This window comes from Anguilla anguilla, chromosome 8, assembly GCF_013347855.1.
Source record: "Anguilla anguilla isolate fAngAng1 chromosome 8, fAngAng1.pri, whole genome shotgun sequence".
Classification (NCBI taxonomy): domain Eukaryota; kingdom Metazoa; phylum Chordata; class Actinopteri; order Anguilliformes; family Anguillidae; genus Anguilla; species Anguilla anguilla.
The window spans coordinates 18,041,243-18,150,355 of NC_049208.1; the positions used below are offsets into that span (position 1 = coordinate 18,041,243).

Sequence of the window (109,113 nt, forward strand, 5' to 3'; positions counted from 1 at the left end):
GCCAGGGGTTTACAATGGCAGCAGAAATACTTGCTCAGTGACAGAGAACCCACACAGGCATGAGAAAGCAAGAAACATACCCACCTCCAAAGATCCAGCCTGTGAAAAGGGGTCACAATACCCAAATGTAGAGAGGTGACAGTGAGTAAAGTTTGTCACTCAGAATACACTATGTCTGCACGCTTCTCCAGCTCTGTATCTAGACTACAACAGATTATAAACTTACTTGAAAAGGGGTATTTTTAACCTGGATTTAAATATTTACAGTACGTATTCAAGAAAAGTAGGTTGTATTGAGAAGCAAGGTTTAATAAATGAGCCAGCAGGTGGGGCTAAAGTGTGGTTTTGCCTCAAATTATCTTGCTCTACGGTTTCTTACTGCAATTCTTGTCACAATTATAATACAAAATTCCATATTTGTTCTTGCTACCATTTATGTTAAATGCATATCAACTAAAAACTTTTTTTTATACGGATCGAAGTATTTATGTACTCCTGGTAGTGCACCATGTGCTTAGCCAGTGAGTAGGCCACACATTGAAAATCAAAACCTCAAGGTGAAAACTGTTGTGTAATTATGATAACATGTTTGTGGATTAGTGACATGATATTGTTTATGTGTTGGTTCCATAACACGTGATGGATCTGAATTTGAATGCTGAGTTTAGTTGGCAAATGAAATATAATGTGGGGACGTGAAGGAAGTATAATTCCTAAAAGCACTAAAAATCTGTGTTCATGTGGTGATGTGTATTTGTAGCGCCAATGATAGCCTGAAAAAGCAACGGGAAACATCATGAAAAGACACCAATATGTAGAAATACTACCAGTTTATTACCACAAAGATTAATATAAAATGTTAACCTTGTCCGGAAATATTACAAAAAAGGGATTAATGTGACTAACGTGCAAGTTAAAACCTATCAATTGCTGTTTTTCTGACTGAAACACACGTGGCACCAGTCCACCAGAGTGTCTACAGCAGTCATTTTTTTATTGGTTTTCATGTCTAAAAAAAGACATTATCAGGACATGATGAGTAAGTACAACAAAACTATTATTATCTTAAAATATTAATCCAATTCCATTCCACTTTCAGATTAAAATACTTTTCTATACTTTATACATTTTATTATGAATACATTTTCAATATATTTGTCATATCTTAAGTCATGCAAACCCTCAATGGCATTTCAAACAATTCCAATATACACTGCTATCTGGGTTTCCACAAAGATGAAGGGAATAGAGAGAGTTGTCTGGTAATCTAAAAAGCAGTAAATGCATAAAAACCATGTACTCTAAATGTATCCCAAGGGCTTGTTCAACCGGTGTGTTTACAAATGAGCACTGAGCTTCAAAGGCAATGTATGCCTTATGTGTGGGGGAGTAATTTTGCCAACAGAATCAATACAAAATGGAGGCTTAAGCACCCCACCGGCAGCCAAATTGCAGAAGCTGACGTGTGTGTATCTGGTTCGACTTCAAGGCGGCAAGTCAAGTCCAGGCCTTTCTATTAAGAAGTCTCCACTCCTTGATTTAGTCTGTTCTTAACCAGAGCACAAATGAGTTAACAAATCCCACAAGTGGGCAGAGCAGTGTTTCACACTCCCTTTACTAGATGATTAAGACAACAGTGTGGTGATAGTATCTGATTTACCCTTTTATGAATCAGCTTAATCACAAACACACTGGTGACATTGGCAGTTTTTGATTTCTCTTTCACTTTACATGAATGAGATCATTGAAACTATACAGGCATGGCAGCACTGGCTTTGCTTATTGTCAGTTTGGAACTGCTTACATTTTCATTCAAAAAATACTGTAACAGCAAAAATAAATGGCTGTATGGAATATTGTAACATATGTATAAGCAAGAGATATATTGGATGAATAATGTATGAATGTAAAGCATAGATCCAAAATGAGTAGCAAAAACCATAAATTATCTCAAACCAGTGGCTATAAGGCACAATTAATCATATATAAGAAGGACTAAAACATTGAATGATTCACAAATGTGTGTGTATGAGGGCATAACGAATCCCAAATGTATCTGTAAGAACACTGTGGGGAATTATTATCAACAAGTTGCATCTAATGTCTTCTGAGAGTAAAGTGCCTTTGTTTTGTTTCCTATATTCACAACAAATACTGCCATGGGACCCAATCCTTCAACACTAGACATTCATAACACAGCTTCGGAACAATCTATCAGCATACTGGCAGTGGGTTTTTGTCCTGCATTATGGATGCCTGCCAGCAGGTGGCCATCTTTATTCTGACTGCCATTATTTTTCACAGATACACATGCCAAAAAAATACTACAAGAATGCACAACTAACATTACTGAAGTCCCACTTTTAAGGAGGGAACTTGGCTAAGCTAACAAGCATACTCAGTAAATTGTAAGAGAAAACAAAGGCCATCTGGCCTGCAAAAATTTTTCCCACTTAACCAGGGAAAGGCACATACATGCAAGGCACATGATACAGCATGAATTATACATGTACTGTATATACATGATGTAAGTTTGACATCACTTAAGTTCCACTAACAAAATTTAATTTACAGAAAAGTCCTGTTTGTGAATTACTGCAGCTCCTGAAAACACACAAACACACATACACACAAACATATAAACTATGATTTGTAATCTGTATTTCCATGATCTCACAATACCAGTGCCAACAGTTAACCCCTGACTCGTAGACTGTTTAACATGAATACAGGACAAACCAGTGAAAAGTGTCAGTTTGATTAGTTTCAACATGTGACTAAGGTGTATTACAGATACAACAGCACTTTCTTTCTCGTTGAGTTTAAAAAGGGGAAAATTAAAGACAAAGCACTTAAAAGGCTGGCCAATAACTACATGAATACATATCTCTGAGCATAGGGATAAATCAGATATTGTAACTGTTTTTCATCTGTTTTGAACCACAAATATTTTATACTATGCAAAGAACACTTTTGTAACAGTAAAATGGAATGGAAAATATTTTTGTAGTACACCTCCCCGCAACGTGGTTTATTGTGTTATTAATAGAATTTAAAAAGTGGACAATGTGTGGAAAAGAACAAGAAAACCTTTCCTGTGATGTGCCATAGGGATTATAACAGGAGTAGGGAAGATCTTGGTCATTTAAATTCTGCTCTTACAGCAAATGCTTCTGGTTACTCATAAAGATAATAACTGGCAGTTCTGACTACTGTGTACTATCAAGGTGATCCTGCAGTCAATCTGCAAACAAACTCAGGGCCCAGTTCAATTTGGTGAGATTCCTTACTGCAAGGGTCAATTCAGAATAAATCAGTCAAACTAAGCCTCAGACCAGAAGTATTTTGTTTTGTGCTATGACTGGGCAACTGCTATGGTCCTTCACTGGTACCTTCTGAAAGGACATAAAATGCTAAAAATCCACAGATCTCCAAACCAGAGATCTTCACAGGTCCACCAAGAGTTGAGGACAAAGAACAAAACTTATACCTGAAAGAAGATCCACATTTATACCTGAAAAAGGTCACACTTGGGTACCAATGCTTCATCTACCATACTTATGAAAATAATCAATTCTGATTTCACATTTACATAATATCACCAATAATTATTTATAGTATAACAGTATTTGTTATTGATGTTAAACTGTGATGCACATAAAGAGGGTAAAGTACAATACAAGGCTATGTATCATGGTGCAAAGACCTCCATGTGCACGGATATGCTTTTAGGTTTATTTATTCTAGCTAAGGAATGTTTGGATGGAGTACTGCTTGGTTCCAGTGTAGGCTGGATGTAATCATTTGCACATTAAACAGCAGCCAGGTGAGTTCTGAGGTCACGTTTCTTACATTTCAAGCTGAATTGACTCTTGTGATAGACTGCCGCTCTACTTTCAGCCCCTATGAAGTGCTGTGTCTTGCATTGGTGGGAAACTCTACCATCTTGATTCTTTGATCCTGGGTTTACCCAGTTGGGACTCACTCTTTGTCACCCCACAGGGGGATACGCCGGCAGGCTGTGTAAGCGCACGCTGGTCAAACCGGAACATGGTGAGGTCTGAGTCGTCCCGTGTGGCCTGCAAACCTTCCCCTGTGCACCCCTCACTAGCAGCACCTCCTACTGGAGGGAGGCGGCTGTCGGGTCAGTTTGAAGGTCTCTGGTGCGTCCACATCCTGGGGATCCAAAGGTGGAATCTGCCGACCTGAATCCAAATTAAAGCACAAACATTTTATCAGCGCACGCAAAATGGATACAAAGGTAAGGTCCTAAAAGCACCGTACTGACAGGCCACAGGAATGCAAACAAACGGCAGAGATTTTTTTGTTGTGCCATAACCAGCTATTTGTGTTCAAACTGAAAATAAGGCAACAGTAGTTTATATCCTGAAAGGATTACTACAGAAGTTCAACCAAGAAGGATACTTATGTCATATTTTTTTCTTGAAGAATCAGACAAGGGAGAAGTTAATTTATGAAAAATAAAGTGACCTTGTAAAAGAAAGCATATCTTATCTTATAGTTAACACACATGTTAAAAAACAACATACCTGGTACAAATATTATCAGTGAAGAAAATAAGAGAAAACACTCACTGATTTTCTGAAAGAGTTCCTCCACATTGACTGCATTCTTTGCACTGGTTTCGATGAAAATGGCTGCAATAGACTCCGCAAATTCCTTGGCTTCCTTCATTGGAACTTCCCTGCGAGGACAGAATGAGGCATGATATGAAGGCCTGATGCCCACCCAACACTCACAATGCTGCCACATTTTCATACTAATGTTTCATATGAGAGCAAATAGGCTTTTAAGACATGGAGACTTAAAAGAAGCACATAATCCAAACGTGTGAAGATTTCAGTGGATATTTGAGTAACTTAGATACAATATTATGGTATCTGCAAATCAGAGTGCTTTAATAAGTTAAGTGGCACGGTTAAAGGGAAATTGTCTCTTCTAGTTCCCCTGAATGTTTTGTTATTGCATCACAGGCCTTGGACTCTCTTACATGTCAGCTATACCCCAGGGTTCTCCCCCTCACAGACTCTGACCCAGGCAAAAATCAATATTAGAGCCCGTATAATGTGTATGAAACAAGCAGCCCACTAACTATATTCAAAGATGGGAAAAATATAATGAAAGCAGTGACTCGTATATAAATGCCTGTTATTCAGATCTCACCAATCAGGGATACTAAATTAGTTCATGTTTGGGTGTAAAAAATTCTATATGTCTTTTCAACTTAAAATGTATGGATTGGAAGCACTATACAGTACGTGTGTCTAACTGTTGCCACAGAGCCGGTCCTACAGATGCTGTGAGGGGGAGAATGGTTATCTTCACATAATCTGAGGTTAACAGCATACCTGATGTCCCCCAGGTCATTCTTGTTCCCTGCTATGGCCACCACAATGTCCTCAGGGCCATGGTCTTTTAGTTCCTTCACCCATTTCTTGAGGGTCTGGAAAGAGTCCTGTGAGATACAGAAGCAGGTCAAAGCACAGGCCTCAGTCCCAGAATAGCAGGTTTCAATGGATTCTGTGGATCATGGTTAACTCTGATTTAGGTGGAGTACTGTGCACTGTGAGTAACAATCTAAAGCAGATTGACAGATAACTATTGTTATCATTGTTTTTGTTGCCATTATACATAGTACACGGTAAGTACACAGTAAAGTCTAGTAAGGCTGCTATTGAAAACATAATAATAAAACAGCAGGTTTATGGCTCAAAAATACTACAACTTCATTCACTTTATTTAGGATCTACTGCACCTAATGTGACTGTAATCTTTCATAGTTCTCTTCCGCCCATTCGATTACTGTACCAGTTTGGTGATGTCATAAACAATGACAGCGGCAGCCGATCCCCGGTAGTACATCGGGGCCAATGAATGAAACTGAAAGGCAATGACAAATTCAATTGTGAGAAATCATAAACAATGATGTGTCAGTGTGTCAGCAGATGTCAGCAGGCATTGCCAGCCAGAGTCAAGAGAGGCTTAATAAGTAAAAATTTGACACACTGGACTTTCATTTTAAGTAGTCATCATCTAAACAGATCATATGATACCAAGTACTTTGCTTTGATAAAAGTTTTACTTCAGAGTATCATTATCCCACAGAATACTTTTACAAAAAACTACCCAACCCTGAGTCATAATAGCTGTTCCCAGGAAATTCAGTTCAGTAGCTTATGTTTATGAGCTGCGTAAGCCTGTACTGTAAGTAAAGTCATATTTGGGAGTAATGTTTGCAAGTAGAGTACATCTACGAGTAGAATATGTTTATGAGCAGAGTAGACTATGGTTCAGTCAGCTCGACTTCTGGCTCAATCAGTTGTATTCATTACAAGTTTAACACTACTGACAGGAAATGTTATTTTAACCTGAGAATAAGGAAGACTGTCATGCTGCAGTGATCTCTGACAAAACTCAAGACAGCCACAATTTTCAGAAACTAGAAACTTGGTGATGTATAGCTAAACTGTTTCTTGATGGTAAATGATACACAGATGAAGCAAAATTTATTTCACTGTTATATTTTTAAAAATACATTTTTATATATCTATGATTATAAAAATGTAGATTCACTGCTGTAAAAACAGTGTTTCTAAAACAGTTTCTAAGCAGTTTCTAAGCACACTTAAAAAAAAAACTCAAGTCAAGCATAATTTCTGTTATTTTTTCCTCTCCACAATTCCACCCGGTCTTATGATTCACCGCCAAATAATTTGACACACTTCACCTGGGCCCACGCCAGATAGAGGCAGCAATGTCTGAAAGGCCTCAGCCTTTTCTTTCTGAGTCCAGCCCATGGACCTCACATCACACCATTTTTCAGAGAAACAACTGGGCTACGTGAGAGTTCACTCAAGGCAACACAAAATTCCACCGCAGCGAGAAGCTGTTCAGGGAGGCCCATAGGCACTGGCCAACAATGGTTAGAAACCTGCAAACTGCCCCTCACGCCAAATGAAAATGCCTCTGGTCCATATGCAGGTCCTTAAAAAGTTCACCTCACACCTACCCGTTCTTGTCCCGCTGTGTCCCAAATCAAGAATTTGTGTAGTTCATTTCCACAGGGGACGGTCTTTGTCAAAAATGATGCACTGCAATTCAGGGACAAAAACCAAACAAGACTAATGACCAACATCCCCAAACATATTAACATCCTTTGGTTCCTGAGATGTTTATGTGACTTAACAACGAATGCCAAGCTTATCTTTGATATCTGTAATGGTCGTAGGTTTCCTTAAAAATCTTTTTTTTTAAAAACGGTATCTCATGACAGAAGCACAACCCTAATAAGCTTCTTGGCCCTCTCACGTAACAACTGCCACAACCTGTGTTAACAAATCGGAATACTCATATAAGTAATTGCGAGTTGGATATATATTTGTTTTCGTTACATTGTCATTTGACCCACAAGTTTTTAAGCTATTTGGTCTAGCTCACTACACTGTAAGAGATTATTATTATGCATTATTACAGCATTATCATGACTTATTTTCAACGTTTCTTACCCTATTGTTGGGCTTATGTTGTGGTCGAAATGGTCCTGTACAAAACGACACACAATACTGGACTTCCCCACTCCCGTATCCTTGAAAGAGGAATATTTAAAAAATATTGCAGTGTGGTCAGAAATAACAGAGCTGTCAACACCGTAGAATGTTTAATAAACTGACAGGACAACATCAGCAAAGGAAGCAAATAACACCTCGCATGTTAGAAGTCATTGTTAAATTAAAAATTTTAAATAGACGTCGCATTTTATCTCGTAATATCATTTTAAATCACCGGGAACAAGTGAAATCGAACGTCTGCATCGTTTCGTAACCGAGTAAACAGCAGCAGTTCACAAAACTGGGCAAAATAGGAGCGTTTGTCTGTGATCAAACAACGTAAAACGAATAGCACGAATGATAAAGATACATGCAAAATCAAGTCTAGCAGGCGTATTTTGATACTATGAAGACAGTTTCGCTATTATTATTTTTTTTTTTAATGTGTGAATTGTCTCCCAATGTTACCGGGTTGCAGAGTTATACGCCGTAAAGAATCTTATTTTTTCAACTTTTTCACTTACCCCAAGAAGACAGACTTTCAATTCCCTTATAGCCATGGTTTCTAAGACTACGACGATTTCTGCATTATTCTACCGTTCACTATTGTAACTTTCTGCCCATGCCTTTTCTTTTGTTAACAGCGCTTTTCTTTGATAAAAGAAATCCTACCCAAGGCCAGCTACATAATTTTTCCCAAATCTAACGGAAACCAGAAGCGCTGTCAGTCACGTGATTGTCGTGCCGCTCCTCGCCACTTGTTGATTTGAAACTATGGATTATCATGGGAATAGGGAACAAATTTCAGAACACGTATTGCTGTTTTCTTATCAGTAAACATCCAAAAGAAAGAATAAGCATGTTTTACACAGAGCGACGGAGGGAGGTAGTGGAATAAGCTTCCTGGGAAATCAATCCAATAACGTCATCTTTACGCATGTGGCCGCTGCAATACAGCACTATTTCTGGTCATAACACATTACAACTACACTCTATTTATCATCGACTACAATTCAGTGGCATGTGATTATTAGTTAGAGTTTTTTACACCATAAAAATGTGGTAGAGTTCGTACAACATGTCTTCTTGCCTTTGTTAACACAGTAATACTGGTGTATGTAATTAAGTCTGGAATGGCATATTTTGCTAAGGTTATGTTATGGGAGAGAGGAAGATACAAACACAGCTTCATCTTTTTTGTTATTCATATCTACCAGTAGGGGGAGCTACCTATTTGTTTTGTATAACCAAGAGGCAAAACAAAAGGATTACAAAATCACAAGGCAGTAGCAGACTATTGAATTATGTGGCTGACGGACAGCCTAGATCTAAATTCTGCCATCAACTCCAATTAAACAATGAACCATGCATTATGCATTACTGTGACGAAACACTGAAGGGTATGGCAAGGGTTGTGCATGCGGGTCCATATTATTAGTGAAACAGTGAGCAGGTCTGCTTTGATGTTATTTTGGTGTGTGTGTGTTTGGGGGGGGGGGGGGGGGACATCCCTTTTCAATAGCCACAAGGTGACAGAATCGTTTGTGCAAAATTATGACCAATATTCCGACCATTTGAAAGGAAGTTTAAGAACAACACTTTATTCTTTGCTGCATCATTCGGTCAGTTGACAATGATTAGCTACAAAATATATTGGTATGAAAATAATGAGGCAAGCTTAAGTTGGCCAAGTATAGATCATTTAAATACAAATGAACAAACAGAATATGCAATTTGACTCAACAAACTTTGTTTATATTTTGACTGGACAGTGATAGGAGTGAAAATGCAATGAGCACACAAGATTGCTAGTAACCTCTGTTTTTAAATCAGCACAGTTGTAGCATTCAAAGAAAACTGTCAAAATTGAAAGAGAACAAGAGGATCTTGAGGCAATAGGACTGCTGGATGTGCTACTGATGGTTACCCCTTTTACACGCGTGTTGTACATGCATTTCCACACAGGACTGCGGCACTTACCAATCACACAGATGTCAAAACAAGGGGAATCCTGGAAAAGGTCAAACACACACACTGTCATGTCTGTTTTTTGAACACAAGCCAATCCATTTTGTTCCATTACTGTAAGAGGAAAGGAACACACCCATGTTTATTTGAAGCACTTCTTGTTTGTCATGGTAGAGCTTAGGGTCGTGTCAAAGTCAATTTTATGAATACTTTTACAAAATACAGGGGACTGGATTCCCCCATACCTTTCAGACAGCCATGTTTGAGCCATGAATCATCAAAAATATTGGGTTTGTTTGAGACAAACTAACCTGTGGCACTGCACCCATAATACAAGTCAAAGACAATCTAACCTGTGGCATTCCACCCCTCTTAAAAGTCAAATACAATCCAACCTCTGGCATCCCACCCGTTATTAGTGAAAGACAATCTAGCCTGTGGCATTCCCCCCTCTTATTAGTCAAAGACAATCTAGCCTGTGGCAATCCACCCGTTATGAGTCAAAAGACAATCTAACCGGTCACATTCCAGTCCTGATACAAGTCAAAGACGGTCTAACCTGTGGCATTCCACCCCTGTTGCGAGTCAAAGACAGTCAGACCTGTGTTTAGTCTTCACAGCATGATTTAGTGGCTCTTAATCAGACAAATCTCCATCTGTGTGGGTGAATCACATTCATCCAGAAAATACCCAATAGTGATGACAGGCCTGTGGTTGAGGGCCAGGGAGCACCTCTGCTGGGGTACTCCTCGGATCCAGACATTCACATTTTCACACTGTAGACCGCTGCGGCTGCATCACACTGAGTTCACTGCAGCTTCGCAGGAGCTGCTCGTTTTATCGTTTAAATAAGTCATTAATCCAGAAGGAATGCATTCAGCAAGAGATTAACGCAGACACTGGGGCAAGGACCAGACGAACAAGGCTACTCCACTACACTGTAGATCAGAGTCACAGACAAAATGAGAAGCCCACCTAAAGCACTGGAAAACGAGCTGCCATTGCATTAGCGTTAGCAGCCACCAGAGATTCTGTCACAAGGATTTAGATACCATATATCCGCAAGACAAAAGCATCTAAAAGTACAACCGCATTAGTAAAATATTCATTAATGCAATTACAACGGATGATCAATGGGTGATTCTCCTTTAGTTTCACAAACGGCTTAAAGCAGTAGAAAGGACAGGACAATCACGCTGAACAAACCTACGCTGTGGGACTATCAATACAACAATCACACTTTAAACGTGGGATTATCTTGGGTCTTTGTGGGATTTTCCACTGGCCTGTATTAAGCCCTTCACTTGGGTGAAACTATGAAGTGTTCCTGGCTTCCCGCCTCTTCCTTTTCTAAAGCCAGCTCTGTCCTTTCCCCGTCTCCCCATCTCTCTCTCCCTCCCTCCCTCCATCCCTCCATCCTTCACAGCGACAGCAGCACAGCACCAGTTCTTCCAGACAGCGCGGTCAGGGTAGGAGCGGGCGTTGGTGAGGATGGCGACGGTGGCCGCGGAGGGGCTCACAGGTTGGTCTCGCGGCGGTCCTTGCTGGGGGACGGTTTGAGGGACTCTGCGGCGGGTTTTCCGTTGGCAGGGGCGTCCCTGGGGGGCGCGGTGGTGGTTGGCGTGGCGGCGGTGGCGATGGCAGCGGCAGCAGCGAGGGGTGGCTGGGTTGCAGCGGCGACGTGCTTGGCGGGCTCCTCCGGCAGGGCTTCGGGGCTGGGCTGCGGTGGCTGTGGGGGCTGCGCTGGCTGCGCAGACTGCTCCTGCTGCAGCCGCTGGCTCTGAAGCAGACGCAGCTGCACGCGCAGCTCGATGATGGCCTCCTGCTCCTCATGGATGGCCTGGTTCAGGTGTGTGTTCTTATTCTGCAGGAGCACAGCGACGCATCAGGGGGATGTTTCCACACACACGCACGCACACACGCGCACACGCATGCACGCACGCGAGCACGCACGCACACACACACGTGCACACAAACACACACACGTGCACACACACACACGTGGAGACACACACAAACGCTGAATTAACCACTAAAGCATACAAAGGGCATACCCACGTGCCATTACTATGGCTTGTGTTCTGTTCTGATCTTTTCTCTCTCACGCTCACCTCTAGCTCCTCGTTCTGCTTCTGAAGGTCCTCCAGGATGATCTGCAACTCCTCCTCATCTTCACTCTCACTCTCACTGTCTGAGGAGTACTCCTCTGTCTCACTCCTCCCCTGCTGGCGACTGCAGGAGCACACACACAAACACACACACACGTGAATTACCCAAAGTTTCGCAGTCATCTCACACTGGAACTCATTCAGCCTCCTACAGCACTGACCTGGTGTTGGAACGTATCAAACACCACAATGTTGATTTATTTTGTTACTGGTTTGTTGAGCCATGCAAAGACTCAGTAATATGACTACAGAAGAATGAGCCTAGCAGGAAAACAGCGGGAAAGAGAGGGGGAGGGGGAGAGATGAAGACCTCTGGATGTCTGCGATCTCCGCGCGCAGTCGCTCGATCTCCTCCCGCTCCGTGGCGATCTGTCTGCGCAGAACCTGCTCCAGGGAGATGAGCTCCTCCTGTTCTGTTAGGATTTCGTTCTCCTAGGGAGACAGGTCAAGGGTCAGGGGGTCAGGGGTCAACATAGCTCACTACTGAACCGTCCACTAAATAGAGAGGGTGCCTTTCCCTCACACCTACAACAGGTCTGATATGACTGGTGCACAGTGCAATCAGATAACAGCAATCACAAACAAAGAGGAAATGAGCAGGCTCTATGCATACTAGTATTTTACAGCTCTGCAGAACTTCTCTGCAGCATGAGTACTTAGAGTCAGTAAGTGACTCAGCCAGTCAGTCACTCCAAGCAGCTGTTTGCTTCTTTACAGAGCGAGAAAGGGACAAAGAGAAAGAGAGACAGAGAGAGGGAGGGGGAAAGAGAGACAGACAGAGAGACAGATGAAGAGAGAGTGAGGACAGAGGAGAGACATGGACAAGGACAGTAATATTCCCTGGCAGGCAGTGGCACGTCACCTGAGCCAGGAGGATGTTGATGACCTCCTCCTCATTCTCTGTCATCTCCTCTTTGGACACGTCCTCCTTGGAGAGGCTGGCGATCTCCTGAGCGATCTTAGTCTCACACTCCTGCGGCAGAAGGGAGACAGGGCTGTCAGCTGCAGCCCCGGGGGGTGGGGGGGGGTGTTAGTGAGCGGGGGGGTGAGTACGGGGGTGCTCACCTGTCTCTTCGCCTCGCGTAGCTTGCGTTTGAGAGCAGTCAGGATGCGCTGCACCTCCCAGAGACGCTCCTCTTTGGAGAGATCCTTCACCCCCCCCTGCAGATCTCGGTGCAGGCAGTTCAACAGGAACTCCTATACACGCACATATACCCACACACACACACACACACACACGCACACAAATACCCACACCCACATATATACACACACACACATATACCCACACCCACACATGCATGCACGCACACACACACACACGTGTGCACACAAACAAAACAGAACAGAGACCATAATTTGTGTGTGTGTGTGTGTATGTGTGTGTGTGCATGCATGCATCCGTGTGTGTGTGTATGTGTGTGTGTGTGTGTGTGCGTGCATGTGTGTGTGTGTAAGACACGCAGAGAGCAGCTGTACACACCTGTCGGCGGATCTCCTCCTTGATGCTCTCCTGTGTCTCAGGGAGCACTGGCATGGCGGCCATGTTGGACCAGCGCAGCGGCCGGATGGCCGGCTTCAGAACCACATCTCCAAACAGCTCCCGCACGTGGGTGAAGAACACATACAGGACCCTGTTCCCTATCTGCGAGGACAAGGACAATCAAACACGCAGAGAGGAAACACTGTAATAACAATGCCAGTACATGGAACATCGATACATGCATACATCACAGCCCAACAACCAGAACTCTGCACTGCAATATACAACATAAACAGATGAAATCAAATCATATACTTCAGGATTACACCAAGATCTATATGGACTAGTCTTTTGGAGATTTTCTGAGTAAATAATGGAAATGGGCCACTATCGATATCATCCAAATTCACGAGACACAAAAGAAAACACATCTACATTTATAGGTGAGCTTTATATTATTAATGCAATATTTACATGCACTTGCACTTATTGTATGTCGCTTCGGATAAAAGCTTCTGCCAACTAAATGTAATGTACATTAACCCCTTCTGTAGGGCCCCCTTTTTAACACAAACCTGTAAATGACATACCTAAAATTTTTTCAATTCTTGAACCCCGTTTCAAGCAAGCATTAAGAATAGCAAGAAAATTGTTGGCAAGAAAATAATTGGCCTTGTTTTGGACTAATCAATAAAAAGTGTAGATAATATTTTAGAAAAACATTGGCTGGTCGGTACAGTCCAACAGCCCGACTTGTTCTTTATGCGCAGTCTGAAGGGCCTCACTGAGGCTGCTGATGAAAGCAGAGCTACACACCAACTTCCACTCTCCTGTGGGACTGACAGCCTCATTTTAAAAACTGGAGCACGTTCGCAAGGACTTCCATTAACCCAGAGAAATCGACTTCGGCCAGCAATTCATCAAAATATGACAAATGGCCTTATTTTTGCCTGGCACAGTGGGATTTGCTGGAAAAGGGAGCTGAATTTGGACAGATCAAGGTTGCTTCGCAAATGAAAGTGAGCTGTTCTTCCATCCTGTACTTGCCAACTCTCTACAGTACACGCAGTTGTAAAGAAAACTGTATTACTGCAAGGGGGGCTCTACCCTAGCTTCATTTATTATTCATTATTATTATTAAGAGCCCTGGTCTAACAGTAGTGTTCATGTGACTAAATGGTTTATCAGCATAGATCTGTAGATTACAGTATAAATATATCATGAAAAAGCAGGAATGCTGGTTCTCTTTAATGTGGAGGAATAGTGGACACAGGTTCAGCCTCTGCTCATTCTAAAAACAAGAGTGAACAACTGTTCTTTTGTTACCTATTTAATTTCCTGCTATTAATATCCAGTAAACATTGTTATATATTTACCTAAATTTCAAAAAATGGCTCCTGTGTTGCACTCTGGTGTTTAAAATGCCATCAGTAACACAGAGGTTTCTGAAGCCACAAACACAGTGTGGTCTAAAGGACTGCGGCCATGCAGTGCTGAGGACAGAAGAGTGGGTCTCAAAGCACAGCTGCTGTCACCAGAGGTGGAAAGTCCTGGGGTCAGAAAGTTAAAGTCCTGCCATGTATTTCTTCCACCCATGAACCCAGACAACTGATGTCACACAGTTCAGTTCTACCTCCTGGCTGAAGAATTGCACTAATGAGTAAATCCAGGTGATTGGGGAGGACTCTTACTTTCTGAACCTGGATTTCCCACCTCTGGCGGTCACTAACCTGCACGGTGGGGTTGAGGACGATGGAGATGTTCTGGATGTTCATCTTGGTGTCGGGCTCCCGGCTGATGACGTGGTCCATGTGGGTGATGAGCCAGGAGAGCAGCAGGTGGTTGCAGGGGGGCACCTCGGCCAGGAGCCTCTGGAACTCCTGCACCTTGTCGGCCTCGGTGGGCCGGCTGCAGGCGTCCTCGAAGCGCAGCGCCAGCTCGCGGCCCAGCAGGTTGTCGGGCAGCTCGCGCAGGTACTGCTTCAGCAGGCTGGCCACCGTGTGCGGGTCGTACTCCTCCAGGCACGGGCACTCCTCCCGGTCGTACGCCGCCCGCAGCTCGTCCACCTTCGACTTCATCCCTGCAGGGAGGGCGGGAGGCCAGGGCCCCAAGGCCTTTCATTACACTCACGAAGACACAGACCTCAGTACAGACTCACAAAGATACAGACCTCAGTACAGACTCACAAAGATACAGACCTCAGTACAGACTCACAAAGACACAGACCTCAGTACAGACTCAGTTAAGCTAGTCTTCACTACAGACTCACAAAGACACAGATCTCAGTACAGAATCACAAAGACACAGACCTCAGTACAGACTCACTAAGATACAGACCTCAGTACAGACTCACAAAGACACAGACCTCAGTACACACTCACAAAGACACAGACCTCAGTACACACTCACAAAGACACAGACCTCAGTACAGACTCACACAGACCTCAGTACAGACTCACGAAGACACAGACCTCAGTACAGATTCACACAGACACACACCTCAGTACAGACTCACAAAGACACAGACCTCAGTACAGATTCACACAGACACAGACCTCAGTACAGACTCAGTTAAGCTAGTCTTCACTACAGACTCACAAAGACACAGACCTCAGTAGAGACTCACAAAGATACAGACCTCAGTACAGACTCACGAAGACACAGACCTCAGTACAGACTCACAAAGACACAGACCTCAGTACAGACTCACAAAGACACAGACCTCAGTACAGACTCAGTTAAGCTAGTCTTCACTACAGACTCACAAAGACACGGCTCACAGTACAGACTCACAAAGACACAGACCTCAGTACAGACTCACAAAGACACAGACCTCAGTACAGACTCACAAAGACACAGATCTCAGTACAGACTCACTAAGATACAGACCTCAGTACAGACTCACAAAGATACAGACCTCAGTACAGACTCATGAAGACATAGAATTCAGTGCAGACTCACAAAGCTACAGATGTCAGAACAGACCTCACTACAGACTCAAAGCTCATGTCCAGACCAGACCTACAGAACTACAGAAACAGGACAGGACACTTATTGGTCTCCCAGTGACCCATAGAATAGTTTACAAGCACAAGTTAAACAGGTGAGGATACGCGAGCAGAACCTATGTTTTGGAGTCAGAGGAGGTTAAATGGAGGAGGAGGCCCACCTGAGACGCGGTAGATGCCCTCGCACTTCATGCCGTAGCGCTCAATGTAGTCCACGCACTCCCGGAAGATGGCAGGCAGCCGGATGCCATCGTACAGCGAGGTCCTCTTCACCACGTCGACCAGCGGCGCCCCGAAGACGGGACGTGGCGACGGCATCTCCACGACAACCGGCTCCGGCTCAGCAATGGGCTTCTTCTTCTTCTTCTTCTCCTTCCACTGCTTGACCACGTCGGCCGCCGTCAGGTCCTTGGACTTCTTGTCCTTGGTCTTCTCCTCCTTGGGCTTCTCCTTCACCTTGAAGTCCTTCTCCTTCTTCTTGGAGAAGCTGGGCTTCTTGAAGACGTGGATGCCCTTGGAGCGCTTCATCTTGGACGGGCTCTCCGCCTCGTCGGCCGAGCTGTCCTCCTGGAACGCAGCGTAGCCCTCGGCTGGAGGCACACAAAAAAGTTTCAGACAGAGCGGGGCAGAGAGACAGTTTGACTGCTAACCCTCCTTCTCTCTCCTACTCTGTCACCGCGGCTTAGGAAACGACACGGGGAAGGAATTGAGAAAAGAGGTCAGCATTCAAATATGCACTGTCCCCCGTGCAAACCCGCAGACAGGCTCCTCTGCAACACTTCCCACTTCACACGAACGAACCAGAGACCCCACGATAGCGAGCCGCGGTCCCAGCGACATGAAGCCCGGAGGCAGACCCAGCACCTCAGTCACGCCCTGCCTGGAACAACCCTCCCAGCTTCCCACATTAACAGTGCTGCAGGGACACTCTCTGTGCATCTCTCTTTTACTCTCATCTGGACTGCACTGCCCTGGAAAAGCTAAATATAGCCATAGAAAAGCCGGAAATTCAACGTTATGGTGGGGGGAAAAAACACGCTACTCTCTCTTCTGGTGACAGCAACGCAGAAATCTAAACAAGGGACAATGCAGACGACTGCAACGGGGAAAAAAAGGAATTGAGATTTTCCACTTTGACGCACAATCTCTGAGGTGTGGGATGGAAGTGGGGTAGCAGGTCAAACAGCTGACATGGCTGAGTCTCCCCACCCCCCCCCCCCCCACTCTGCATACCGAGGGGGAGGGAACAGGCCACAAACAAAGATACTTTGGTTTTCTTCTCGACAGAGGGCAGGCATAGGGGCTTCTTTGTGTATTGTCTGCTGAAATTTTCAAAAGGTTTTATTTTGTTAAAAAGAATCTTCTTTTATTTTAATCACATGTAACACAGTTTTACTGATTTACAGCATTTTGAAAAAGCCATGGTCAGAGCATTTAGCAGGTGTGCCACCAGTGCAGCGCTCCCATATGAGCAGCCATGGGGGCTCCCTAAGTACCCAAACACAGACACCAACTTACACCTGGTTCATGAAAAGCACTGTTCAATGAATGCTTTTCCTTTGCATTGTTCTAAGGGTGACGCTCTATTTCTCACCATGCCTCGCACCCGCATATACAACATGCTGGCCATGGCACTAACAATGCCCTCCAACCTGCTGTTACTCTTACAAAAATTGCCACAACATAGTTGTCATATTTAATTTTTGAAAATTCTCAGATAGGAGCTTGTGTATACTGTATTTTACTTTAAAACTCCTTTTTATTTCTTAATTAAAATGACTGACGGATATTATTGCCATTTCTGTTAATAAAAGATTATCATATTTAACTGACATTTCATATTTTACATCACAGTACATTTTGATTGAGCAAGGTTTGCAGCTCCTTATCTGCTATTAAGCCAAGGGTACTTGTTAACATGAGAGCCGGTATGCAGAAAGCTCTATAGAACTGCCCTGCTCAAGGTTAACGTCTGCATGTCTATATGGGACTCCAATCATGAAGGCAAGCCACAGTGAATCCACAGAGGCCTATTTCCTATAGCATCCTTACTCCGCTTCTCCTTCTTCTTAAACTTGTTCTTCTTCTTGCTGTGCTCCCTGTCGTCGTCCGAGGCGGCGTCGGGGGGCTCGTGGTGGTGGCCATCGTGGGGGGGCGAGTGCTCGCCTGCGCGGTACAGGCCCGGGAACTTGGTGGGGCTGATCTCCTCAGAGCTGGGCGTGCGGGCCACACTCCCCGGGTGCTCCGCCCGCCGCTGCTCCCCAGGGCTGCTGCTGGGAGGCAGGAAGCACTCCGTCATGGCAACGGCACCCTGCTCTCTGCTCCGGAGGGGGGGGGGGGTCACATCACCGCTCCATGCCACCTGTAAAGGGTAGATACAATCATTGCCATTATCATGTAGTTCTGTAATATTTAACATAAGGTAAATTAAGGGCTGGGTGTTGTAAACTAAACATCATTATCATGTCTTATTCAGTGAGGTTCACTGACCAATAACCCCCTACTGACAGGAAATCTAATCTTCCACAACATGAGAGCACTACCGGATAAACCAATGAACACTCAGCAGCAGTCAGAAACATTAAGGATCCCAGGTATAGAATAATAATAAGGACCAGCAACTTGAACCAACAACAAGCTTTTCCCTTTCTTTTCTTACCACTGACACGTTGTGGCAATTTTCAGCAACTGCACCATGTTATACCAACAGAACAGACAAGACCGTTTTTCCTTAAAGTAAAATTTAATCAGAAAAGATTTCAAAAACTGTCTCCCCATCTGATTATTGTTAATATTTTAATCTTAACTGGCCTTAAAGATTCAAACTACATTGTTAGGTCAAATGTTATCTGAAATTAAGACATTTCAAAGAGCTAACAGGTGGTAGAGTTGATCTATATACAAATGCCTCGCTCCTCCTGTCTCCAGTTCTGATCCTCTCACTGCCCTGGCCTGGACACACTCAGTTTGTTGATGGGTTTCAGGATGGACTGTTGTCCAATTTACTATGGAGCTATGGAGCTAAGAACAGTCCAGCAGACCTGTACTGGTATTCTATAAAGTGACTTTCGTCGGGCCACTGTTCTTATGCCCCTTCCATGGTTTTTAGCAGAAACCATCATTGCAAGTACAGTCCTAAATGTGCCCAATCGCCCAACTCAGATATGGACCTTGGAGCAAAAGTCTGTGCTTGTCATTCTTCTTAGTGTATTAATAATCCATATTAGTTGAAATATTTTATTACAGTTTAATAATATATGTAAGCATGCTAAACAAGCTAGCTGTCTTCTCATTGTTTTGTGGCTAGGTGCCAAGAATACGTTTCGCTGCCTTCACCTTTTCTGAAGTCCGGTAGCTAACTACCATGATAATTTTGATAACACTTTTGTAACACGTCCGATTAACAATGGTGCTTGGTATCTAGCTGTCGCAAACTAGTTTGTTAACGTTAGATAGCTAGCATAGATTGTAGCTAATGTCAGCTAGTCCACGTAGTACCAACGCGAGCTGGTAAGCTTGCACAGTTAGCAAGCTAGCAACAAATCCAAGGCCAGCGTCATAGTTACAGTATGAGTTAACGTTAGCTAGCTACATCAACACACATATCTGCCAGCAACCAATGTCGTTACTGAAGTAGAAAAGTAGGAAGCTAAAGATTTCAGCTATCGAGTAGCAGCGTAGTTCCGCTAGGCAGCAGAATCTGATGGGCCCAGCTGTCACGGGGGTATGTTTACTTGCTCGCTGGCATCTACTTTTATAGTAACTTAGATATTGCAGTGGGTTCTCAGCTATCGGAATAAGTAAGAAATATATATTCCGATTTCAACGTTTTAGGAATAAGGGTATTTTCGTATATTATTCAAAACAAATATTCCCAAAATACAAATCTATAAAATAATTGTCCAAACTAACCTGTTTCAGTGAATTTCAGCTAAGCTTCCTGCTGTTTACGTGAAAACTCAACTGAGCATGCGTGATGATTTTCAGCCGCTTTCTGGTTCTTGTAGTTTCGTGAATCGAGAGAAAACGTGAGACCCGCTCAAGACATCTTCAGGGAAAACTACAGTGTCCATGTCGCTACAACACTGGTACGGTCGGATTAAATAAACAAATGAATAAAATATTCCAAAATATTTAAATATATTTGGTTAGTCACGGCATGTACATTTTGAATACTACACGCAAGGTGGTTTTAATCATTTCACGCGCTTGTTTCTTCGGCGGCAATTCCTCAATATTTTATGCATTAGTAGACATTAACGACAGTTCTTTGATATTTGTAAACATGTTCTGTTAATGAAACATAACTTAAACTACTTGCTTCTCATTTTGTTCACTTGTACCTAATAGTTTTGACACGTTCTCTGTTCTTTGTTTTTTTATCATATAAATTTCCCCAACATCCCTCCTCCTTTATATTGTTCTCCCAATCTGGAATTCCAAAATATTTCTATTTATATTTGGCCTGTTTCATTGCTGCAACAGCGAAATACCCGAAGAGAGAGCAGAATAGCACTGGAATTCTTGCAGTGACAAGAGGCAAGTCAGCTATCACTATTGTTGCATTGTAGGCTTCCAGCTTCAGCTCAGCTGAAAAGTTACATGTTTAGCTGGTACACCAGGTACACTCCAGGTGATCAACTGGATGATGTTGTTAATGCACACAGAGGTGGAAGAGTACCCTGCTACGACTAGTTTAATAATGCAGACAATTTTTTTTACATTAGTCTTTGTCACATACTGGTGACAAACAAGATCATTGCTCACTTCTTGCTTACATAATAGTTTTTGAGAAGTTTGCTTATGGATGAATTCCATGTAGCCCATTTATGAACACCAGGAGGCCAAGCTGAATTTAGCCCATCTTGCCTCATTATGGTATGTCTCAAATAACACTGTGTTTTTACCCTCAGACTGGCGGTTTCGACAGGGAAGGTTTTGGTTCAGCTGGTTACTGCAAATAAAAAAAGACTGTTGCATAACAACTGGCTGCCTGCCTGTCAGAGCTAGCATGGAGAAGCCATGTGACTCTCGCACATCCCGATATATCAGAGAAAGGCCCCTTTGTGGGGCTTTGTGACAGTCCAGCAAAAAGCGGCACAGTGATCGCTTTGTTTCCCTCCAGCTGGGCAGTATGGCCACAGTGACTGAGCAGAACCAGCTGGCCACTTGTGCCCAGCCACATTCAGCATCTCCACAGAAGGGTGTACGTTTACAGCCATGCAAATGGTTGGCGTCACTTCCTGTGCTCTCTAAAAAGTGGGCTATACTGGCTGGTCTGAACACCGGTGAGACAAACAAGACTTTGTTGTCTTGGAAGTGGTCTCTAAGGCCATTTACATCCTGTTTGTGAACGCATTTTTTAAAAATCTGCAAGTGTCCAATGAATAAATGCCTTTGAGCTGGATATGCTTGTACAAGGTTGAATTTGTTTGGTGTAGCCTTGAAGATTAACAAAGAACTACAAGGTAAGGTACTCTTACAGCCATGCTCAACTTCAAGTTGCAACACTTGTGTGAGAAAAGTTGTAGACTACCAAATCTTATGATTCAGTAATGGTCCTGATTGCTTTTTTCCTCTCTGTATATTTAGCAATTTAGCAGTATTGTTTCCAGCAATTTGACAGGCTATCAGGTTTTTTGTTATTGAAATCGGTATATGAATTAAAATAACATACAAAGTAATAAGCAAATGCATATATTCTTTATAGGTTGGTAAATATACATTTGAAAATAAGCCTCCAAAATTCAGTCATGTATGTTACAATAACCACTATAGCCATATGGTCTCACACATACAAACACTATTTCCAAGGCAACACTAAAATGAACACCATGACATCACAATGAAAATAAAAAGAAAAAACGTTATTGTTTGAGCCATTCAAAGATGTGATGTCACAATGAGGACAAAAAAGGAAAAATGCTAACGCAAGCCACTATTAATCAGTTACTGCATTTGAAGTAAGCTACTTGTGGTACTGTATTCCCATCAGCGATGAATGGAGAGATCTATAATGGACTGCCTTTTAATTTGTTTTGGTTTAAAGGTACATTCTACTGTCTGCAAAACTATAATAATAATAATAATAATAATAATAATATTACATTCATATATTTGGAAGAGAAGACAGTGTCCAAGAAACTGTGTATCCACATTACCACAGGTACACAAACAATGCTTTCTGTGACTCAGACTTCTTTATTTCACAGAGAAAGACAAAAGTGAACATGTACAGTGAGGAGGAGGCAAAGAAGTTTGAGGAAAAACACAGAGAGAGGAGGAGAAAGAGGTTGGAGAATTCAATGAAGAAAAGAAGGAAGATAATGACTAGGGAAAGGAGAGAATACGAGCAGGGCTGCAAAATGCAGAAGGACGTGTGGACAAAGCAGGAGGAGGTCTTGGAAATGTGGAGGAGAAGAGAGAGGGCAGAGGGGGAGAGGAAGAGAGTTGAGCAGGAGCAAGTCTGGAAGATGGAGAGACGACAGTGTGAGAACAACAGAGGGATGATGGTGAAGGAGAGAGCACATATGAAGGGGGAGAGAAGGAAAGAAAGAGAGAGACTGGAAAAGCAGAAAAAGCAGCTGGAGGAAGAATGGAGGATGGAGAGAGCAATGTGGCAGATGGAGAAACACAGTATGGAGGGGGATAAGAGGAGGAAGATAGAGGAGTGGCAAAGGGAGATGGAGAGCAAGCTGGAAGAGATGAGAGGCAGGGATGAGGAAACACGACACATGTGGAAAGCAAGAGAGGTGCTGGATAAAAAGAGGAGCGAGTCAGAGGAAGCGTGGGAAAAGCAGACAGAATTGTGGGAGATGGAGGACGAAATGACGGCGGAGACGAGGAGGAGGGAGAGGGAGAAGATGGAGACCCAGAGGAGACAGCGGGAGGCAGCATGGCGGATAGAGAAAGAGCTGTGGGAGAGGAAGACGGAGTGCATGAGGACGGAGAGGAGGACAGAGAGAGTGGCGTGGCAGAAAGAGAGGGAACAGCTAGAGAGGGAGAGGACAGACAGAAGAGAAAAAGTAAATTAAAAGACTGAGGTCAAAAGAAAAGTGTATATAAAGAGAAAAAGCAAAGAGGTGTATGAAGCAGAAGAGGTCACTGGTCATGGGTTCTACCTTTCAGAAGGGAGGGACATGTTGAACCATGTATTAATTTCAGACATTTTATGTTAATTTCTCTTAATTACGCAATAGGAATGTACAAACAGGGGCCAAAAATGCACTTTAATCAGATTATCAGAAACATCAAGAACTGGGCCTTTATTCGAATAAAATATTTTACTTCATCTGCAAATTCACTGCTTTTTCTTCTTCATCAATGCTTATATTGGCCATAGCCTACCTCATTTGTAGTTTTTTTCACATTCAACATACTGTTGTTTGACTGAGACTTAGGTCTGTCAAGAGATCCAAAGAACATAACTGGAAGTTAGTTCAAAGCAAATCTCCCACAGGCACTGGAAAGCACTTCTTTCCATACAGCCCATGCTATCAATGCATGCGGTAATTTATCGTGTAATGAAGAAAGACAGGCACCCTAGGATACTTCCAGGCTCTGACGCAACTCAAAAGTGCTAATCTGTACCTTTTCAGACCCTCCGTTCTCAGACAATCGAAAGAGGTGGATGAATCACTAACAATGTTTTCCTCTAGGGGGCGGTGGTAAAGCATTTTATGAGAGTTCAAGGATTTGTTGATGGTAGCTGTGGTTTAGTGCTTTTCCTTCATAGTGACTCGCGATCACAAAGTTTGTTTATGGCAATAACCACGAGCCCTCAAGTGGCTGTTTTAAATTTTCCATCAGTTTTACAGTTTTTGGTGCTTGCTGGGCTCACTCCTTGCATCAGGATTATAAAGTTTCATTCTCAGTTTAAAAAGAATTTGTGGGACATTTAAAGGTACAGAAGAGGATCTACTTACTTCCTAGGAAGCTAAAGTGGTTGATATTTTCAGTAACAGCATTGTATGCTGGCCTTCAAATGTTTTCCTGGTTGCTGGTGCAGGTATTCTGAATGTAGAAGTGTCCTAAGGACTCCAGTGTCATTATGGGACCTGTAGTCCACACCACCAGCTGCTTACTCTACTGTGGGTGGTCCACTGTTGCAACAAATCCATTAATATGATACTATTTACTTACTTAGTCAAAGCCCTTATCAGGGATAACTTTAACACAGCTTAAATCTGACAGATGACATACCGATCCACACTTGGTTGTGCACAGGAACAAGTCAAATTAAACATCTTGTGCAACAGAGCAGCCCCACCTGGGACCTGAACCTATGACCTTCCAGTTAAAGTTCCAATTCCATCACAACTCTCCTGCCTTTTTAACTGTCGGCAAGGGACCCATCCCTGTTTAAATGGAGAAGTTGAGCGTTAGGCCATTGGAGAGTAACTGCATGACAGAGAGGTTTTTGGGAAGACAAACAGGCCTGCTTTTAGCAGGAAGAGCACTCTGCATGAGGGAGCCGTGGCTGGGAGAGCCTTGGCTGGAGGGGGGTGGGAGGGCAGCGATATGGGTGTGTCAGCTGGCTGACCCGTGGTTCACTCCTCCCCTTTGAATCTGCGTTCCACCTCTCCGCAGGCCCTCAACGTGTAAACTAAACCATATGGCTCTGACGTTAATAAGCACAGCCGGCGAGAGAGGGACGGGATACAGCACAGTGGGCTCAGGGCTACAGCAGCCGACTCTGTGGGTGAGTTTTTCATTACAGCTCTTCAGCTGAGGAGAACCACAAAGGCTTCAGAGACCACGGCTGCTCTGACCACCCTTTTAACTGTGTAGTTTAAGGGCTTACTCATAGCGAGCGAGCACGCAATGAACTCTGTTGCAAACACACCCGAGTCTGGATTACAGCAATGGCTTTATTGTGTAGCATTTGGCAGAGCTCAGTGCTAAACAATTACCGTCCTTAATGACACATTTATGCCAACTCACTGGAAAGACTTCCAGGTGTGTTTGTGTGTGTGCGTGTGTTTTTGTACGAGTTTGTTTGTGCGTGCGTGCGTGCGTGTGTGTGTATATATATTCGTGTGTGTTTGCGAGTGTGTTCATGTAGAACACATCCTACAACAAATGCATCTTGATGATGGTACCTCAATTTATACTCACATGCAGTCTTTACGTTACTAAAAATAAATAGCACAAAAAAGTAGAAATGTTTTAGTACAAAGTAATAGTAATTCTGTGACAAAGATACACTCAAACAGTCACCAAAGTATTTTATTTGGCATAGCGTAAATGAGCACTTCAAAGCTATGCAAGAATAGAATTCCTGGGGGAAAATGCACTTTCCACATACATCTCTGATAGAACCTATTAAAAAAATCTAAAATATACAGTGAAACTTATCATAATAAAAAAATAAGGCCACATATTTTACAAGATGATACTGAAGCACATTATGAGTGTTCCCGGCAGCTTAGACTGTCCATGCGAGTTGAGTCCCCCCCAACCTGCACCCACACCCCCCCTCCCACACCCCCCAATTCCCCCAACCCCACGACCCCCCCCAACTCCCAACCTCAGGTCCTAGGCCTCAGAACAGGCAGTTCATGCACTTGACAGCCTTGCTTCCATAGTCCAGGCACTCTGGCCCAATACACTCACAGCAGGCGTTGTGGAACCAGCGGTACTTGGACCCGCCCATGGACTCGCAGTACAGCTTGCACTGTCGAATGGACACACAGTCGTCGAAGTACACCACCGTGCACATGTTATCTGGAAGGGGAAACAGCAGTCAAAGTCCGTCAATGGGTAAAGAAACCTGCAAATTAATTAATGCTGAAAAATATTCAACCCTTACTGGTGTGTGTGTGTGTGTGTGTGTGTGTAGGTGTGCGTGTGTTCCGACAGGCTTCAGTGCTCCCATGTGAATAGCCTTGTTCTACAGAACAACACCTCTGGATCAAGAGTTCAGAGCCAATCCCGGAAAGAGAGGAAAAAGAAATTTTAATCCACTTCAAAATCAGTTAGAATCAGGATCACCATTGACCTTGGAGAGCAACTGCAGCCCAAAACATCCCCCTCATAAAGAGTGAGATTTACCACAAAAGCAAAGCCAAACTGCACCAATTTAATTCACAAACTGACCAGCATGTTTTCAGATTATCCCATAAATTCAAACTTTGTGAAAACAGACTTTTTCAGAATGCATGACATTCAGAGGGCTCTGGGCTGAACTGTCTGTGCATGTGCGCATGTGTGAGTATATATATTTGATGTAGTTTATATTAAAGTGCTTAGTGACCAGTGAAAGTTGTGAAGATGCATCTCTGGATCACGCTGTCATGTGACCATGCGTATGGTACCTTGTGTACTGTCATAGTTGGCGTGAACACTGTTGCCGGGCAGCGAGACATTTTGGTGCTGCTCATCAAGCGTCTCCAGGAAGGACACAAGGTTCTCGTGGTGGGAGAGCTCCTCCGCCACGGGGAAGGAGACCACCATCATGTTAATGAGGGCTTCGCCCTCTGTGAGCGCCCGGAACAGCGACGGGATTGGCTGCTGCAACTCCTCCACTGTGCTCTTGGATGAGGCTGGTGTGTCGCTGTAGTTTTTGGGGTTACACATTCCTGCAGAAAGGTCAAAGGTCAGGAAGTCAGGCTGCCCAATCCAGTCATTGAATGATCAAAAATGTGTTATTCCAGTAAACATTACATTGTACAGGACTTAACTTGTACTTGAATATGTACATATGAACAAATTTAAAAAGGGTAGTTTTACGTTAAATAAATTTGTAGCTAAACAACACAGTCAAATGCACAAAGCCAGCACACATCAGTTATCAAAGTATAAAGCCTTCAAGCTCCCTCAGAATTTCCACAGGGATACTTCATGGTGTTTGTTATTGGGAGTGCGGGGTGGAGGGGGGTGGGTGCTGAACACTAAGCATTTTCCCGAAAAGCTCAGGGAGCTCCACCCTGAATGCCATTTAAATAACACCACCCACATGACTGCTAATGCAAAAGAAAAGAGCCATCTGGGAGAGTTCATCCCCTCACAGGTCTGCTGATGAAAGGGTAGCACAGGCAGATGGAAGACAAATAATACAGCCTCTACACCCGCACAAACAACTCTCACTTGCCAAAAGGTACCCCTCCCAGCGCTACCTCAGAGAGTGGAACAGGGAGGTGAGTGGAGAACTCCACTGTGTGCTCCCGACACAAAGGCAGGCCCTGTCTCTCACGCCGCGCAACACCGTGTACAATATGCGCCCTGTTTCAGCCTAATACAGCTGCCCAGAAAACGACGCACACCTGCTGAGGGCCACAGTGTATTTATATACAAATATGTTCGGCTGTGGAAGGAAAACACTGATTCTGCTCATGGAGAGAGACAAGGCTGTCCTGCTTAAAAATAAAAAGCCCCCCACCCCCCCACCCCCCCACACCCCTAGCCAATAGCCATCCTCCAGGGGTATAGCCTCATTGCTGTGCATGATTGGTCTTTCGCAGCAGAGAGGGAGTATGTGTCTGGAATGATTTGTTCTTTAATGTGGCAGAACAAGTTGTCATGGCACTCCCTCACTAACCGTGCATCTGCAGCTTACAGAATGTTGACAAGGAACTCCCATTAAATCCCCCATATCCCATGCAGGCCCCATCCATAAAACCCCTTGCCACCACAGAGGGAAGACACCTGTTTTTCCTCTAAGGGAAAAGGAAAATGTGCAGAGGAGGCGAAGGGTTCTATGAATCATCCCAGCTGCTGATGTCAGAGCAAATGCCCAGGACGTGCATTAACATGATGAAAGGCACAGAGTGAATATGTTCTCATTCAACAGTGCAGGGCTGTATGAAACATGCTGCATGAAATGCACCCCGCGTCGCCTGTCGCCTGAGAAATGAGTATCTCATAATAGCAGATTTCTGATGAGTAAATAAATCTAGCATCTTCCACAGACTTACTGCACTTTCACTGACATATAATTTCCTCAAACATTATTAGGTTTGGTTGGCCGGGTTACAACACTGAAATAGGAGACTTCGCTTTTCACTTTTAACTATGTGCAGGAATTCAGATAATCTTTTCATGAAGTGGTGGTTATTTGTGAAGTATTTTCATCTTTACCTATCAACAGAAGAGAAAGCTGATTCTGTACCTCATATCATGGGCATTCATTATGAACTCACACTGGAGAGAAACAGAACATCCTGTTAACATCCCGAAGGAACTGAGGACCATGTGACAGGAAGTGGACCTGAGGCATAAAGTTCCTATGCTAACAAAGACTGTTTATGTGGCCCAGTTAAACAAATTCAATCTGAAATCTGGTCGATATTTGTCTGTGGTAAAACACACAACAGCTGTACTAAAATCCTTTAAATGATAAATTCAGCCTTAAAAAACAAAATAGTCAGGAAGTGGTCTGACCGCAGAAAGGATGAAGCAAAGGGAGGGGGTAAGGAGTAGGGGCTCAGGCCTCAGAAATGTCTCACAAACTACAACAAAGCTGAAAAACGACAGACAAACTTTTACATTTTCTTCACAAACACCTACAGGCCCACCCCTACACCAAACAAACAGCCTATCTGTACACCTGGGCCTTCATCTCAAAGGAACTTTCTATTTGAAAAAGACCGGTCATCTAATTCTAAGAAAGTGAATGAGTTTTTCACTTTGAAAAAAGAGCGTTATACATGACATGACATAAGTCATTGGCATGCATATTCGGTACATTTTTACTCAAACGGTACTTATATGGACATTTAAAATGCAAGAAAAATTTGACTGAAGTCAGACAGTTTAGTGACTATGCAGTGGGCGGGGCCTTACCCACGCAGTCACAGCACTCCTCCCACAGTGTGCCCAGACACATCATGCACTCCTTACAGCAGGAGCAGTTTCCCTCCGACGGCCTGCACTGGCACAGCTCCTGCACAGCAACACACACACACACACATCTCAGAGAGACAGGTAATATATATGTAAACACACCTCAGAGATACAGGTAATATACATGTAAACACACACCTCAGAGATACAGGTAATATACATGTAAACACACACCTCAGAGAGACAGGTAATATACATGTAAACACACACCTCAGAGAGACAGGTAATATATATGTAAACATACACCTCAGAAGAGACCGGTAATATACACGTAAACACACACCTCAGCAGAGACAGGTAATATACATGTAAATACACACATTTGGGGGAGACAAACCAAATATTTACTGTTATACACACCTAGAAACCTCAACTGTCAAAATAATATTTACAGATGCACACATATCCTGCAGAAAAATAAGGCAACGCACACACATCAGGGGGATGTGTATGTATGGCAAACACACATAAATACATACACTATATGACCAAAAGTATCTGGACACCCCTTTAGTCTGGGGCTGTTTTTCATGGTTTGAGCTAGACCCCTTAGTTCCAGTGAAGGAAAATCTTAATGCTACAGCATACAACCACATTCTAGACGAATCTGTGCTTCCCCTACAGTTTGGGGAAGGCCCTTGTCTGTTTCAGCATGACAATGCCCCTGGGCACACAGTGAGGGCCATATAGAAATGGTTGTGTCAAGAATGGTGTGGAATAACTTGACTGGCTTGCACAGAGCCCGAACCTCAACCCTATCCAACACCTTTGGGATCAATTGGAAAGCCAGCTGCAAACCAGACTCAGTCGCCCAATCGCCCAACCTCACTAATGCTCTTCTGGCTGAATGGAAGCAAATCCCTGCAGCAATGTTCCAACACCTAGTATAAAGCCTTCCCAGAAGAGTGGAGCAGTGGAGTTGGTCCACCCTTTGCTGCTGTACCAACTCCATATTAATGCCTATAATTTTGGATGAGATCTTGGATGTCAGATGTCCACATACTTTTGGCCATGTAGTGTATGTGTGTGAGTTACACTATTATGATCTCTTTCATTTAACCTTCAAGTTTTTTTTACCTTTGGACTCTGATTTCTGAAATGCACTAACAATATTGTACCAGAAGCAGCCATTTCGACCAGTTACTGAAAGCCATCTTAGGCCGTAATTGACGTCAATTACAATTGACTTGGGACATGGAACAACCACAAGCCATGCATTCCACAAAGTCAAGATCGCTGCTATTTCAGGAAGGGGGGAGGGTGCCACCTTGACAGTCATGTTTGGTGAGGTGAACAGTGCTCACTCACTCGCTCGCTCACTCACTCACTGCCCATTTATCTTCACAGAGAATGAACACAACCATAAACAACAACATCCGCAGAGAACTGACAGTGACTCACAGTGTGTCACCACAACTCCTGCTGGATATTCCACATGGTGTCCCTGGATAACATTTTCAGAATGTGTCCTTTGAAGTCAGGACATTTTTAGAATAGATAAACATACATTTTGCATAAAAACTGAAAATTAGCTTAAAACAAAAAAGCTAAAATCCCAAACTATGACACAAATTTGAATCTTGGGAGACCAGAGTTGGTGTCAATAAAAGTTCAATTTAGCCAGTTCAGGAAATTAATTGAAATTCAATTTCTTGAAAAGGCTATGGACATTTTTCAAATCATGAATATGGATTTCAGTTCCTTAGTCGAATTGGCTTAAAGTAAATGGAATTTGACCCCACCCAGGGGAGCGATTCTACCCATAAAATATTTGGTATTTTTGTGAACAAAAGCTTCACAGCTGCTAAGCCAGCAGTGAGTCGGAAAGGACACTAGCAATATTTTAAATCTGTCATATCCTCCCTGCGTGACAGGACTGCATACCTCCGCGCTCTGGGTGAAAATATCTTTGCAGTGAAAGAATGAATTTTTTCTTGAAGAGGGAGACCCGCACAAATCCAACCCGACACAGGCAGAGGCAGCACTGGAGAAAGTCCTCTCTCCTAACAGAGCATGTGCAGACACGTCTCACCGCCCCACTGAGCGCTCAAGCGTAACGTTTAAATCATCAACACACCCGCCAAACTGGGGGGCCTCCAGGCTGTCGGGGCGCTCCGCGCAGATCTAAGAGATGTGAGGCCCTGTTGTGGCCTCATGAGTCCCCCCCCCACCCCCCCAGTCCCACCCAGCACTTTCCCCCTCGCCTTGCCCCATCTTTTTTTTTTTTTCAAGGGTTCGAAAAAAAGAGACAAATCACGACTGGATTGTAGACACAACTTGTTACAGATAACATGCAATAATCAGGCAGGTGAAGTTTTCACTTTCACCTGTGGGGCTACTGAGCCAACAAAATCACCCGCTCCATTGAGATTCAGAGCGAAGCTGAAAGACAAGGGCAGGCCCATGGTGATGGAGAACAGAACAGCCTTGGACTTCTGCCTGTCAAGAGCCAAGGGTTAACAGTGGCCTACATACACAAAATCAAACACACAGGAAGAATACAAACACACTTGCAGAAACAGGCCTCTAGTTCTCCATAACACTGCAAAAACTAAACATGAGCCGGATATTATTGTCAAAACAACTTTTGTTCATTCAAACAAAATGGATTTTATTTCTTAGGCAAAGCTGCTATCTGACTGCAGCCTCTGGTAATGTGCACATAGAAAAATTTGACAGTACTGCATGATCCTGACACAGAAGACAGGGACTATTCTATTGACAGCACAAGTAGGAAATAAACAGATTTTTTTAAACAAAAAAAATTGTACATCGTTTAGAATCATTTGCAGGGTTAAAGAATGTTTTTACAGTCGATAGTAATATGATATATGTCAGTATGCACAGTGCCGTGTGTGCAGACAAAACACAATAGCAATAAATTCAGTTCTGGGACCCTTTTCAAGACTTTGTCCAGTTAATGAGAGGAATTTCTCTACATTCCACAAAGTCAAAATCAGAACAAACTCCCTCATTCCTTCTCCAAATGGACAAAACTCCCTGCCCCCTCCTCTTCAATCACAAAAAAACAGCATTTCGATTCCAGCTACCTTTATTACTCCCACTCAAGAAAATGGATGGGGCAGGTGCATTAAAGCCACTCCACACAGTGTTTCTGCACGAAGATGCCATGTGACAGACATGAGGCACATGACATTTGGGGACAAATCTGTGCCAAGAACTTCAAAGAGTTCATGTAACAATGAGCCTATTCAGTCAGACACAGTACCCATGTTCAGGCACGTATGTATGGCACATGCCATTATGCAAATCATAAAGCCAATATTTGTCAAATTATCTGTTTCAAATGATTTATGCGCAATGAAGGATATTTTTCACATTTAAAGTTACTGATCACCAGCCAGCTTTATAGGGACATTCCAGGGTTTGAAAGCAAAGAAAATACACTTCAAGTAACACCAAAACAACTCTACCATAACACAGATATTAAGATTATCAACAGAAACATGGTAACCAACATGTTAACCATCCTTGTGTCACTACCAACACCTATTGCTAAACCTGAGAGTGGTGCCCTGATGAAACGCAGCATGCTCACCAAACAGAAGAGCACTGCTGCCTAGTTGGGAATAACAGGAACATTGTCTAGAGGAGAGTGGCATTGTGGCTTCGCTTTAAAAATACCTGAGCGCAAAATTAGGCTGTTGAACTTTCATTGCAATGTCGGTGGCAGCGGTGTAATAAAACTCGGGACTGGCCCCTCTTACCTGAATTAGGCACTTGCTGACGTCACTGGCGCACAGCGCTTTATTGCAGGCTGCGGTCAGTGACAACCCCGCGAGGAGGCAGAGCAGCGCGGCTGATGCAGGAATAAGCGCGTGGCTTGGCCTCATTCCGGCTGCACCGAGCAAATCTCTGACAACCTGGCCGTCAAGTGGGCAGCAATGCAGAGATAGTTATGGGCCAACATGGGATGGTAGTCTTTGCAAGAGCATTTAATGTAATGGTTCAGAATTCAATTATAATATTACTGGTAGGCTCTGGAACAGCCTGAGCTCACCCGCATTTTAGTCTAATATACGAAGATATATTTTATCCTACATTTCGTTCACATTGACTACGTTAAACTTTATCAATGAGTGCGGACACCTGAGAATAAGAATAACTTCCACTCAAAGAAAGTTTTATACATTGTATCCCCATGAAGGAAAATAATTTAGTCAATGTTTTTTTCAAATTAAATAGCGCCACGTACATCAATACATTTTTCACAGACATCAAACATTAAAACATACCAAGAACACTAATGTGTGACAGTACACCTGCAATCAAACCCCTTTCCATTCTGAATGATCTTTTTCACCAAACAAATCCACTTGGGCAATGTGACTCACAGAAGGCTACGGTTGGGCACTGTGAGCGGCGTATAATATAGCCTACAGTAGCCTACACATATCTGCAGGTAGTCATCTAATGATGTTTGATCGTGGAACTGTAAGTTCTTTATTTTTAAACGAGCCAGATACCGTGTCAGTTGATTAGGCTGTCCTACTAGGGGTCCACATTACAATTAACGTTGTGGAATTACAGTTTCGGAGTCATGTGCATTGTTTGGCATAAATGTAATTACAGTAACACACAGTTCACAATAATATTGGCCCCACTTCCAGTTAACCAGGGTGTAGTGCCGCTTTCTGGGCCATTTAACCGAACAGACGAGAACAAAAACACGGCGAAAAACACAGCCGTGTCAACGTGAATCTGTAGATCTCTTCCTTAAATTTCGGCACGCTTTCCCTCCGCTCCCGAGCATATCATAAACAGAACCGCAGCGATTAACATCACCTTTCTGGATTAAATTCAACTCAATCGCACGAACTATGCATATACAGCTACAGTAAACGTTGTTCAGAAAGTATTACACGTAGTTAAACTTACCTTGACAATGTCTTTTTTAGTTTCTTTGGTAAATATTGATAAAGGTCTTTTTCGCAACCCTTTTGTTCCTCCCAACTTTTCAGGATGGAATCATACCGATGTTTCGTTCCGATGGCCTGAGTTTCTGCCCAACACAAATGGAGAATGAGGCAGTCTGGCGCCTTAAAGACACACAATCCATTTTCAACTCAGACTCACCGGGGCGCAGCAAGCGAGCCAGGTGAGAACGCGTTGCGTTTTGTTCTCGGCGAGAGTGGGCGGGATTAACGAATGTTTTCCGACCCGATTTATAACGAAAGACTAGTTGCCGGTGGGCATGGGCATAGCGCATTTATACAGGATTGCAGTGTTTTGCTGTTGACACCAAAATTCTACAACTTCTGTTAGTTGACAACGTTTAAGGCGCACTAAAATTACTATTAGTAACAATTGTCTTCTTTATAAATTGACTAGGTATGTACGAGGACTGCACTCAAATCATTAGCTCCACGGGAATGTAGGCTACGTATACCGACGTGCTCTCTTTGATGTAAATGAAGAACAGAAGTGAAATGGTTACTCATCTTGACGGCGAAATTGCTACAGTTGTACTTTACCGTGCTATTCAGAGGCGCAGATTTATATCGTCATGTTAAAAGTTCCACTGTGCTTTTATTCGCATTCTGAGCCCCGATTTCTCGATTTGTGTGAAAACCGATTCGAGGAGCCTTTTAAAGGTCATAGGCTAGTAACACATCCTCTAATAAGCCTAGGCATACTGTGTTCAGTGTACTACCCAGTAAACATGAAAAGCATCAGTGAAATATAAACCTGAACGTAATCCGCCTCAGTAAAAAACTATAACCAAATACTTCTAGAACATTAGCAAATGGAAGGGGAAATTGAATTTTTCGGGTGAATAAATAATAATAATAATAATAACTGCGCGAATAAACTGGGTCAATATAAATTACACTGGCTAAATCATCTGACAAGGGGCGAGGCGGTTTTAAAATTTTTTTTTTAAAATTCCTTTGGCCCTTCTAGCTGTTCGAAGTTATTAAGTTAATTAGGGGTTTCGGTGAAAGCACTTCTCGCAACTGACAATACATGGCCTCAATGTGCGATGTTGATTGTTTTTACTCCAGACTGACACTGCACCTGGTGAGGCTTTTAAATCTTGACAATGCACTTAGGTACAAAAAACAAAACAAACTAACAAAAACAAAACACACACACGCACACATATATATTTTCTTTGATCAATCTAGTAATTTTGTGTGTGTGTATATTGCCATCTACTGGATGGACAAAGTTCTTCTGTATAAATCCACTGAGGTTTTAAAGAGCTTGATAAACTTACTTTTACGTTTAGAAATATCTATTCTACAAATTAACTTGAGGCTTAAAAATATAAATTAAAGTAGACGCCACACCAGACACTGACAGCACAGTATACTCTGGGTGATAGAGGAGAAATCACCCCATTAATGCTAGTTCAGACACTGCCATCATGTCAACACAGCGAGAGGTCAACATGTATAGGACAGATACGAGTATATCGCAGATTGCACTCAGAGTGGTTAAAGTCCACAATGAAAATGCATGTTAAGGACAAACATGCCCCTAAACGTGTAGTAAATTATCAGGCTTATTTATTTTCTCTGTTGCCGAAGAAAAGAGCAAAGGAATTAAAACAGAAACAGAAGAGTACATTTTGGATTTCACAACAAATAAAATTTATTCAATTATATATTACAGATATGTACATGTCATGTAACAAGTAAATATTAAAATAGACATATTTTAGAACCATAGTTCAAAGGCATTATGTTGCAAAAATAGGTTTTGTTGTGATCTCGCGCTGAACTGTAAAAGTAATTTTAATTTTGCGTTTCGAAGCAACACTGAATTTTGAAGTGTGGATTTTTTTTAAGTGCGAGTGAAAATGCAATGGACACACAGGCGAGGAAGCCGCACAGTGCTGCACGAGACGACGGACTGGCAAGGGAAACGAAGCGGGGACGTTTCTGAACATCTCACAACAGCCCACGGTCCAGCTTTCTGGAAGAGAAGTACAAACCTGCAAGGCATGCACATTATTAAAGATCACAAGTCAAAACACCTGCCTGTAGGAGAACATAAGGAGAAGGAACAAAACTAAACAAAACTAAATCCAAGCATGCTTAAGAATTAGCCAATAACAACACAAAAATACTTATTAAAAAAAAACAACAAAAAACAAACAAACAAAAAAACACCTCGACTTTGGTCCATTTAAAACATTAGACAAAACAAGTTTACAATCAAAATATCAATTTAATTTCTTTCTTTTTTTACACGTGTTAGAAACAAATAATTACATGACTATTTACAAAATGCACAATCTGTACGTATAAAATAAGTTAAAAAAAATAATAATTAAGAGCACAGTCTGTACACGTATGGACACTTCCACTTAAAAACGCCTTGAAGTGACCTGTCTTTGACAGTCCTGTTCAGAGAGGTGAAGCAGTGGCAAAGCTCTCTCAGGCTGTGAAATGCAGTGACAGGGCCTCTCTCTCTCACTACCCTTTCTCTCTCCCCCCTCTATCTCCCTCTCTTTCTCTTCCCTATAAGCTCTCTCTGAGGCTCTCAGCCTATCAGAGCCTGGGCCCTGTACACTGTCATAAGTGCTGCTTATGTGTAAGTGCCAGCCACATCCCTTACTGTGCAGACGCCCATGTGACCAGGCTCCCCGCCCCCCTGTGGAGTAGCCCTGGGTTCTCCGGGCTCGAGGGGGGGCAGCTGGTAGCCTCACAGGATGTGCACACGCACAGTTATTTTTATAAATAGGAGGGAGGGTCAGTCTGTCCTGGGCTTCACATGGCCCTCTCCGACCGACCCTGAGCCTCCTGAGCTTTTTAAGCGCTTTGTTTTGCACTCCGAGGAAAGGGCGCCACCTCCTCACGAGAGTCCGACGGCGTGTGGGGCCGGCTCCTCATATGGGAGTGAGGTCGAAGTCGTCGTTGACGTCGACGAGCGGGATGTAGAACTCGGGGATCTGGAAGATGCTGGTGGACTTGTACATGGCGGGGTCCAGCTCCTGCAGCTTGAGCTGCCACTCCAGGCGCTGCACGGCGTTTAGAGCTGCCGCCTCGTGCTGCTGCCGCATCAGCAGACACGTCTGTGGAGAGGAGGGAGAGAGAGATGGAGGGAGGGACAGAGAGATGGAGGGAGGGACAGCAGGATGGAGAGAGACCAGGAGGGGGGGGGGGGGAGGGAGGGAGAAACACACAAATGCAAGGCACTGTTAAGTACAAAACAGCTATTCAAAGTTTTGAGGAAGTGATCCCCACTTAAAAAGCATCTGTGGATGCTCAGTCCAGTAGCCCAACTTCGGTATTGTTTAAGATGTGGAAATTACAATTGAATCGTGACAGCACTTTCCTTTGATTGTATTCTTCCATACTGCCACCTGTTGGTACCTTTTAAATACACATGCACAGACTCAAAGAAGTGCTCGTGTTTTATAAACTATATAGGTAGTTGGCAGCTGACTGCACACTGTAGTGTTTGGCTAGCGTGTCCTATCCACAACCTTCATAATTCAGTGTGATGAGAGGTGCTTAAGAGCCTGGATGAGCTGTTGCTGACATTTGTAACGCATTTGTAACGCATCCCTTAATGTCACGAGTCTCAGACCTCGGGATAAATCGTAATTCTCAGCACCTGCTCGTTTTCCAGCTGGAAACAGCGTCTAAAACAGGAAACAATTTTCCATTTTCTTCAGAAAATCGCACGGCCGTTTTTCACGATCATTTTCACAGCAGGAATGTGAAACACCTGTTGCTCAAATCACAGTCTGCAGTCTAATTGCTGTTTTCTGAAGCTGCGCACGTCCGCACTAGAATAATAAAAGTTGCCGTTGGCCAACACTTAGGCTTGCTGAGCAAATTCAGGCCTGCCAATGAACACTTGGAAGGTAGAAATTTCAGCTTTAGTCACAGTTGTGAAATATGTCATTTGGATCTACTGAGCCCAGCTTAGAATGAAACCTGGGAATTACATATGACTGGAATTTTTCCTCTTCAGGTAAAATATTTGTAGAATAACCATCTGTGTGCTGTTATCAGAGAACAAACATCTGAACCCTGTCATCTGTGTTGTTATATCCAGGTTCACAGCTTCATACACATTTTCAGCAATCCCAGCATCAGCAAAATCTCACCTTTAGTTTATCAAACTTGTCATCCACATCCTGTAACCAAGACATGAACTGCCTGGCATTGAACCTGTCCCGCACAGATGTTTTACCATCTTCTCCCTTTAATAATACAAACAAAAACCAACATTAAAAAACAGAATAAAAAAGGCCAAAATTATGCACAGTATGTGAAAGGGTCAGTCACATCACTATGAGATAAATGCAGTTATGAGGCTATTGGTGTTGTATTTGGCTGAAGAGCTGGGCTGTGGTGCAGCGATAAGCCTCACAGTCTTTGCCAGTGCTGAATGTGCCTAACAGCCCTAGTGAAGAGTGCATAATTAGCTATAGCATTGCCGAAAGAAGGCAGGAGTAAGTCTGCAGGGTCCATCCCTCCTCCATCCTGCACCAGCGACTCCTCTAGTCAACTGCTGGTCTGCCGGTGGAGTTTGGAGTACAAGTACAAGAGGACGTAGTGAAGGACATGCTTACAGCTTTTTTTTTCTTGCATTCAAATTTTGAGAACAAATGAAAATAGTCTTTGCTGTCTTTGTACACTCATACACCCCCTGGCAGCTGGCTGAACAGGGCTCATTACCTGTGCATCCTGGGGCATGTTGTATACTTCGGCATCCAGCAGGACCGTGCAAGCGCTGAAAGGAAGCGTCTGATTGGCTAGTGTTCTCGCTGCACGGTAATGGACACGCAGGACCTCTTGTTCGTTGGAAACTATCAACTTTTCCTGGGAGAAAAATTAGTGACATCACCATTAGAAGTGAGAGGGATACATCTGTAAGGACAAAAAAAAAGCTCAGAAAATACTGGACTGCTTTGACAGGGAAGTTAAAATGAAGCAGTCCTCCTCGGGCAGTGGACTGTACATACCCGCTCAATGCTGTGTTGCAGTCTCAGCTTCATGCGCACCACTTCCTGCTGCTTAAACATCTCTTTCAGTGGGTCAGGTAATGAGGGTGGCGGTGTTATCTGTAATTCAACAGCAAATGGAATGAGAACAGTTTAGCATCTTTTGCCTGAAACCACATTCAGATGAGATTTGTGATGATTTCAGAAACTTTCTCTCCCTGCCACACCGTCCTTATCAGTCTTTCAGCAGTATAACAAGGAGTAGCCATGACCACTTTCATGAGGATGCCCCAGTAAAAATGTACCATAATGCAATATTGTGCCTTACTTACAGTTGGAATGCACAGCTTGCTGAGGGGGTTTCCATCCAGGAGGTAGGATCCGTTGAAGGTGACGTACTCGTCATAGTATTGTGGTGCCTGAGGGATGACACTGCACAGCACCTTCCGCTTCTCCTCAATCTTCCTGCGAATGTGCAGGAACTCATAGTACGGGTTGGCCCTCTCCGTCTGGTAGGGCTGGATCTCCTCCAGCTTCAGCGAGTCTACGATGGCCGCCAGGGACTGTTGGGCCTTGTCCTTAGCCTGTTGGGCACTGGGGCCAATCTGCGACACCCGCGGCATCTTCCTCTTCCGTGGGTGGTGCACTTGGTTGTCCTCCTCCTCCAGCGACCGCGTCTTGGCCCTGGCCCCCAGACAGTCACCCTCCCCCTGCAGGGGTGATGAGCTTCCTGAGCAGGTGCTACTGTGTTCTGTCTGAGGGTCCCCCTGCAGACCACACTGTGGTACTGCAGATGCCTCTAGCTGCTCCTGTAGTTGAGAGTTCTCTTCCATGGCAGTGTGGTCACTGGCAGTATCGACTGGCTCGGTCTTCACTTCACCAGCTGGGAGTGTCTGGGGGCCATCGGCTGATGGGGGCTCTGCCATTTCCAGTGCCTCCACACCGCTATTCTTCTCCTTGCTCTCAGGAGCATCAGCCAGAACCTCTGCTTTATGGATGGGGCCTGCACAGCTGGATCCAGTGGCAGAAGATGACATGAGACCACTGCCTTCATGTTTCTCTGAAGGAAGCTCACTTAGACTGGTAGAGTCCTTGGAGTCTTTAGAGTCAAAACCCTCGGCCTCCATATCTTCTGGAGTGACCTTGGTCTCCATGCTGCCCACTGTGGAAATGAGTGCTGAATCGCCTGTGCTTCTGTCAGTCCTGTGATTACTGGTGCAGAGTGAGGCATTGGGGGGCCCCGGGCTGCTCACCCACTCTGCCTTGGCACCCCCATGCCCACCGCTCAACACGCTCCCCTTCCTTGACTCTTCCTCTTTGCAGTCAGCAGTGCCCTCTAATGGTCCAGCCTTTTCTTGTAACTCAGGTCCTGGATGTGAAGCTTCATCACTCTCCAGTGAAGGCTCACCACAGAGTTCTGTGGGTTCCTGGGGGTTTATGGAGAACATCTGCTGAGAAGCCAGAGGGGATGAGAACGCTCCTTCTGAGGCATCTTCAGACAGAGAGTCTTTAATCTCTTTGTCATTATGTTCTGTGTTTGATTTCTGTCTGGAGCTCTCTGTCCCGCAATTCTCCACTGTTGGCCAGAACATGGTCTTCTCTGACGTAGAGTCTATAACAGAAGGCCTCCTCACTTCTGGAGTGCTTTGCTGCCTGCTGTCTGAATGGGTGGCCTGATTGCTGGTTTCATCAGCGTCCTTATTCAGTGGATCATTGTTGTTTGATGATACTGAGAGGTGAGTTTTTGAGGTGTTCCCCTCAGTTGCACCACTGGTGATGCTCTCGGTATCGGGGCTGAAATGACCGAGGCTTGGGGGAGGGAGACTTTGACTGCTGTAGCTATCTTGAGCAGGTGCCACACTGCTGTCAGGCAGAGGACCCTTTACGTGTTCCCCACTGGAGTGTACCACTGTACTGGTCTTTCCAGGATCCTCAGGGGGTCTCCCGTCAGTCATCGCAACTTTCATATCTTCATCTAAGATGGATCTCAGATAAGGTGACGCATGTCTGACAGGAAGGGAAGACCTGCTGCGAGTAGCTGTATCAAGCAGACCTTCGGATTCCTTTTCGTGAACAGCAGGGGACCTGGCTGGGTGGACAATGAAGGAAGACTGTGAGGAAGAGAGCTGGGAATCAGAACCTTCTGGAGCAAAGTCTGAATCATATTCAGCCAGGGGTCTGGGTGTGAGGGCAGCTGCTTGGCATGAGTCCTCTGAGCTAGCCACAGAGATCATGGACACCGATCTGGACATGAGGCTCGACTTATCCCCCTCAGGCCGGGGGGAGCGGCTCAGACTGTTGTCCAGGCCAACGCCCAGCTTCCCAGAGTGGGGGAAGCCCTTAGCATCCAAGGAGAATGACCTTGAGCTGGTGGCATCCTTGAGCACCTTTTCTCGGCTGTGGACCTCAGAAGTCTCTGAGCTCTTGGAGCGCAGAAGCTCCTTGCTATGGCAGGACTCACCTACCAAGCTTTTCAAACGGTCCTTGCTCTTAGGCTTTCCAGAATCTGCCACAGGCCGCTGCTTCATCCTCTCCCTCTCCTTCTGCTTGATCTTCTCCATGTGCTTCCTGTGCCACTGCTCGATCTCCTGGTCCTTCAGGCTCAGCATTCGCTCAAAGCTAGTCTGCATGAGATCATCGTTGACCAGCCTCTTCTCCTTGGGCCGGACGTCCCTGGGGGCTGGCGAGGTTTTGGGTTTGGCTCTGTCGGCCTCCACCTCATTTGACCTGGACTTGCTGATTTTAGCAGGCTGGGACCTGTCTTTGTGCCGGTCCCTGTCTCTGTGTCTGTCAGCATCTTTGTCCCGATCACGCCGGTCTTTCTCTGGTGTTCGGAGTACTTCTTCCTTTAGCTTCGAGGAGGCGGTCTTTTCATGGGACATCCTGTTGCTCTCGAAGGCACTGCTCTTTTTCTCCTCCAAAAGCAATTTAAGGTTGGAGCTGGAAGAAGTGATGTCTTTCCCTTTCTCCTTCTTTTTTTTGTCCCCATCTTTTTCTTTTTCCTTAATGCGATCAAGCTTGCCCTGATCGGGAGCCTTCTCTGGAGCTTTCCCCCTCTTGTCTGTGCTGTTCCTTTCTCTGTCCCTGCTCTCCCCAAGACTGCGCTCCCTCTCCACCTTCTCTTTCTCACTCTTCTTATCAGGCCTCTCTTTGCTCTTCTTGTTCTCCTCTGGTTTTTTGGATGTCAGGATAGCCTTCAACTTTTCGCTTTCCTTGTGGTTCCTATCTCCAAGTGAGTGGGAGGAGCCTGTTGTTGTCTTTTCCCGCTCTTTCCACCTGTCTGTGCAGTTGTGCGACTCGGATTTGTCCGGAGAGTGCTCGCCTTTGATTTTCTTTTCCTTGTCAGAATGCTTTTTGTCCATCTTTTCCGCATCCCTCTCCTTCCCCAAAGCCCTCTTCTCAGTTTTGTCTCGAGCACCTTTCTCTGGTTGGTCCCACTGGTCTTGCTCAGTGTGTCTCTCCATTACAGGCTGCTCATCCTGCTCTTCTTTCACGGCATTGCTGTGCGTGAACTCCTCGTTCCCTCGGTCAGAAGCCAGGCCATCTGTCCTCTCCTCTTGTTCGCTGGTTTTCAGCTCCCTTCCTTTCTCCTCTTTGCAGGGAAGATCCTTCTCCTTTTTCACAGCTTTGTCCTTTTCTCGCTCCTCTTTTGGCCTCCTGTCTTTGCTGCTGCCACTGTGTTTCTCTCTGCCTGCCCTCTCCTCTTTGACGGGGGAAGAATCCGCTTTGTGTGGAGAACTGCCTTCAGGAGTCTCCGTTCTGCCTGGAAGGAGCTCTTCATTCTCATCACTTTTGAAAAAGTTTTCCTTCCAGAACTCCCGGTCGAACTCCAGGTTCCTGTGCCCCTCCTTCCTGGCCTCTTTCTGCCTGTGCCTGTCCTTCTCTACCTCGCAGTCCTTGCGATGTTTGTCCTTCTCCCGGTGTTTCAATTTGTACTTTTTGACCACTTTGCCCTCTTTGTCGATTTTCCGTAAGGCCCCTTCGGCACTGTCCGTGGCGGCATCCTCCTTGCAGGGACTGGAGCTCCTGTCGTGGCCATCCAAGCTGAGCTCTTTGTGGTGGTGCTTGCTCTTCTCCTTGTGCTTGGCTCCTCTGCTGCTGCAGCTCTCCGTGGCGTAGTCTGGCTCTGCGTGGCGGTCCTGTTTGATTCCATCAACCTGGCATGGGCCGCCTGCAACAGACAGACAGGTTTTGGCATTTTCCTGTTTGAGTGGAGCCGGCTGCTTGTCGACCAGGCTGTGATTGAGCTTGGGAGACCTGGCTGCTGGCAGGTGGAAGAGATGAACGGACGAGTCATCTTTAGGGCTAAAGGACATCTTGAAGGAGTCCTCCTCTCTGCCCACCTTCTCTGGGGTCTCCGTCCCAGCCAAGGCAGAGCAGGAGAAGAACGGCACTTTGCTGTTCTCCTTCCCGTCCTCTTTCAGCTCCTGGTTCTCCTTGTTTTTGCTCTGGTTTTTATACTTTTTCTTGACTTTGCCCTTTTCCTTGTGTTCTGCGGCAAGGCTGGGCTCTTTTTTAGTCCTGCTCTCCAGCCTGTGTCCCTCGGTGGTGGCCAGGGAGCAGGTGGGAGAGACCTTCCTCTCTGGCTCTGCCTCGTCACTGGAGCTGTCTGAACTGCAGTACAGGGCGCGGGATGTTTTGGACTTTTTGGGCTTGCTGCTCCCTTTGTCTTGCTTAGCCAGGAAGTGGCCGCCGTCCCTCTCCTCCTTCTCCCGCTGCCTCTGTTCCCTCCGTAGGATGTGCCTGTCATTCAGCGCCTTGCTCAGGTCATCCTCTTCCTCCTCTTCCTCGTCCTTGAACTCGTACTCGTCCAGCCCGGACATGGAGGCCGATGATTTGACCAGGTTAGCCTGCTTGCCGTCCGAGTCCTTTTCTGGGTCCGAGAACTCCATGTTGTCATCCACACTAGAGGGGTTAACAGATGGGGGGTCTTCTGATTCTGCAGAAAAAGAAATTGAATATTTGAAATATTAAACCATCTAAATACTTCTGAAGTTCCAAACTGTGCACAAAATTTTAGTCTGTAGTTATGTCTGCATCTGACAAGCAGAGGAATGTATCGCACAGGAGAATACCAGCATTGTGTCAGAACAGTGTGTATAATCTCCATGTTTGAAAACCTTGGCAACTGAAATTACTAAAATTACCTAAAAATGTCATTTGGACCATTTAAAATGGTTTGGGTAAAAGATTTACATTTCATGAGCATCTCCTCTCATGTCTGCATAACGAATTGAAGTCATTTGAAAAGCCCATTCACTGCAGATCTTATTAAATCCCATACTGCCATGGTGTACCTCTGGCTGAATACCATTTTAATTTTTCTGAGTGCTCAAATATTAATAAGAAAAATAATCATTTTGCACACATAAGGACTCTTGTGTAAATTAAATTACTAACAACCAATTACTAAGTGGTACTTTGAACAGTCCACACCTACACCATTCCTAAAGTCGATTAATTTCTACCCTGTCCCAAAGACAAAAAAACTCAAGACTCAACGACTAATATTAATTCCCACCTTAAATATCCCCGTTTGAACTGATAATGCCTAAAATCCAAGTAACTGCTTCAGCAACTCTCAGTACACATCCTGCAGATCTCTTGCAGATGAAATGAACAATACGTTGAATGTAAGATTCCAAAGGAAGCGCATTAATAATGAGAGATGGCAGCGCAGTGTCTGTCTTCACTGTGCGAACCAACCTGAGGAGCTGTCCTCCGGCTCGGACAGCGGGACCTCGCCCTTCAGCAGCCGCTCCAGCTCCTGGGAGTCCGCCACATCCACCGGACGCTCTCCGCGCTTGTTGGCCTGGAAGGCATTTCCTCCGTTCTTCAGCAGTAGCTTCACAATCTGCAGAATGACATAGAGGTGAACCATCAGCCCAGCACCTGTAGGGCCTCCATTAGAACCACAGTAAAGGTGAACCATCAGCCCAATACCTGTACAGTCTCCATTATAACCACAGTAAAGGTGAACCATCAGCCCAATACCTGTACAGTCTCCATTATAACCACAGTAAAGGTGAACTGTCAGTTCAGAATAAACACCTTTATAGCTCCATTATAACCACCTGGCCTGGAGAAGGTCTGATGTCATAAGAGATTATGTTATGGCAGTTATGGTGCACCCTGTAAGAGAGGGAAACGTACATCCTTGTGTCCGCTGCTGGATGCATCATGCAGTGGTGTGTCGTCATCAAGCCCCTGTGTGTTGACCTCCGCCCCCGCAGCGATCAGCACTTTGGCCACGTCGTAATACCCAAGGTTGCAGGCCTCATGCAGTGGAGTCCAGCCTGTGACACAAATATTGATTAAATACCTTTTCCAGATAAAACATTCACTTTTTATAGAATAAATAAAAAGTGTGTATTAGTGTTACTCTGGCTGGACTAGACGCTAGAAGAGGATTTTGGGGTCATTCATAGACATATCCAATACCGTGAGTTTTTACTGCTGTGAAGACAGTATTGAGTTTATCTGAAAAAAATCTTCTACCCTGACAAGGTAGGAATCCTCCAGTAGCCATCTGGACCAATGCACATAATGGTCTCTAATCTGAGTAATACTGGTATAAGTGCCAAACCCCACAGCAGCAGTTACCACAACAAACTGTACACGGGAGGTAGTTTGAAAGAAACATCACCTGCAAAGTCCTTGACGTTGACGTCAGCCCCCAGGCTAATGAGCTCCCTAACTTGCTTAGCGTCGCCACGGATAGCGGCCATGTGGAGTGGGGTCTCGCCTCGCTCGTTCCTCTTGTTCACCTTGTCCTTCTGCCTGGACGAGGCGGAGCTGGGGAGCTTCTTCTGAACCGGCAGTGCCTGTGTGGGGTGGCTGGGGGTGGAGTCTGGAGGGGGAAACGGCAGGTGGACTGTGAGGTCACTGCACCTCAGATCCAATCACCAGCAGTCAGGTGTTTCCACACGGCCTGGACTTTACATGCTTAGCATTTTTGCATTAATTAGCCAAGACCTTCCCATGCTCAGCCATCGGTTGCTCTATTAGCAAACACCAGAAAACAGGAGGGGGGGATTTGAGGGAGGGAATGATTAAAAATCATTAAAAGAGAATGATTAAAAAAAGAAAAAGGAGAGCCAGGATGGACTGTTTATTCAAAAATACCAAGCAAAAAACGGTAACGATTAGGTCCATCCAACAGGACACTTTCCTTCGGTTATATTTTATGTTCTCACACAGTGACACTGGGTGCTAAGGGACAATATGAGCAGACATGATGTGCTAGTGTATGCGGGAGAGCTGAGAGAGGAGGGGCAGTGTATGAGTCCAGACCTGGGCTGTTGTCTCTTGCTGTCATCTGCATGAGGAGGGCCATCTGCTTGCGCTCTGACAGGGGATATCCAAACAGGATGTTCACAGGAGTGGACTTCTTGTTTCCTGTCTCCTTTTTCACTTTCTTTTTGTCGGGACCATCTTTATCTGGAGGAGGAGGCAAAGAATCTCAGAAACGGGAATCTCAGAAATCCCAGGTTTGTATACTCCTGCTGACAGAAAGCCTGCAACAATATACGAGGGACCCCGTGTTCATACCCCCCAGTCCCAACCATTGCTGCTGGTCTCTGATGGGCAGATCCATTCCTGGACTTTTGGAATACAGTGCAGTTTTCAGTTCCTTTTCAATTAGCCACTTTAATCCTGGAACACCAGGTGAGGTCACTACTGAACCACACCTCAGATCAGCTACACCACAGCTGAGAAAAGGTAAAACCAGAAGAATTGGAGGACACTGGAGCTGCCCATCAATGCTATCAACAAGCCTGGGCTGCAGACGCGCATGTGATTGGCTGTTACCTGAGTAAATCCCACAGGGAGGGGTTAATCTTTCTCCCCAGGTTTCACTGGAGTGTCCTGGGTCTGAATCTACAGTGCAAGCAGACAGATTGGAGGGGACAGCAAGGGGAGGAAAGCACGCCCGTTAACACAGACCCAGATCAGAGTAATGAGAAACACGCGCACACACACACGCGTGTGCAAGCTCACACACACACACACGCGCACACAAACACACGTGCACACACACACACACGCATGCGTGTGCAAGCTCACACACACACACTCACACACAAACACACATGCACACACACACACGCACACAAACACACACGTACATGCACATGCTCAAGTGCACACACACAAACACACATGCACAACACACCCGCACACACACACGTGCACACACACACACAAACACCCACGCACATGCACATGCTCAAGTGCGCACACACAAACACACACGCACACACACACACACACAAACACACACGCGCACACACACACACGCACACGCTGAAGTGCGTGCGCGCACACACACACACACACACACACACACACACAGACCTGGGGACGGACGGAAGTCTGGGTTGACTGACATCACGTCTTTCCAGAGTTTCCAAACCGGGAGACCGGTACCAGACACAGAAAGCGAGTTAGAAAGGTCACAGGCACACTCAGGCCCATGATTGGCTGGGGGAGAGCAGATGTACTCAGAGCAGCCCATGACTGGCTGGGGGAGAGACCGAGGCTAGCTGGAGCCAATCACCAATGTCTCAGATCACCATTTAACAGATTAATACTGAATGATAAACTATAACATATGTTATCACTATTATCAGTAATATTCATTCAAAATTACAGCTGGCTAATCTAGCTCAAATGAACCAATGACTGTAGCCGATACACACGCAGAGCTGCTTTGCAACCCTGGATATTCCCAATCAATCCATACTGACCACATGTGACTATTAAAATACCAAACACTCCTACTATGTTTGTACACTGTGGAATGTTTCTTAAAAAATAAATAAAAACAAAGCTTCAAAATATGCCTAGTGATCATCATCCAATGAGCCATTTAATCAAAGTTGTGCCCTGAAATTAGGTGGTTTTCCAGGTAATACTTCCAACTGCTCAGCACAAAAGACTATAAAAGAGCATTAGCACATAAATATCACGGGTTCCATCTCATATAATTATGGCTTTTTTTCTAAATTACAACTCAGAATCACAAACTTCAGAAATGCATTTCTCCATGCTCATCTGCACAGATCTTCTGGATCAAAAAGGAGGCCAGTCAGTGCAGCGGTGCGCAGTGCTGGGCAGAGGCTGTTCTGTGGCTGACCACAAGGGGGCAGCGGGCGCACACGTGACGGAGAGCGCTGCTGGCAGCGGTGCTCACCCGTGTCAGAATCCCGCTCCTGGTTGCGTGGCGGACTGATGGTGAAGGAGAGCTTGCGCTTCATGGAAGGCCTCGGCTTCATCTCCCTGCTCAGAATCTCACTCCGGTCCAGCTTTGGAGTCTTGGTGAAAGGAGAAATCTTCTCTTTGCTCTGAAAATGTAACGAGTTTACACAAAGCAAAAATAACTTTAAAATCAAATTGCGTAATTCCTACATGGATCACCCACTATGGATGTAAATACCCTCAAATTAAAGCTGAAAGTCTGTACTTTAACCACATACCTATTGCTTTATTTTAAATCTGCCAAAATAACAAAAACTGTCACGTCCCAGTACTTTTGCATTTAACTGTATATAGCAGACTTTACCATACAGAGATTAAAGTCTGTTCATTCTTCTGCGATTTGTCCTAAGACTTAAGTAACAAATTGATGTTACTTTTTCTCCCCGTTACATGTCACTCCACTGGCTACCGGTCACTGCCAGGAACAGGTTCAAAGTCCTGACCCTCGCCTACCCTGCAGCCAACAGGACGGCCCCCGCCTACTTACAGGACATGATTCAACCCTACACATCAGCTCGACCACTCCGCTCTGCAGCAGTACCCCCCCTGCCATTCGGGTGAATGGTTCTTGCTCGTCCCTACCACTGAGCTTCTCCACCCTAGCTCCCAGTGGTGGAACGAACTCTCTGTTTCTCTACGAACCACTCCCTCATTGCCCATCTTCCGCCGTGGTCTGAAGACACATTTCTTCAGACTATACCTGGACTAACTATCACCACTCTGCGGGGCACTCCCAATCTGGTCTCATTTTTATCACTTAAATTCCCCTCTTTCATGCTACACATGTACCTCCTGTGCCACTTTCATGTTACATGTACCTCCATCCAGCACGTATATTGTACATTATGATGATGTCTCTTTTTTTTTTTTTCATTATCTTGATGTTGTAGCTTGTCATGCCTCCTAGTTTGACTTAGCTTAGTTAGGTCAGAGAGTAATGTTTACTGTGTGACTTAATGTGTTCTTGGCTATGAATAACTGTTACATAATGAGTATTGTACCTTACTGGACCTGAGTTTTGTAGTTGTTCCAATGACCTTCGCTATGCACTTATTGTACGCACTTTGGATAAACGCGTCTGCCAAATAAATGTAATGTAATGTATTTTGAGTTGAAAGCAATGACAAATGAGAAACAAAATAATGTTAAGGACAACCTGCAATGCAGTAAGAATTTCCCACATACAGTGCCATGAAAAAATATTTGCCCCCTTCCTGATTTCCTCTATTATAGCATATTTGTAGCATATTTGTGGTTTCAGACCATTAGACAAAATTGAATAAAAAAGTTATTAAACACAGATGTCACCCATGTGGAAAAGTAATTGCCTCCTCAGTTACTCAATCAACCAAATAACCAAATTTGACTGATAATTAGATTCAGGTGACTGAACGCGGCCTAGAGCCAGACTGCAACCGGCCCCATTGCATCTAAACCTCACTCATACTGAACCTTACCATCAGAGTGAAGCAGTCACCAGAAGGTTTCTACAAGTGGACGGAGTGTGGCACAGTGGGTAAGGAACTGCGCTTGTAACCGAAAGGTCGCAGGTTCGATTCCCGGGTAAGGACACTGCCGTTGTACCCTTGAGCAAGGTACTTAACCTGCATTGCTTCAGTATATATCCAGCTGTATAAATGGATACAATGTAAAGTGCTATGTAAAAAGTTGTGTAAGTCGCTCTGGATAAGAGCGTCTGCTAAATGCCTGTAATGTAATGTAATGTAATGTAACAAGCACACTGTGCCACGCTCAATAGAAATTCCAAATGAGATTAAAAAAAGTTGTTGAAATATATTAGTCGGGAAAGGGTTATAAAATCATTTCTAAGGCTCTGGGACTTCATCGAAACCACAGTGAGAGCCATATGGGCGCAGAAAGAACTCATCCAGGAAGTCACAAAAGATCCCAAAAGAACATCCAAAGAACTGCAGGCCTCTCTAGCCTCAGCTAAGGTCAGTGTTCATGACTCCACGATAAGAAAGAGATTGGGCAAAAATAAGTACAGCAATTGGGTTATGCAGCAAGACAATGATCCAAAACACAGAAGCAAGTCCATATCTGAATGGCTGAAAATAAACAAAATTAAAGTTTTGACGTGGTCGACATAGCTCAGGAGGTAAGAGCGGTTGTCTGGCAGTCGGAGGGTTGCCGGTTTGATCCCCCGCCCTGGGCGTGTCAAATTGTCCTGAGCAAGACACCTAACCCCTAATTGCTTCCAACGAGCTGATTGGTACCTTGCATGACAGCCTTTCACACCGTTGGTGTGTGAGTGTGTGTGTGAATGGGTGAATGAGAGGCATCAATTGTAAAGCACTTTCGATAAAAGTGCTATATAAATGTAGTCCATTTACCATTTGGTTTGGTAACAATCCTGGCTTGAACCCGATAAAAATACTAAGGCAGAACCTGAAACAAGCAGTTGATTTGAATAACTACCAATTTATCTGAATTAAATCAGTTCTGCAAAGAGGAGTGGGCTAAAATTCCTTCACCACGATGTGAAAGACTGATATCAAAGTATAGGAAGCGTTTGGTTGGTTACTGCCGCTAAATGTGGTGCAACCAGTTATGAAGTTTAAGGGAGAAATTACTTTTTCACATGGGTGATATGGATGTTTGATAACTTTTTTCATTAAATAAATTTAAATTTTTTTTTTTTTTTTTAATGTGTCTTATTTACTCGGGTTCCTTTTGTCTAATATGACATTCTGTCTAAAGATCTGAAACCATTCAGTACGACATTTGCAATAATAGAGAAAATCAGGAACGGGACAAATACTTTTTCACAGCTCTGTAAAACGTGTTGGGAATTATAATCATTGCTTTTTATATTAATCTTAAACCCAGCCAAGTTAAGACACTGTATATTAAACAGGTTCATCCAGCCAACAATCCATAACTATAATGCAAATGAGAGATATGGTCCTGGGGCAAACTTAGTTTTGTGTGTGTGCATGTGAGCAGGGTTAAATAAGACGGTGATGTACACACACACACACACACACACACACACACACACACACGCCAAACCAGCTACGCTCCTTAAGTGACTTCCACCCTGGCACTAATACGTCACAGACTGTACGTCACAGACTGTGCTGTAACTATGTATTTTTAACTGAAGCACTGGTAAAGAACACTGCAGTTCCAAAGAACACTCTCAAAAGGCATACAGCCACTTAATTCAGAACTTTCTCTTAATGACACACGTTCAGACAGAGTTCTTGAGCTAGTAGCCTCAAACAGAAACCACTTGGCATATTTGTGCTTCCTGGATGAATATTCTGGATCACACAAATACATACACATTTTAGTCACAAAGCAGCACTGAGTAAAATGGCAACTCATCATCAGAAAAGTAAGACTGTTCCACATCCTGCAAAGTTAAAACAGTCTTTGATGTTATGAAGGGACTGCTTAGGTTAGGGCCTTTCAGTTGGTGTGTGGCCAGGTCAAGACTTAAATTTTTTTTTTTTAACTATGATGCACTAGAAAAATGTCAAATCACACTCAGTCTTCAAGTCGGAGTCTAACATTTTTGCCACATAAATATGCTGGTAGCCGCAGACCTGAACTTTAATATTATTTGCAGTAATCAAGTGCATTTTAAAAATTAAGCTGAAGTTGACTGTATTCATTGAAACTAATATTGTATCTTTTTGAAATTGACATAATTCTGGTACATACTACAGGCTACATGTAACAAGGATTCCTGTAAAACTGAGAGTAACAAATCCAAAAGTCATACTGTACCCAGCAGGACACAAACACCAGAACAGGATACAACATTTTTTTTAAAATAGTTACTGTTTACAATGAAAACTTGAATACTTGGGCCTCATTCACGTGTGTACGATGACATTTGATTGTAAACGGTGTGTAAGAACGTTTCCAAGAACGTTTCGGCATTCATCATTTTTTCTCATCAGTATTGGTTTCCTTATGTTAATCACATGACCAGGATTTTACAAACTGTCAGCATTCATCACCTGACACTCCTGGAAAAAATAAAAGGCCTGAATCCCATATTGGGTTTTGTACAAACATTTTTAAGATCAAAAGTCAGAATCATTTAAGAAAAGTATGTGAATGAGGCCCATTATTCCTATTCCAAGTGGAACAGAAATGCGCTGGTGTGTTGATTCTGTCACTCAAATTGGACCTGGAGTCTGTGTGTGTGTGTGTGTGTGTGTGTGTGTCTGTGTGTCTGCATATGCGTGTGTGCGTCTGTGTGTGTCCAGGAAGATGAGAAATGTTCTCAGGGTTAAATTTAAATAATCGCTGATGATAACTGACAATACTTGTACCAATGCCAATAAATTTTACCCTAAGAGTGCCAAAGAGTGCGATTCCAGGCTTTCACACTTAATGTAGAACAATGGCACACAGCACTAAACAGCCCCTCTCCCAGACAGACAAACAAGAAAAAAAACACACATTAAAATGCCCAAAACAGAACACAAGCCCATGCAAGAGACAGAGACAAAGTCAGCCTTTGTGTGTTTAAAAAGCCTGGCCTTCTCCATTGTGGGAGGAGCCAGTTATGATCGTCAGGTACCTTCTTGCCTGCTTGCTTCTCCACCATGGTGCCGTCCCTGTCGCTCCCAGGTTTGGCCATGGTCCGGCCGGTGACTAGCTGCAGCAGCTACTCCGTAGCGCGTTCATCGTGAGCCTACAAACACAAACACACTCCACTTAGCGCGGCGCACTGAGCATGTCGCTCGCACGCGTGACTCACAGAGGTGCACTTGTCCGCTCTGCAGGGAAACACCAGCGTTGTTCTTAAAGCGCGTGTTATTTCTTTTTTTTCAGGGTCCTCTTACTTAAATTATCCAGACCGCAGGGAAACCCCCTACTATGCAGGTTTACTGAATGGTTTGACTATGTGGGACAAGTCACACTGATGTGGTTTCTATTAGAAGAGGTGACTTCTTTCTTCTTTAAGGCTATTTATATGTTTAGTATTTTGGTTCACGTACATAGATGGTACACAAGACTACAATGACGCACTGTGTGGTATTGTGGTACGCAAGATGTGAACTTCAAAATATGTTTAAAAAAACATACGCGGCTAAAATAACCCCTTTGATTTTTAAAAAATGCCCCACCCTTCCGCTAATTTTTGAAGGCCAATCATATTTTCCAGCCACACTCATTGCCACAAACTCTGCCACCAATCAGGAAGAGTTTGTCAGTGAAACACATGATATGAAGCTGCCGCTTCTCTGCACATTTCAGTACACAGCTGCACAGACATGGGTCAGTGGAAGACATCTCATGTGCCGCTTAAGAGTGCAAACTGCAGGGACCAACCTGACCAGCAGGGGCCACTGCGGAGCAATTAGGCATGGTCCTCCCAGCCAACAGAATCCCTCCCTGCCTTGGCTACACTACAAGTCATCCTGCTGGCTGGGTGGCCACAGTCAGCTCTGGGCTTTCCGCATTGTACTGAGCAAAAACTTCCAGAAAACTTTTAGCAACAGCTAACAATATCCAGTTACATGTTTACATACACTGTATTTGGTCAATGACTGCATCTACCCATGATTCAAAGCAAATGTGGGCTCTACCAGTCCTACTTAATTTTAGCCAGTGCAGTACAGCTTTATATTCTGCTGAAATGAGATGACTAACCCAAGTCTAACTTACAGTTACTTTAGAACATGCTTATGTCATTGGCCCCTGGTCTTCCTGACTGAGGTCTGTTGCCACTGTGTGCAACAGAATTGCCCACAGGGGAAGAGTATCAGTCAGTAGGGGAGAAAAAAAAAGAAAAAAAAATACAGCAATGATATTTGGTTCAAAAAATCTTTTAAAAAAAAAACAAGGAATTTGACCGCCGTCCAAGCTTACAGAAACCACAACCCCACACAACATCCAGAGAAATCTATTTGGACAAACACTATCCAGCAGCTCAGGATGACAGCGCATGGGGCCTAGCATCGCACGTCCTCACAGCAGCATTCCAGTGGTGTAGGACACAGGCTCAGAGGAGCAGCATTTGGAGCCCTAATAACAGCATTTACAGCAAAGGCCAATGACAGCCTGGCTCCTACATTACCGCTTTAAGGGCCCTATCACAGCCTGGCTCCTACATTACCGCTACAGCGGCCCTATCACAGCCTGACTCCTACATTACCGCTATAAAGGCCCTATCACAGCCTGGCTCCTACATTACCGCTATAAGGGCCCTATCACAGCCTGACTCCTACATTACCACTTTAAGGGCCCTATCACAGCCTGGCTCCTACATTACCGCTACAGCGGCCCTATCACAGCCTGACTCCTACATTACCGCTATAAAGGCCCTATCACAGCCTGACTCCTACATTACCGCTACAGCGGCCCTATCACAGCCTGGCTCCTACATTATCGCTATAAAGGCCCTATCACAGCCTGACTCCTACATTACCGCTACAGCGGCCCTATCACAGCCTGGCTTCTACATTACGGCTATAAGGGCCCTATCACAGCCTGGCTCCTACATTACCGCTATAAGGGCCCTATCACAGCCTGGCTCCTACATTACCGCTATAAGGGCCCTATCACAGCCTGGCTCCTACATTACCGCTATAAGGGCCCTATCACAGCCTGGCTCCTATATTACCGCTATAAGGGCCCTATCACAGCCTGGCTCCTATATTACCGCTATAAAGGCCCTATCACAGCCTGGCTCCTACATTACCGCTACAGCGGCCCTATCACAGCCTGGCTCCTACATTACCGCTATAAGGGCCCTATCATAGCCTGGCTCCTACATTACCGCTATAAGGGCCCTATCACAGCCTGACTCCTACATTACCGCTACAGTGGCCCTATCACAGCCTGACTCCTACATTACCGCTACAGCGGCCCTATCACAGCCTGGCTCCTACATTACCGCTATAAAGGCCCTATCACAGCCTGGCTCCTACATTACCGCTACAGCGGCCCTATCACAGCCTGACTCCTACATTACCGCTACAGCGGCCCTATCACAGCCTGCCTCCTACATTACCGCTACAGCGGCCCCATCACAGCCTGCCTCCTACATTACCGCTACAGCGGCCCTATCACAGCCTGACTCCTACATTACCGCTACAGCGCCCCTATCACAGCCTGACTCCTACATTACCGCTACAGCGGCCCTATCACAGCCTGCCTCCTACATTACCGCTACAGCGGCCCTATCACAGCCTGACTCCTACATTACCGCTATAAGGGCCCTATCACAGCCTGCCTCCTACATTACCGCTACAGCGGCCCTATCACAGCCTGACTCCTACATTACCGCTACAGCGGCCCTATCACAGCCTGCCTCCTACATTACCGCTACAGCGGCCCTATCACAGCCTGACTCCTACATTACCGCTACAGCGCCCCTATCACAGCCTGGCTCCTACATTACCGCTATAAGGGCCCTATCACAGCCTGACTCCTACATTACCGCTACAGCGGCCCTATCACAGCCTGACTCCTACATTACCGCTACAGCGGCCCTATCACAGCCTGACTCCTACATTACCGCTACAGCGCCCCTATCACAGCCTGGCTCCTACATTACCGCTATAAGGGCCCTATCACAGCCTGCCTCCTACATTACCGCTACAGCGGCCCTATCACAGCCTGCCTCCTACATTACCGCTACAGCGGCCCTATCACAGCCTGCCTCCTACATTACCGCTACACCGGCCCTATCACAGCCTGGCTCCTACATTACCGCTACAGCGGCCCTATCACAGCCTGACTCCTACATTACCGCTATAAGGGCCCTATCACAGCCTGACTCCTACATTACCGCTACAACGGCCCTATCACAGCCTGACTCCTACATTACCGCTACAGCGGCCCTATCACAGCCTGACTCCTACATTACCGCTATAAGGGCCCTATCACAGCCTGACTCCTACATTACCGCTACAACGGCCCTATCACAGCCTGACTCCTACATTACCGCTACAGCGGCCCTATCACAGCCTGACTCCCACATTACCGCTATAAAGGCCCTATCACAGCCTGGCTCCTACATTACCGCTACAGCGGCCCTATCACAGCCTGACTCCTACATTACCGCTACAGCAGCCCTATCACAGCCTGGCTCCTACATTACCGCTACAGCGGCCCTATCACAGCCTGGCTCCTACATTACCGCTACAGCGGCCCTATCACAGCCTGACTCCTACATTACCGCTATAAGGGCCCTATCACAGCCTGGCTCCTACATTACCGCTATAAAGGCCCTATCACAGCCTGGCTCCTACATTACCGCTACAGCGGCCCTATCACAGCCTGGCTCCTACATTACCGCTATAAGGGCCCTATCACAGCCCGGCTCCTACATTACCGCTATAAGGGCCCTATCACAGCCTGGCTCCTACATTACCGCTATAAAGGCCCTATCACAGCCTGGCTCCTACATTACCGCTATAAGGGCCCTATCACAGCCTGGCTCCTACATTACCGCTATAAGGGCCCTATCACAGCCTGACTCCTACATTACCGCTATAAGGGCCCTATCACAGCCTGGCTCCTACATTACCGCTATAAGGGCCCTATCACAGCCTGGCTCCTACATTACCGCTACAGCGGCCCTATCACAGCCTGGCTCCTACATTACCGCTATAAGGGCCCTATCACAGCCCGGCTCTGTGTCGTACGTTCTGTATTCCTCCACCCGCCGATCCCGCCCTCTGGAATATCGGCCAGTCCATTGACCTTCCTCAGTTTGCACCTTGTCACAGCAGGACCAACAGAAATTAAGGGCTGGGCGTTCAGCGTCCAAACGGCCCTAAAAGAACAGATGCTTTGAGGCAGCCCGGCTAAAGTACCGGCTGTGTCACACTTCCTAAGCCCGTTTGGGGAAAAACCCCACTTAAACAGGCTTTAAACACTTCCCACTTTAAAACAGGCTTGAAAAAGTTCCCACTTTACAACAGGCTTTAAAAACTGTGCTGTGTTTAGGCTATATTTAATAGCACACACATTAACACCGACCATATTCTGTACATGCATATCAGCCAGCGCCAGTATTGTTGTACGATTCGAGAGGCCGAATGACTAAGCCCTCTTACAGCTACAGGGGTCAGAGGTCAACCTCTGGCAAACATTAGAACGTGCGGCATGATGGGAAGGGAAACAGAGAGGCCTGGTGGGAAGGGCAGGAGCAGAAGCTGGAGGGTAAAATGCGCAGGAGCTGGGATCCTCGTGCGTCTGCCGTAGCGCGGAGGGCGTGACTGTAATTACACAACTATTCGGACCGCAGCCAAGCTGGCGAGAAAATGCGCCGCTGCACCTTCAGGAATGGCCAGCTATTGCGCCAGCGCCTCCTGCCAAAGCCTCAGCTTCCTCTGTGAGACCTGAGGCCTTCTCACAGAGCGCTGCGTCCGCAACGCACAGTCTGCAGAGGAAGGGAAAAAACCAACCGGCGGTGCTCGCAGACACACACGGGGCCATGTGGGAGAAAAACTGCAAGGCCATTTCACAAAGTTTATGTTTTCAGATTGCATTTACGTTGCATTCATTTCGCAGGTTCTCTTACCCAGAGTGATTTACAGTGTAATTGCATCCACATGATAGATATTGGAAACAGTGTCTAACCTGGCTAAAAGGCCTTCTATAAAACCTAAAAAAAAAAACCCAAGAACCAAATCAACAAAACCAAGGCAGTGAGAAGTGGGTGCATTGTTCCGTGTGCTGTGTCTTCACAGAACACGCTACGCAGAACCACTCCGGACATGTGTGCACACGCATGTGCAGCCTTTCGGTGTGCAGTTCCGTCGCGCTGTGGCTCCCCCACATTTCCAGTGCAGAAATACCACGTGCCTGTAGAGGCTTGAGCGCTCTGCTTTGGAGGTCAAACGTTTCAAACTCACAGGGAGAGCCCAACGCTTGGCAAGAAAATGTTTTGAATGTTACACTGCAAAAAACAGGCCACGCTGAGGCGTACTGGCCCATGAGCCCTGAGTGTATGTCGTTGAGTATATCACTGCAAACTCTGCCAATGCAGAAGACAACTAATGTGAGCGCCAATTTACTTTAATCCCAAAATGGCCATTTTTAATGGTTGAATGGACTACAAATGCAAGTTTGAACAATTAGAAAAAAACCAAATTAGCGCACATCTAGATGCTTGCCCCACTGATTAAAACACAAACAACCAGGCTTTGATGAGCTTTTGGATATGTCAGTCTTTAAGGTGCTGAGTGCAGAGACAGCACCCTTCTCAGAGTAAAGTGACACAGTAAATCTGCCACCCATTCGCAAGACAGTAAGGGGGTCCTGACACTTCATTTTCTGAAAGCCCAAGAGGTACTCCAATCCATCAGAGATTTTAAATCTCACCTTTCCCACATGAGTATAAGGGAAACACTGAAGAGGTTTTCTCCCTCTCAACCTTTAACAAACCCACAAATAAAATAAAGCACAAGAATTATATTCCTCTTTCTCACTCTACTTCCCTCTTTCTTCCTCCAACTCTCCCTCACATCTCTCTATCTCTCTAAACAGTAGAGTTTAGTGGAGTGAAACATAAACCAATAATGGGAATATAAGAAATATACAAGCACAAAAAAGCAAATCTATCTTTTCCCTAAAGCGGTCATGAAGTTCAGCAGATTTCCCTGGAAACCATGAAATATTGGATTAAATTACCAGCATTCTGAGAGCAATGAAAGTTGGACGTTTTTAGTGATATAACTGATCTGACACCCAGTGCGATTTCGGTATGGTTGGTAAGAGCCACTTTGAGACCTCGTGCAAATGTGCTTCAGACCAATTCTAGTACCATCTGCTGCTGTGAGCTAATCTGAATGAGTGGAATATACTTCAGTATTAGATTTCATACCTGCTTGCACGCCTTCTAAACACAAACACACACACACACACGCAGATGTAATGAGGACCAGAGGCATGTGATGTGTGAGTGTTCTGACCTGTTGTATGTTCTAAGCACAGTGTGTTTTCAGTGCAATGTGTGTTTAAAGCACAGTGTGTTTAGAGTACAGTGTGTGTTCAGAGTGCAGTCTGTATTTACAGTGCACTCTGTTAACAGCGCAGTGTGTTTAGAACGCAGCATGTTTACAGCACAGCATGAGCGTGTTTACAGCACAGCGTGTGTTCTGGGCGCAGTGTGTGTGTACAGCACAGCGTGTGTTCTGGGCGCAGTGTGTGTGTACAGCACAGCGTGTGTTCTGAGTGCAGTGTGTGTGTGCATGTGTGTGTACAGCACAGCGTGTGTTCTCAGCACAGTGTGTGTGTGTGTGTGTGTGTGTGTGTACAGTACACCGTGTGTTCTGGGTGCAGTGTGTGTGTACAGCAGAGCGTGTGTTCTGAGTGCAGTGCGTGTGTGTACAGCACAGCGTGTGTTCTGAGTGCAGTGTGTTTACAGCACAGCGTGTGTTCTGAGCGCAGTGTGTGTGTGTACAGCACAGCGTGTGTTCTGAGCGCAGTGTGTGTGTGTAGCAGAGTGTGTGTTCTCAGCACAGTGTTTGTGTACAGCACAGCGTGTGTTCTGAGTGCAGTGAGTGTTCACAGTGCAGTGTGTGTACAGCAGAGCGTGTGTCCTGAGTGGTGTGTGTGTGTGTACAGCACAGCGTGTGCTCTGAGCGCAGTAACAGGAGCCACTGACCGCAGGGAGAGGGAAGGGCTAAGAATATCACACCTGACACAGCAGCACTGTGCACACCCAGCCCAGGGACCCTGGGGGCGGGACACGAGGGGCGGGGTCGACAGAGCATCACGCCCAGTCACAGGCTCTCCTACAGTTCGCTCCTAAGATGAAGCTACGCTGGCTGGATTTCACACGTGACAGGCGAGTCGGAACGGAACAGGAGTAACAGGATACGACTTGTACTCCATTACAGGCGGCACATAAAGGGAAATGATCTAATAACGTGTAGGTCCTTTAAGAGAAGGAGTGGCACTGTACTGTAGCAGGCCGTTCACATTTCCATAGAGTATGAGATGAGCCTTATTCAAGGGCAGACAGCACCTGCCAAATAATACATGTTGGTGTTTGTATCTGTGGGAAAAGGGACGTTTCCTCAGTGTGAGCATGCACATCTAGGACCGCGCTCACTGAAACTAATAGTCCGTTAAAAAAAAAGAAGGCTGCTTTAATTTACATCATGACTGTCAGTGTGTTTGTGCGGAATCACAGTGAAACCAAAGAGCACACAACAGTGATCCATGGTAGAGCTGACAGCACCCCCCCCCCCCCACCCCCAAGTGGGGGGGCGGGGGGGGAGGTGGCAGATGAGCACAGTCATGTCTCACTCCAGCCAGCCTCCAATGTGTTCCCTGCCCCAGAACTGTCTGCTGTAATTATCATTTTACTGAGGAAACAAAACACACACATACATACATACAAACACACACAAGCACACACGCACATGCATGCACACACATACAAACATACAGGGCACACATACACACAGGCACGGTCCCCATTAAATGCGGGAGAAGTACACAAAGGTCTCACTCAAATACCAGACGGCTTGGCGTAATTTCATTTAGGCACGAGGTTCGCGTAATCGTTGGCACTTAACCAGGGGAGCCACATGACCAGAACAAGCGCGCGAATAGAGCAGAAAGGACCACAGCTTCTGCAGAATACATATATCAGCAGACCGTCATCTGGAGACAACGCAGACATTAATTAATCCAAGACCAAAATTAACATTTTGTATTGTACTGGCGCAATCTTTTCTTAGGAAATTAAATAGTTATTTTATTGATTAATAATGAAAAAGAAATGTCCTCTACAGGAACAGCCAGCACTTATATTAAAGTGCCTCCCTGAGCTGTTTTTCGCCTCCTCTCAGTGAAGCGGAGAAAAACATGCTTTCTCTCCTGGGGGGAAACACCTGAAATGCGCCAACACCGCCAATAAACCCTGTAATTCTACACTTCCGCCGACCAGCGCGAGAGCCAGAGGAGCTTTTAAAAGCTCCAGTCAAAAGACGAGAACTACCGCCAATCACAGGGAAAGGGATACATAAAAAGCGATAATGACGTTGCGTCGGCTGCTTGTTTCCTTTAACCTTCACACAAGTCATCAATGCCAACTGCAAGGCCCTTAGCCCTTAGCAGGCGCTAGCCTCCAGTTACGACCCCCCGAGCGCTGAAATTTATTCTAAAGTGGAAGGGCTGTTTCTAATGGGTGAGAGTGCCGGTCTGCTTACGTGTGACAGAGACAGCGAGACCATGTGTCCGATACGCATGCCGACCATCCGCACCAGGGGGAATAGTACAGAATCCACATAGGTAAGCAGCACAGGCGTGTACGCACTCAGAATTGATTATGCTATTAAAGTAGGAACGCCATTTAGGCACCAGAATCCGCACACTATCTGACATAGCCTACGTCTAGTTCTGCAAACACAAGGCACAAAGCTGAACTCAAGCAAGGCGACGTCTTCTGCATATAATAATGAACAGCAAGCATTAAAAAATAAAAACCAACACATAACTCGCGGGTTCTCTATAGAGATCTTGCTCCAGTGAGTTCTCCGCCAAGGTTTTCATCCATCAGGAAATTACCTTTATTTCTTGTGTCTTCAAATTATTTCCCAATATGACATACAAATACCATATTCGGCAACACTCGCATAAAGCGTTCTCCCCAAATGTTTTCTCCTCCGAATATGGCCTGTATTATTCGGAATCGGATCTTTTTTCCAATCTCTTTGATGCGATATGCGCAGAAGTCAGCACCAAGTTCCTCAATTAGATACTGTACGCGCGCGCACGCACACACACACACACACACACACACACACACACCTGCAGAGATACAGCGAATGAGAGTTTCCTGTAACACTACATAGGCCAGACCGACGCTATCCCGCTTTGGGGACTTAATTAAAATTACTCCAATGCCATAAATGCTATATCCTCCTCCTTCCACGACTTTCCTAAATATTTTAGTTTAAACTAACTGCGTTTTTAAAATGCGAAAAAATCGACTCGGTAAACAAATTAAAGCAGTTCGTGCCATTTTCTTTACAACCATCGACAATGTGCCCTTTATTTCAAGAAAATATTTCTGCAATATATGATTTCATAATCTTATACATATATGTATGTGTGTGTGTACGTGATAAAATAAATAAATAAATAAATAAATCGCACCAGGCCCTAGACACGGTATCCCTGCAAAGACCACTGCTCTACTGCTACTACTTTAACAAGGCCTGTGTGCTCACAGGTATTCAGTGAGATTAATGAACCCTTCTGAAGAATCATGTGTGAATGAATGACACGCTGCAGGTAAGGTCATGTAGGCTCCTGTTTCTGTAACACGTGTATTATTGTCATTAGGGCACCAAAAAAGAAAACTCTCCTGTCCCGTGGCTTCAGGCAGTGAACATTACACCAACACAATGCTTTTGTCTTCAAACAATCATAAGATCCAACTGAAATTACAGCAAACAGCTGCACTGTCCTTAAAGCCTGCAGAATGCACCTCTAACGCTTTAAGACGCCTACAGCTGCTCCAGAAAGTGGGTTAATGACCAAGGATAGCCCAGCCGTTGAAGAGAAGAATGCAGCCTTTATTACTGATTATGAAAAATAAATCTGATTATGATGGAGACCCTTGCACGGCAGCAGTTTGTGCTTAAGACAAATGCTAGCCCAAGGTCACCGGCCTTACTACAATGGCAGAAGGATAACTGTAGGAAAACAGTGTGTGAGCGTGTATGTGTGTGTGATTGTGCGCGCAAGTGTGTGTGTGTGTATGTGTGCATGCATGTGTGCGTGTATATGAAAGAGTGTGTGTGTGTGTGTGTTTGACAGAGGGGGTGCGTGTGTGTGTATGAGAGAGACAGAAGGTGTGTGTGCATGTGTGAGAGAGCGTATGTGTGTGAGAGAGAGTGTGTGTTCGTGAGAGAGCATGTGTGTGAGAGAGTGCATGCTTGTGAGAGACAGAGGGTGTGCGTGTGTGTGAGAGAGTGTATGTGTGTGTTTGAGAGAGAGAGTGTGTGTGTGTCTGTGTGTGTGAGAGAGAGTGTATGTGTGTGTTTGAGAGAGAGTGTGTGTGTGTCTGTGTGTGTGAGGGAGGGGGGGTTCCGTTCAGCGTTTTAACAGGCACGTCTGCCGCTCATTGTCTGGATGCCCCTGATAACCGCTCCCGTTTAATTGTGTTGTGGGGTTTCATGGTGGAGCGGAGTGAAGCTGCTCTCTGGCCTGAGCTGCCTGTGAGCCTGTCTTACACACGGACACAGAGCTGATAGCAGGGCAAGAACCAACTGCCCCCTGTCTGTATCTGAAGCATTCACAATGTTACCCTCCCCAGGGTTGGGCAGCACCAACGGTCGTGGACTTGCATTAATTCCATCATTTTGTACAGCAGTGGCCACCATCGACTCTGAGCTCTGCAGGGCTCTGGCTGTCATTCCTGATCTCGATGTGATTTAGTAACTGAAACAGTCACCTCAGATGTGAAACTGAATTTAGCTCAACTTCAGGAGGTGTGGACCAAAAGGCTTCTTTCTGTAAATCATTGAGGGCTAAACTGGGCTATAATAAGTTTTGTATCATTTAAAGGCATTTCTTGGTTTAGAAGATCGGTCAGTTTAATCATTGCAATAATAGGACTATGTTGTAACACAGACAAAAAAAGAGACAAGGCTAATTGATCTTGTTATTATTTACAATATTTTGAGGAAATTATAAGCTCTGTACCGCATGCATTTTTTAAACACAAGTTTTTAAACAAATCTCTTCATCATTTTGGCAGAAGCTGCCACTTAGGAAACATTTGACGCCCTCCAAGTCAAGAGGGCATTGACATCAGACTCCATATGCTGAAGCGCAAAACCAAAAAAACGCGTGCTTCTTCATGCTTAGCAGGACCCCGCCTCTGTTCCGAACACCCAGGAGACACAGACAAATATGTCTCATTCAGTTATTAGCCTGGCTCAGCGCATTCATACAGAGCCTGTCTCACGCCGCAGGTTTGCGCTGCTGCACTGTCAGCACTACTTCCTCCCGTCTAATAAAGCACAGACACCCGCCAGACCTGGCCAGCAGAGGACCGTCACCACAGGACAGGACCCAGGCTGCTCATCCTCGGCAGCATCCCACGCGCTAATGAACTGTGCGGCAGTATATTCCCGAATATGCAGGCACTGATGCCAACTGGCACGGGCAAGAAAAATAAATGCAGTTCTTGCACAAAATAAATATCTCAGGTGATGGAACTGATGAGAAAACAGATGGTTTTACAAAATATGAGAACAAGATTCAGAACATGTAAGAAAGAACTACTATTCAGTAGCCTAATTTCAAAATGTATTTATATCCTAAATTACCAAGCTGAAAAAACTTTTACCAACATTTCAAAGGAATACGGACCAGATTCACGTACATAAAACTCGCAGCACAAATTGCGGGCTGACGAGGGTACATTGGTGCGTTATTTTCGGTCTGTCTGAAATTAACGTCTTATTTACTAAGGCTAGCCTACATCTAATTACGTGATCAGGGAATGGTACTGCCTACTATTTGCATTTTGCGTATGAAGCAGAGATTAAAAGGTGCTGTTAAACAACAACAAAAAACCCAGTTTAGTGTAATGAATACACAGTAAAATGTCCGTTGTTAATTCAACTCTTACAGAGTTTATATGAATCCACTCTGGCCATAGTGGACTCACTCCCCAGACACTCCCACGTCACTCCCCTGCTCACTACCCTCCACTGGCTGCCTGTTATAGCTCGCATCAAATTTAAAACATTGGTCCTAGCATACCAGGCAGTCAAGGGATCAGCCCCAGCATACCTCCACAAGATATTCAAACCCTACATGCCAGCCAGACCCCTCCATTCTGCTACCTCAGGACGCCTGGCACCTCCCCCTCTTCGCACCTGCGCTTCCCGAACACGTCTCCTGTCTGTTCTGGCCCCACAATGGTGGAATGACCTCCCCGTGGAGGTCAGAACAGCTGAGACACTGACCCATTTCAAGCGACGACTGAAGACTCACCTCTTCAGGCTGCACCTCTCCCCATCCCTCCCTACCTCCCTGTAATCTCTTAAATGACTGTAAGTTTAGGGTTGTAACTAGGTAGCTGTTTCGTAGGTGACTTGGTTAATGCACCTGTCTTAACTACTGCTTGTATTTTTGCATAGACTGCGTTGTTGCTGTTCTCGTTTGTGTTAGTATTAATCAGTTCAACCTTCAGGGTCCAAGTTGAACTATGCGGTTGTTCCCTGCACTTGGACCGGTACTTCTCTCTAGGGTTTTCAACATACTTGTTCCTGGTTATGGTTATACACTTTGTTGTACATCGCTCTGGATAAGAGCGTCTGCCAAATGCCTGTAATGTAATGTATAAAGTCTGTAAGAGTTGATCTAACACTAATCATTGTACTGTGTATCTTCATTGGAGGATGTGGGGAAATTACTGGAAATCTTCAGGTGCCACGTAAGAGTGAATCCAGCACTATGGACAGCACAAGACAAAATGCATACTGTGATATTCCAGCAGTGGAGGCAATTGCCCATTGAATTAATCCAGATGCAGGATAGTGTAATGTTGCAAGGAGCTCGACAGGATATAATGGGAAAGTTGTATGGGAGGTTCTAGGTCATCTTTTATTTTTCCCAGGTGAGTAATTATTGCTATGGATGGATGCTTGTCACAGAAGGCGCAGGCGTCACAGATTCCATTATTTTTAACCTTAATTTGGCAGTGCCGTGAATTTCCCCGTTTTTAGTGCTTTCCGTGATTTTTCAGCAGTTCCGGATGGTACCTATAACGCAGCCAGCAGTCAGGTGTTGCAATCAAATGTTTGAGGGCTCCTGTCGGCAGTGTTGATGCCAGTGCTCTTCCTGAGGACTATACCTGTTGTCTGCGTCTTGCTTGCACCTTTATTTGCATCTGCTCATTAGAGGCAGAGAAATTTCATACCCCACAATGGAACGCATAATCAGCCACACTTATAGTATCTCCCCCCGTTATTTGCGTGATCTTCCCTTAAACGCATTAAGGAGAGAAGCACACCTTGCCATGACGTAGATGACACACATGCTGCGCTTCCAGCCCCGTGCGCCACTTTAACACATAAGACACATGTTTCCGGGGCAAAATGAGTCATATCTGTGTCTAAAAATATGCGCAAAAAAATGAGTAAATCTGGTTTAGCTTTCTGTGAGATTCCGGTGAGCAAATCAATACACTCCATATTTCTCTGAGACAATACTCAGATATGCAAACTACCGCATACTTTGTTTAACAGGGAAGCAGCCTTGCAGGGTCAATACGGGGAAAATCTTTATTCAAGTCAATTCCTAAATCCCTAAAGGCGCAAAATGCATTATTTCCTATCAGAGTTTGACTGGGATAGAGGGTGCCAACAGCGTCAAAGAAACTTGGAAGCCCTTGAAAAATAGCACTTAGCAAAAAGATAAACAAAAGATGAAAAAACTAGGAGAGAGAGGAGATGTGAAAAATCAAATACTGGCAAATAGAAAGGAGTTTTTTATAACATGAAAAAAATGTTATTTATGGTCAAAAAAGTAATGTGACTAACATAGTTCTAACCTAATTTACAGTCAACTTGACTTGGCTGCATGTTGGCCGTCTTGGATGGCAGCACTTGGGGGAAAAAAGCACTTGTGGGAATAAAATAACCGCAGAAATGCAAAAAATCTAATATCTATTTCAAACTACACGACAGCTACTCTTACTCAAAAGTGCACGCCCTAATTTCTCTTTCAGCGGAGGAGGACACCATCCTGGTTTTCACGAGCACATTTCCTTCTTCCTCAAAACCACACTCAGAAACCAAATTCAGAAACCAGATTCAGACCAATGTTTTGTGTATGATCACAGCGTGACCTAAGACAAAAAAAAAAAAAAAAAAAAGCGGAGGGGGGGGGGGGGGAGGAGGTGAAAGGTGACATCTGCTGTGAGCGCGCTTTTATTATGCTTCCCCTCTGCAGTGCTCTGGGTTCTGGGCGCAGAGCGTGAACTCTCTGTCCTTCCGGACCGCGTGATGTGAGCGGCGGCGCGGGCTGCAGCGGACGCACGCTCGCAGGGAAGAGGCCTGCCGGAGAAAAACAGCGCTCTGCCCCGCGCTCTGCGTCTCATCGAGAACCGAGCGCAGGCACAGTTGTGTAACCGCCGGGCTCCGCCCCCCACCTCGCACACAGGGCTTACAGCCTGGAGCGAAGCTTTCACTTTCGAATCTTCATTACGGAACCGTTTCAGCCCACAGAAAAAACAAAATTACAATGTCTTCTTCCTAAATGTATGTCAGACAGCATGTGGTGCTAAAAGAAAATTTGGTAAGACAAACGAAAGACTGCTTTTCTGGAGACCTGCTACAGCATTATGCTAGCCACTGACACAGGGCTGTGCCCCTCCAGGGAGGTGCTACAGCATTATGCTAGCCACTGACACAGGGCTGTGCCCCTCCAGGGAGGTGCTACAGCATTATGCTAGCCACTGACACAGGGCTGTGCCCCTCCAGGGAGGTGCTACAGCATTATGCTAGCCACTGACACAGGGCTGTGCCCCTCCAGGGAGGTGCTACAGCATTATGCTAGCCACTGACACAGGGCTGTGCCCCTCCAGGGAGGTGCTACAGCATTATGCTAGTCACTGACACAGCAATAGGCACAGCACAGGTCCAGAGAGGGAGAGATCCGATATGCAGGGATTCTCCTGCCTCACGGTGCAAAAGGGACACCTGCGATTGACGGGTGATGTACATACAGGACCTCAGAAGGCCGTCTGCACTGTTCAATAAAGAGGGGTCTGCATGCGCTGCAGAGGGACACGAGAGCTCCTCTGCACTCTCCCTACCACATAAAACAAATAAGATCATCATCCCAAAACAATGCAGCACTGAGAATAACTGCCAAAAAAGCAAGACTTTTACTGCCATTTTGCAATTTTGCAAAAAAAAAAGAAAGAAATCTGTAACACAAGTCATAACTGCACAACACACAGCAGTTTCACAAACCAAAAACTGAGTGGAATTCATGGGCAAGCAACACTAGTTTGAACAAATCAGGCTTTCAGCAGAGTTATTGGTTTATAGTAGTTCTACCAATATCATTCCAGAAGCTACGCCCTCCCCATCACTACCTTTAGCCCCAGGAAGGGACGGAACATTACATTTGAAAGCTGAACCACAATATTACAGATCGGCAGCTTGGATCAGTATGTGAATGTCCATTAATAAAGAAATGAAAGAAGATCAATAACAGTATTTTTTTTCTCATAAATATTCCCAAAGGAGAGATTAAAAAGCTGCAAAGAATGCAGAAATATTTTTCATTGCATCCTAATAGTGAGAGACAGCAAGTCTCTGTGGAATGAGTCATCATTATTTACACAGGAAGAAGGAGAGATTCAGACTGTAGAGACAAGGAAGACTTGATTGGGATTGATCTTGTGCACGTTTTGCCTTGGGAGACGTAATATTGGAATGTGAAATTAATTAAAATGCATGGCACTAATCGCTACTAAACTGGCTAGATTGCTGCTGAAATACAAATAAAATCCCAGTGGTTTTGCTACTATCTAAGCTGGTACAAATCTGATATACCAGAAATCAATGGCCAACATATTAAATAAATAAAGGAAAAAATAACAGCTACACAGAATGAAACTGAAACCAAACAGAAAGCTGTGTCCATTTTATCTTCCTTCATCCCTCTGAGCTAGAGCTCCAGCACCAGGGGACACGCCCCTCTGAGCTAGAGCTCCAGCACCAGGGGACACACCCCTCCATACAGAAAGCCTACAGTGCTTATTACCGCCTGTTTTGATTCTACTTGCTCGCACATTGGGGGGGAGGTTGTAAAAATGCGGCCGTCCATGTTTTAAGGCCTCAGATAAGATGCACCATCTGCTGCAAGACTGAAAGGCCGAGAGAGACACCACAGTAATGTGCTGCAGTAATGTGCTACAGTAATGCGCTGCAGTAATGCCCTACAGTAATGTGCTGCAGTAATGCCCTATAGTAATGTGCTGCAGTAATGCCCTACAGTAATGCGCTGCAGTAATGCCCTATAGTAATGCGCTGCAGTAATTCCCTACAGTAATGCCTTGCAGTAATGCCCTACAGTAATGTGCTGCAGTAATGCCCTATAGTAATGTGCTGCAGTAATGCCCTACAGTAATGCGCTGCAGTAATGCCCTACAGTAATGCCCTACAGTAATGCGCTGCAGTAATGCCCTACAGTAATGTGCTGCAGTAATGAGCTGCAGTAATGCCTTGCAGTAATGCCCTACAGTAATGTGCTGCAGGAATGCGCTGCAGTAATATGCTGCAGTAATGCGTTACAATAATGTGCTGCAGTAATGTGCTGCAGTAATGCCCTACAGTAATGCACTGCAGTAATGTGCTGCAGTAATGCACTGCAGTAATGTGCTGCAGTAATGCCTTGCAGTAATGCCCTACAGTAATGCGCTGCAGTAATGCGTTGCAGTAATGCCCTACAGTAATGCACTGCAATAATGTGCTGCAGTAATGCACTGCAGTAATGTGCTGCAGTAATGCCTTGCAGTAATGCCCTACAGTAATGTGCTGCAGTAATGCCCTACAGTAATGTGCTGCAGTAATGCGTTGCAGTAATGCCCTACAGTAATGCACTGCAATAATGTGCTGCAGTAATGCACTGCAGTAATGTGCTGCAGTAATGCCTTGCAGTAATGCCCTACAATAATGTGCTGCAGTAATGCCCTACAGTAATGTGCTGCAGTAATGCATTGCAGTAAGGCGCTGCCCAATACTCCTCCATGCACAGCGCAGCACAGTAACTAATCTAACAGCTAACAAGCACAGCCGCCGCATAGAACTGAACACCAGACACTCTGGTCTTACTGCAGAGGGAGAGCCCGTCTGCTGAACACCGAATACTCAGACCCCAGGTCTTACCGCAGAGGAAAAATTGTGTCATGCATTGCATTCCAAATACGATTATCGTAGAAAACTAAGAAGAAATAAAAACATTATGTACATATCAAAACATCGGCAGTTCAGCATTGGCACCCCAGCACCTTAACCCCTTCCGAGTGCACCCAAACAGCCAACCTTTTAATCATTTTAGGGAGCAGATCAAAGGGGATTTAGGGATATGCTAACATGAGAAGAGGCTCCCTGATGCTTCTGCTTCTCTGTGCTTCACTAGCGTGTAGCAGAAGCAGTCTGATCTAACCAGGAGGAGGTTGGGAGAGAGGCAGCCATTATGTACACAGACTGGCCAGGCCGTCATCACATTCACAACAGATCGCCTAACGTCTGCGATGTCTTCCAGACCTGCAGGATTAGCAGGCTATAGTCATAGCACAATTATTTCACCCAAGCATTTTTTTTATTTATTTATTTATTTTAATACCAATAAATAATAATAACTGACAAATAAAGCTCTGAAATTCCACTTAGGGATAGTGGAATGTATTTAAAAAGACAAACAACAAAACCACTAAAACCTAAAACCTCCACAACATTGTGGTAAGCCATGGTGGGCAGGACAGATACTTACCTGTATGACAGGTGCAGAATATGTACTAGAACTCATATATAGTTCATATCCCACACAAAAACAACAGTTTCAAATACAGGACCTACTAGAACAGAACCAGCTGACAATTTATCTGGTCATCCACTGCACTGTAAGACTCCAGGATGGACAGGCAGGTAGGATAAATGTAGATTCATCCAAAACAAACATGCATCTAATGCATCAGGAGGCCCAGTGAACCCTGGCCTTAGTAGAGCTCAGAGGAATAGCTAAAAGAGAACTTGGGTCCCGTTTCGTAAGACATGGAGGACATTAAAATGCTCAAGGACACTGTGACTTTTACCTCTCGCTGAATGAACTTTAGACTCGGAGCTCCAGAGGAGAGTGCGATCAACGGTTGTGTCACATCTAGTCAAAGTTCATGAGCAGCTGATTGAGAGCTGAGGCCAGAAACGTCTCTCCTGACTGAACCACAGTAGGCTGGAATGAAACTCCTAAATCAGAACACTGCTTCCTTCTTCTCCAGTATGGCACATGGACAGTTTCACAGAAAAAAAGTTGGAATTCAATCAACATGTGTCCTTAAGTTTGACTACCAATTACAAGCAAGATTTTTTTCTTTTCTTTGGAAAGTTGTGATAACTTACCAAAATAACTTGCTAGACTGAGTTTGTGAAGAAATAGTGGTCACTGAATGCAAGCTAATATATGGATTCATTTTTCTTTTCCAAACATTTTTGGCTGCATCTTTCCTCATTTTTACTTTTACAATATGAACCTCTAATTGTATCTTTAGACCTATCTAATCACTACAGCACCCCCCATTAGTTGTCGAGAGAGAAGACTGCAGAATAACATGCATATACCACAGAATAACATGTAGGCTACAGTACACCCTGCAGAATAACATGCACATTCTGCAAAATAATATGCAAATCCTGCAGAATAACATGCATGCTTCAGAATAGCATGCACATCCTGCAGAATAATATGCACATCCTGCAGAGGAATATGGATGCTTCTGGACAACATGCACATCCTGCAGAATAATATGCACATCCTGCAGAGGAATATGCATGCTTCTGGACAACATGCACATCCTGCAGAATAACACATACACCGTAGAATAACGTGCATCCTGCAGAATAACATGCACATCCTGCAGAATAATATGCATGCAGCAGAATAACATGCACATCCTACATAATAACATGTGCATCCTGCAGAACAACATGCACATCCTGCAGAATAATGTGCACATCACAATTTGACTCCAGGGAAAAGCGACCTGGACAGTTAACAACAGGGGCGTGTCTGACCTGCATCAGTGGCTGATTTAAAGATGATAATGAGTCCAAACAATGACACAACACCCCACTGAAAGCATCCCTCGACTAAATGAAACTACTATGAAACTCTTAAACATGAAACAAATTCCATTAGGACTGACCCCCATCTTAAGGAGTTCTTATCTGTGAACTTTATCAAGATTAAGATGAAACTGACCCTGAAGGTGCAACATGCAAAAGCTGAAATGCAATTAAACCTTGGGTTATCTCAGTAAATTTGCACTTTCAGTTTCCAAATTGAAAACCCTCCCCCATCATATCTGCCAGGAACTTCATAAATAAATCAGCATTGCTTATTACTCAATTATATGAATGAATGCAGAGTCATGCATAACAATGAATGTACACAAATTGTTGCTTGGGAATGGCATCTCAGAAAACAAATATGCTTTATGCTTTCTCATAAAGAGACAAAGACCTGGAGTCCCTCAGAAAACCCTCAAAATCATACAACCACAATATCTCATAAACAAAAATCAATTTTGCTCATGTGGATATTATGCATTTCTGCACTTTATTTAGGAAGGGTTAATAAGATATCAAAGTAGTTGGCCAGGAAGGCAGCAAAACAAGTCTGTCTGCACCCAGTCACCTGGCCAATATGATAATGTGCATCTTAACGAGCTAATAAACAGTTCCACAAATTAATTTGGGATTTAGAAAGAATCTCACTGTCCGACTCGTTTGATATTGTTAGATAGTGCTTTCCAAGCATGCTCATCAATTGTGTCCTGGAAAATCAGCCTGATTGCATTACAATAGAACAATCCGGCTGATAGAAGGTGTAATTATTTTAATTAGCCTACATTTCTCTCCGGGCTGCCGGCGAATCGAGAAACTGACAGTCAGATGAAAGCATTCTGAACCCTGCCCTGATCTCAGTGCTTATTCACCCTCCTACACAACCAAGAAATACACACATACAATTTATAAATACATAATATAAACATATTATGTAGCCTATTAAGACTTATACGACCACATAGTTCTCAGGTACTGCTTGAACAACAACATAAAAAGCATGTTATGCTGCGTGCTGCAACGACACGTTGCAAAGCATGTTATGCTGCGTGCTGCAACGACACGTTGCAAAGCATGTTATGCTGCGTGCTGCAACGACACGTTGCAAAGCATGTTATGCTGCGTGCTGCAACGACACGTTGCAAAGCATGTTATGCTGCGTGCTGCAACGACACGTTGCAAAGCATGTTATGCTGTGCGATGCTACAACATTCTCACAAAGCGTCCTATGCTGTGTGCATCTTACCTGCTACAAAGCGTGTTAAGCTCTGTGCTGCTGCTATACGCTACAAAGTGTGTTATGCTGGGTGCTGTTGACACGCTACAAAGCGTGTTACACTGTGTGATGCTACAAAATTCTTACAAAGCGTGTTATGCTGTATGTTGCTACCTCTTTATCAGGGCTCCTTTGAAATAGTCACCTGGACAAATAAAAGATAAATAAAATGATAAAAACAATGCTACGATTCCCCTACAATGTCACTGCAATCCTGACAACTGCCAGGAACACTGTAGGTTGTGATAGTGTCATGGCAAAATCACAGTGGTCTGGTATCATCTCCACTGAAAATATGTAAAACTGGCAGGTCAGTCCAACACAGAATGTGAGCACGTCGTCCCATTTCCTCTGTTATTAGAAACCTGTCATTCCAACAGCCAATCATGATGTAATCTCACCACCAGCTTGTGTGATTTTTTTTGCCAAATGTATCTTGCGCCTTTATATTACATCTTCGCTTGGCCAACAGAAACGTTATAACCTGACGCATTACAAATCTGTCAGTCAAACCAAGTGACCAGTAATACGCCTCCTCTGAAACCACAATCTCATGGCCGTTTAAAACGCTGTTTATCAACGAACGTCACACCCGTCTGGTGAAGTGCAGATGTTGTCTGACAAAACGCTATGCAATGCAAGTAATGTGTCTATGAATACAGGACATGCCTGTCCTATCTCTGGATTTCATGTCTCATTAATGTAGGTCAGCACAGCAGAAGTCACTTTTCAGTCTTATAATGCTTAAAGGCAGTTAGTGACACATGGCGACCCTCAACTACATTCTCTGACACAGTATTCATACTCACAACAAATGAATACAAAGTTCAGCATTGCTATGCGATTCCCATAAAAATGATATGCTTCATGAAGCATATTATGACAATGATTGAAAAAATGAGTGATTAAATAACGGAGTGAGCAGTGTATGGTGGCCAAGCACCAAAATAAACGTGCTAAAACAACAAATTGGCCAATATAAGCAAGTCATCTTCATTTGGAACAATACCACCTTTCGGAAAATTGTTCATATTGTTTTACCAGTCGCTATTGACAATGTCTGGGAATGGCCCTTTATTGTGCTGTAAACCATTCTCCGACACATGCAGTTCACGTGGAGCGACATTTCAGTTTCTAACTGACATCTGACCACCTTTCTCTGACAGAGGAGTTCCCACGTCTCTGAAAGGCTCAGTGGCTGAGCTGGCTACACAAGCTCTGAAACGTAATGAGGAACCCTGTTACTGTTTTGACTCGACTGCCTCTCGCTTCATTCCCAGCTGGAATTCCCCATCAGCAGGTGACCTTCTCCGCACAATCCTGAGACCGAAGCCCTACAGCCCCGGGCCTGTTCTAGCCAATACTATCAGCTCTCAAAGGCTTCCTGGCACTAAGAGAAATGGGGCTATTGCAGCTTTAAATTATAAGAATAAACGAATTTTAATATAATAATAATAATAATAATAATAATAATAATAATAATAAAAATGTTTTCCACATGAGCAGTATTATGAGTTTACAAAAAGGATACTCTACTTACACAAATATGTTTATTTGTTGACACAGGCTTACAAAAATTATATATGAACTCATCAGTTAGCCAGAGTTTCATAAATATTAGGCCGTTTTGCTTTTCAAATTGCCAAATGTGCAGCAACACCACAGAAATTCCTGATAACATCCAAAAAACTCTCATAACCATATAAATAAATATGATTTATGAAACATGGTTTAATGAACTATACAAAAGTGAGTTTTTCGTGAAGTTACAGTGCAGCTTAATTCAATGAAAAACAAGCAGATATTCTTCCAATAAGCTTTTTAATAGGTCAAGTTATTAAAATTACATTTATAATACACGCAACACGACATTTCTCATTTCAGATAGCCTATTCTTGCCAAAATAAACATCTTTCCCCTCCTCCTCCCATTTTGAAATGATCAGCTGTACTATGGTGGCATTATGGTTCCTACACCCACACAGAGAACCCTGCTGAAATACAGGCAATCCTCTGATACAATCCTCACCACGTGAGCCAGTGACCAGGCCCATTTCCCACGCTACAAACCACAAGCATCAGCTTGGGAGTCATTTGCAAATTTCAAATGGAATTTCCTTTTGAAAACCTACTCGTCAAAGGTAGCTACTTGCTGAAGAAATGGAGAATTCATTATATTCCCATGTTGAGGCAAGTAGCTGATCACTTTGCTCAGTGATTGAACGAACTTGCATTGGTCAACTTGGATCACAAGCCATTTAGAATACAGCCTAATTCTTGAATTTCCCTATCCCAGCTCCAGATACCTCCCATGTAAAAAAAAGAATAATAATAATATTAATACTTACTTGAATGTGTCTTTTTTACACTGTTTTGCTCTGTGTAACAAAGGGTTTTCTGAATTCATAATAACCTTTTAATATTTATAACACCCCAGCTCCACCAAATAAACAATTCTACAACACCAAAATGGCCTGGCCCACCATGCATCCTCCACCCCCCACCAAGCTTTCCCTAAGCACAGCTCTACATGACACCAGTGAAAACAGCTGCACGTGTCCTAAACACTCAGAAATTCATTACCTGGGAAATTTTGGTTCACCCACTTTTTAGGTTTTCATCATTCTCACGTAAGGCCTCATAATTTGCATTGCCACTCAATCTGGGGAAAACCCAGTCATGCACAAAAGGTTTGTGTGTGTTGTAGTTCAACATGCTCTCTTGATGCATTTCAATGAAGTAATTATGTACATAAACCAAGACAGAACAGCAGCATATTTTTGCATTTTTTTCTATTCATGAGATATGATATGAGACAGATTGCTAGGTAACTAGAGCTGAAAGTGACCACATCAGACTCCTCTGCCTTTGGAATAGGCCTAATTGGATGCATTTTTGGAGTTGACAACACATTCACTCAAGGTCCAAACTTCATGTTACAACTTACATTCACAACCTTCTCAATGTGGAATGTGGGTTAAAAACCACAACAGAACATGACTGAACAGCACAAACACAAGCTCTAGAGGGTGAACAGTAACACACAGAACCACACTGAGGGGTGAGCAGTAACACACAGAACCACACTGAGGGGTGAACATTAACAAAGAGAACAGTTCTGGGGGGGGACAGTAACACACAGAACCACATTAATTGGTGAACAGAAACACACAGAACAGTTCTATGGGGTGAATAGTAACATACAGAACCACACTGAGGGGTGAACAGTAGAACAGAGAACAACTCTTAGGGGTGAACAGCAGCCATTTGAATTTTGGCAGTTAAGGGGCTTTCCACGGACATGTAACTGGCTCTGTTCAGTTTCCACCTCAAAAAGAGGAAATCCACTGAGTTTAGTTTTGCCTGTAGACTGCATACACTGCAACAACATATACAAACACCACCAACACCGGCAGAGAACTATCACTTCTCTCCTTTTCTACTGAGGAACATTAGGCCTTCAGGAAACCTCACCTGTAATTTACCTTACAATTACCATTCCCCAGTAACTACGGCTTGGAAGTCATTGTAATTATTTTGAATAATTAACAGAATAGAGAATGTTTCTGGAAATGTTAAACTGTACTTCAGGGCTATTCTACTTTGTGCTTGGAACTAGGTATTATTTCCACCCAGGATGCCTCAAGCATAGATTAATGAAGATTATAAAGATATAGGCTACACATACACAAACAAATGCACGCATGCACGCACACACACCTGGTTACACTACTAGCCAATAGTTAACATGAACACTGAAAACACAAAGAGTAATTTCCCCCTCAGAAATAAAAAATAAAAAAAGTTCCCTGAAAATCAACAAGAAAAAATAGCCAGAGAAGAAGAAAACAAGTTTACTGGGTAGAACAACATTCAACAGAGACATCTCTCATGGGAAATGTCTCAGGCACAAAGGCCAGCAATGGTCTAAAGTGTGTGACTCACTGTGCTCGCTGCCTCTGAATATTAGCCAAACACTCCCCATGCTACGTCCATAGACACCGCATAGCCTTGGAGCTTGCATGACCTTTGAGCTTGCATGGCCATAGAGCTTGCATGGCCTTGGAGACCACATGGCCTTAGAAATAGCATGGCCATAGAGACCACATGGGCATAGAGCTTGCATGGCCTTGGAGACCACATGGCCTTAGAAATAGCATGGCCATAGAGACCACATGGGCATAGAGCTTGCATGGCCTTGGAGACCACATGGCCTTAGAAACAGCATGGCCATAGAGACTGTAGGGCCTGAGATCTTGTATGGCCACAGAGCTTGCATAGTCTGACATCGCATGTGGTCTTAGAGCTTCCACGGGGTGCAATCTCGCATCTCCAAAGAAGAACTTGCACATTGCCCATAAATTGCCAATGTTCCTGGTGTACTGACCATCACGTTTTAGCTACAGTCTTGTGCTTGCTTTCCCCCCCCTTTCGGTCACTCATTTTCCAAATTACTGTAAATTTCCTGTCTAAATTTCAGCGTACATTCTAAGCTTGTAATATGCAGCGCTATAAGCTAACCCTGGCAAGTGGAACAAGTGCCTTACAGTGTACACAAGAGGTCATTACATTTCAACAGAAAAATCCTGCCTGCAACCCCTGAGACTCTGCAGCCCAGTGGCCCATCACGCTAGATTTTAATTAGCGTTCCTTCTGATAGCACCCAGATACACCAGAACCTGAGCAACAAGCCTGACAGCCCAGTGCAGGGGCTGTAAAGTGTACAATCACACAATTACTCACTCAAATAAAGTGCCATGATTTTAACCAAAAGAGGGAGGGGGGGGCTTCCCCAGAGGCCTCTAAATGCTAAATCAATTTTTTGCTAATGCTTTTAAAATCGACAGAGAGACAGCACACATGATGTAGCCGTGTCAGAACAGTATTGATTCACAGCTATTGAGTGTAGTAGGTTCAAGAGGGCGGCAAAAACACTGGAATGCAAGCAAGAAACTGCATTAATGAGAAGGTAAGAGGACCAGAGTATTATCTCTTAATCAGGACACAGGTTGGGAGGAACAGGGTATAACGCTCATCTAGACACAGGCTGGAATGGGAGGAAAGGTGTATAGCCTAATCTTAATGAGAGCACAGGCTGCAGTAAGATTGTAAAGAATATAATCTTAATCAGGACACAGGATGGGGAAAATTTAGTGTAGGGCCTAAATAGGGAAAGGTATGCAATGATGTGTACCGTTGATTCGGTCTCATTTCATGGCAGTACTTTGGGGCCAACTTTGTGCAACACATTTAAGCAAGTGTCAACAGAAATGTTTCACACGTAGTAGCCTAATTCCATGACTGCCCATTCTGATTTCAGGAGCCTGACCACACCCACTCAGTTACAATACAAAAGTAATCACAGAATTATTGTGGCTCAGGGCACAATCAGTTTCTCAGAAAAATAAGACCAGGGCCAGCTCATGTGTTCAGTAACCACAGATTGAAGACACATTCACATGCCTTCAAATACCAGACATTTCTGCAAGCAGCACAACCCGCTGCATGCTGTACCAGACCAAAATCTGTGCCAATACAACAGTCTCTTGTGCATTACTAATTCAACATATCTCTGTTAATATTAGGCTAATACAAGGAAAAGTTCCCCTGGCAACTTCTCCGATGTGCCTACATCAGAGCTTCCCTGCTGAATTAGATATAGCCACTTATCCTTAGTGTACGCTGGTTTGTCAGCTAAAATCCAATTGCATGCAGAGCTTTGTGTTCCAGGCTGCTCTAATAATACAATCAATTAGGCTTCTGCAGGCATAAAAATGAAGAATCACAAACAATCATGCTTTGCGTTCAACATAGGCCTATTTATATTCAGACATATGCCAAATAAAATATGTTAGGGCAAATAATAAACATGCCAAAAATATATTTCCTATTTTGACCCAACTAACCTCAAAATCAGTGTTCAGTGCATCTCCTCGCCAACAAACCTGAGTTTAACCGAGACGATACTTAGTGTTGTGGTTTGAAAGGTCTGAAAGGTCAATTTCTTGTTGATGGTGTCCATGTACCCCAGTACCACACTGCTGTGCACCTCTTCCTGATCTCACACAACACCGGTCAAGTATTAACCTCAAGTGACATTCAGAAAAAAAGGAACTGGGACAAATGTATCATGTCTGGGTTGGAAGAAGGGATAGGCTAAAAACAAGTAGTTTTAAAAACAAATAAATATGGCAACACATTTCTGTGGATTGTCCAAATAGTTTCTCATAAATACATAGGCTAAGTAGGGAAATATTATTAGTAAGAATGATAGGGCTAAATTATTATCTGAATAAATTAAATGTTCTATACAACAGCCAAAGAACTGTGAGGCAGACCTAGAATTCCAGTGTTTGCTTCAGGGCACATCTCAGTTCATACTGTGTAGTATGATAAAGCATATTTTATGCTATTTACTATTATCATCATCCGCCTACATTAACAATTAACCTACACTACCAATCCTTAGCTGAATTTTGTAAACTGAATATGAACTTGCATTGTTAAGACCTACATCATTCCAGGATATTTCGCTGAGAGAATACGTTAGTAAGAGCTTTCAGAGGGCTACGTCGCTAACGCCACATACTTTGAGTGCTGGGGGGAAGCTACACAGTCTAGCCATCGCTAGTCAGAGTCCGGTCTTCAGCTCATTACAGTTAGCCGAATATGACCAGGAGTACACGCTGGTGGGACATAAATGGCAATGCCCCGCCAGTGTAGAGAGGCTGGGGTTGATCAGGGGTTAGCCAGTCACTGCTGTTTAAGTGCCCCCAGGTACTCCTTAGGTGCCCTCATAGCGAACAGCTGCCCTCACTGAGATAAGGCCCTCTGATCTGGTCAGCGCCAGCTCTCTGACGTGGGGAAAAACTCACCAGCTCATTAGCTTGGATCTCAGAAACTCTGTCTGTAACAGAAGTTGCAATTTGTGCAATGGATTACTGTAAGGTTATGAGCATAGTTTAGGCTCATATGAGCCCAGTCAGGCTCATAGTACAAACAGTAAGGTTACGAGCAGCCTAGTTAGGCTCATAGTACAGTAAGGTAATGAGCAGCCTGGTAGGACTCATAGTACAGTAATGTTACAAGCAGCTTGGTCAGGCTCACAGTATAATAAGGCTATGAGCAGCTTGGTCAGGCTCATAGTAGAGTAAGGTTATAGGCAGCCTGGTCAGACTCATAGTACAGTAAGGTTATGAGCAGCCTGGTCAGGCTCACAGTACAATAAGGCTATGAGCAGCTTGGTCAGTCTCATAGTAGAGTAAGGTTAGCCTATATGCAGCCTGGTCAGACTCATAGTACAGAAAGGTTATGAGCAGCCTAGAAAGGCTCATAATACAGTAAGGTTTTGGTCAGCCTGGACAGGCTCATAGTACAGCAAGGTTATGAGCCACCACTGTGTCTGAAGAGTGCACCCTCTCCCAGGGGCTAGAGAAAATGCTCTGTTTAAATATATGTTTCCTTTTAATGTCTGTAAATAAAAGTACATATTAGCGAAGTAGCTAATACAGGCAATCACAGACATCTCTTGAAATCTGGCATCCAAAATTCAAGTTGCATCTCAGCTGCTTACATAAGGCACTATAAAACCCAAACCACTACATCCGTTACTCCAGCTAAATTTACTCCAAAATTGCAGCACAAATCCAGTTCTGGACAGAAGGATGCGAATGTCACCAAAGACATAAATCATGATATGGAAGAGGAGCAATGAGGAGCCCAGATTTGTCCATCTCACTTGAAATATAGACACAATACACTTGAGATAAATACCACATTTTTAAACCCCAGAACCTAAATTTGGATACAAAATAATATATAGTCTCAGAACTTCAGTCAAATGCAATATGATCATACATTAAAAACCTTAAATATAGTTAAATCACAACATGAAATCAACTGCCTGAATTTTAATCTTTTTTAAAGTCCTTATAATGTAACTATTAGACCCCAGGTTAGGCCTGCTTGTTATTGCTTGTTTGAGTTCACTTATATCCAGACACCATCAACCACAATTATGACCAGACAAAACGCTGTTTTTTATTAGAATTTTAAGAAGAAAAACAACTTAACGTTTGAAACCAACCACTTCTAAATGAAAACGGAAGGTGAATCTGCCGCAGCAGAATGCCAACTGAAACCACAGTGCTTCTCTGATCCTTCTTCCTCTCGTTTGACCAGGGAATTAAATGTGCAGTTGATTTCTACATTCTGTTGCAGAGGTCGCCCTCACCAGCATGCGTTAGTTCCTTGTTTTGGAAGCATTTGCACTGGTGAGCCCAAATATGGCCTTTTTATCTTTCACTTATTTCCTTGTAGAACATTACACATCAGTTTGTGTCTGTGTTCTCCTACACATTGCAATGGTATTTTGGTGAAAATGAGGTGAAGCCAAGTTGCAGATTTAAAAATGTAAAAAGAAGCTTATATACTCAAATTTAACAACCCATTGCTCGAATATAATCCAACACCTGATATACTAAATATTCACTGGCATATAAACAAAGAAAGGCAAAGGCAGACTATTCATGTTAGCTGCTATAATCCATTTAAATATTGGAGTTACAGTGTCTACATGCTTACGATAAATGCACACTATATAGGGCAAAGAGATCCAGGTCACCTGGTAAATGATTTGTGACAGACTATACATTACAATATGCCTACATCTGGACAAAAATTTAAAGCAGCCATACTGCTATTATGCTTTAAATTATACAGGCTTCAATACAGTTCCCCAGTGGGGTCAACATTCAATATTGCTCATTTGTCTATGTATAGGCTAAGACAGACAGACAGAAACACACACATGCAATTTCAAGTGATAAAGTTTAAATAATAATCATGCTAACAATCATGCTAACATTTCAACATCAAGGCATTCAAGCTATGACTTCTTAGTACTATTATATTGTTTTGAATCATGGACATATATCACAGCCAGTAAAACTAAGGTGCGTCACAATAATACCCAGCTCGCAGGCTTAGTGTCATTTAGCCTGAAACATATATGTTTGTTTCTGGGGGGAGGGGTTACTCCAGGGGGCAGCTGTTGCTGTTCGACCATCATCACTAGTAGCCCCTCATTCCTGTAATATCTTTGGAAATCAAGCAGAAGATAAATGGAAATCTGGGCATATCACAGACTGCTGCATATTTCAAATAACCCTCGACCTGCGTGAAATGTTAACCAAATGCTTAAAATGAACAAAATTGTGTAATTCCACTCATCCCTACACATAAAAAACAAACAGGATACAACTGTCAATTTGTTGGTCTTCAAAATGTTAAAGGATAATATTCTACAGATGTCAAAATGGTGTGGAGATGCTATAGACCTCGAAAATATTATTTGTGTTGCATGATTTTTAATAGAGATTATGTGATATATACTCTGTCTAGTCTGTGACTGGGATTACTCTATTTGATCCAGCATATTATTTTGTATTCAAGGGACATGACGAGAAGCATCAATCTCATTTGTATTTACAGGACGAAGATAAAGACAGATTTGCACAGAATAAAACATGTTAAGAGGTCAAGTATTAAAAAACAAACCTCACAACGAGACAATGTGCAAGGTTCGTCAATAACTGTACGAAATATTAAAGGACGGTATATAAATTGAGTCCTCAATTACCGTTTCCCTCAATACAGAATTTTTTTAGCATTTAGCTTTAGAGAACTACAAATACAGAAATTAAAAATAACAAAATATTCGCGTTCAGGCGATAAACAATTGCAGCGCTTTGTGCACACAGTTGCTACATGTTTCTATTATAAAAATAAATAACGTGGTTGTAGTAACGAATACAGTGGTTAGGAACCACTGATTTACTTTGTTACTGATGCAAACCGCAGCATCGATTAGGAAATGGCAAAGTATAAACAATCTCAGTAAACATTACGGCTTGTTTTGAATGTATTTCTGAGGGAGCACTCAGCTGTATGTATGCGCCATACGTCCACTAAACAAAAGGATTCTCCAGCGGAGGATGGTCGCTCAGTTCAGATACATGGCTACACACCCCCCCAAAATGTTCAGAGTAAAATGTGAAATAACGCTGCACTGAGATGTCGCAAGAACATTTAAAGTCTTACTGGTAAGCACTTATTTTTCTAGCCGTCTGAACAGCATTCATTTTTAATTAACTACACAAATAAGGTGTGATCCGTTAGCTATATATTTTGTAATTAAATGAACGTTACTCTAAGGTTGCCATTGTGTCAAACGTCTGCTGAGCAGGGATTAAGTCTTTTTTGGCACACAACATGTGGCCAAGATCCTTGTTTTTATCATGTGCTGACCGCTATATCTGTACAAGCACACCCAGACAATGAAGCCGAAGAGTCACCCATTGCCCGCAGTTATCCAGGCTAACTGGCCAGCCTGTTAGCACAGTCCGCCGCTCGCATCGCTCCAGTCCAGGCTGAGCCAGGCTGTCACAGCTCACACGCAGCAAACGCTCCTAACGTCAGCTACCATAAGGACAATATTATTGTCTTCATTTGCTGGTACCGTAAACACAATATCACCACAAAACAGGTCTGCAACACTCAGTAACAGACTCGAAACACACACACACACGTACTAAGTGCTGAAACCACGCAGCTACACAAAAATAATCATATTTTCCATAGTGGCTACAGCTTAAATATTTTTCTCTGATCACGGACATGAGGAAACCACTCATTTAGCCTACCTTAAAGGTGTCTTTCGAGTTCTGTTTGTTCATTCGGTTTGCTCGGTTGATATACTAGATATAATTACGTTAAAGAGGTTAGAATTTTTTTAATATTAAATATGAAAATTAACTCTAGATGCGTTCAGCGTACCTCTCCAGCTTGCAGCTGGTGTGAAAACATTCCTCCCTCTGCCCGTCGTCTCTACGAGAAAATCCCAGTAAAACATGCAAGCTGCCATCTAATTGGCTAAAACGGGATCACGTGCTCCTTTCACCTAAGGCTTTATAAGAACGGCGCCCATTGGCTACAGTTGGATATAGGCGGAACCCACCTCCTGTCAGGGGAGGATGTTACTATCAAAAAAATTTAATCGAATATAAAATTATTTCATTTTCTTGCTAATGCGTATGATTGTGGCTGTCCTGTAACTTGCGTTGAGTCTCACGCGGAAATCAAGTAAGTGATGGACTTAGCTGGCTAGGCGGCTGTAAACGGGAAAGGGTGAGGTGACGCTTAGGCACCTGACGTCATCCTTTCCGCTCTCTCTCTGCAGCGACTGGAATATTCTCGAACATGTCGGACGAGAAATAGACTAGTAGGTTTGGTTACAAACATATGTTAATTAAAAGATTGCACTTTGTGACCGATTTCATGATGTTGCCATTTTACCACGTTTATCTGCGGCGTTATGTCCGCACTATTCCTACACTGCGCTGCTTGTTCTTGCGTTCTTGTCTGTTATTGCGCAGTGATATTTACAGAGAGCTGGACGTGTTGCGCATGCGCGGTAGTGAGTGTTTTGTTGCAGAACAACCGTGAGTCACACGATAGGAAATCGGTGTGGGGGAAGGGCAGCGGCTAGACATGGCAACCAGCAGCGTGGGGCTGAATGGAAATGACAGTACAGAGAAACGTGACAAGTCCCTGCAAGAATATTGACAAAGGGACTGTCGTGTAAAATATCCCAAGCAACTGCGCTAACGTGGGAATTCTTGTTTTAGATTTGTTTCTGGGTAGCATGTTCTTGCAGGCGGTCTGTTAAGCAGGGATTTTAGGTTGTTTACAGAAAACGCTTTTGTTTTTTTAATAGGAAATAATGGCAATAAAATAAAGGACTCAAATGGACAAAGACAGACTGATTCAGCTTGCTAGCCAAGCATACTAATGACAATAACCTCCACTATAAGCAAAACTGCTCTAAAATGTGTATGTTCTAGTTTAAAGGTATAGCCTATCTCACGTTAAGGGATTTTTTAAAGATGGTTATTTCACTTTTAATGTGTGTTTTCGATTGGCCCAGACAGGAATTTTCTGATCGTTTGTGAAAAGTTTTAATGAAATGAAGGGTATTGTAAAGAGGGCGTGCAGAAACTGAAAAATCTCGTTTTTTGATTGCTACGAGAAGAATACGTCTTCACGAGTTTACGACTTCCATTCAGAGGAAAAGATGGAACACAGCTCCCCATTCCTCCAAGATCTCAGTGTCTGAGGAGATCCTCCTGAAAGTGAGAGGAGTAAAGGTGTATTTGAGCTTGTTGTAGCTGAGATGTATTAGCACTTGGGGAAGAGGTGGATTAGGCTGCTGAACAAATTGGGCATTACAAAATTGGGTGGAAAAAGCTCGGGCAAGTTCTCAATCATGTCCTTTCTTTGAAGTACTTTCTTGTTGTACTTGTCTTTTGTGTTCCATAGGCATGGCACTACTCACATAGTACTTGTCATTTATTTGAACCATTCATAGCAAATGGTAAATGGACTGCATTTATATAGCGCTTTTATCCAACACGCTTTACAATTGATGCCTCTCATTCACCCATTCACAAACACACACCAATGGTGAAAGGCTGCCATGCAAGGTACCTGTTAGCTCGTTGGGAGCAATTAGGGGTTAGATGTCTTTCTCAGGGACACTTCGACACACCCAGGGCGGGGATCGAACCAGCAACCCTCCGACTGCCAGACGACCGCTCTTACCTCCTGAGACAAAGACAAAGACATCTCTATTAGCATGAACATCTTGTTAGGTGTGGTTCCCCAACCTTGATATTTGCAAAAAAATATGGATACATAATGTTAGATGCCACACAAATTAGTTGGTTTTGATGAATGATTATATAAATAAAAATATGACCCATTCAACAGAAAGAGCTTTACTTTCCTCATTTAAAGTCTGAATTCATCATTGCAAAATAAAATAATTAAAAACTTGTCATATTTCTTGAACTCAAAGAAGCTTTTGAACTGTCATCATGGTACATATAGTTTTAGTGTGAGCTTTACAGTTATTTGACACAAGCAGAATGTTCCCAAAAGGAGCCTTTTGTCTTTGAGCCCATTTCCTATTAATTTTGTGAATTTCCCTTTCCTTAAGGAAATATGTCAATTTCCTAGAGTTCAAACAAATGCATATTTCCTGCCTTTTATACCCACAGTTTCTCCTAGGCCTCATTTGAAATAATTATACTTTCTGAATATCACAGTTTTTAATTTTTAATTTTTTTTTTTTTTTTTTGAAGCTTAACGAAAACAGAGTGCAGTTTGGGCAAACTCCCAAATGGTCTCAGTTTAAGTAATACAGTTAAGAACATACTTAAGGGGCTGCTGGGTGGCTCATCCTGTTAAGGCACTGATCCTCTTATAAGGGCCCCATGGTCCAGTGTTGAACTGGACCCTGCCAGTGCAGACTGTAGCTGACGGATGGGAGCATTTCATCTGGCCAGAATGACAGTGTTTTTACACTAACTAGCTCTACAGGTAAGTCAGGCACCCACAAGTCAGCCTGTTGAGTTTCACGTGAAGGGTCTTCCTCTGACTTATGCCTGTGCAAGCCAACTTATGAAGTGCAGTGTGATAACAAGTGGGGGCTGACAAACAACTGATTGTCTGTGCTGGGCCGAAACAATAGTGGAGTCCACTCAATGATAGCCGACCATGTTCTGTATTGAAATCAATACAGCATTCCCACACTTTCTTTACCTATCAAATATGACAGAGAATTTACAATTTAAAAGAATTTACAAGTCTTCTCAAGGTCTCATTTCCAATTCAAGAACCCATAAACCTGCACAGTCTATATCCTTAGTATTGCAGCCCATCAGAAAAGCAATACAAGTTTTGGAAGGCAGTCATGTTTCAACATCTGCATGTTGTCAAAGCCATCTAGAGATGCAAATGAGACACATCAAACATTTCTATAATATTTGTATGACACAGGCTCAAGGGTTTCTGACTAAATGCTTTTCTTGGGGTTCCCTTTATGTAAATAATAATTGTAAATAATAATGTAACTATAAATAATAATTGCTAATGATCTGTCAGATAACAGCCAACAGTGCCCTCTGAATGCCAACTTGAAGTGTTATAATATGCACTGAAGGCTGTTGGCACTTCAGCTTGCAGTTGTGCGGTATGGACACAGTACTTCTGTCTTCCACAAACTGGGTAATAAAGAGCTTGAAGAATAGGTTGTGTGTTTGCTAAGGTCACAATGGCTAATATTTACTTGATGTGGCAAAACCTTAAATTCCATGACCACCTAAAAAACTGAGAAATTTCCAAAATATTTTGGAAATATAGCAAGTATATAAATATATGCTGTGCAGGACGGGTTATTTCTAGTTGAACTGCAATATACCCTTGATATGTTATATATATGTATGCTATATATATGTCTCCTATCAATAGGGGGCCTAGCCTGGAAACAGTCTATTGCACTGGTAATCCAGTCTTTTTGTTTGGAATATTTCTCGATCAGTCTATTCTATAATTCATTACAATGTCCATCAGTGGTGAGAAGTTTTTGCTTATACTTATCACCATCATTGTCCGTATAAGTTGGCCAAAACTATCCTGGAAGCAGGCATGATTGATTTGGCAGTGTTAGAGAGTGGATCATATCCACTTAAAATCCTACACAGGCTAATCTTGTCTTTTCATTTCAGCTCCAGTAGACACTGCCCCCTTGTGTATAGTCATTTTGTGGCCTTTTTCTTACTTTCACTAAACCACTGTCTGACCCAAAAGAGCATTACTTTCCCACATCATTGGATTAAACCTTTATTTGCACTGACCTGCTTAATTAGGACTCAAAAATCACAATTCACAAGGGAAAGCTTAAATCCCTCTAATATGCATCCAAAAACAATATTCTCACTATAAAGTCCCCATGCTCCCCCGGACTATGAGTAACTGTATGCCAAAAGTAAATAAATGAAAGAATTGTATGTGTGTGTGTTTGTGTTATGATCCAGTAATGGGCCATGACTGCTTTTTTGGATGTTTTGCATATGAGAGTACAGTGGTTGATTTTCCCCTTGTGGCAAATACAGCTCGGAAAAAAAATAAGAGATAGCATCAAATTTCCAGTTTCACAGATTGTTGGTATGGGTCTGTAAAATTGAACTTTTGATATTCTTTCATGAACTATTGACCTCATTTGATAAACAAAAATATTGTTATTCAAAACATTTCTTTGCAGAAAATGACAACTGGTCAAAACATTAAAGTATCAGTGTTGTTACACATTGAATAATGTGAAATAAACCTTATACCAATAAATAAATTTGCTGGAGTAACCCCAATCATTCCGTGCAACATATTTTATTTTGTATATTTCTTTCCCTAAAAAGAGTACACAATACAAATACAAAAGGTTTTGTATTTACCCTCCAAATCAAATCATAAATAGGCTACTGTAGTTGATTTATTGCTCTTATCTTCAGAATGGGTTATAAGAACACTGTGTGTTCTCATAACCCATTCTGACCCAGCAGTGCGTAGCCTTACTAACGTATTCAGATAGGCTACCCACTGTTGATTCACACGAAGTGTATAAAGCATACGACCCCTTATTTACTTAACAGTTGCTGTGTCAGATCGACTATTAACCCGCGAGATAAGAACGATCAGGCTCGTTTTGTGTTGAGAGATTTCAGTGTTGCTGCCCATACGTTGCTCCCTGATTACAGAAACACGGATAATTTGCTTTCCGAAAGTGAAAATCTGTTCAATGAGAGGAGATTGATGATTCAAAAGGACAACGCAGAAGACCGGGGCAAACCAAGCCAAATCAGCCTACAAGTAGACAAAACACAGTGGGCCGTTCTTACGCAAGGTCTAATAAGGAAACTGTATTGTAATTTGCTCGACAATTACAGATTTATTTTCCCATTGTCACAATGTAGCCTACATTCTTCCGAAGACACCGCGTTCTCTGCCAAACCTACCCGCATGTCATGCTCCACCCACTGCCCTGATGAACAGACGAGTGGGTTCTTAGCCAATGGAAAAGTAGGAGTGCATCAGTGGGCGTTTTCATTGGCTGGCTTGACTCTGAGTGGACTGGAACTAGCACAAAATCGGGAGGTAGGTGCTGCGTGGTGAGCCACAAAAGACGCTGCAGTATAATATCTCTGATTGTGTCAAAACCACTTCGCAGGGGAGTCAGTGCTAGTGCTGTGGATTTGCCCGTTCCACTCCCATTCAAATCCCTGCATCTGTCAAAAATGGTACTCACGGGATCTCAGCACATAGAAGAGGAGCTACTTCTGCCTCCAGAGGATCTACAACGGGAAGCACACATCCCCGACTTAAGTGCTTACCGTAGTCTTTACAAGAAGTCAACAGAAGAACCCGAAGGTATGAAATCACACACACATACAGTGACAGAGATAACTTATTATATTTGATCATTTAAACAATGTCCTGCTTTATTGTGAAAGATATTTATCTGAAATTGGCTTTAATTCATTGTTGCATGCATACATACAACCATTTTACTGTCGGAATTTAGTATGTAATCAACACTCGTTTATGAGATAAGTCTTGTAACTGGGACAGTATAGTTAAAGCACTGTGCCTGTGAAGAGAGGGACTATGCTTGGAATGCATGCTCTTATTTTCACAATGACAGAATCAGACCAGTAGAGCAATATAATTCTCAGGCATGTATGCATTTAAAGGGGAAGAGTGCAATATCATTGAATAGATATGGCATGTCCAAAGAGGCACTTCCACGCACATTCTTGCATATCAGCGTGGCTAACGTCATAAAAGAGTAATAAAAACAGTTTATTGTTCATGTGGCCTGGCAGCATTCTTGTGCTGGATGTTGTTTTCATGCCATATAACTGGTCATTCCTGCTCAGTGGGCTTTTGAAAACAGTGTTCTCATCTTCTTGTCTCCCAGCTTTCTGGACAGAGGTTGCCAAGGAATTCTTTTGGAAGAGCCCACCAGCAGGAGAGATCCTGCAGTATAATTTTGATGTTACCAAAGGCAACATTGACATTAAATTCATGGAGGGTGCCAAAACCAACATATGCTACAATGTCCTTGACAGAAATGTTCACGACAAAAAGCTGGGAGACAAAGTGGCGTTCTACTGGTAAAGCAAACACCTGACCAACAAAGGCAGACACACAGGGCTGAGAATGTCAGCCGCTCTATGAGGGCCCTGCTTGCCTTCCTCATATCACTCTCATGCAGAACAGCACAGCTCACTATTACTGTAGAACCTGCTGCTACACATTTACTGTGATATTATAAAGTTATAATTACAACTATAGCATCTGGACATACTGTAGCACATCACTACAGTAGTACACGACAGTACCACACATTGCCTATATGATGAAATTATTGCAACGTGCATAGGCAAGCAGCTAATGATCTTGATTTAGGGTCGGGAAAATACTGTCACACTGCTACTGGGACCATTTCTGTTGTGCCAACCATTCCTTTCTGTCTCTCCCACTGCCTTAGTCCAGCTGGGAGTGCACTATCAACAGCAGTTTTGTAATGTGCTGCTACTGTACACAGTATATGAAGGTGACAGTTTGGGTTTTATGCAGGCCCTTTAAGTCCCAGGCAGTACATTATTTTACACACACTAAAGTGTCATATTATACGTTATTCCACCCACTTTTATATGTACTGTGGAATGCAAATGAGGGAAGATATTGACACCTATAGAGAAATTAGACAATGTGCACATTATGAAAAGGAAGATTCACAGCTCAACAGTCCTTCCTTGTCCAAGGAGCGTGTTCTGAGCTCTATACAATTCTATTTACCTTGTGCTTTTTAGACACAAAGACCCTTCACAGGAAAAGCATTTCCTGGTTTACGAGTCTTTACTACTATTGCTAATGATTCCCTAGTTAAACTGTTGGCATGCATAACATCAAAATCAGTTTTATTGGGCTAGCACAAAAATGATTTTTCCAGAGCAAAACAAAAACAAATTCCACCCAGACTGCACTTGCATCTGATTGGCTGAGTTGATCTTGGTAGGAATGCCTCTCCCAGTCCTGCTTCTATGTGCAAGGCCCAGAGGCATTCTGACAATGCGGAGGTTGGATATTAATACAGTGTTCAGTGTGTCTGCTGTCAGTGACCTAGAAACAGAGTGTTAAGAGGAAGGAGCAGTGCTGTTTCTGGAAAGAGTTTCACTGACTCCTCAACCAAACCTGACCATCACAAAGAGTTTGTGCAAGCTACCTGCCTGGCTTTCTCCTCCCACGCCTAGACAAAGAGCCAGATGCAATAATCAACAGACTGAAGCAAACACACCTCCTGTTTCCAAGAACACTTTGGAGTATACCCATATTCACATTCATATACAGAGAACATGCTTGTCATATATGTTATAATTTGAACCACATTACAAATGCAGTGAATTTTATAATTACAAATAATGAATAACGGATGTGTAAACCAACACAAACAAAATGTTGACAGTAATCAGCAGTGCACTGTACGTATATTAGGGACCAGTCTTTAATTTGCACATATTTCTGAAACACTATTAGATCGAAATAGTATACATTGTAACGGCAATATTAATTAAAATATGTATAAAGATATTACAAGAGAATGCTAATGGCACAGTGTGTGTCCTGCCTAATGCTCTGTGAATAATTAAGTTCATGTTAGCACGCTGCCAGAAAAAAATAACTTGCTATTTGTCTTTACACAACATGGTGCCAGTTGGCATTGCCATCAGAGGTCAGTCAGGCTGCAGATAGACTGCTTACCCTCCACTACGTAGAGTTTGGCATCCTGGCTGTGGCGTTGTGCTTGAGCAATGCTGGGCATTACTGGCAAACCAAAGTGCTGACTGGAGTCCGACCCTAATATGGACACATCAGGACCAGGGTGTTATGCATTGCATTAGTTTATATAATGAAGCCAATTTTAACATTCAGCTAAATGACTGGTGCACAGTTCTCACATCAGAAATCAGAACAAAAAGTGGATTTACAAGTGTTAAGGGGCACAACTATCCAATGGTGTCAAAGAGTGTCTGTTAAGTAATTGTACTCTAGTGCAATGTAACGATTGCTAGGATGTGACTGTCAAGTTTGAGGATGTGCTATTTGCAGTATGCACACTGACATATGTACTTTGTCCTTTACCTTTGAGAGAGAAATTTAAGCAAGCATTGTATTGTTAAAGATTTTTATGTAATATTTCTTATAAAAAGGATAATAGTAGTTGGGTTATTTTTAGTCCAGTGTATGAACAGCAGTTGGCTTTTAGTAAAATGTATTGCTGACATTATGTATTGTGTGTCTGTTGTTTCTGCAGGGAAGGGAACTCCCCTGATCACCAGGTTTCCATCACTTACAGTCAGCTGTTGACACAGGTGTGTCGCTGTGCCAATGTCTTGAAGCGGATGGGTAAGGTCCTTGCTCTTTCTCTGCTGTGTCGCGTGGAACTGTGGCAGTGCTATTTCTGTTTTCTTTCAAAGTTTTCAGTGTTCTATTTGCCATTAGTTACACATTGTTTAAGGTTTAACCCCTGAAGCAAATAAGTACATCCTGTTTCCTGGCTGTATTAATAATGGCGAGAGAAAATATGTACAAAACACAATGGCTACGGTGGTGTGCAAACATTTACCAGAAAGAGAAAACCCACATTAGAGTAGACCAGAGATGTTTTTTCAAAGTACCAGAAGTGGTATGGCAGACTTAAATGTTGGTGCTTTAGACATCTTAACTGGGAAAGCAGACATATTGACTGACTAGTTATTGTCATAGGAAACAAGACAATAGAAGTACAGTTGTGAAACTGAGGCAACACTTGAAATTTTCAGACAAAATCAGTTTGAGCTCATACTGCACTCAGAACTCAGTCATGTCTACATGGTTTTAGTTCTTCTCTATTCTGTGTGAAAGTACTAGAACAATAATGTCCTTCTCTTTCTGTGTTGAAGGTATAAGAAAGGGAGACAGAGTTGCCATCTACCTTCCCATGATTCCAGAGCTGGTGTGTGTAATGTTAGCCTGTGCTCGAATAGGAGCCGTTCACTCCATTGTGGTAAGGAACCGCCCCTCCCAATGCAGTGCAGTTGGTTACAGGGTCAGACTCAAATTACACGTGTATTGTGCACATGACCTGATTTCACTTAGTACCCTGGATCTGTCAAGGACAACAGAAGTTACAACAGTAATACCTGCTGACGTTTTGGTCCGCCGCCTACTCAAACTAAATTATCAGCATGTTTCAGTCTTTGAAAGTCAATGCAAGAGCATATGTGGAACTTTTATCAATTTTGTTTAATAAGAAAAAGAAATGAATTACAGTCAGCAACCTTAACGTAAACAAGACATGCCTATATATTATTTATATAATCAATTGTATATATATAACCTTTATATAATCAAGTATGTTGTGGTAATCATCATGCAGTAAACCAAATTTAATCCAGGCCCAAAAGCTGTTTATTCCATGTGCTTCCCCCAGAGGAGGTGTAGAGTTACAGTTCTAAATACTCCCCAGGGTACTTCCAAGGTCAATTTTTATTAAACAGACCAGTCTATTTTAAGGTTCATTTAAGTGACCCCATTCCTCCCTGGGCCATTGTCTCCCATTCCACAGGCATTAGTACCATGTTACATCTCAGAATAAGGTTGTTTCCATGATCTATACCATGCTGGGTATTGCAAAAGAAAAATGAATACATAAATAAATAAAAGGAATGAGTAATTACTGCCACGGTTTACTCATCTCCCTCCACGAAATAATGTATTTGTGATTGTTTAACTTTCCAGTATTACCCAATTAGTTGGCACTCCCTTTTCAAGGATGATATACTCAAGTCCCATTTTAACACTTACATTATACAGATGGGAATTTACTGGAGGGGTTGAAGGCTTCAGTCTGACAGGTGCGGCTGTTGTGTCCAGGGGACTGCAGTTCTTGTGCAGCTGGCACTGAATGACATGATTAGGCAGGGCGATTCCTGCCAATCAAAACCCTCCCTCCCTTGATCATGCTGCAGCGAATTGTTCCAGACCTGCTGGTCACAGTCAGCACTGGCATCGTCAGGATTCACTGGTCTAAGGGCTATTGCTTTAGTGGGAATTACCCCCAGGGAGACCATTATTTTCACCTACTGGGACCCACTCCAGTAAAAATCACTTCTTCACTAAAGCCTCAATGAAATCAGCATATCTCTTTGTCCTGGGCTTTTATTTGATATTTATTATTTAATATTATTTATATCCACTCTGATCCTTGTACTATATGCTTCAAATGAAGAGTACTATTGAGTGCTAGGGCAGTTCAGCAGATTAAATATTACACAATATGTTGCTGCTGTTGGTTCCAGCTCAAGACTAGGCTGGGAGAGAGCTTGGCAAATGGATCCTAACAGGGCCAAGACTGGTTTTATGTCCTAACCCATAAGAGCTGAACTCAGATATATTACTACCCTCTCTGCCCTTCATTAACAATGTACCTGTGACTGCACCGCACACATCTGAATATAGACTGAGATGTCACTCTGGGCTCAGTTTGCAGGCTTCTCTTCCGAGTCTCTTTGTGAACGGATCCTAGACGCTCAGTCCTCCTTTCTCGTGACAGCAGGTAACCATGGTGACACCAACTTACTTTCTCAAAACCTGTTGCTGTTGTTACGCCTTAAAAAAATTCAAAAATGGCCACCAACAGAACCTCAAGGGTTTGGTAGGAGTTATAAATGTTTTGGCTTCTGCTATTAATAATGATGCTTTATTTTATTTATATTGCTAAGCAACGTGTAACATATATTCAAAGCCTCAACCAGAATGCAGTTACCTAGTTACTCATCACATTTTCTGAATACTACGAATACTACACTACACAAGGGTCCCCATTAAAAGGATGCATTTAAAGACTGTGTGTTTGCAAGTGTGTACACATCATCTCCATGCCTTCCTTGTTTTCATGGTGACAGTCCCCCCTCACCTGACCTCGCCCGACACTGTGTCCCATCTCTGCCCCTCTGTGCAGATGGCGTTTACCGAGGCGAGAAGCTGATCAACCTGAAGCACATTGCAGACGAAGCACTGGAGCGCTGCAGGGACAGGTGGGTGCCGCTAATCATCAACTCCTTTATGGCAGGAGTCTGTTTGCCCAAGATCCACCTCCAGCCATCCAAACACGGACACCTGGCTTCCATCCAGAGCGTGAAATAAAACGTTGCGCAAACATTGTGCAAACGTTACGCAAGTGCATGCTGAGCAAGCTTAAAAGCCATCGAGAGAAAGAGCAGTTGGTTTCTGTGGTGAAAAATGTCAATATCATAAGCAAGTATCATGATAAGCTACATAAATCGAGCACCTGATGGCACAGAATAGATCTCTCTTCTCTCCATTGATTGTTGAGCTGTGCAGCTAGGCTCTGTGAAAAATCCTTGCAATACCTAGGATTTTTAAATAAAAAATGACAATATATGATTAATAGTTTATACTACATTACATACATGAAAGTATGTAAATGTGGTTATACTTATCACAACACATATTTAGTTTTTCTGTCAAAAAAAAGGCTATGTTTAGACAGACAAAATGTCTATAGGTCTTTGCGTATGTTAGCGTTCACTGCTTTAATCTGACCATCCACCTGCGGTTCCTCACATTTACGCAGAGCCAGCTTTTCTGTGAAGAAATGCATCGTCGTGAGACACCATGCTCTGAGGATGAAAAAGGGCACTGCGTGCAACAAGCTGCAGGTATGTGCAGACCTGAGCAGGAGTACTGCGTTCTGGTGGTAGAAAATTTGTGACCAGAGAGTCCTTGTTAAAGGTTCTGAATCCTGCCCTGGCATTGCTGTTGTCTTAAGCAATGCCACACTTGCATCCCAGACAGTATAATTTACTGCAGTGTGTGATATCCATTTAAGTACACAAGCCATAAAGCTGTTATCTGTGTACATTGCCATGGACAGCATCTGGCGGGCATGCAAATGATATGCACATAACCCATGTCCAAGTTCTTAAGCACACGAAAGATGGTGTTGGATATCTCATCTGCCATAACATATGCTTCAGTATAGGGCATCTCCACACACTCAAACAGATGGAGCTGTTTAAATGTGAGCGTATTGATGGCTTCTTGACAGATGTTGGTTGGCACTCACATACCTTTACAAAGACAAATGCACAAGCGTGCTTTCTGTAAACTATATGTTTTTCATATGTAACTTAAAGTTAATTTAATTAAGAAGTTCTGCATTTTTTGCAGACCTTGTCATTACGAAAATAATAATGTGACCAGAAAACAACTTCCTGGGAGCATATTAAAAAATACCCTTAAAAAGCTGCTTGATGACTATGTGCTGCTAAGGACAAACCACAGGACTACTCATGTTTTTATTTGGAGTATAAGATTAATTTAGCTGTAATGACAGTCAACTTCAGTTGGGTCTGAACACACAGTTTCTTCTTGTCCCCACCACTTCTTCAATGTTGATCACACAGCAAGGAGCAGGTTTGTCAACTGTAACCAAATGGAAGCATGCTATTGTGCAGAATGGCTGTGTACTGCGTAGCGTATCATCATTTTCTGCTATGCTATAGTAATTTTTGTTTAAAAAGCATGTGAAATCAATGTACAGATACAATCTGATGGCATATGCCAGTATGCTCTGTCTAATTGCAATGATTGGCTTCACTTAAAGCAAGTTTTATGTATATTCGTTTTTGTTTGATACATAAATAGTCCTCATTAATGCTCCTGAGCCCTGAAGATTTCTTAGCACAATTTGTTGTTCCGAAGTTCAGGACCAAATGCTCTTTGAACAAACTGAACCTATGTCAAGACTTGTACATTAGAGCATCAATACCAGCTTCAATGCTTTGTGTGAATACATTTTAAAAGGCTACATTCTATAAGGCAGCAAGCTGTAGTCACCATGATCTGTTGACAGCTCCACAGCAGGTTCGCCATAGAGGGCACACATAAGGGCTCATCTGAACGATCCTGCTCTGGCTGCTTTGCACAAATACTCCCCGGTGGGATAACCTGAAAATGTACTTTACTGGAAGGGGAGCAGAAGCTCATATCACAGATAAAAGGTGTACTGTCTGGAACGGTGGAGCTGTTATGCGTTGTAAGGGACTGACTTTTGAACAGAGAAAAGTCTGTTGATTAGCTCATCAGCGCAACTGAATCACATCAGAAGATGACAGTAGAGGAGAGCTCCATACATTAAGTCAATGGAGTCTTACTCTAGCATTGCACTGGGTAAGAACCCAGCATTATAACAGTGTCTTTATACTTTCTCTGGCGTTACATGCCATTCAACACCTTAAAATGGTGACCCTAAGTCTCATGTGATGGTTCCCAGTACACAGAGTGTCTGTGATAAGCTGTGCAGGGATCAGTAACACGTCTATGGAAGCATACAGATTTAGAAACCCAGCCCGCCTCACAGCCAGATCTATTGTTCAAGCACCCCTTGCTAGGTGTGGAGCGTTGGTGTACAATGACAAGTTTCCTGGGAAGAGTGTATAACAGGGCATGCGCAACCCTAAATACTGATGTCATATGCATCTCATGTATTAGTAATGTCAAATAGGGACAACTCTGCATACCTCAAAACTAGCATTGCAGGATTGCAAAACTTTTTGTGGAAGAACCTGTTGCTTCTACTTCCTGGAATGCGGCACTAAAGCAGGTGACATTTACAGAAACACCTGCTGGACATTTTCCATCATCTCCAGGGTGTGTTATTCATATTCATTATAAGAAATGATCAAGAATGATTTATTTGCTGTTTGACAGTGTTTGACAAGGTACATCATAACAACTTGCAAGAATAAAGACAGGTTCAAACTACTTGCTAAATATAAAATAGCATAAACTTGCTACACCCTATAGAGATGGCAGTGACAGCAGCAGAAATGAAGATTAGCACAAGTGTAAATTTAGGGTGCAGTGGTTTGACAGAGTGCTTCCCCCTCAGACCCCCTGGAATGTGGAGTGTGACGTGTGGTGGGACGAGGAGATGGAGACGGCCCCTGAGGAGTGCGAGCCGGAGTGGGTGGACGCTGAGGACCCGCTCTTCATCCTCTACACCAGTGGCTCCACCGGGAAGCCCAAGGCAAGCCCCACCCCTCAGGTTACACGCTCACTCTACGCGCAGGCCCGGGTTCAGAGCAGGGCGTCGGCTGTAACGTTTCCTCCTCTGGACTCTCAGTCAGAGGTGCCAATCAGTGCGGCTGCCCATCTGAAATTCACACTTCCTGAGTCCTGTGGTCCAGAGCTACTCTGATCTCTGAGAACAACGTCCGCTGTTTTCCATTCCAGATAAGTGACATGATAATAATCACTTCCTCAACTGAATGGTTCAGGTTTCGCCCCTAGTGGTGACTGCATTAGTGGTGGAAATTGAGCAGCAAGGATGGCTGGATCGGCCTCTTTATATTTGGCAACGCTGACTGGCAATCCTCTAGCATTGGAGCACACCTTTGGAGAAGAATTACTGTGGGATTGAGACCCAAATAAAAGTCAGAGTCTGTAAAGCACCCTACGCCTGTTTAAATCAATCAAGTCAGTCAAACCCCATGGTATTCATTAAGAGGGAATTCTCTCAAAAGACTGAGATGTTTAATGACTCCTGTTTACACAAGTCTCAGCCAGATAGAGCAGCTAGAAACTTACTTCAGGTTCACTGATCTCAAACAGCTAGACCGTTATTTTGGTTCACTGATCTCAAACAGTTAGACTATTATTTCGGTTCAGTGATCTCAAACAGCTAGAAAGTGATTTCAGTTTTTCGCCTACCCACAAATCATAGATGCTGTAACTGACTTCAGTATTTGGCAGGTGGCTCATTGTTGCAAGCCTTGTGAATGGTAACTGCAGCAAACCTCTGTAATATAAGTTTCCTTTGTCCTTGACTCACATACAGGGAGTTCTCCACACAACAGCGGGATATATGCTGTATACCGCCCTGACGTTCAAGTACGTGTTTGATTATCAGCCCAGTGATGTGTACTGGTGCACTGCAGACATTGGTTGGATCACCGGACACTCCTACATCACCTATGGGCCGCTTGCCAACGGTGCCACTAGCGTTCTTGTGAGTAAAACTAAAGTATATTTTACCAGTTCTGGTTAAACATGGCAAAAATTATGGTTTGCTCAGAAGGATCACATCAACCTTCTGTGTCGGCCAGTCAAATGAATTTTTACCATATTCATTGTGAGAACATGACTTGCCACCAAGCCATTTGTGACATGGATGCTCTGCATTTTGAAGTTTGAGGGAGTGCCGGTGCACCCTCACCCGGGCCGGTTCTGGGAGATCATCGAGAAATACGGCGTGTCCAAGTTCTACACAGCACCCACAGCCATTCGCCTGCTAATGAAGTATGGGAGGGAGCCGGTCCAGCGGTGAGTATCGCTTACAGTCACAGAGGAACACTTAGTCACAGGAAACTGCAGGACCCTTCATCAGCAACAATACAGTCATTAGGACAGCAGTGTAGCATAATGGGTAAGGGACTGGTCTTTTAACCGAAAGGTCACAGGTTCGATTCCTGGGTACGACACTGCCATTGTAAGCTTGAGAAAGGGTATATACTGCATTGCTAGAGTATATATCCAGCTGTATAAATGGATGTATTGGATGCATTGCAAGTCACCTTACACATAAGAGCATCTGATAAATGCCTGCAATGTAATTAGCATTCCAGCTGATAATAAGGGTCAAGATTACAATTTAACACCAAGTGCCATTGCCAAGTGCTGGTAAAGAAAGGATTGTTCAGAACAGAAGAACCAAACGTCAGTGAGACAGAAAGAGGAGAGGCCATGAACAGCAATGGAAAAATGTCTGTCTCAAAAAATGAGACTACTTTCTTCAAATTATATGATGTTGCCACAACACGTTAGAAGAAAACACTGTTCAAATAAGCTGTGTCTGCAGTGTGCTGTAATTAGAGTGAACCTGCACCTCAAAGTCAGGCCCATGGGCATCACCTGTTCTGTGACAGGTACAATCTGTCAAGTCTGCGCGTTCTGGGGACTGTGGGGGAGCCCATCAACCCTGAAGCCTGGCACTGGTACCACGAGGTGGTGGGGCAGAAGAGGTGTCCCGTGGTGGACACTTTCTGGCAGACAGAGACGGTGCGTGACTCTCCCCCACCGTCCCCCCCACCCCTTCATCAAAACTCTATATTTTATCTCAACTAACCGAATGAAACCCAAATGTTTCTCCTTAAAGCACAGCGGAAACAGGGTTTCACATCTCCAGAGCTTGTACAAACATGTTGGGACTTACGGTTTCATAAGAAAATGTTGTAAGGAATTATTGAAAAATGAGTTACGCTGATGTGAAATAAAACAAATCGAACGTCGCTCATAGGGATAGATTTCTGCGCTTAATCCATGACATTTAAATCCATGTCCTCTCCACATGCAGGGGTGATGAGAGAGGTTAGGACCAGCTGATGCATTTACTCACTGGTCCCACTATGGAATTCCTGCATTTGTTTATGTGGCTAATTTACTTCTGGCTTGGTACCAATGTGTGGACATGTCTGTCCTACTCCTTTTTATCAACGCTGTTCACATACGGTTCTCATCCAGGAGAACCACGCAGAACCCTTCACTGACCTGTTCCTTCTTGTACACGCAGGGGGGTCATGTGCTCACCCCGCTGCCTGCTGCCACACCCCTGAAGCCTGGCTCAGCGGTAAGTTGGGTACCGCTCGACTGACGCAAGCAGATGTCCTCCTCTTCTCTAGCATAGTGTTGGGATCACTTTACAATCAGGACCATGCTTAATGACTGTGGCCTGTGAGTTTGATGGGGTACTGGAGGCTGCTGTACCATTTCTGAACATGGCTACCCTTTCAGACATTCCCATTCTTTGGAGTGCAACCCACCATTCTAAATGAGCATGGAGAGGAGCTTGAAGGAGAAGCAGAGGGCTACCTGGTGAGTATGAACATTCAAATATCATCCTCTTCAACAGCTACAACACAACGGACTTCAACTGACAATGGCTCATGTTGTCAGAGAACACCTGCGTTTCCAGGACTGATTCCTCTCGTGTGCACACATTCTGTGTTGTTTCTGTGAGTGAGCCAAAATGGCTGCCTCATTCTGTGCCTCTTCAGGTGTTCCGGAAGCCGTGGCCCGGCATAATGCGCACCGTGTACGGGAACCAGGAACGATTTGAAAACACCTACTTCAGGAAGTTCCCAGGGTTTTACGTGACTGGAGACGGTAAGGCAGCACAGGCAGTTCTTTGACAGGGACACATAAGGTCAGACGCATGTGTCAGCATGTAACATGCAATCTTCCCTCAGGCTGTAGACGAGACAAGGACGGGTACTACTGGATAACCGGCAGGATCGACGACATGCTGAATGTGTCTGGTAAGGAGCCGACAGCTTGGGGAACTAGCGCCCTCTGGTGGGGGCTCTGACTGCATGAGCCTGTATGCCTTACTCTCAAAGCTGTTGGAAATATTTACTTACACTGTGACTTCCTTATTATTCTGTGATCGGTTTCTTTCATAAGCAATACAAGGAAACTGACAAAGCTTAGACCTAAAAAGTAAAGTCATCCAAACTTCCTCCTTTGGTCAAAATATTACATTAGTGATAAAGGCAGTTACCATCTGGTTACAGACTCTGAGAACTGTAGCTATAGGGCACCTGTACAGGCGACATACACTCCGTACTGTAGCTATAGGGCACCTGTACATGTGGCACACTCCATACTGTAGCTATAGGGCATCTGTACAGATTACAGACTTAGTAGCGTAGTTATAGGGCACCTGAACGGGTGACAAACACTCAGTACTGTTGCTATAGGGCACCTGTACAGGTTACAGTCTCTGAGGACTATAGCTATAGGGCACCTGTACAGGCGACAAACTCTTAGTTCTTTTGCTGAAGGCCACTTGCTGAGCACGGCGGAGGTGGAAGCGGCGCTGACACAGCATGCGGCGGTGGCCGAGGCGGCGGTGGTCAGTCGGCCTCACGTGGTGAAAGGAGAGTGTCTGTACTGTTTCGTCACCCTGAAGGACGGCTGTGAGTTCAGCCGCACACTGTCAGAGGAGCTGAAGAGACAAGGTGCGGTACTGTCGCCATGGCAGCAGAGCATGACATCAACTAATCCATCTTATCAGATCAATCAATCACAACCTGTCCAGCAGACTCAGTAGATCATTTTTTTGTGTTATTGTACTTGTACAGGAAAGCTGCACTACCAGGTTATTTATGATTCCCTTATGTAATATGATAGCCATGTTTTGTTCTGTCCTTCCTGCTAGTGAGAGAAAAAATTGGACCTATAGCCACACCTGACTTCATTCAGAATGCCCCTGGACTACCAAAAACTCGCTCAGGTAACAGTAGTATTCTTGAAAACAGAGAAAGGAAAATGTTCAAAGGGCATTTCCATAAAATAATGCTCTTCCTTAACATTCTTACTTACTTTCTTATAGCGACGCATAAAATTGTTCAAAAGCATAACTGTGATTATCATGGCCACTTTCTGGCACTAACGTCAGTCAAATAGATGTGCACTGCAGTTTTGTGGACAGTAAATGAGTGGACAGTTTGCCCAGTGAAAGGCGTCCATTTTGCAGGTAAGATTATGCGGCGGATCCTGCGGCAGATTGCACGGAATGAGAAGGATTTGGGTGACCTCTCCACACTGGCTGACCCCAAAGTGGTGGAGGTGCTCTTCAGCCAGCGGTGTGAAGCAGCTGCCTGAGAACCCGCGCCCGCAAGGAACAGGAAGTGCTCCCAACCACACAACTGTGAAAGATTTTTTTTTTTTTTTAAACTCACCTGGATTCTATTTTCTGGTTTACTGGGACAATCTCATTTAAAATCTGAATCTCTTAACTGGCATTTCAGTCAAATGCTTGAAAATGTTAAATGTTACTGGAAAAAAACATGCCAAGTTTGGTTTTAGCTCATGTAAAACACTGCTTATTATAAAGGAAATGCACTTTATCCAAAAAAGCAAAACCTCATTCAAGTTTATTCGAAGAACATTAAAGAACTTCATTCAAAGCACATATGCATAGAAAAGTCTTAGCCATTCCAAATCGGGTAAAATTCTATTATTCATAAGAGAAACTGTAGTACTATTTTTTGTACTCTTGATATTCACTATTTCAGGACATATCTAACACTGAAAAGATGAACTCCTGGACACATTTTATCTCACTCACTTGGGTGACCAGAAGTGAGAAAAGACAATCGCACAGCCAAAGTTCAGCTCAGGGCACTAGTCTGGATTTTCAGCGGAGAGATGGATAAACTTGTGGGCAGGGTACAGCTTACATGAAGTAAAATGCACGTAAATGCAAATATTATTTACTTGATAGGAGGTCCAACACTGTGGTATAATCTGGTAACAGAATGTAGTCCTACTTCTAAAGTTATATGACAATCTCTGTCACATTGTCGCATAAGATTCACATGTTTTACTCTAAACTTGTCTTTCCATCCTGTCACACACATGGTTTTCACTTTTTTTAAAGGGTGTCATAGTTTTTAAGAGCTGCAGTTGATAAGATGTGTTACTGTGTATTTTGTACTTTAATTAGCTCCCACATTGTATGACTTCAGACAGGAATCCCATTTATAGAATTTAGGTGAAAGTCTACTATGTACAGTACAGTCCTGCAAGCTTTTTTAAGGTTGTAATGCTCCACAAAAAATAAACTATATAATTTATTTGTGGATTTCCTTCATCTCACACATGCATGTATTGAATTATACAGATGAATACATTAAGAGACTCATGCATATTGCATTTGAAGGTTTATTCAAACATGCTAAATCGGTCCATTATTGTACTTGTGCTAGAACACTAATATAGCTGATATACAGCCCTTCCTAATCTTATCAAACTGGAACCTGACAGTCTGCAGTTCAACTGAAGTCCACTATGTGTCTCTGTAGTTAAACTTTATAAATTCATTACAAGGCAAATTATTATGATAGATGTGATTACTTATATCAAGAGGAGAATAATTGCATTTGGTGAAATCCAACAAATTACCACTTTTACTGAATGCATTATATTCGCTAATTCTATGGACAAAGCTATCAGAGAACAGTTGTGTTCCAATATCCACCTGGTGCAATTCTGCTGAACTGGTAAATGAATAACTGATTAAAGTTACTTTTATTTCCATAAAAATGTAAAATGTGATGTTTTTTAATTACTGCTTAATGCCCATCTCAATGAGAAAGCTGTATCAGGAAAATGTATAACTAAATTAACAGGACATTTTGGTGCTTTAGCAGGAAAACAGGCCAACAGGATGCTGGGATATATACCAAAAAGTTTTTATGAGCATAAATAATAAATAATAATGGAAAGTTGGCAAAGTGTGGAACAGCATATCAGGTCACATAGCAGACACACAAACCCTTGGGGTGTCCAAGTTCAGGCTTGACACAGTGCTGATCGTCCCTGTAGACTGCATAAATTAGGCTGGATGGCCTGAGTTTCCCGTTGTCCTCATTATGTGTTCTTATGTTCAAATGCATTCCAGCTCTAAATCCAGCTAAAATATGCTATGACAACTGAGCCAATTGCAAGCTCTTCTAAAATGTGCTAGAGCATGTCATTTCCTCTAGAGGTCACCAATATCCTTTTTGGAAACCAAGAGGACACATAATTTAGAGCGGTTAATGTGTGCCCCCTACTGGTGACAATAATTCCCTGCAGAACACTAGAATCACACAGTCTAAATGTTGTGCACTCACAGCCTACAGCCTTTTGATGATCATATCAATCCTTTCTTGGAAGCAAACAGAGAAGGCCAAAAGTTACTCCTATCTTTAATTAGGTCCCTCTGGCTGAAACTCTGCACTGTGACATGCTCTTATTTGTAATCTCTCTGTTCAAGATTATAAAACATGTGGCATCCGAAGATGAAGAGGTCTGGACAAATGTCTGTTGTGAATCACAAGTCTAATCTCACCACGGGTCGTCCCAGTTCCCTGCCTGATTTCTCCAGCTGTCTGTCCTCCAGGACCCCTCCAAACACGCTCTGATAGGTATAGTATTATCCCCTGGCACAGAGAGGGCTGCTCCCTCCTCCTCAGTTGCATGGCTTGGCACAGAATCCCAGCGGCTCTCCTCGTGTAAGCAGTTACCTACCTGACACTGCCTGTGTAAACAGGCGCAGCTCCAAAGACCTGCGCTTTGTGTTTCTGACCCTCACCTTTGATCTAAGACCAAGACAGCTTCTGAATATTAAAACAAATCTGCCCATCTGCCAATGCTGGCTGATACGTTCCGCTTGGTGTGAGCAAGGAAATTTTCATGTCGCTGCTCTTAGAAACTAATTAACAGTGATCTTCTATGAGGGGAAAGTTCTCAGCCCAACTTCCATCCCACAACCCTCTACCCAGGTTTTACTTTACATTCAGACATGTGTCTGCATTAAAAACCTGGGTACACAGCTTAGAGTCGCCCATGTGTCACTGTAAGGCATGTTTACTTGCAAAAGAAGAGAAATGGGAATACATGCTAGATGAAATGTTGAAAAGGGACACCTTTTGTTTTATAATTCTCCAGATCTGGCATTAAGTTTAGAGTTTGCTGGGTTCCATGAGTCTCAACAATGACCCATGGGCCAAAATATTGAACTTTCTTGAGGCAAGAGTACACCATATGGCAATTAATGCTTAATGCTTACCATTACCGCAAGACCTTATATAGCCAATTATGTTTACATTTGTCTGTGTGTCTTCCGAAAGCACTGTGATAATGTTTTAAAATGGGTGGACATGGCACATTAATTCACTTTATTTAGGCCTACATAAAGTATGTCACTTATCTAAACAAAAATGCAGAATTCATATTTCACATCAGCCGAATGGTCTTCTGGGTGATGTTTCTTCCCTGTCACATCACTTTTTAAGATTATTCATTCTTTGAATCACCACCACTTTTCATGGGCCAAACCAAAGACCCTGGTGGGTCAAGTCAAGCCATAGCTTGGGTGTCCCTGTTCTAGACTGACATACTTGATAAAAGCTTAAAGTTTTCTCAGTATCATGTTATATACCTTCAGTTAATTTATCACTAAGCTGAATGGGCATACAGGACATTGTTTTGAGGATCACCACCTACCCTGATAGCAGCAATGCTGTAGAGGTCATCACAGGGGAATCATGCCTGGCGAGAGACTGCAAATCAACATGCATGGAACAGGACGCCGAGGCGAGAGTAAGCGTCACACAGCCGATTTTCGGGGTTGCCACGGCAACATCCATTCGGCCTACAGAGGAGGCTTCTGCTCCAGTCAGTGCTTCTCTCTGGCCTTTGTATCTCAGAGCCTGGGGGGTGTCTCTGTCTTCTGATAGTACCCTCAATTTGTCTGGTTCATTTATTTATTTATTTGTTTTTTTGCTTTGGAGATGTCTCTTGTACTCCTGCAGAGCAGCTGGATTTGTATTTTGAAAAATAAATGTCACAGACCCACTACTCCACTACACCACGTTCATTTGTGGTCATCTTCTCTTCTAGTCTGGATGATTTAGATTTTACACCCTATATTTACCCTCTTCGAAACATTTAATTTAGTCAAATAAGAGTATGCAGATAAGAAAACAGGCCACATTTATTGCAGTGGTCTGAAGCACTGGACTAGACACTGGGTTTGAGGGACATGTGTTAGTAGCACGACCAGTGAGACAGTTGCAGTCTAGCATAAAACTGTTTCCTCATTTATGACTATAGGCAGCAGATGGTCTGATATATAAGATGTCTTCCATGGTCACTTGGGACATTTTCCCTGTCCTGCAGAAGAAACAAGACACTGTGTCCCACCAGAATGAGAGTATCACTCCGTCAGAGTGAAAACACCACATACCATCAGCACAAATTTCCTGTTTAAATTTTCATGTTTCCTCTGGAAAATTTCTACGTAAACAATGGACATTCTATCAATGTTTCCCCGAGTTATCACGTTTTTGGGACTAAAAACTACAATGAATTTTGTTTGCTGGACCCTTGCCGTGATAAGGATACCGACTTTACCATGATTCATGTTGTCTCTGCTTTGCCTCTCCACACGTAACAAAAAAAGGAACCTTTGGTGTTAAAACACTGGCATCGTGACAGTTCACAGAGATAGAACTATGAGTTTTAACACTTTCAAATGGTATATCATGGGACCAGATTGATTGAAAATTTCACCACTAAAAAAAAACAGAATTAATGCAAATAAACCCACTCCAGCCGTACGACTTGAGTTGAAAGATTCAAACTGAGGCCGATATACTTTGTGTGGAAAAGAATAAAGACCCACTGGAGTCACAACTAATCTACATTTCCCCTTGAACTGGAAGGAACAAACACTCTGAAGGATAAGGGACCTTTGATGTACACTGTTATTCCTCAAAAGCAATTAGATAATGGGGTAACGGGAACCAAATGGGAACCATCTGTGCAGATATGTGGGCCGACCTGGATTCAGTCCTGCCAGTCTGCTTCTGTCCTTTATTCTAGAGAATAGTATTAAAGGGAGACTTACTTGTGTCATTTACACACCATTCTCTCATACATGTCAATGAAAGCTGAGCACAAAATATCATTTAGCTAAGTGGTCAGAAAGGCAACACTTTCTGGCATCCACATTGGGGCAATGAAATTTCACCAAAGCAGGAAACAAACATGAGGATTTATGCAGCCTGTTGTATTTGCAGTATAACAACTAAAGAAGGACCATAATCATTTTGGGGTGTCAAAATGCTGCCAAAATTGGCTATCGTGGGAGGAAATCTCAGCAAAAAGCCAGTATACAATTACAAATTACATGGTATTGTCATTTTACTTTGATTGTGCTAACAAAAAAATATTTTATTTGAAGACCAATAAGAATTAAATGAATACCTACTATAAACGCATGATCTTTTCCCTTTATAAATTGCATTAGGGGAAAAAAGGGTCCCAAAGGAGGAGTTTGAAAGGGGGTTTCTTACTGTACTGAGTGGGGGCTAAGCTGGAGAGAATCCTTCATTGTTACTCCCCTCCCCCACCTCAAAATGGATTATATCCATTCTCATTGTATTCAGTATCTCAGAGCTAGAAGACTTACTCCCCACACAATTGCTTTGAAGTAGTGTTGGACCGTCATTCTCAAGAGAGGACTGAGGTGAGGGGAGATTGCAGAGAACAGGTCCTGGCAATGATGGCCTGACGTGACAAACAGAATTACATAACTCATACCCTACATGCAAAAAGCATTTGGAGTCAGTAAGACAGAGGATTAATACAACCTGCACAACTCTGAAAGCACTGAATGCTTATGCAGATAAAGAAAACCATTACACCCCTCACAATCTCTCCTTCTGCATCAGCCTTTGCCTCATGGAAAATGAATGATGCTTTTAGCGGTTGGCATGACAACCTCCACAATCCATGATAGAAGTCGGTTGGGCGGCTGTGGTTGCATTGTTTTGAGTGGTCTACAGGAATTCTCTAACCTCAGCCTATCTTTGCATACAGCTGCAGTCTGTGCTTTTTTGGAATGCTTTTTTTTTAACGGTTATGGCACCCCAAAGCGCCAATTTCAAGTGTTTTTAATCCCTCTTCAGCGCAGCACAAAAACACAAGGGTGAAAAATTGATCTGGAAACCAGGACCAGATGTCTCATTTAATCAGTTAGTTACAAATGAACACTCCGCAACCTTTCTGTGTATTTTGCAAAGAAAAACTGCACTGCTTATACACAGAGCACGAGCGCAAACACAAACGCCTGTACACAGGGCACATAGGCCTACATTTAGCCTACAACTTCTCCATTATGTTGTAGCCGGCTGGTTCCT

The 109,113-nt window shown here is 43.7% G+C and overlaps 6 protein-coding genes across 13 annotated transcripts; 2 read left to right on the forward strand and 4 right to left on the reverse strand.

Annotated features, from left to right (window-relative positions):
* Positions 1-813: 813 nt before the first annotated feature.
* On the reverse strand, positions 814-8,444 carry LOC118234420 (ras-related protein Rab-31-like). Its single transcript, XM_035430937.1, has 7 exons — positions 8,093-8,444; positions 7,527-7,606; positions 7,031-7,112; positions 5,830-5,901; positions 5,370-5,476; positions 4,596-4,705; positions 814-4,205 (listed from the first exon to the last, which is right to left on the reverse strand). The coding sequence occupies exons 1-7, from the start codon at positions 8,126-8,128 to the stop codon at positions 4,108-4,110; spliced, it is 585 nt and encodes a 194-aa protein (XP_035286828.1). The 5' UTR covers positions 8,129-8,444; the 3' UTR covers positions 814-4,107.
* Positions 8,445-9,145: 701 nt separating this feature from the next.
* On the reverse strand, positions 9,146-20,187 carry ralbp1 (ralA binding protein 1). The gene is made up of 10 exons (XM_035429831.1): positions 20,108-20,187; positions 18,248-18,557; positions 16,357-16,785; positions 14,918-15,267; positions 13,188-13,349; positions 12,770-12,901; positions 12,567-12,677; positions 12,015-12,136; positions 11,648-11,768; positions 9,146-11,400 (listed from the first exon to the last, which is right to left on the reverse strand). Exons 2-10 carry the CDS (start codon positions 18,492-18,494, stop codon positions 11,053-11,055), a joined length of 2,022 nt encoding a protein of 673 aa, XP_035285722.1. The 5' UTR covers positions 18,495-18,557; positions 20,108-20,187; the 3' UTR covers positions 9,146-11,052.
* LOC118233829 (vicilin-like seed storage protein At2g18540) lies at positions 19,844-24,990 on the forward strand. Of its 4 annotated transcripts, XR_004766576.1 has the most exons (3): positions 19,875-19,919; positions 20,203-20,283; positions 20,681-20,797. XR_004766576.1 is itself a non-coding variant. In XM_035429833.1 (2 exons), exons 1-2 carry the CDS (start codon positions 19,899-19,901, stop codon positions 23,227-23,229), a joined length of 843 nt encoding a protein of 280 aa, XP_035285724.1. In that variant the 5' UTR covers positions 19,844-19,898; the 3' UTR covers positions 23,230-23,488. The 4 variants fall into 4 exon arrangements, 2 of the variants coding, with proteins under 2 accessions (XP_035285724.1, XP_035285725.1); XM_035429833.1 differs by lacking the exons at positions 20,203-20,283; positions 20,681-20,797 and adding an exon at positions 22,408-23,488 and having other exon boundaries at positions 19,844-19,919; XR_004766575.1 differs by lacking the exons at positions 19,875-19,919; positions 20,203-20,283; positions 20,681-20,797 and adding exons at positions 21,113-21,663; positions 24,785-24,990.
* Positions 24,991-25,687: 697 nt separating this feature from the next.
* Positions 25,688-34,223, reverse strand: LOC118233830 (twisted gastrulation protein homolog 1-A-like). Of its 2 annotated transcripts, XM_035429836.1 has the most exons (6): positions 34,136-34,223; positions 33,938-34,061; positions 32,767-32,922; positions 28,979-29,078; positions 26,512-26,775; positions 25,688-25,921 (listed from the first exon to the last, which is right to left on the reverse strand). In XM_035429836.1, exons 3-6 carry the CDS (start codon positions 32,890-32,892, stop codon positions 25,740-25,742), a joined length of 672 nt encoding a protein of 223 aa, XP_035285727.1. In that variant the 5' UTR covers positions 32,893-32,922; positions 33,938-34,061; positions 34,136-34,223; the 3' UTR covers positions 25,688-25,739. The 2 variants fall into 2 exon arrangements, with proteins under 2 accessions (XP_035285727.1, XP_035285726.1); XM_035429835.1 differs by lacking the exon at positions 34,136-34,223 and having other exon boundaries at positions 33,938-34,129.
* A 1,408-nt stretch (positions 34,224-35,631) lies between these two features.
* On the reverse strand, positions 35,632-84,229 carry ankrd12 (ankyrin repeat domain 12). Of its 4 annotated transcripts, none has more exons than XM_035429827.1 (14): positions 84,040-84,229; positions 52,789-52,902; positions 48,163-48,313; positions 47,325-47,363; positions 46,779-46,847; positions 46,260-46,406; positions 45,613-45,816; positions 45,120-45,262; positions 44,673-44,820; positions 39,299-43,905; positions 38,988-39,086; positions 38,701-38,844; positions 38,127-38,222; positions 35,632-37,082 (listed from the first exon to the last, which is right to left on the reverse strand). In XM_035429827.1, exons 2-14 carry the CDS (start codon positions 52,846-52,848, stop codon positions 36,897-36,899), a joined length of 6,093 nt encoding a protein of 2,030 aa, XP_035285718.1. In that variant the 5' UTR covers positions 52,849-52,902; positions 84,040-84,229; the 3' UTR covers positions 35,632-36,896. The 4 variants fall into 4 exon arrangements, with proteins under 4 accessions (XP_035285718.1, XP_035285719.1, XP_035285720.1 ...); XM_035429828.1 differs by having other exon boundaries at positions 84,173-84,191; XM_035429829.1 differs by lacking the exon at positions 47,325-47,363.
* Positions 84,230-89,215: 4,986 nt separating this feature from the next.
* acss2l (acyl-CoA synthetase short chain family member 2 like) lies at positions 89,216-103,998 on the forward strand. The gene is made up of 18 exons (XM_035430959.1): positions 89,216-89,659; positions 90,210-90,405; positions 92,610-92,701; positions 93,238-93,341; positions 94,820-94,892; positions 95,298-95,373; positions 95,934-96,018; positions 98,253-98,390; positions 99,201-99,371; positions 99,552-99,685; positions 100,288-100,420; positions 100,932-100,988; positions 101,153-101,233; positions 101,416-101,524; positions 101,608-101,676; positions 102,202-102,378; positions 102,579-102,653; positions 102,897-103,998. The coding sequence occupies exons 1-18, from the start codon at positions 89,527-89,529 to the stop codon at positions 103,022-103,024; spliced, it is 2,031 nt and encodes a 676-aa protein (XP_035286850.1). The 5' UTR covers positions 89,216-89,526; the 3' UTR covers positions 103,025-103,998.
* The last annotated feature ends 5,115 nt before the right edge of the window (positions 103,999-109,113 follow it).

Excerpts from the sequence above, each read along its gene's own strand:
- LOC118233829 (XM_035429833.1), top strand. The coding sequence starts at position 19,899 with ATGGGCCCAGCTGTCACGGGG. Across the intron at positions 19,920-22,407 it reads TGGGCCCAGCTGTCACGGGG|AGAAAGACAAAAGTGAACAT; the intron begins GTATGTTTACTT and ends TTTATTTCACAG.
- acss2l (XM_035430959.1), top strand. The coding sequence starts at position 89,527 with ATGGTACTCACGGGATCTCAGCACATAGAAGAGGAGCTACTTCTGCCT. Across the intron at positions 94,893-95,297 it reads CTCCTTTCTCGTGACAGCAG|ATGGCGTTTACCGAGGCGAG; the intron begins GTAACCATGGTG and ends CCCTCTGTGCAG. Across the intron at positions 99,686-100,287 it reads GGGAGGGAGCCGGTCCAGCG|GTACAATCTGTCAAGTCTGC; the intron begins GTGAGTATCGCT and ends GTTCTGTGACAG.
- LOC118233830 (XM_035429836.1), bottom strand. The coding sequence starts at position 32,892 with ATGAGGCCAAGCCACGCGCTTATTCCTGCATCAGCCGCGCTGCTCTGC. Across the intron at positions 29,079-32,766 it reads TCAGCAAGTGCCTAATTCAG|GAGCTGTGCCAGTGCAGGCC; the intron begins GTAAGAGGGGCC and ends GTTGCTGTGCAG. Across the intron at positions 26,776-28,978 it reads GGAGTGCTGTGACTGCGTGG|GAATGTGTAACCCCAAAAAC; the intron begins GTAAGGCCCCGC and ends ACCTTTCTGCAG.
- ankrd12 (XM_035429827.1), bottom strand. The coding sequence starts at position 52,848 with ATGGCCAAACCTGGGAGCGACAGGGACGGCACCATGGTGGAGAAGCAA. Across the intron at positions 46,407-46,778 it reads TCCCTGTGGGATTTACTCAG|ATAAAGATGGTCCCGACAAA; the intron begins GTAACAGCCAAT and ends CTCCTCCTCCAG. Across the intron at positions 37,083-38,126 it reads ACAAGTTTGATAAACTAAAG|ACGTGTCTGCTGATGCGGCA; the intron begins GTGAGATTTTGC and ends TCCTCTCCACAG.
- LOC118234420 (XM_035430937.1), bottom strand. The coding sequence starts at position 8,128 with ATGGCTATAAGGGAATTGAAAGTCTGTCTTCTTGGG. Across the intron at positions 5,477-5,829 it reads TTTATGACATCACCAAACTG|GACTCTTTCCAGACCCTCAA; the intron begins GTACAGTAATCG and ends TGTATCTCACAG. Across the intron at positions 4,206-4,595 it reads GGAACTCTTTCAGAAAATCA|GTCGGCAGATTCCACCTTTG; the intron begins GTGAGTGTTTTC and ends ATTTGGATTCAG.
- ralbp1 (XM_035429831.1), bottom strand. The coding sequence starts at position 18,494 with ATGACGGAGTGCTTCCTGCCTCCCAGCAGCAGCCCTGGGGAGCAGCGG. Across the intron at positions 15,268-16,356 it reads GGGCATCTACCGCGTCTCAG|GGATGAAGTCGAAGGTGGAC; the intron begins GTGGGCCTCCTC and ends CCCTCCCTGCAG. Across the intron at positions 11,769-12,014 it reads GAGATCGCAGACATCCAGAG|TCGCCAGCAGGGGAGGAGTG; the intron begins GTCTTCATCTCT and ends GTGCTCCTGCAG.